Below are 144,179 nucleotides of genomic sequence, written 5' to 3'. Positions count from 1 at the left end.
GATTAAGTTGGAGATGGGAATGGGTTGATGTGCGTACATCGCCTACATGTGGTGGGATGCTATTGATGAGCTGTTTGACACTAATAACCCCTGCATTTACCAGAATTTAGTGCAAGACTCCTCTCCCCCCCCATAGGCTGCTCAACAATCCCTGTCAGATTTTTCTGCGACCTCAGGGTGCCCTCCCTCGTTCACAGGCACTCAGTGCCCCATCAAGGAACCTGACATCAGGAAAATGGGGAGAAGAACACTGAGAGACACCCCACTGCCTGGCATCTGAAATCCCAAGCACCCCTTTGTTGAATACCCCCTCCTCGCATCTCTCAACCCACCCCCATTCACAGTAGCATTGTGGACAGCACAATCGCTTCACAGCTCCAGGGTCCCAGGTTCGATTCCGGCTTGGGTCACTGTCTGTGCGGAGTCTGCACATCCTCCCCGTGTGTGCGTGGGTTTCCTCCAGGTGCTCCGGTTTCCTCCCACAGTCCAAAGATGTGCAGGTTGGGTGGATTGGCCATGATAAATTGCCCTTAGTGTCCAAAATTGCCCTTAGTGTTGGGCGGGGCTGCTGGGTTATGGGGATAGGGTGGAGGTGTTGACCTTGGGTAGGGTGCTCTTTCCAAGAGCCGGTGCAGACTCGATGGGCTGAATGGCCTCCTTCTGCACTGTAAATTCTATGCTCTATGTACAGGGATCCAGAAAAGATCCCTGGTGATGTATTTGGAGCATTCCTGGCAGTAGCCATCACACCCGGGGCTCTCCCTTCAATGGGGGGGGGGGGATTTCCACCCTGTCGTCTAATTCCCCGGGAAGGTTGGGCCTCCCCAGGGAAGCAACGAGGGGTTCACAATGGTTCTCCAACCAGTGGCGAGACCCCATTGCCTGCAATCAATCCTGGCCATTGACACTGGCGCCACCTTGCAGTGGAGGAAGAGTAAGCAACTATACCCTGCGGGGCAAGAAATGATGGTGCAGTGGTAATGTGACTGGATTAGTAATCCAGAGGCCCAGGTTCCTGGGGCATGGGTTCAAATCCACGGCAGCTGGTAGAATTTACATTTGGTAAATAAATCTGGAATGTAAAACTAACCTCAGTGATGGTGACCATGACAACTGTCATCAACTGTTGTAAAAACCCATCTGGATCGCTGATGTCCTTGAGGGAAGGAAATCTGCCTCCTTGATCTGGCCTGGCCTACATGTGACTCCAGACACACAGCAATGTGGTTGAATCTTAACTGCCCCCTGGAATAGTCCAGCAAACCACTCAGTTTAAAAAACAAAAAAAATTTAGAGTACCCAATTTTTTTTTTCCAAGTTAGGGGCAATTTAGCGTGGCCAATCCACCTAGCCTGCACATCTTTGGGCTGCGGGGGTGAAACCCATGCAAACACGGGGAGAATGTGCAAACTCCACACGGACAGTGACCCGGGCCAGGATTCGAACCTGGTCCTCAGCGCCGCAGTCCCAGTGCTAACCACTGCGCCACATGCCCCCCCCCCCCCCCCCCTCCCACTCAGTTGAAGATCAATTAGGGATGGACAGCAAATGCTGGGCTTTGCCAATGATGCCGGCATTCTATGAAAGAATAATGAAAAAGAAATATTTACTTTAGCCCTTCTCCTAACACTGGAACACATCGACCTCATGTGCTCCCAAGAACGATGGATTGAAGGAACAATGTTTACAGCTTTGCTAACTCAACTGATGCACTTTGAACCTGTGCCTATATAGAATTGTGGAATTCAGCTAAAAAAGGGACCTCCCACCGTGCCCACAACTCCGAGAGCTTGGGGACACTGCGGACTTTATTGGGAACATTTGTACTATGAGACTATTGAATCAGAGAAGGTTACATAGAACATAGAACAGTACAGCACAAAACAGGCCCTTCGGCCCTCAATGTTGTGCCGAGCCATGATCACCCTACTCAAACCCACGTATCAACCCTATACCTGTAACCCAACAACCCCCCCCCCCCTTAACCTTACTTTTATTAGGACACTACGGGCAATTTAGCATGGCCAATCCACCTAACCCGCACATCTTTGGACTGTGGGAGGAAACCGGAGCACCCGGAGGAAACCCACGCACACAGGGGGAGGACGTGCAGACTCCGCACAGACAGTGATCCAGACCGGGAATCGAACCTGGGACCCTGGAGCTGTGAAGCATTTATGCTAACCACCATGCTACCCTGCTTACAGCATGGAACAACTCATTGTGTTTGTGTCAGCTGACAAATAGCCATGCAGACTTAAACCTACTTTCCAAATTTAAGGGGCTGGATTCTCCACACCCCTTGCCGAAACCGTGGCCGACGCGGGGGCGGAGAATCCATTTTCCCACAAGGAATTGGGACCAGCGCCGGTTCCTTGATTCTGCGAGTACGCCGTGCCGCCTCGGACCTACCTGGGGCCATTGCCAGATGCCCGCTCCGCCATTCTCCGCCCCCGACGGCCAAAGTCCCGATCGCGTGGATCTAATGTGGTCCAGCCGGTTGGGATACTCGCCAGCCGGCTGCGGACTCAGTTGGTGATGGTGACCCCCAGGAACTTAAAGCTATCGACCATCTCCACTTCGGAGCCATTGATGTAGACGGGATGTGTGTCGTGCTACGCTTCCTGAAGTCGATGATCATTTCCTTGGTCTTTCCAACATTTGGAGAGAGGTTGTTTTCGGTACACCATGTAACCAAGTGATTTATCTCCCTCCTGTAGTCTGATTCGTCGTTGTTTGAGATACGACCCACCACAGTCGTATCATCCGCAAACGGATAGATTGAGTTGGTGTTAAATCTTGCCACACAGTCATGTATAGGGAGTACAGTAGAGGATTGAGCGCACATCCTTGCGGGGCACCGGTGTTGAGGACTATTGCGGAGGAGGTGCTGTTGCCTATCGTGACAGATTGTAACTCCATGCTAACTTGGACCTGTATAGAATTCTGATTGTTACCTTACCATGTGTACATCAATAAATCATCATTCTAGTTAAGTCACCAGTAGTTCTGTAGAAGACAAGATCACGGGACAGAACACCCCTCATCCAACAGGCTGAGGCTTTTCTACGCGCAGGGAACATGTGTAAATATAGAAACATAGAAAATAGGAGCAGGAGGAGGCCATTCGGCCCTTCGAGCCTTCTGCGCCATTCATTACGATCATGTCTGATCATCCAACTCAATAGCCTGATCCCGCCTTCCGCCCATGATGGCAAGATGTGTGCCACAGAAAATTCCGGAAGGACCACCTCTCCCTTGCCTCTTGCAACTGCTCCCAGCCGGAAAGTCTTATGACTTACACATTCGGTGTGAATTTCCACTGCTGTAAATACCTGCGTGTGTATTCCGCTAACGTGTGTGAGAAATGTCAGCACTTGTTTTACAGAAGGACTGTATGAATTTTTATAACCTTGGCGATGGATAAGTGAATACATATAAAGGCAGCAGGGTAGCATAGTGGTTAGCACAGTTGTTTCACAGTTCCAGGGTCCCAGGTTCGATTTCCAGCATGGGTCACTGAGCGGAGTCTGCACGTTCTCCCCGTGTCTGCGTGGGTTTCCTCCGGGTGCTCCGGTTTCCTCCCACAGTCCAATGGGATGCGGGTTAGGCGGATTGGCCATGCTAAATTGTACTTAGTGTCCAAAAAATGTTGAGTGGGGGTTACTGGGTTACGGGGATAGGGTAGATACGTGGGCTTCAGTGGGGTTCTCTTTGTAAGGGCCAGTGCAGACTCGATGGGCCGAATGGCCTCCTTCTGCACTGTAAATGCTATGATTCTATGATATACACATATACAGTGAGAAACACTGAGGGAAAGTAAGCCATGAATGCATCAAGCATGTTTCAAATATCTATGTTATTAATGGTCTTTCAGGCAGCTGTCAAAATATGAAATTGTTTTTTATCTGACTGCTTTTCTCGAATCTTACATATATAACTCCCTTGTCTTGCTCCTTTCTTGCGAACCAGACGATGATTAACTTCTCAGTTCCCGCTGTCAGGTCGATCGAAGATGCTTTCATATAATTTCATTACAGACTTTATCTAAAGGTTGTTTGATTGTTCCCCCCCGCCCGGTTGACGGATTTACTGAGCAGTGTGCTTAGGGTTAAAGATAAATAGATCACGGAGGTACCAGGTTCTCGCCCACATCTGTCTTATTATCTCAGCCCTTTCAATAGCTCGGAGCTACCAGGGTGCATGGAGGGGTGTGGGGCGGAGTGGTAAGCTGGTCACCCCTGCTGAAAGATTAGTTGAGATGCCAGCGCCCAGGGTTCACAAGATGGCGGAAGTTGAAGGCAAAGACTCAGGTGGCATCTCAGTGAATCGACTGGTCAGCTGATGGCCAGGAATAATAATTCAACACGCGTTGGAACCCCAACTCGAGAATTTGAGATAAACGCAGAAAAAGTCGGCAAGGGTGTATTAGATTGCCGTAAAGCAAAACAGAATTGCTTCACTAACGGCCTTCAAGGAAGGATATATGCTGTTCTTATGTGGTCTGGTTTATGTGGGACTCCAGTCCCAAGTCAACGTGTTGGCTTTTCAAACACCCTCTGTAAAGGTCCAGCTCGGCATTCAATAATGTGAGACTGCCACAAAGAACTCTCCATGGATGCCAATGACAGTTCACCACAACTTTCTCAGTATTTTGTTAAAGACGGGGTCTAAGAAATGATGGGCAAAACTGAAGGGAAATCAGAAGCCCATGTTCAGATATAACTCCACATGCAGGTGATGGAGTCGGCAAAACACCTGACTGTGCTTCATGTGGAAGCACTTCATGACACAAACCCAGCTAGGTGCTTCTGATCACAGCGAGTGGTACGATCATTGGTTGTACCCACCCAATGTTGCATGGTGGCTGGAGATGTCCCTGCAGCAGTCCAGTCCCTGTGTGGCCTGGATAGAGTGGACGTGGAGAGAATGTTTCCACTTGTGGGAAAAACTAGAACCAGAGGACACCATCTCAGGCTAAAGGGACGACCCTTTAAAACAGAGATGAGGAGGAATTTCTTCAGCCAGAGGGTGGTGAATCTGTGGAACTCTTTGCCGCAGAAGGCTGTGGAGGCCAAATGTCTTTAACACAGAGATAGATATATTTTTGACTAATAAGGGAATCAGGGGTTATGGGGAGAAGGCAGGAGAATGGGGATGAGAAAAATATCAGCCAGGATTGAATGGCGGAGCAGACTCGATGGGCCGAGTGGTCTTATTCTGCTCCTATGTCTTATGGTCTTATATAAATAACGGCAGACAAGGAAGGACCCCCTGGTCTGTCCAGCCTATCCTACAGAATTGTGATGCCTCCTGTATCGGAATGTGTGCAGCACCCCATCCCACCCTAAGCTATGGGAGATGACAAAAACTCAGACCAATTTGGAAGAAACCTAGTCTGGGAAATGCCTCTCTGACCCTGTAGAAACAGTCCAAACTTGTCCAGGAGTACTTCTTCTCTGCCCCTCTGCCGAATTAAACTCTGTTACAGCAGGTCCCCCATGGTCATGATCAGGTCAGTGCAACAGAACCTGTCGATATGGCTGGTGCTGAATGGAGCTTGTTCAGACAGTACGACACTGCGATTGAGATTCTTCTGATTGAAAATGATCTGCTCTCTCTCATCTTCCTTTGGGAAGAAGAGCTTCCGCACGACTAACTGTGTCTGTGATTCCTGTTCACCTCAGATGGTCTTGGGTGGGCACAGGTACACAGATTATCACGTGTGATCATCCCCCCTTGGAGTTCCTCCACTGCTTCTGCTCTTCACAGCTCTCAATGTTGACCTGAAAAAGAAGACGGGAAGATTTGACAACTCAGTGAAGGATCTCCAGCTGGGCAGCACTGCCTCAGCACTGCGCTAGTCTAGGTGCTCAAGGACTAGAGCCGGGGTCAAGCTCCCAGCCCTCTGACTCAGATGTAAGCATTCCACTCATTGAGACAAACTCACAGCTATAACAGAGTTTCAACCACAAAACGCAAAATGTGTCAGTCCACTCCGTCATTCAATACGCTCGTGGTTAATCTTGCCGCTGGATTCTCCGCCCATGCTGGCCCGCCGACTGGAAATTCCCGCCCAAGGTCTTTGGGCCTTTACATGGTTCACGTCACGCTGGTGGCGACCTCGCGGTGGGCGCGGCCAAAGAATTTAACCACTAATCTCGGCCTCAACTCCACCTTCCTGCCTGTTCTCCATAACCCTTCAACCCATTACTGATTAAAAAGCTATCTCCTCCTTAAATTTACTCAAAATCCCAGTATCCCACCGGACTCTGGGGCAACGAACTCCAGATCCACAACCCTTTGAAGGAAGTAACTTCTCATCATCTCTGTTTTAAACCTGTTTCCCCTTATCCGAAAACTGTGACCTGTCTTTCTGGAATGTCCAACAAGATGAAACATCCCTTCTACGTCTACTTTGTCAATACCTTTTGATCACTGTATAGATCTTTGCACACCTCTGTGCTCGCTGACCTCCACCGTGCTCCCCGATAAACAACACCTCGATTTTAAAATTCTCATCCATGCTTCCCAATGCCTTGAATGGCCCCTCCCCTCCCTTTCTCTGCAACCTCTTCCACCCCTTTACTACCCTCCAATATATCTGCGTTGCTCTAATTCTGCTTGCTTATGCTTCCGCGATTTTAATCACTCCACCATTGGTAGCCGTACCTTCAGCTGTTCAAGACTCAAACCGTAAATCCCTCCCTGAACCGCTCTACCTCTCCAACGCTGTTAGTGAATTCCGGCTATTATGTTATAATAATGATCGCTTATTGTCACAAGTAGGCTTCGATGAAGTTACTGTGAAAAGCCTCAAGTCGCCACATTCTGGCACCTGTTCGGGGAGGCCGGTGCGGGAATTGAACCCACGCTGCTGGCCTCGTCCTGCATTACAAGCCAGCTGTTTAGCCCACTGTGCTAAACCAACCCCTTAGCGGTGCTACATAAATATAATAGCTGAATCTAAATGGGAGGCCACTGAATTGAAAGGGAGTGCTGTGCCAAGAGTAGCTCTGCTCATACACGGCCGGGAACCATTTAGGAACTTTAGCAATAAAACATCACCTCAGCTAGCCCGGAGGTCAACATATCCGTCATGACCGTTATTTGGACCACTCGGTTTTTCCCATCTAACTCCAGTCTCTACCAACACCGATTCCCCCTGCCCCGGTCGACCTTTAATTTTGCTTATTATTCAGTCGGTTTCCCCTTTAATAGGCAACCATGCTGTAATAGTCTTTCTGCAGTCATGTCTAAACGTTGCTGTGGAATTGTTCGACTGTAAATTAGCTCCCCCATGGCTTAGTGATAAAGGCATTGCCGTGAGTAGTATTGTGCTTTTTTTTTGTAAATCGCAACACTCATTCCCACCCTTTCATTCCAATAATATGAGACAGATGGTACCTAAGCTGATCGCTGCAGTGGCATTAGGCAGATACTGGCAGACTTTCACTTCTCTGTTTATCTGTACCATTAATTTATCCTCCAGCTCTGTTCTCACTTGTTTTTTTGTTTCCGCGCTAATGAATTAAACAGGTCACTTCAACACATGTGAATTTTCTCTCTCCTTCAGTGTACCTCATCTTTTGGTTTTAAACACTGGAAAGAACCTGCATTGATGCAGGGCCTCGCACAATCTCAGGGTGTCCCCAAAGCATTTACCAGCCAATGAGGTTCTTTTGGAGCGACTGTTACAAAGTCGGGAAACATAGCAGCCAAACTGTGCGCGTCAAACAGCGATGTGATAATGACGGGATCACGGTTGTTTTTCTGATGTTGTTTAAGGGGCTGGATACCAGGGAAAACTCACCTGCTCGTCTTCAAACCAGTGGTCGGGGGGGTCTTTTGTGTCTCGCTGAGGGAGCAGGGAGGCCCTTGGTTTAACATCCAGAAGGCGGCACTTCTGACAGTGCAGCACTTCCTCAGACCTGCACTGAAGTGTCAGCTTCGATTCTGGACTCAAATCTTTTGAATGACTTGGGACTTCGCTGGCTTTGTTATATATTTTAAATATCTCGAAGCGATGGCAGAAGCTTCAAAGTATGCAACAGGTTCATTGACAGTGTCTTAAAATATCTGCATTCACAAAATGTCTGCAATCATGATCAGAGCGCGGCCTCAAAATTTTGGCCTCAGCTACTTTCTGTGGATGTGAATTCCCTCTCTGGGTGAAGAAATTTCTCCTCACCTCAGTCCTAAAAGGTTTACCCCTTATCCTCAAGCTATGACCCCTAGTTCTGGACTCCCCCAACATCGGGAACCTTCTTTCTGAACCTACCCCATCTAATCCTGTGAGATTTTTATACTTTCTATGAGATCCCCTCTTTCATCTAAACTCCAATGAATATAATCCTAACAGACGTTGTGTCTCCTCATATGACAGTCCCGCCATCCCAGGAATCAGCCTGGTAAACCTTCGCTGCACTCCCTACATAGCAAGAACATCCTTCCTCAGATAAGGACACCAAAACTGCACACAATACCCCAGGTATGGCCTTAGCAATGGCCTGCAGAATTGCAGTAAAATATCTCTATTCCTATACTCAAATCCTCTCGCTATGAAGGCCAACATACCATTTGCCTCCTTTACTGCCTGCTGTACCTGCGTGCTTACTTACAGCGATTGATGCGCAAGGGCACCAAGGTCTCACTGAGTATCTGTTCTCTTAATTTACACCCATTCAAATAATAATCTGCCTTCCTATTTTTGGTACCAAATCGGATAACCTCACATTTATCCATGTTTACTGCATCTGCCATACATGTGCCCACTCACTCAGCCTGTCCAAATCCCGCTGAAGCATCTCTGCATCCTCCTCACAGCTCACCCTCCTACCCAACTTTGTATCACCTGCAAATTTGGAGAGAATACATTCAGTCCCCTCGTCCGAATCATTAATATATAATATAAAGAGTTGGGGTCCTAGCACAGCTCCCTATGGTACCCTACTCATCACTGCCTGCCAATCGGAAAAAGATCCAATTATTCAAACTCCCCGCCTGCTAACCAGCTTTCTGTCCATCTCAAGCCACTACTCGCAATCCCATGCGCTTTAACTTTACAAAGTAATCTGCTATGTATGCGAACCTTTTTGAAAACCATTCTGAAAGTCTAAATAAATCACATCCACCGGTCCTCCCTGGTCAACTCTACTAGTTACATCTTCAAAAGATTCTAGTAGATTTGTCACGTTGTGATCTCTATTTGATAAATGTTCACACACTGTTAGGCTATGAAGCAGCTAAATATAGCACTTGGGGCGGAGGGCATCAAAGGATACGTGTGGAAAGCGAGATTAAATTGGATGATTAGCCATGATCTAACTGAATAGTAGAGCAGGCTCGAAGGGTTGAATGGCCTGGTCCTGCTCCTATTTTCTATGTTTCTATATACAATCCAAATTGGCCAATCCATTAGTAACAACCTAACAGAGCGCACTTTACCTAAAAAAGGAAATTCTTGATTTGCTTCACTGAACTCAAATATGGGCCGGAATTCTCTGGCCGTTGGGATTCTTTAGTCCAGCCGGGATTCCCGGTGGCGTGGGTGGCCCATTGACAAGCGGCAAGAGTATAGAATCCCGCTGCCAACGAACGGCGTGTCGTTGAGAAACACACGACGGGGAGAACGGAGAATCCAGCCCCTGATGTGCAGTTTGGTAAAACGCAGGGAGAGTGAAATAATGGGTGTTTAACGACTAGGGGTCGAAGTGAAGATTTAAGGTGAGTCTCTGAGAATGTGTACCTCCCACTAGTGATGTAATTGTGTTGACACAGCCAATGGCCGGGTATCGGATGGCGTATCCGTCAGTTAAGGAATTAAAACCGCAAGAGTACATTGAGCCTGGGAAACGAAAACATTGCCGCTAGCTGAATGTCAAATAAATTGTTATTTATAATGTACAGTCAGCTTCCATTGACCTTTCAGTCAACCTTACCCGGGCACACAGAGACACAAATCCCATTTGTTCAACAGTATGAGGCAGGGAAAAGACCATTCTCCTTTTCCCCAGGAGACCACAGCAGAGACAACGTGGAGCGTAGCGTTTTCACCAGAGATTATTCCCGCGACAGTTTGACATGGTTTGCTGGAGCAAATTAAGCAAAGGAATGCACCCATCCAGTAACTCTTGGCTGGGCAGAGCAAGTCTCCTGTTAATAACTGTCTTGGGCCTCGACCCTGCAAAGTGAGGTAACAGTACATCGTGCTCAGCTTCAATTTATTGTAAGGACAGAGGTGTCACAGGAGACAAACAGTGAAACGATATACAACAATAAAATACTGAAATAAAAACAAAGTACTGAAATTACTCAGCCGGTATGGCAGCATGTACAGTGAGAGCAATAGTGTCAACGACCTTTCCTCAGAACTGGACAACATTTCGAGATGTGCTAGGTTCTAAACATACATGGAGTGTGGAGTTTGCACTTTCTCCCCGTGTCTGCGTGGGTTTCCTACAGGCGCTCCGGTTTCCTCCCATAGTCCAAAGATGTGCAGGGTGGGCGGATTGGCCATGCTAAATTGCCCCTTCGTGTCCAAAATGTTAGGTGGGGTTACAGGGTTATTGGGCTAGGGGAGTGGACCTGGATAGGCTGCTCTTTCGGAGGGTCGGTACAGACTGGATGGGCTGAATGGCCTCCTTTTAGGGGCTGATTTAGCACAGTGAGCTAAACAGCTGTCTTGTAAGGCAGAACAATGCCAGCAGCGTGGGTTCAATTCCCGTACCAGCCTCCCCGAACAGGCGCCGGAATGTGGTGACTAGGGGCTTTTCACAGTAACTTCATTGAAGCCTACTTGTGACAATAAGCAATTATTATTATTATTTTGCACTGTAGGGATTCTGTGATTCTAGGTGGGGAGGGGGGGACAAGAACAAATGGGAGGTCTGTGAAAGGGTTAAAGGCAGGAGAGATTGAACGACAAAAGGGAGGATAGTGCAAGGATAAAGCAGGGTGACGATGGGGTAATGTGACATGTAATAATAATAAGAATAATCTTTATTGTCACAAGTAGGCTTACATTAACACTGCAATGAAGTTACTGTAAAAATCCCCTAGTCGCCACATTCCGGCGCCTGTTCGGGTACACAGCGGAAGAATTCAGAATGTCCAATTCACCTAACAGCACGCCTTTCGGGACTTGTGGGAGGAAACCGGAGCTCCCGGAGGAAACCCACACAGTCACGGGGAGAACATGCAGATTCCGCACAGACAGTGACCCAAGCTGGGAATCGAACCCGAGACCCTGGAGCTGTGAAGCAACAGTGCTACCCATTGTGCCACCGTGAGACAAGTAATGGGTTTGGGGGAGAGGTGTAAACGGGAAAAGCAGAATCATTGCTGACAGAAGAAAATGGGGAAAGGACTACGACATGGAATTGTTCAACTCAATGTTGAGACTGGGAGTAGCAGCTCCTGTGCGAGTGGGAGATTCAACAGCAGAAGCAGGAGCCAGCTGCTGCTGTGACAGTCAACCTGGATGCTGGCGTGAAGTGCAGCTTCCGCGACACCAGTGCAAAGACAGCAAATGGGACGCATGCAGGAGCTCTGGCTGGGGCAAGGAAGAAGACGGAATTGCCAGAAGCAATGGTCCATGTCTGAACCCACAGTGTTGGGAAGAAGAGGATTCATATCCTGAAAAGGAGTCACATGAAGAAATAGACCTCAAAGAAAGAAAGACTTGCGTTTATATAGAATTCTACAGAACTTCAGGACCTCTCAAGGTGCTTTGCAGCCAGATTCTTTTGGAATGTAGTCACTGTTGTAGTGTAGGAATGTCGGGACAAAACGAATTTCCACAAGTGTCTGCAATGATCTATGCACTGATGAAGGGAATTGTTCAATTCGGTACGTAGAGCATGTGTAAAGAGAGACTGCTTCATCAGCCCCGGAAATACCATTTTGATTCAATTAGGTAAGTTTTCCTTAAATGTTTGTCCTTTTCTTACAGTGCCCCCTTTATCATTTTAATTTTTAAAAACTTAATTTTTCACTGGTTAGGCCAGCATTTATTGCCTATCTCTAGTTGCCCTTCAACGGAAGGCGGTGAGGTGCCTTCTTGAACCGCTGAAGTCCCTGAGGTGTAGGTACACCAGCTGTGCTTTTAGGGAGGGAGTTCCAGGATTTTGACCCAGCAACAGTGAAGGAACGATGATATATTTCCAAGTCAGTGTGGGGAGTGACTCGAAGGAGAACCTCCAGGTGGTGGGGTTCCCAGGTATCTGCTGCTCTTGTCCTTCGAGATGGTACTGGTCGTGGGTTTGGGATGTGCTGTCTAAGGAACCTTGGTGAGTTCCTGCAGTGCATCTTGTAGATGCCACTGTTCATCGGTGGTGGAGGGTTTGAATGCTTGTGGAGGGAGGAGCAATCAAGCGGGGCTGCTTTGTCCTGGATGGTGACGAGCCTATTGAGTGTTGTTGAAACTGCACTCATCTAGGCAAGTGGAGAGTGTTCTATTGCTTCCATGGCATGTGCCTTGTAGATGTTGGACATGCTTTGGAGGGGTCAAGAGGTAGGTCATTTGCTGTAGGATTCCTAGCTTTTGACCTGCCCTGGTAGCCACAGTATTAATATGACTAGCCCAGTTCAGTTTCTGAATGTTGATGGTGGAAGATTCAGCGATGGTTAGATCCTCTCTTGAAGGAGATGAATTTGTGTGGCACGAAGATGAGCCTGGAATTTGTGTGGCACGAAGGTAACTTGCTCATGTATTTGCTTTGTTTGGCCTCTTGTTCCGCACTGTAACCAATCACTGTTTGTCGATGTACCATGTGTCAATGTTCCCTGTTGATTATTCTTTTCGTCTACTATGTACGTACTGTGTACATTCCCTCGGCCGCAGAAAAATACTTTTCACTGTACTTCGGTACATGTGACAGTAAATCAAATCAAGTCAAAGACAGCCCAAGTCTGGATATTGTCCAGGTCTTGCTGTATTTGGACACGGACTGCTGCATTACCTGAGGAGTCGCGAATGGTGCTGAATATTATACAGTCATCCGCAAACATCCCCACTTCTGACCTTATGATGCGAGGGAGGTCATTGATGAAGCAGCTGAAGATGGTTGGGCCTGGTACATTACCCTGAGGAACTCCTGCAATGATGTCCTGGAGCTGAGATGATTGACCTCCAACCACCACAACCATCTTTCTTTGTGCCAGGTATGACTCCAATGATAGCGCAGTTTTCCCCCTGATTTCCATTGACTCCAGTTTAGCTAGGGCTCCTTGATGCCATACTCAGTCAAATGCTACCTCGATGTCAAGGGCAGCCAGTCTCACCTCACCTTTGTCATTCAGCTCTTTTGTCCATGTTTGAACCAAGGCTGTAATGTGGTCAGGAACTAAGTAACCCTGGCGGAACCCAACCTGAGTGTCCGTGAGCAGCTTATAATAGTAATAATAATCTTTATTAGTGTCACAAGTAGGCTTACATTAACACTGCAATGAAGTTACTGTGAAAATACCCTAGTCGCCACATTCCGGCGCCTGTTCGGATGCACGGAGGGAGAATTCAGTTCCTGAGGAAGGAGCTGTGCTCCGAAAGCTAGTGATTCCAAATAAACCTATTGGACTTTAACCTGGTGTAGTAAGACTTCTCAGCATGCCCACCCCAGTCCAACGCCGGCATCTCCACATCGTAGTTGCACTAGGTTGGTGCCTCAAATTAGACGTGTCTGCTCATGATTCTGACGTGCTCTCCGCCATAAAAGCTGAAAATGCCGGAAAACCTCAGCAGGTCTGGCAGCACCTGTGGAGAGAGAAGCAGAGTTCACGATTCGAGTCCGTATGACTCTTCTTCAAAGACCTCCTATGGTCCTCATTAAACCAGGAATGCACCCCCCCCCCCCCCCCCCCCCCCCCCCCCCTGTTAGTAATGGTAGAGTGAGGGATATTCCAGGCCCTGAGGTTACTGGTTGCAACTAAATACAATTCTGCAGCTGCCTCATGGATTACTAACATTGCCACTGTGTTACTGGTACAGTAATCTTTGTCCTTTGTGCAATGTGGGTGTTTATAGATTCCTGCTAAGGTGTGGGAAACTTTACAAGCTCAAGAGCTATAAAAAGAATGGACAGGCCAAAAATAATAATGCTCATTTATGCAACAATTTTAACATGGCATAATGTCCCAAGTGCTTCACAGGAATCATAGAATCTACGGTGCAGAAGGAGGCCATTCGGCCCATCCAGTCTCCACCAGCCCTTAGAAAGAGCACCCACTCAAGCCCACGCATCCACCCCTATCTCCGTAACCCAGTAACCCCACCCAAACATTTTGGACACTAAGGGTAATTTCGCATGGCAAATCCACCTAACCTGCACATCTTTGGACTGTGGGAGGAAACCGGAGCACCCGGAGGAAACCCACAGGGAGAATGTGCAGATTGCGCACAGACAGTGACCCAAGCCGGGAAACGAACCTGGGACCCTGGAGCTGCGAAGCAACAGTGCTAACCACGGTGCTAACCAAGCTGCCCTTAACAAAATTTGGCACCAAGCCGCATAAGGAGGTATTAGGTCAAGTGACAAAATGCTTGATCAGAGGGGTAGGTTTCAGGGAGTGATCCAGAGGAAGAGAGGAGGAGAGGTTTAGGGAAGGGACTAGGCAGCTGAAGGCACGGCCACCAGGGATGGAGTGATTAAAATTGGAGAGGCCAGAATTAAAGGAGGATAGAGACCCTGAAGGGTGTCAAAGCTGGAGGAGATCAGACGGAAAGGAAGCGGTGAGTCTGTGGAGGGACCTGAAGACAAGGACAAGAAGCTTAAAACTGAGGCATTGTTAAACTGGGAGCCAATATAGGTGAGTGAGCATAGAGGTGATGGACAAATGAAATTGCTCCAACATGAAATGTCATCAATGTCACTTCTGACATACCTTCTTGAACGTGTGGATTGTACTGCCTAATCCTCTCACTTTCCCACCTCTCAGTCGCATATCCCTCTTTGCCCATCTCATTCCACCTTCGCCCACTGAACCATCATCTCTCACTTATTATTTTCCCCTCTTTATTTTGGGCAGCACGGTGGCGCAGTGGGTTAGCCCTGCTGCCTCTCGGCGCCGAGGGTCGGGTTTGATCCCGGCTCCGGGTCACTGTCCGTGTAGAGTTTGCACGTTCTCTCTGTGTCTGTGTGGGTCTCACAGATGTGCAGGGCAGGTGGATTAGCCACACCAAATTGCCCCTTAATTGGAAAAAAAAGAATTGGGTACTCAAATTTTAAAAATAATTTCCTCTCTTTAATTTCCCCCTCTTCCATTCTTGCTTCCAGAAAATGTGAGGAGAAGGAAAATGTGAGTTAGGGTAAGGGGAGAGAATCTAAACCCTTCGACGTGGACTGGCGTTCGAGAGGGCCGGGGACCCTGAGTTATGCCAACACATAATAAGGCAGTGAGAGTACAGGCCATGAGGCCCGCCTGTGACAGCCACTTGTCAGATAACTTAGCGGCCGACGTGCCACATCATGATGCTCAAAACTCTCTTCATAATCCTGTTCTACCACAACGTCTTACATGCACGATCAGTACAATCTGACATCAGCTTACATCCAGGAGAGTTTGCTCTTCCAGCATCAGGCGCCCACTGTGATGCTGCTGACTGGAAATTAAATGCCCACTTGGCTTCATTCACTTTATTATTCAAATCAGAGCGAAACAGTATTTTTCATCAGCGGAGGCAAATATTACATTGAATAACAGATGCTCAGAGATTTCCAGTGGATGTTTTTAAGTTCCCTCGGTGGCTTGAGCTTGTAGGCATATCCAGAGTGCAGAAGAATTAGCTCAGAACCAGCTGTAGATTATAATCCTGTCACTCAGCCAGACCACACAGTATTTTACCAGGATAACAGTGCAAGGCTCCTCTCTAGCATGGATTCCCCCCCCCCCCCCCCCCCCCCCCCGCTCAGTGGGATTGGGGGTGGTGAGCGGGATCCAGCGATGGGGTTGGGATGGCGGCTACACGTCCGCTACGGGAATTCACTGTTCGCCCTTGTGCGGTTCAGGAGTGGGACCAGGCAAACTGAACCCCCCTATCTAACGGGACGAATAGCGATGCAAAGGTCCCTGAAATGCGCTGCCACCGATCTCTGGAGATGGAGCTGCTCAGCTCTGAGCTGTTACTGACGGCGACCCCGACGCTGACAACTATAAACCTTGTTCGAGGCGGCATCAGATATTCCGTTGCGATAATGCCGTGTGTCAAGCTGACTGTTGTAAAGTTGGCACGAAGGAGTGAGTCCAGGTTGGGCAGTGTACAGAACGCAAAACAAAACACGCAGGTCGAGCATTCAACGCTTGGATCCAGTAGAATCGTAGAATCCCTGCCATGCAGAAAGAGGCCATTCGGCCCATCGAATCTGCATCGACCCTCTGAAAGAACACCCTAACCTCGGCCTTATCCCTTTAACCCCCCCCCTAATCTTCAGACACCAAGGGGCAATTTAGCGTGGCCAGTCCACCTAACCTGCACATCTTTTGACTACGGGAGGAAACTGGAGCACCTGGAGGAAACCCACGGAGACACGGGGAGAGAGTGCAAACTCCACACAGACAACCACCCACGGTCAGTATTGAACCCTGGTCCCTAGTGCTGTGAGGTAGCGGTGCTAAGCGCCGTGCCGCCACTGCGGAGTTAATTTTCCACATTTCCACATTGCAAATGCTACGGAAATCAGATCATTATAATCTGATTTTTTTTTTAATTGCAAAGTTCAATATACAGTTCTGTGGATTCTAGATTGTGTTTCACGAATTTAAAAAAGTTCCAATTAAGATATCGTCTGCCCTCTCACCTCCTTACCACCCGGTGGGGCTGCCAGTACTGGAGAACTGGTGGCCTCCGATTGGGCGGCAACTCTCTCCAGGCTGTGGGATTCTTGGCCGGGGGGCGGGGGGTGGGGAGCGGGGGGGGGGCATCACCCATCCTGATTTTTTTTAGCTGGCAGGGGTGGAGGGACGGGAGAGGTTGGGAATTTGGAGGGGCCGTGTCGTCCCATAAAATTCAGCCTCTTACTTCTGTCTCTTTCTCCCCAGGTGCCACCTGAGCTGCCCCAATGTATCAACATTTGCTGATTGTCTACTTTGCAGAGTAAAAGCAACATTGCAGTGGGGTTAGTGGACATTTTCAAAGTAGTTTGCATGCAATCAATTCCTTTAACTACTGCTGTGGGCAAATGCAGCAGTTGGTTTGAGCACAGCAAGATCCCACTGACCCACAGTTAGAGCAAGGGCCAATTAATGTCCAGCAAATGTTGTTAGTCGAGGTGGTAAGATTGGCTGGGGCATCAGAATGGCTTCCTTGTCTTTTTGGAATAGTGCTGTGGCATCTTAAACACCACTCCCTTATGTGTGGTGCCTAGATTTGAACGCAATTGACGAGCTGGGTTGATGGAAATTCCAGGTGGGAAAGAATAAATCCTGGAATTTCCGGTTGTTGCTGTCCGAAGTCAATGGGTCTTCAGATGGTCCGTCAAATGCTCCACCCCGCCCATAATGATCCGTGTCACGGTCGGGACCGGAAAATCCTGGCTTAATTTACTGAAGACTTGCATTTTTTATAGTGTATTTCACAATCACAGCACATTCCAAAATGCTTTACAGCCAGTGAAGTACTTTTTGAAGTGTGGTCACTGTTAAGATGCCGGACCAGGCCCCAACATTTGTTAGGAAACCGGACCAGGCCCCAACATTTGTTAGGATACCGGAGCAGACCCCAACATTTATTAGGATACCGGACAAGATCCCAACATTTGTTTGGGTACTGTGCGAGAACCCCAAACAATTATTTTAAAATTTGTAAAACTGTGAGGAAAGGATACTTCACCCCTGGAGTGATGACTCTGACCAATGTAATAATAACCGCTTATTGTCACAAGTAGACTTCAATGAAGTTACTGCGAAAAGCCCCTAGTCGCCACATTCCGGCGCCTGTTCGGGGAGGCTGGTACGGGAATTGAACCCGCGCTGCTATCCTTGTTCTGCATTACAAGCCAGCTGTTTAGCCCACTGTGCTAAACCAGCCCCTATAGGCATCTTTTATTTTCAAACAAACTTTAATTTAAATACAGAATTAACCACGTTAACATCAAAGAAACTAGCTTTATCATTATCAGTTAAACAGCTCTTAAACACAAAGAAAAATCTAAACTTCTACCTTGCACCTTCCCTAACCCCAATCAAGCAACCACAATACAGTTCAAATGCCACTTATAAATAAAGTTAAAGAACAGGTTTACTTGCTTGTCTGTGCAGAGACCTTTTGGAGAGAAAAGCTTTCAAAAGCAACCTGAAAATTCATCTGTCTTGTCAGAAGCTTCTGCTCAGCCTGGGAGCCTTGGCCTCACGGTAGCATGGTGGTTAGCATCAATGCTTCACAGCTCCAGGGTCCCAGGTTCGATTCCCGGCTGGGTCACTGTCTGTGTGGAGTCTGCACGTCCTCCCCGTGTGTGCGTGGGTTTCCTCCGGGTGCTCCGGTTTCCTCCCACAGTCCAAAGATGTGCGGGTTAGGTGGATTGGCCATGCTAAATTGCCCGTAGTGTAAGGTTAATGGGGGGATTGTTGGGATACGGGTTACGTGGGTTTAAGTGGGGTGATCATTGCTCGGCACACCATCGAGGGCCGAAGGGCCTGTTCTGTGCTGTACTGTTCTATGTTCTATGTTCTAAAACTGTCATTCAACTTGAAATCCTCCAGTAGAGAGCCAAAACTGCAGGCAGACCTGGCTCTCCCAATTAATTACATAATTTGTATCACACTAAGATGTTCCATGACCTGCTTAGCTAGGACTAAATATAACCCCTCATAAATTATTTACTCTCCAGGGAATCTCCAGCAATCAAAACAAAATTCCATTTGCCCTCTGTGTGTAAAAAAGTAAATCATAGAATCATCATAGAATTTACAGTGCAGAAGGAGGCCATTCGGCCCAGCTCTTTTGAAACAGCACCCTACCCAAGCCCACATCCCCACACTCTCCCCATAACCCAGTAACCCCACCCAACATTAAGGGCAATTTTGGACACTAAGGGCAATTTAGCATGGCCAATCCACCTAACCTGCACGTCTTTAGACTGTGGCAGGAAACCGGAGCACCCGGAGGAAACCCACGAAGACACGGGGAGAACGTGCAGACTCCGCACAGACAGTGACCCAAGCCGGGACTCGAACCTGGGACCCTGGACCTGTGAAGCAATCGTGCTAACCACTATGCTACCTATGGCTAGAATCAACCATGACCTCACCATTTATGACTTCTTAATTACAGCTTCAGTTGACGCACAGTCTGGATACCTTAATCTAAGTTCTTTAATAATATTACTGCAACAAATAAATACCTTAACCCAGGCTTTTAATAACATTACTGCAAAAGATATAAAATACAACATATATACCATTGTTTTTACATTCATTACGTCAGTGTTGTAATGTAGCAAATATGGTGGCTAATTTGTGCATGCAAGCTCCCACAAACAGCATGACCCAATAATCTGTTATTTTGCAATGTTGATTCAGGATAAATATCGACCAAGGAGAACTCCCCTGTCCTTCTTCAAAACAATACCATGGGATTTTCTCACATGTCCCTCAGAGGGACGAAAGAACTTAGTATAACACTTCAGCTGAATGACAGCACCTCCGACAGTCCAGTACCCCCTCAGCGGAGTGTCAGATTTGATTTTTGTATTCAAAACCTGGAGCGGGACTTGAACCCGCAACGTTCAGACTTAGAGCTGAGGATGCGACCAAGTGGACCACAGTCGACTTTTAGAAAGGGAAAGTGGGGCTGTGAGTGGTGTGAAAATTAACATTAAAAACAGTAATCCATCTCACCATGAAACAAGCAGTTGATGTTCAAATTCTGTATAAAGCTTTCAGTTACAAGGCGAGATTGGAGAGATTAAGACTGTTCTCCTTGGAAAGAAGGTGGCTACGAGGAGATTTGATGGAGGTGTTCAAGAAGGGGCTGGACAGAGCAGATCGGGAGACACTGTTCCCGCTTGTAAAGGATCAAGATCGAGAGGCCAGATTTTAAGCAATTCGCAAAAGAACCAAATGTGACTGAGGAAAGAACATTTTCGCACAGAGAGTGGTTTGGGTCGGGATTGCACGGCCTGGAAGTGTGGTAGAGGCAGGTTCAATCAAGACTTTCAAGAGGGCAATAGAAACAATGTGCAGAGGTACAGGGAAAAGGCAGGGGAATGGCACTAAGTCATGATGCCTATTTGGAGAGCTGGTGCAGACATGATGGGCCGAATGGCCTCCAACCTCGCTGTAACAATTCTATGGACTCTGAGATTAAGGCCACAATTGGAGTAATACTTACAATATTGGAAAAGCCACGTGACACAGGCATTGGGTGAAGGATACAGGAGTGCAGTATGTGCGAAGACATCAGGGGCGGGAATTCAATCCCGCCCCCGCCGTGTCCCGAATTCTCCGCCCCCCCCCCCGAGATTCGGCGGGGTTGGGAATCGTGCCGCGCCGGTCGGCGGGCCCCCCGTGGCGATTCTCCGGCCCGCGATGGGCCGAAGTCCCGCCACTGTCAGGCCTCTCCCGCTGGCTTGGTTTAAATCGCCTACCTGACCGGCGGGATTGGCGGCGCGGGCGGGCTCCGGGGTCCTGGGGGGGTGCGCGGGGCGATCTGACCCCGGGGGGTGCCCCCACGGTGGCCTGGCCCACAATCGGGGCCCACCGATCGGCCGACGGGCCTGTGCCATGGGGGCACTCTTTTTCTTCCGCCCCACCATGGCCTTCACCATGGCGGAGGCAGAAGAGACCCCCTCCCCTGCGCATGCGCCGGTATGATGACAGCAGCCGCTGGCGCACGGCACATGTGCGGACTTATGCCGGCTGGCGAAGTCCTTTCGGCCCCGGCTGGTGTGGCGCCAAAGGCCGTTCACGACAGCCGGCGGAGTGGGAACCACTCCGGCATGGACCTAGCCCCTCAATGTGAGGGCTTGGCATCTAAAGGTGCGGAGAATTTGGTCCATGCCACTCCGACACACCGGGACCCCCCGCCCCGCCAGGTAGGGGAGAATCCCGGCCCAGATCAGTCCATAAGAGGGTCGTTTAAGAGTCTGGTAACAGCAGGGAAGAAGTTGCTTTTGAGTCTATTCTTGCGTGTTCTCAGACTTTTGTATCTCCTGCCCGATGGAAGAGCTTGGAAGAGAGAATAACCCGGGTGGGAGGTGTCGTTGATTATGCTGCCCGCTTTCCCAATGCAGCGGGATGTGTAGACAGAGTCAATGGATGTGAGACGGGTTCGCGTGATGGACTGGGCTGTGTTCACAACTCTTTGTAGTTTGTTATGGTCTTGGGCTGAGTAGTTGCCATACCAGGCTGTGATACAGCCAGATAGGATGTTTTCCATGGTGCATCTGTAAAAATTGGTAAGAGTCAATGCGGACGGGCAGCATGGTTGCGCAGTGTGTTAGACCTGCTGCCTCACGGCGCCGAGGTCCCAGGTTCGATCCCGGCCCTGGGTCACTGTCCGTGTGGAGTTTGCACATTCTCCCCGTGTTTGCGTGGGTTTCGCTCCCACAACCAAGAGATGTGCAGGGTAGGTGGATTGAACATGCTATATTGCCCCTTAATGAGAAAAAAATGAATTGGGTACTCTAAATTTATTTTTTAAAAGAGTCAACGCGGACATGCTGAATTTCCTTAGTTTCCTGAGTAAGTATAGGCGCTGTTGTATTTTCTTGGTCGAAGCGTCTGAAGTTAAAACTCACCACTATTCTTAGAATTCCCCCTATACCAAAAAAAAGGTTGATATTCTAAATGGTGAACAGGGATTCTCACTCCCTGACTCCAATGCAGGCTTCTGTGGGTGCTATTCAGGTCAAACTATCTTTTCAAGTTATCCCCCGGTATAACCCATACCTTCACCGAAGAATTTTACCTACTTACCCCTTAATAGCATCGATGTCCTGGGTACTGCGTTATTAAGAAAGTGAAGTAAGCTAATAACCACTTTTTCAGGTTAAGTTATTTTTATTATTATATTTTTTCTTTTAAAAGCTGCAAACACTTTCTTTACAGAAAGGAAAAAAGATCTTGCTTCTGGCTGCTGCTGGTTGGTTGTACAGACCTTCAGGCCCACCTTGTCAATCAATCTTCTTAAAATATGGTCTTCTGGAGTTGTATTCACTGGTGAACTCGGTTGCTGTGTCCTGTCTTTCCCATGCACCGAGCTGTGAGAGCTGGCTCTGGCTCTGCTTAAATTCTAGTCTTCCTTAGATGTATAACTGTTTAAACTCGGCTGCTTGCCTTGTCTTTCCCATGATCGAGCTCTCTCTCTCTCTCTCTCTCTCTGAGTTCTCCTCCCCTTCTCTCCTGTTGCTGTTGCTGTTCTGCTTCTGCTCCCTGGGTTTATATTCTCTTTCTAATAATTATTAAGTTTTTAGAGCCTTATTGTAAATTAACTTATTTCCCTTTGATTGTTAAAAGTATCTTTGATGTAAACATTCTAATACAACTAATTATTCAATTTGGGCATAAAGTCACCTCTCAGATCTGATTACAAAATGCTTTGGTTTCAATAGGTGTTACTTTTATTTCTGTGATTTCGAATCGTTAAATTTTCCAATTGTCCCCAGCTCATAACTTTGCCTTTGATTTTGACTTAAATTATGTTTCTCGTAGACAGGTCGTCTCCAATTTCTTTTTATTGTCTTGATGTTCATAGAATTTTACACTTTAGAATTGACACCAAATTCGACTGAGCATCATCGATCCTTTCCAGCTGTTTACTAAGAGAGTTTATTTCAATTAAGGTGTGAAACTTTGCTTTTAGCTGTATGCTAAAATTTAACTTGGTTATGACTTGAAAGACTTGCCTGTTTTAAACATTCGTCACTTAATGCAATTGAAACTCTCATCCATGCTTTTCCAGATGCTTCCTGAGATAGTTACATTCCATGAAGGTGTGAGCCATTGTTTTAGCTTACCACATGAAACCTGTGTGTCTGCGAAACCTGCTTGTGAGCAAGAATCTGCATTTTATAACCCTGCTCTTTGAAGCTGCTATGAAACTTTTGTGGGATCTTTCCCTGTATCCTCTCAAACCAGATATTGCCAGACTTCCATGTTTCAAATGACACATTTTTCTGTATTTTTAAGAACAGTTAACATGTGTGGACCAGGCCAGATTGTTGGTGATGTGCACATCTAGGAATTTGAAGCTGTTAACCATCTCCACCTCAGCATCAGTAAAAAATACAGGGATGTGTATGATACCTTCCTTCCTGAAGTCAATGACCAGCTCTTTAGTTTTTCTGACATTGAGGGAGAGATTGTTGTTGTTACACCATGCCACTAGGTTCTCTATCTCCCTCCTGTAATTTGACTCATCGTTGTTCGAGATCCGACCCACTATGTTCGTGTCATCAGCAAATCTGTAGATGAAGTTGGAGCCAAATTTTGCCACGCAGTCGTGTGTGGATAGGGAGTACAGTAGGGGGCCATGTATGCAGCTTTGCGGGGTCCCGGTATTGAGGATTATCATGGAGGAGGTGTTGTTGTTTATCTTTACTGATTGTGGTCTATGGGTCAGGAGGTCAAGGATCCAGTTGCAGAGGAAGGAGCCAAATCCAGGTTTTGGAGTTTTGATATGAGCTTGGCTGGGATTATGGAGTTGAAGGCGGAGCTGTAGTCAACAAATAGGAGTCTGACGTAGGAGTCTTTGTTGTCAAGATGCTCCAAGGATGAGTGCAGGGTCAGAAAGATGGCATCTGCTGTGGACCGGTTGTGGTAGCATGCGAATTGCAGTGGATCTAGGAATTCTGGGAGTATGGAGGTGTTATATCTCATGATAAACCTCTCGAAGCACTTTATTACGATCTATGTCAGGGCCACCGGACGTTAGTCACTGAGGCACGTTGCCTGGCTCTTCAATGGCATCGGTATGATGGTGGTCTTCTTGAAGCATGTGAGAATCCCAGAACTGGGGCGAAATTCACCGAAGACTTACGTGATGCCCATTACCAGCGGGCAAAAGCGGCGCTGGTGACTCCGGCTTCGGGGCCTGCTTATAAGCCCTAAATCTCCCATCCCGAAAGGGCCAGCAGCGGAGTGACGCTGTACGCGTCAGTTTCACCCGCTGCGGAAGTGGCGCGTCGGTTGATGTCGGGCGACATCATCAGCGTCGCCCGGCGTTGGGGGTACCGGCGTTTGGGGGGGGTACCGGCGTTTGCGGGGTACCGGCGTTTGGGGGGGTACCGGCGTTTGGGGGGGTACCGGCGTTTGGGGGGGTACCGCCGTTTGGGGGGGGTACCGGCGTTTGGGGGGTACCGGCGTTTGGGGGGTACCGGCGTTTGGGGGGGTACTGGCGTTTGGGGGGGTACCGGCGTTTGGGGGGGTACCGGCGTTTGGGGGGGTACCGGCGTTTGGGGTGGGGGGGTAGGGGTACAGGTAGGGGGTAGGGGTAGGGGGTATAAAGGCAGAACCCAGAAACTTTGCCAAAAGTTTTTCCCTCTCTCTCCGTGCGTTTTTCCTGTTGTTGTGAAACTGACCTGAAATCGCAGAGGCTGAAGCTGAAATAGACAAATCCAGACACATCTCCCACCCCGGGATCCCAGCATTTCCCTCTGCATTCTAACCAGGCAATATTCCTGCGTTTAGGCAGATTGCAATATAACACCAAAGCCCTGCTCTCAGCCAGAGGACGGACGGGACTCCCTCTGTCTGTCTCTCTCTCTCTGTCTGACCCTACAATCTCCCTCTCTCTGTCTCTCTCTCTCTGTCTGTCCCCACAATCTCCCTCTCTCTCTCTCTCTCTCTCTCTGTCTGTCACCCAACGCCGCAACCCACCCCCCCAACGCCGCAACCCCCCCAATGCCGCAACCCCCCAACGCCGCAACCCACCCCAACACCGCAACCCACCACCCCAACGCCGCAACCCACCCAACGCCACAACCCCCCCAACGCCGCAACCCACCCCCCCAACACTGCAACCCACTCCCCCCAATGCCGCAACCCCCCCAACGCCGCAACCCACTCCCCCCAACGCCGCACCCCCCCCAACGCCGCAACCCACTCCCCCCAACGCCGCAACCCCCCCAACACCGCAACCCCCCCCACATCGCAACCCCCCCCAACGCCGCTACCCCCCCCTCCCCACCCCTCTCCACCCCTCTCCAACGCCGCTACCCCCCCCCGCTCTCGATGTAGGTAACTGAACGGCGTCAACCATCATCAATGGTTGACGCCGTTATAAACCTACTTTGATTTTCGCCGACGTGACCCGTGGCCACGTCGGCGGGACTTCGTCCCATCCGGGCCGGAGAATTATTCACCCTAAAAATAAAATGACATCCCGCCGGCGCTAGCTGTTCTCCGAGGCGGCCGGCGGGATTTGAACAACGCCGTTTTATGGCGGGTAGGATCATTCTTAACATGGCGGGAGCGGGAATAACGCCGCCGCCGGCCGATTCTCCGACCCTGTGTGGGGTTGGAGAATTTCGTCCCAGAGTCGGGAGAGGTTGAAGATGTTCACGACTACATCCGCCAGTTGGCCCGAGCAAGATTTGAGTGCAGGACCAGGGACCCCGTCAGGACCCTTCGCCTTCCGAGGGTTCACTTTCAAGAAAGCTGATCTGACTTCGGAAGCTGCGACAGTCGGTATGGGTGTGTGCAAGGCTGCTGGGGCAGATGACAACAGTTTGATGGCTTCCTGCTCGAACCGAGCATAGAATCCATTGTGTTCGTCGGGGAGGGGTGCGCTGCTGCTGGTGATTCGACTCAGCTTTGCTTTGTAGCCCGTTATGTTGTCTTAGTCTTGCCACAACTGAGGAGAGTCCGTGACGTTAGTCTGTGACTCTAGCTTAGTCTGCTATTGTATTTTGGCAGCCCTGATGACTTTGCGGAGGTCGTACCTGGATTTTCTACATAGATCAGGGACACCTCTCTTGAACACCTCCGACCTGTGCCTTCAGGAGGGAGTGATTCTCCCGATTAAGCCATGGATTCCTGTTGGGGGAATGTACGTACTATCTTCTTCGGCATGCAGTCTTCTACACACTTGCTGATGAAGTCTGTGGCGGGGCTGGTACACTCGGTTTAGGTTGGTCGCTGAGTTCCTGAATATGGACCAGTCCACTGTCTCCAAGCAGTCCAGGCAGGAATTATTCTGTTGCCTCGGACCAGCACTGCAAGACCTTCTTAACCAAAATGTGTTTTTTTTTTCAGGAATTGACAGGTTGAGGTGATTGAATGGAAGTTTTCAAAATTGTGAAAGGTTCTGAGAAGGCGAGCAGTAGAAAATTGTTTAAATTGCTTGGCGAAATGGCAGACAGCATTAGGCAAAGACTCAGGATTATCATTAGATGAACAGGGGCTGGTTTAGCTCACTGGGCTAAATTGCTGGCTTTTAAAGCAGGCCAGCAGCACGGTTCGATTCCCGTACCAGCCTCCCCAGACAGGCACCGGAATGTGGCGACTAGGGGCTTTTCACAGTAACTTTATTGAAGCCTACTCATGACAATAAGTGATTTTCATTTTATTTTTTCAGAAGATTCGAGCGATCTGAAGAATCCCTTGACCTCAAAGTGACTATTCAGGAAGGTGCGCTTCGCATGGATTGAAAGAGAACAGGATAAGTACTTGTAAAGAAAGAATATAAAAGGATACAGTAAAAACTGAAGGGAACTTGGTTAGTGTCAATATTTTCCATTGAAGAGCTAGTACAAACACAGGACTTAAGGATGTCCCTTTGTGTTGCAAACGTTATGACTCAGTATGAACTCAGCACTGATATTGACCTGCTCATTATAAGTAATCAGGGAATTTGCAACTGCATCTGTTCCGTTTCGCCGTAATCATCAACTCTGTGAGGCCTGGCGTAAAGATATCACCCTCCCCTCAACCATAAACAAAATGGTTTGCATTAGGGCATGTATGTCTGTTGGGTGGACATAATGCAGCACTCCAACATACACAACAAAACATACTTCTGTTTCTGAATGTGCCCCAAGATTCATTCTGGTGAGGTGTCAGCCGGGTCTCAATGGGTAGCGCCCTCAGATGTTTGAGGGCTCTCGTCCCATCGCAGAGGCAAGAGTACAAAACCTAAGACACTTCCAGTGCATTACCGAGGGAGTGATACTTTGTCGGGAGTTCCGCCTTTCGCATGAGTTGTTAAAGTGAGACGTAATCTGCCCCCTGTGGTGGGCGTTAAATCATCCTACCGCGCTTTTTAGAAATGGAGCATGTGGGTTATCTCTGGTGCCCTGGCCAACATTTAACCTTCAACCAGCATCACAAAAGGCAGATGATCGGGGAGCTGGCTGTGGGCAAATTGACTGTTACCTTCCCACATTCCAACAATGACGATACTTCAAACTTGTTTCATTCTGACCAGCTTCTAGAACATAGAACATAGAACTGTACAGCACAGAACAGGCCCTTCGGCCCTCAATGTTGTGCCGAGCCATGATCACCCCACTCAAACCCACGTATCCACCCTATACCCGTAACCCAACAACCCCCCCCCCCCTTAACCTTACTTTAATTAGGACACTACGGGCAATTTAGCATGGCCAATCCACCTAACCCGCACATCTTTGGACTGTGGGAGGAAACCGGAGCACCCGGAGGAAACCCACGCACACAGGGGGAGGACGTGCAGACTCCACACAGACAGTGACCCAACCGGGAACCGAACCTGGGACCCTGGAGCTGTGAAGCATTGATGCTAACCACCATGCTACCCTGCTGCCCCTCTCGGTACTCACCTACACTCGGCTTCCGGGGTCGACAGATCCGATTCTATCTCACCCCAGCCTCCCTGGAGCAGAAAACGCAACATTCGGAGGCCTTCTACCCAGGCGGGTCCCGCAAGGTGGGGGCTTTTCCCCACTTAAACTGCCCACCTCGGTAGCATAAATTTGACCCGAGATCCTGTTTCTGTGTCTCCCCCCCCCCCCCCCCCCCCCCCCTCCAGCCTCCAAATGAGATATCGGTCTCGCCTAAGAATCTGGACATCTGTTTGGAAAGTATTTCTACAGAAGTCCCAGCTCCTTCCTGATGAGTTTCTACAGATCTCATGCTCAGAAGAACTCAATGTAGACCAGGAGTGTTGGAGGGCATTTTCTGATACTGGACTACCATATAAATTACAGGTGGCCCTGTAACTACATTTGTGCTCCTATATTACTTTTGAATAGTTCTGATGAGACAAAAGGTACTCATTGGCTTAGATGCCTGTTTAGAAGAAGCAATTTGTAGAAATAGATAGTGTATACACAATGCTTGTTAATATCAGAAAGGACACAAAATGGCTGTTAGCTATAAAAGCAATACTAAAGACACAAAATGGCCGAACTGGCCACATTCCTGAACAGTAAGTTACAAACTGTGTAAACGACCTCATGAGAACCAGGCGTGGGTATGTATAGGAAGTATTTTAACAGCCGTTGATAACAGCTTCACAGAACAAGGAATGCAATGTATCATTAGTAAGCTCAAGGTCCACAGCTGCAGACAGGACATATCTTTGTGTTAGTTTTGAATGACTTCTGTGTGAAGTTAGGGGCGGGTAAGACAACACCCACTTTCACCATATACATGATAACTGGGATGCTAAGAAAACTGTCAAAGGTTGAAGTGATAACAGGTTCTAAATTTAGATATATAAGGAGAACCAGCAGAGAACCTGTTTGGTTCTTGTGGACCCTCCCCAGCTGGCTACTTGCTTTGGTACATCATTGAGTCCGATTGAGTCACGTTGCTCCAACTAGAGGCCTCTGAAAGAGGTTCCAGTCACTTATCATAGAATCTGTACAGAGCAGAAGGATGCCATTCGGCCCATCCAGTCTGCACCGACACTCCGAAAGAGAATCCCACCCAGGCCCCCCCCCCCAAACCCCCCATCCTCATAACCTCACTTCACCTGTACATCCCTGGATACAAAGGAGCAATTTAATCATGGCTAATCCACCAAAACCACGCATCTTTTGGGAGAAAACCCCCGCAGATTCAGGGAAAAAGTGCAAGCTCCACACAGGCGGTCGGTCACCCATGGTTGGAATTGAACCCGGGTCCATGGCGCTGTGAGGCCGCAGTGCTAACCACTGTGCCACCGTGCCGCCCCAGCTTAAGCTGGAACGGACATTAATTCCCTCCCCTCACCAACTCCTCACTTTTTCCACCCTATATATTGTTGAACCTATTGAGTTCAAGCTATAAATATGAATTTTGCCTCTGGCCGCCATCCATTAGGGCTGGTTTAGCTCACTGGGCTAAATCGCTGGCTTTTAAAGCAGACCAAGCAGGCCAGCAGCACGGACAGGCGCCGGAATGTGGCGACTAGGGGCTTTTCACAGTAACTTCATTGAAGCCTACTCGTGACAATAAGCGATTTTCATTTCATTTTTCATTTCATTTCATTTTCATTGGTAGACAAGGCACCCTATGCAACTAATGACCACTTGAGTGAGATACGGGTCTTTGCTGCATGAGAACCCCGACAGCACTTGGTACATTTTAAGGGGAAATCAGGTAATCATATGAAGGAGAAGTGAACTGAAGGGGGTTAAAAGAAAATAGGTTGGGAGGAGAGTAACGACTGGCATGGGCTAATTGTGTGGAGTGGCCTATTTTTGTCCTACAGACCCTGTGTAGCTATGCAACATGTAAACGTGGTTATAGATGCTTTATTTTTTGCCCTTTGTAATTTTCTCTAATATAATTGGAATATCTGCCTTCATGCTGATGTCCATTACTTTACTTATTTCTTTTGCTACCTGATTAAAAAGAAAGGTTGTCGAATGCAAAATTGGATTTCACCCTTCTCCCAGTGAGTTGATTCATATCTCCTCGGGACGCGTTTTGATCCGTAAACTCCTTGAAAGTTCAAATATCACTTTCCCTTGGATCCAAAATGCCAACCCCCGTTCAGTGCAGAACGGAGGCGGGTGCAAAAAATGGAACAGAGCCAGCAACCTTGAAGGTTCTCCCGACGGATCGCTCAGCCAAAGGCGAGTTGAGAAAGAACAACCATTTTAATATTGGAGCAATAAACTCAGAGGACTGCTGCAGACTGATCTCGAGAAGTGTTGACTCTGAATTTCAAAGCAAGTGTTTTACCATGGATAGCCTGTGGAGTACAATAATGTTCTTCAGTAAATCCTCCGGAGAGCTTCAGGAATACATCATTGTCACGAGGGCCCCACAGTGAGGTCCTTTGAAAAGTGATTCTATCTCGAGGAAGCAATTCTGTTAACACCGACAAGTATTTCTGCCGACACGCTTGACCTCTTTACTGCAATGTCTTTTCAGAGAGGGCTTCAGCAGTGTATTACGTCTACTTATTTAATCCAGGGTGGATTAGGCAGCTGAGTATAATTCAGAAGGAATAATGAAGCCACTTCAGGAATTAGTCAATGCTAATTATCTTTTAAAATTATTCTTTTACAGGATGTGGGTATCTGTGGCAAGGTCAGCATTTATTGCCCATCCCCAGTCGCCCTTGGGAAGGTGGTGGTGAGATGCCTTATTGAACCGCTGCAGTCCATGTGGTGTAGGCACACCAACAGTGCTGTTAGGAAGGGAGCTCCAGGATTTTGACCCAGTGAAGGAACGGTGAAAAAGGTTCCAGGTCGGGGTGGTGTGGGGTTGGGTGGGGAACATGCAGGTGATGGTGTTCTCAAGCATCTGCTGCCCTTGACCTTTCTGGTGGCAGAGGTCACGAGTTTGGAAAGTGCTGTCCAAGGAACTCCAGTGAGTTCATAGAATTGACAGCGCAGAAGGAGGCCACTCGGCCCATCGAGTCTGCACCAGCCCTTGGTAAGAGCACCCCATTTAACCCCACATTTCCAACCTATCCCCGTAACCCAGTAACCGCACCTAACCTTTTTGGACACGAAGGGCAATTTATCATGGCCAACCCACCTAACCTGCACGTCTTTGGACTGTGGGAGGAAACCGGAGCACCCGGAGGAAGCCCACACAGGCACGGGTAGAACGTGCAGACTCCGCACAGACAGTGACCCAGCCGGGAATCGAACCTGGGGCCCTGGAGCTGTGAAGCAACTGTGCTAACCACTGTGCTACCATGCTCCCAGTTGCTGCGGTGTAACTTGTAGATGGTATTCATTGATGCCACTGTGCGTCGGTGGTGGAGGGAGTGAATATTTAAGGTGGTGGATCAAGTGGGCTGCTTTGTCCATTCAGAATCCTAACACAGAATATAGAGTTCAGATGTGGTCCCATATGCACAAGATAAATTTTATGTAACCTCCATATAGGCCTGGATTTCCATTCCGGCGACAAAGTGCAACTGGCCAGCGGAGAATCTGGACTGGTCTCTGCCCACCCAAGATGTAAATTAGCCCGATCCTGGGTGTTCCTGGTGTGGCCGGGATTGATCATGGTGGTGGTTGGAAGTTCTGCTCCACTACTGTGGATGAGGGGCTGGTTTAGCTCAGTGAGCTAAACAGCTGGCTTGTAATTGCAAAGCCAGCAGCGCGGGTTCAATTCCCGTACCGGCCTCCTCGAACAGGCGTCGGAATGTGGCAACTAGGGGCTTTTCACAGTAACTTCGGTGAAGCCTACTTTGTGACAATAAGTTATTATTATTATGAAGACAGACAGTAGCTTTCAATATTCTCTGTGCAGCATCGCAGGGACGATAAGTTCTGAATTTGTTCAAGGGATAATGATATATTCTGTTGCAGGGGGATACAGGTGCCTATGGAAGAATGAATTGGACAGAACAATCGGAGTCCCTCACCATTGCTCAGCTTTGGATAGGATGCTGCTGCAGGAATTGAAACACAGATAAAAATCCTTAACGTAAGAGAGGAGAGTGAACCTTTTGTTCCAAGAGGTTGTGGTGAATGTTCTTATTTGGCAGATCTTGTGCAATAGCAGAAGATGGGTGGTTGGCCATTGAAGTCGAAGGAAATTAGAGGCAGGGTAGATATTAAATAGGTTGTTGGTCCACCATCACCCATTTAACACCATCCAGGTCAAGATCTACATCTCCGATGCTGTCTTCACAATGCCTGAAGGAATTTCAAAATCATCAGGGCTCTTGATAACGTATATGAGGGGAGACTGGGAGGAGAGTCAGTAATGGCAGGGCAGGACTCATCACTAACGAACCGGAGGGGAGATGTGTGTTGTTTCAATGTGATGAGTTGTTCAGATCTGGAATTCGCAGATTGAGAGGATGCTGACGAAAGAAGATTCAATTGTGATCTTCAAAAGGGAGTTGGATAACTATTTGAAAAGGAAAAGTAAAATAGCAGACGAGGCTACTATGGGAAAGAGCAGGGCTGGTGGGTGGACTAACTGGATCGCTCTTTCAGAGAGCTAGCACAGGCACGATGGGCAGAATGGTGCTCTTTGAGTATATTTGAAAGTTTGAATATTGGCAACTTTAATCGCTTTACACTCCATTCTCAGTCAGCACTGGTTGAAAACATTTGTGTGATAACTCGAAGAGAAGTTAGAAGTGCCAAATAGTTGCTTTGTGTCAATGTGATGATGTAATTACACACTGTAAGATTACCAGCCGTTTAAAATTCACTATAACTATGCTAGTAAAATAGTCAGCATAATCCAGTGGGAAAAGATCATTTAGGAATCCAACAGAGTGGCAGTATAAATCTTGGCAGCGATTACTGGCCCCAGGGAAGCATCTTCCGTATAATCACATAGGCCACCACAGATCATAGTTATCTACTCCAGGAAGTCTTTAATAATCAGTTCTTTCTTCTCTCTCTCTCTCTCTCTTTCTTTTACTTTTTTCGCCCTGTTTTTTTGGTGCCCCTTCTGCCTCCTCAGCCTGAAACTGCAACCTGTGACAGTACGAGAGCACTTGAAGCATCTGTATTCAGTGTTTGTCTGCAGTTTCATCAAGTGTTAGTTATTAAAATAAGCCTCCGCTGAAATAATGCAGAGCAGAATTGCAAGCAGGCGCGTCAGTCATTCAAAGCCTGGTATTTGCACAGTGTGACTTCAAGGCTTGTGTTTTGATCCGCATGCCTCTTTCTCGCACTTGCCCCAGTGTGTGCATCGGTACGCTGGAAAAGGCGGCCTTGACGAGCAGATTCGGCAGTCCCCCTACAGCTCGCAAATTGCAGACTTTCAAATGGTATTGGCAAAAATGTGCCCAGTGAAAAATTGCAATCCTTCACACCCCATTTTAATTCTTCGTCCACCGTTCTCTGTGCTCTCGTTTGGTTAGCTATGGGGGACCGGCTTGATGGGAAAGCTGACTGAAATTGCAACACTTTCAACCGCCAACACTCAGAAATGCAAACGGGAATTCCACTAAATTCCCTGAAGTGCAGTCGTGTTTCAAGGAGGGGCCAAGGTCAGTGAAAGGTAGCCGTTGTGATGCAGGATTATGGAGTTGGATGCTGTGCTCTGGTCAGAAGGAACACAAAGGTTGTGAACAACAGCAGCAAGAACCGCAGGGCGCATTTATATATCGCCTGCTTCCGAGAAACGTCACCAGATTTCTATCAAGCAAAATTTGTCACCGAGCTAAATAAAATGATATTTGGACACACGGTTCAAAGCTCGATCAAAGCGGTACTGAGGCCGAGAGTTTAGGGAGGGCATTACACAGCAAAGGATAGCGGACACCACAATGCGCGGAGCAATGAAAATCAGGAATGCACACGTGGCAACAATTGGAGGAGCCCAGTGATCTTGAAAGCTTGAAGGTCTTAGGGGAGACAGTGGCGCAGTGGTGTTGTCACTGCCCTAGTAAACCAGAGACCCAAAGTAATGCTCTGGGACTCAGGTTCAAATCCTGCCACTGCCAATGGTGAAATTTGAATTAATTAAAAGTCTAAAGCCATTGCCGATTGTCATAAAAAACCCATCTGGTTCACTAATGTCCCTTTAGGGAAGGAAATCTGCCGTCCTTACCCGGTCAGACCTACTCCAGACTGACAGCAATGCAGTTGACTCTTAGGGATGGGCAATAAATGCACGCCCCGTGAACGAGGTTGTAGCGGGAGGGATGTTGAAAACAGGGATGAGAATATTGAATTAAAGATGCTGCCAGAGGTGACGGGAGAATGGAACTTAGTGTGTTAGAACGCATCAGACAAGCTCATGTTTGCAGAGGGAGCAAGGAGTGAGACCACACAGGAGAATTGAGTCTCAGGGCCGTTTGCTGTACGCTTCCCTATGTTCGTCATTTTGCTTCTGGGGCTCTGCAATTCCCAATGAATTGCCAAAGGTGCTGCAAATAATCTGCAACTTCCTTAACGTGAATTAATTAATAATTTAGTCATCTTCATTGTCACAAGTAGGCTTACATTAACACTGCAATGAAGTTACTGTGAAAAGCTCCTAGTCGCCACATTCCGGCGCCTGTTCGGGTACACAGAGGGAGAATTCAGAATATCCAATTCAGCTAACAAGCACGTCTTTTGGAACTTGTGGGAGGAAACCGGAGCACCCGGAGGAAACCCACGCAGACACGGGGAGAACGTGCAGACTCCGCACAGACAGTGACCCAAGCCGGGAATCGAACCTCGGATCCTGGCGCTGTGAAGCAACAGTGCTATCCACTGTGCTACCGAATTACCTTCGGGCAGCACGGTAGCACAATTGGATAGCACTGTGGCTTCACAGCGTCAGGGTCCCAGGTTCAATTCCCCGCTGGGTCACTGTCTGTGCGGAGTCTGCACGTTCTCCCCGTGTCTGCGTGGGTTTCCTCCGGGTGCTCCGGTTTCCTCCCACAGTCCAAAGGCGTGCAGGTTAGGTGGATTGGCCATGATGTATTGCCCTTAGTGTCCAAAAAGATTAGGAGGTGTTATTGGGTTACAGGGATAGGGTGGAGGTGAGGGCTTAAGTGGGTTAGTGCAGACTCGATGGGCCAAATGGCCTCCTTCTGCACTGTATGTTCTATCACTGCAGGATGAGCACAGTAAGAGATTTTGGGTGGGAGTAGGGTCTGCCAGTAGGATCTTCCGGTCCCGCTGAATGTGACTCCCCGTGGTGGTTCCCCAGCGGTGGGATGGCTAAGCCACACAAAAGGCCATAGACATTGACGGGACTGGAAGCAGGCTATCTGCCCCACGCCGTCGGGAACATGCAAAGTGCTGATCCGTATACATCAGCAGCCAATTAACAGGCTGGAAGCCCTATTCCTGCTCCCCCTTCACCACCATGTGTTCCTCCAACCTCCACAGTAGGAAATCAGGTGGGCGGGCTTTGGTGTAAGTATGGCCAAGCCGTAGTGGATCCCGAGGAAGGTCAAGGGGATCATCCCATTGCTAATGTGCCCCACTGCCACTGTCAGGCTGCAGAATGGGTTCCCCAAGGATTGTGGGGGTTGGGTAAGCTTGGGCTGTGGGTGAAGGATTGAACCTGAACCCTCCTCTGGGATGGGGATTTTGTGTCTGGACTGCTCCTTCCATCCTTTGGCAACCTAAAGATCACCCCTGGCATGGTGATCGCAGGCAGCTCTCTGTTCGAAATCATCATCCTGGTCTGACTATTTAAATTCTGAAGTGACCACCTCACCCTGAACCACTCTGCCTGACAGCTGATGAGCAGTTCAGGCAGTTCAGTGAATAATCAATACAGGAACACTTTCCCTTTCATAACATCGGCTTTCTCAGCCTTTGAAACTTCCACTTTTTGAAGTGTTAGAACCTTCCTAGAAAGCCCTCAACACTTCAAACCCTGAGGTCCTTTGAAATGCCAATCATCCATTCAATTTCACAGAGCAGTACCTTTCACTAGCCTGTGATTGACAGGTTTATGGTTCAAACCCAGCTGTTCAGGAGTTTGTTTATTTTTCTTTACCTTCATGCTTGAATGCACCTGAAGTACCCTTTATTGATCCTAAATTCAATGTTTCTAAACACTACTGTTTTGATTTTTAAAATAAATTTAGAGTGCACGTTTCTTTTTTTTTCAATTAAGGGGCAATTTAGCGTGGCCAATCCACCTACCCTGCAAATCTTTGGGTTGTGGGGGGTGAGACGCACGCAGGCACGGGGAGAATGTGCAAACTCCACATGGACAGTGACCCGGGTCCCCGGTGCTGTGAGGCATCAGTGCTAACCACTGTGCCACCGTGCTGCCTTCACTATTGTTACGATTGACATCTCCTGACCCTTTGAACAATACCAAGTGTTTTCTGCAGTTACAAAAGAGGAAGTGAAACCACTTAGTGTGGGGGGGGCGTTTCCTGTTATTCCTGAGTTGGTGGGGATACCCCTTCTTGATCATGGGTTAGGGATGCTCCGCTTGTCAGGGAGGGTCGTCATTCGCGCTGTGGGGGTGGGAGGTGGGGTCTGCTGCAGAATGTTGGATCGGGGCGCCTGTTCCAAATGGCACCCCAAACCGGAGATTGATGGGAATCTGACGCACTTGCCGCTCTGCATATATTTGCATACCAAGAGACTCTGACTCACACCTGGGGATCGCTCCTCGAGCCAGTGGAGACCAGTCTCTATCCTCCGCTGGCAGGAGCACTCAGACTCTGGATCGGAGAATCCCGCCCATTGTTCCTTCCCAACAGAGCAAGCAGGGAAGTGAACTGAGGAATTATGAGTGACCCCTAAGACCCTTGTACTTGTTTTGATTGGTTGAACCTGTAACAATACTACAGGGACAATTTGCAAACGTGGTTTATGATTGACGACTGTTAAAGCTTCATTTGAGCCAGTATGGGTTCAAGTGTTTTATTCCACTCCAATCTAAATTATTTTCATAAATCCACCTGACGCGGAGAATGTGTACGTATCGATCATGTGACTTCGATAAGTCCTGGTTATAGGTGTAATTGGTTAAAGAGTAGATGAAAATAAATTGATGCACTAAAATGTTGACAGCGAAGGTAATACGCACAAATAATAGCCCATCACCAGAGCAGCAGTGAGCAGGTTCGGGTACCATTCTATGGATACTGCTACTTATTTCACATAACAGGAAAAGGTTATGATGGGATGTCTAGTTTCGAGGCTCTCTTGAGATGCTAAGTGGAGAAATTAAGTGTATCCCTCAACAGACCTTAGTGGACAAGTTTGTGCCCCATGGTTTGAGATTCATGGTCACAAACTCACTTCAGTCTCTTCTTTTTTTAAGAGTATCTTCACACACTTTTTTTCTTTGGGGAATTGGGAGGGAAAGGATTTCTGAGCTGATTATCAGCCCCTTGAACCACGTTATGAATGCCCCTTCCGCAGCCAACAAGTCCTGGCGTTGGACACGATCCTGGAGTTTCTGGGGATGCTATCCATTGTGCCACAAGCCTGCCTGGGACATTCTCCTTTACCTTCCACTTACGGACGAGGTGACGCATCGTCCATGGCCCGCGTGTATTTTTTATGAGCACAGCCCACTCACTTTCATGGAGGTTGAAGCCAGGCACCTCTACTGTTGGGTCAATGGAGGGACATTGGTCCTCCAAGCTTCATGCTTCTGATTTCCATCCATATGAATGGTGGGTTGATACCAGCTGCAAGGGTGTTAGCGTCTTGTTTCCCTGAACGGTCAACACCATTTTAAATGCTGCTATGGTGGGTTTTGCAAGCACCTTTTTAAATGGGAAGGCCGGTGTTTCTTGTGGCTTTTTTCATCTCATGGAGCACAGTGGTATCATGGCACAATTCAGGCAGGGAAATGCCGGACAGCACCCCGGACCACTCTGTCGGAGTGGGCTGAAATGTTCACCGTTATGCACGAGGATTTGAAACTGAAGCACCTGCCGGCGTCGCGCGTTCTCGGGAGGTGGGGGAGGGGAGCCTACATTTTTGGTGCCGCTCCGCGGTCCGGGTCCGCCATGTCCCATGGAGTGGCTGCTGCAGGCCAGCGGTGTGCGCATGCGCGGACTCCCGACCGGAAGTGCGGGGCAACGTATCCGGGGGCTGGTTTAGCACAGGGCTAAAGAGCTGGCATTTAAAGCAGACCAAGGCAGGCCAGCAGCACGGTTCAATTCCCGTGCCAGCCTTCCCGAACAGGCACTGGAATGTGGCGACGAGGGGCTTTTCACAGTAACTTCATTTGAAGCCTACTTGTGACAATAAGCGATTTTCATTTCATTTCATTTTCATTTCAACCGCAGCCAGAGCTGCGAGAAGCACTGTGGGACCCTGCCAGCCCCCTGCAGATGGGAGAATCACTCAGGACTGTCTTAAGGTCTGGCGTGGGGACATAACCCCATTATTGGAGAATCCAGCCCAGGGAGTACACAGTAAATGGGAATATACTAAGAAGGGTAGATGAAGTGTGAGATCTTGGCGTACAGGTACACAGGACCCTAAAGGCAGCAGTTCAAGTGGACAAGGTTGTTAGAACAAAGAACAAAGAACAAAGAAAAGCTTAAGCTTGCATACGGTGGAGGTACCCATCCTAATAATAATAATCTTTATTGTCACAAGTCGGCTTACATCACCCCTGCAATGAATTAAGTGTGAAAAGCCCCTAGTCGCCACACTCCGGTGCCTGTTCAGGTACACAGAGGGAGAACTCAGAATGTTCAATCCACCTAACAGCATGTCAAAGAACGAAGAAACGTACAGCGCAGGAACAGGCCCTTCAGCCCTCCAAGCCTGCGCTGTCCATGCTGCCCGTCCAAACTACAATCTTCTACACTTCCTGGGTCCGTATCCCTCTATTCCCATCCTATTCATGTATTTGTCAATATGCCCCTTAAGCGTCACTAACGTCCCTGCTTCCACCACCTCCTCCGGCAGCGAGTTCCAGGCACCCACTACCCTCTGTGTAAAAAACTTGCCTCGTACATCTCCTCTAAACCTTGCCCCTCGCAACTTAAACCTATGCCTCCTAGTAATTGACCCCTCTACCCTGGGAAAAAGCCTCTGACTATCCACTCTGTCTATGCCCCTTATAATTTTGTAGACCTCTATCAGGTCGCCCCTCAACCTCCATCGTTCCAGTGAGAACAAACCGAGTTTATTCAACCACTCCTCATAGTTAATGTCCTCCATACCAGGCAACATCCTGTAAATCTCTTCTGCACCCTCTCTAAAGCCTCCACTACTTCTGGTAGTGTGGCAACCAGAATTGAACACTATACTCCAAGTGCGGCCTAACTAAGGTTCTATACAGCTGCAACATGACTTGCCAATTCTTATACTCAATGCCCCGGCCAATGAAGGCAAGCATGCCGTATGCCTTCTTGACTACCTTCTCCACCTATGTTGCCCCTTTCAGTAACCTGTGGACCTGTACACCTAGATCTTTCTGACTTTCAATACTCTTGAGTGTTCTACCATTCACTGTATATTCCCTACCTGCATTAGACCGTCCAAAATGCATTACCTCACATTTGCCCGGATTAAACTCCATCTGCCATCTCTCCACCCAAGTCTCCAAATGATCTAAATCCTGCAGTATCCTCTGACAGTCCTGATCGCTATCCGCAATTCCAGCAATCTTTGTGTCGTCGAAAACTTACTCATCAGACCAGTTACATTTTCCTCCAAATCATTTATATATACTACGAACAGCAAAGGTCCCAGCACTGATCCCTACGGAACACCACTAGTCACAGCCGTCCAATCAGAAAAGCACCCTTCCATTGCTACTGTCTGCCTTCTATGACCTAGCCAGTTCTGTATCCATCTCGCCAGCTCACCCCTGATCCTGTGTGACTTCACGTTTCGTACCAGTCTGCCATGAGGGACCTTGTCAAAGGCCGTACTGAAGTCCATATAGACAACATCCACTGCCCTACCTGCATCAATCACCTTTGTGAGCTCTTCGAAAAACTCTATCAAGTAAGTAAGACACGACCTCCCCTTCACAAAACCATGCTGCCTCTCGCTAATACGTCCATTTGCTTCCAAATGGGAGTAGATCCTGTCTTGAAGAATTCCCTCCAGTAAGTTCCCTACCACTGACGTAAGGCTCACCGGCCTGTAGTTCCCTGGATTATCCTTGCTACCCTTCTTAAACAAAGGAACAACATTGGTTACTCTTCAGTCCTCCGGGACATCACCTGAAGACAGTGAGGATCCAAAGATTTCTGTCAAGGCCTCAGCAATTTCTTCTCTAGCCTCCTTCGGTATTCTGGGGTTGACCACATCCGGCCCTGGGGACTTATCTACCTTAATATTTTTCAGGATGCCCAACACCTCGTCTTTTTGAATCTCAATGTGACCCAGGCTACCTACGCATCCTTCGCCAGACTCAACATCCACCAATTCCTTCTCTTTGGTGAATACCGATGCAGAGTATTCATTTAGGACCACACCCATTTCCTCTGGCTCCACACGTGGATTCCCTTGCCTATCCTTCAGATGGCCAACCCTTTCCCTGGCTACTCTCTTGCTTTTTATGTACATGTAAAAAGCCTTTCCTTACCCCTATTTGCCAATTGCATTTCGTGAACCCTTTAACCCTCCTGACTTCTTGCTTCAGTTCGTTCCTACTTTCCTTATATCCCACACAGGCTTTGTCTGTTCCCAGCCTTCTAGCCCTGCCAAATGCCTCTTTTTTTCTTTTTGACAAGGCCTACAATATCTCTCGTTATCCAAGGTTCCCGAAATTTGCCGTATTTATCCTTCTTCCGCACAGGAACATGCCGGTCCTGAATTCCTTTCAACAGACATTTGAAAGACTCCCACATGTCAGATGTTGATTTACCCTCAAACATCCTTCCCCAATCTAGGTTCTTCAGTTTCCGTCTAATATTGTTAGAATTAGCCTTCCCCCAATTTAGTACATTCACCCTAGGACCACTCTTTTTGTTGTCCACCAGCACTTTAAAACTTACTGAATTGTGGTCACTGTTCCTGAAATGCTCCACTACTGAAACGTCTACCACCTGGCCGGGCTCATTTCTCAATACCAGGTCCAGTACAGCCCCTTCCCTAGTTGGACTATCTGCATATTGTTTTAAGAAGCCCTCCTGGTGCTCCTTACAAACTCTGCCCCATCTAAGACGCTAGCACTAAGTGAGTCCCAGTCAATATTGGGGAAGTTGAAGTCTCCCATCACAATAACGCTGTTCTTTTCCAAAATCTGTCTACCTATCTGCTCCTCTATCTCCCGCTGGCTGTTGGGAGGCCTATAGTAAACCCCCAACATTGTGACTGCACCCTTCTTATTCCTGATCTCTACCCATATAGCCTCGCTGCCCTCTGAGGTGTCCTCCCGTAGTATAGCTGTGATATTCTCCGTAACCAGTAGCGCAACTCCACCACCCCTTTTACACCCCCCTCTATCCTGCCTGAAACATCTAAATCATGGAACGTTTGGCTGCCAAGAAAGCATATGGAATGTTCTCCTTCATTGGCAGAGATATAGAATATAAAAGTAAGGATATAATGTTGGAAACACTGGTGTGGCCACAACTGGAATATTGTGCGCAGTTCACGTCACCACATTACAGGAAGGACATTATTGCTCTGGAGAGAGTACAGAGGAGGTTTACAAGAATGTTGCCAGGGCTAGAAACGTGTGAATACGAGGAGAGATTACATAGGGTTGGGGTTATTTTCCTTGGAACAAAGAAGGCTGAGGGGTGACTTAATCGAGGTGACAATATTATGAGGGTGATGTGCGATCAATGAGCACAGAAACGAAGGAGTAGTCCGAATCGAAGGCTTTAATCTACAAGAAGTGTGCCCAGCAGCTTGAGTACAAAAAGAACGATGACTGCTGGGAAACACGGGTTCTTATACTCCGCCTCGTGGGCGGAGCTACCTTCCTCTCGACCAATGGGGAGACAACACTTGGGCCAATGGGCAGTGAGCCTTCTCCACCAAAAGCAGCTCACACTCCCAGGTACCGTAGTACCTCTAGTCATACCTCTACCACATTGGGGAAGAGATAGGTTGGACAGGATGAATTTGTTTCCCCTGGTGAAGAATTCTTGAACCAGGGGACATAGATTGAAGATAGGCGGCAGAAGGTGTAGAGGGGACATAAGGAAAAACTTTTTACTCAGAGGGTAGTGGGAGTCTGGAATTCACTGCCCGAGTTGGTGGTGGAGGCAGAGACCCTAAACTCTTTTAAAAAGTAGCTGGATTTAAGCTCGAGGGCCATGGACCGGGCGCAGGAAGGTGGGATCAGAAAGGGTATCCTGTGGCTGGCATGGACAAGATGGGTCAACTGGCCTCCTTCTGTGCTGTAAGTTTTCTATGATCTTATGATTCTAAATTCTCGAGAATATTTTGTGTAATCCCTCCTCACTATTTAACCCTTAGAGTCCAGGTATTGTTTGATAAATCTACATGGCACTTCTTCCAAGGTGAACACATTGTTCCTAAAATGAAGTTTTCAGAACTGAACACAAACTTTTGGTGCAGAGGGATCTGGGTGTTCGAGTGCATGAATCACAAAAGACAGGCACAGCAACTAATTAGGAAAGCTAATAGGAAGTTACTGTTTTGATTATTACTAGAATTGATTGTTACTAGAATTGATTACAAAAGTTGGGAGGTTTTGTTCCAGGTAATTGTCATAATATACACACAGGTATATGATGGTGCACAGACAGGCATTGACTGACACACAGGATGACCAGTGAACACACAGAACACAGCAGCCAATCACCAGACAGGACATAACCACTATAAAGCCAGAGGGCACTAATTTTCCCGCTCTCTCGGGATCCGGCCTCTGAGACAGTCAGAGCTCGTGAGCAGCAACCAGAGCAAACACCATGTGGTAGTAAGATAGTCTGGTCAGGTTAGCCTCAGGTCTCCAGTCAACTCAGCATAGTGTGAAGCCACAGTTAAAGTTTGTATAATAGTTAAGAGTTCAATAAAACAGAGTTGCATTTCTTCAAGTGTTGGAAGCCTGTCTCACTCACTGCTATGGTAAATGCAGTCCTCGCAGACCCAGCTTACCCAATACATCAGTAGTGAGATCACATCTGGAGTATTGTGTACAGCATTGGTCTCCTTATTTAAGGAAAGATGTAAATGTGTTAGAAGCAATTCAGAGAATGTTTACTCGCCTAGTATTTTGAGGAAAAGTTGGAGAAGTTAGGTTTGAATCCACTAGAGTTTAGAAGAGGAAGAGGTAACTTCGAACATAGAATCACTACAGCGCAGAGGGTGGCCATTCGGCCCATCAGGCTTTGCACCGACCCTTTGAAAAAACACCCCGCCTAGGCCCAGTCCCCAATCCCCCGCCCTATTCCTGCAGCCCCACCCTAAGGGGCAATTTAGCAAGACCAAGCCTCCTAACTTGGACTGTGGGTGGAAACCCGTGCACCCAGAGGACACCCACGCAGACACGGGAAGAATGTGCAAACTCCACATTGACAGTGACCCGAGGTCAGAATCGAACACTGGTCCCTGGTGCTGTGAGGCAGCTGTGCTAACCACTGTGCCACCGTGCCGTTGCAATTAAAACATGCAAGATCCTGAGGGGTATTGAGAGGGTGGATATGGAGAGGATGTTTCTTCTTGTCGGAGAATCGAGAGCTGGGGGGGTCACTGTTTGAAAATAAGGGGTCACTCATTTACGGCAGAGATGGGGAGAAATGTTTTCTCGGTGGATCGTGAGTCTCTGAAACTCTTTCTCAAAAGACAGTGGAAGCAGAATCTTTGAATATTTTTAAGGCAGAACGAGATAGATTCTTGATCAGCAAAGAGGCGAAAGGTTATCGAGGCGGGCAGGAACATGGGGTTGAGGTCGCAATCAGATCGGCCTTGATTGTATTGAGTGGCGGAGCAAAGTGGAGGGGCCGAATGGACTACTCCTGCTCTTAACCCGTATGTTTGTATGTACTCCAGGTGGGGTCAAACGTGGGGTTTTCTGACTTAGAGACAGAAACGGTGCCGCTGAGGCACAAATTAATCTCACAACCTCGTGCGTGATCTTTGCTAAACAAAATGGCTACCTTGTTTATCAATGCAACAGCTGTCACAGCTCCTCAAAAGCAGTTAGTTGCATGTGAAATGCTTTAAGACGTTCCTGAGACACGATAAGACGCAGCGCAAGTGCAAGTCCTTGTAAGAGATCAGTGCCGTTTGCACAGTTAAATAATCAGCGGCATCAGAATGAATTGGCATTGGAGGTCATTTAAGAAACCCACCACCCCCGAGAAAAAAAGATTCTCAGAAACCTTGTCTGGCGCCCCATTGAAATAATTTCACATTAACCTGCGTTCATTTAGAAATGCGGGAATTGGAAACATTGCTGAATGCCGGATTGGAAATATTTCCCAGGGACAACCCAAATGCAATGGTTCCTGATCTCAGAAGCCTTTTTTTGTTTTGTGCATGCTGCTACTAGAAGCTGTATTCTGCAGTTTGCCTGCTTCATTTTGTTTGAGCCGGCGCTCTAACACAGTTGCAAATGACTGGTAGGCATGACATGGATAACAAAAGCAGATGGAGTCAAAAAAAAAATGAAGGTTTAATTATAGTAATTATCGACAGCAGCAGGAGAACAGGCCATGCAAAGCTGAGAGTCTTCAGAGTGAAGTAAAATAAAATGAGTCCCGGAGAACAGGCGTATTTAGCTGCTCGACAGTAATTCCACAGGCTCAAAAAGCGGGGCCTCCTGAAACATGACATTTTCAGAAAGGCGGTTGAGACAGCAGCGTCTTGTTGGCTTGTTGTCGCTTCCTGTTCTACGCCGTTTACATGTTTTGACACTATTTTATTGCACTGATCCAACAAATGCAAATAGTATGTTGGAGGATACTCTCAGTGTTATCAAACAGCATATCATCTGACCTGCTGTTCAAAAAGGCCAGCCATGAATGTGTCACCTGTTAGTAACGAGCAGTTACAGCTGGTTGACCACAGCAATTTCTAAGCAGGTATAATTACCTCGATTTACCTATGTTGATCAGTGGCCTGAAAGGAACAACCAAGGTTAATAGATAAACATCACTACTGTGCTCTCGAGCGTGCCACAGGATATTAAAATTATATTTTTAAAGAAACAATTTCGTTTAAACGCTACATATCTTCAGCGCAAGTGTGTCACACGAATCACAGTTCTAATCGGCGCTGGAGCTGGGGAGGGGGGGACGAAGAGATTTTTTTATCTTGCTCAGGGAGCTGTGATGATCTGGAATAGTGCAGTGCCTGAAGCACTGGTCGAATCGGTTTCAATCGTAACCTTCAGAAGGGAAATAGGAGATCTGCTGGAAAAGGGGGAAAGTCGGGGCAGCACGCTGGCGCAGTGGGTTAGCCCTGCTGTCTCACGGCGCCGAGGTCCCAGGTTCGATCCCGGCTCTGGGTCACTGTCCGTGTGGAGTTTGCACATTCTCCCCGTTTTTGTGTGGGTTTCGCCCCCACAACCCAAAGATGTGCAGGGTAGGTGGATTGGTCATGCTAAATTGCCCCTTAATTGGAAATAAAATGAATTGGGCACTCTAAATTTGTAAAAAAAAAAAAGAACAGGGGCAAAGCATTGCAGGGCGATGGAGAAGGAGCAAAGGGAGTAATTGGGTAGCTCTTTCAGAGGGGGTGGCACATACCTGATGGGCCGTAAGGCCTGCTTCTGTGCTGAATGACTCTATAAAGAGTTTGCAACAAAGTGGAAGATGTCATTCTTTTTTATTCGTTCTTGGGATGTGGACATCGCTGGGCTGGGCCAACATTTTCTGCCCATCCCTAATTGCCTTGGAACTGAGTGGTTTGCTAGACCATTTCAGTGGGGAGCAGTTAAGAATGAACCGCATCGCTGTGTGGCTCTGTAGTCACAAGTTCGGCCTGACCGGGTAAGGATAACCGATTTCCTTCCCTGAAGGACATTAGTGAACCAGTTGGGGTCTTCCGACAATCGGCAATGGTTTCATGATGACTTTTAATTAATTTTTTGTTTTGGCAAATTCAAATTTCAACATTTGCCATAGTGGGATTCAAACCCAGGACCATAGAGCATTAGCCTGGGTCTCTGAGTGACAAGTCCAGTGATAATACCACCACGCCACTGCCTCCCCATTAGTGTTAGTGATGCAAAACACACTTCCAAGAGCATTAAAGAACAAAGAATAAAGAAAAGTACAGCACAGGAACAGGCCCTTCGGCCCTCCAAGCCTGCGCCGACCATGCTGCCCGTCTAAACTAAAATCTTCTACACTTCCGGAGTCCGTATCCCTCTATTCCCATCCTATTCATGTATTTGTCAAGACGCCCCTTAAACGTCACTATCGTCCCTGCTTCCACCACCTCCTCCGACAGCGAGTTCCAGGCACCCACTACCCTCTGTGTAAAAGACTTGCCTCGTAAATCTCGTCGAAACCTTGCCCCTCACAGCTTAAACCTATGCCCCCCTTGTAATTGACCCCTCTACCCTGGGAAAAAGCCTCTGACTATCCACTCTGTCTATGCCCCGTATAATTTTGTAGACCTCTATCAGGTCGCCCCTCAACCTCCATCGTTCCAGTGAGAACAAACCGAGTTTATTCAACCTCTCCTCATAGCTAATACCCTCCATACCAGGCAACACCCTGGTAAATCTCTTCTACACCCTCTCTAAAGCCTCCACATCCTTCTGGTAGTGTGGTGACCAGAATTGAACACTATATTCCAAGTGTGGCCTAACTAAGGTTCTATACAGCTGCAACATGACTTGCCAATTCTTATACTCAATACCCCGGCCAGTGAAGACAAGCATGCCGTATGCCTTCTTGCCTACCTTCTCCACCTGTGTTGCCCCTTTCAGTGACCCGTGGACCTGTACACCTCTCTGACTGTCAAAACCCTTGAGGGCTCTACCATTCACTGTATATTCCCTATCTGTATTAGACCTTCCAAAATGCATTACCTCACATTTGTACGGATTAAACTCCATCTGCCATCTTGTGGTAGTTAGTACTAGAGGTATTACGGTACCTCTGAATAATGCTGTAAGACCATTGGTGTGGGAGGTACCTGAGACTGCTGTTTCATTGGTTATGCCTGCCTGCTGGTTCCGCCCAGTAAGGCGGAGTATAAGAGCCCGTATTTCCCCAGCAGCTGCCTTCTGTGTCTGCGCTGCGGGGGGAAACATCTAGTACATTAAAGCCTTCACTCGCTTCTGGAGTTATTGACCGTGCATCACATCTCTCCGCCCAAGTCTCCAAACGATCTAAATCCTGACAGTCCTCATCACTATCCACAATTCCACCAACCTTTGTGTCGTCTGCAAACTTACTAATCAGACCAGTTACATTTTCCTCCCTATCATTTATATAAACTACGAACAGCGAAGGTCCTAGCACTGATCCCTGTGGAGCACCACTGGTCACAGTCTTCCATCCTTACCATGGAAGCCAGAAGAATCTTGCTACTGTTTCTGGGATCAGAACAGAGACATGGGAACCTTAAGCATTGACGAACAGTGATTCCAAGTTCCGACATACCACCAGAAATTGATCAGAGGAAGACAACAGCTGTCTGGATTTTGACCGGGACCCGATTCCATTGTTTTTTACATAGAATTTACAGTGCAGAAGGAGGCCATTCAGCCCATCGAGTCTGCACTGGCTCTTGGAAAGAGCACCCTACCCAAGGTCAACACCTCCACCCTATCCCCATAACCCAGTAACCCCACCCAACACTAAGGGCAATTTTGGACATTAAGAGCAATTTATCATGGCCAATCCACCTAACCTGCACATCCTTGGACTGTGGGAGGAAACCGGAGCACCCGGAGGAAACCCACGCACACATGGGGAGGATGTGCAGACTCCACACAAACAGTGACCCAAGCTGGAATCGAACCAGGGACCCTGGAGCTGTGAAGCGATTGTGCTATCCACAATGCTACCGTGCTGCCCCTAAGCATTGTTAATGCTTCTTTACGTGTCATTCCCCATCTGCCAAATTAGGAGAAACATGCATATAGCTGGCATATAGCTGGCACGAGCCTATAGCTCACAGAACCTCGCATCTAAGAAAGAAGTTGTTGGCGAGATCATGCACGTCGCACACGTGACAAGTATCAGAGAGAGCGCGCGGCTCAAAATATGGTAACATCTGATGGACAATTCCTTGGGTTTACCGGGAAAACTAATTCGAGGCTGAGACTAATCATTTCTAAGCAATTCCACCTTACAAGTGGTCCTATCTATTGTCTCTTTACCAATTTGATATGCAGGGAGCACTGTCCTCGGAAAGCAAAGGGAATCAAGTTGTGTGTGGTGAACGGTTTTTCATAGAATCTGTTTAAGGGCAATTTGGGTGGAATTACTTCGATTCCACTGCAGCTGGGATCGATGCCTATTGTTATGTTCAGCTTCGACGTTCTAATCTCATTATTGGGTGGTTGGTGAATTCACCATTTGTTATGAGAATCGCAGGGTGCATTGTGAGAGGAGGTGATTGTTCCAATTTATACATTCGTGATGGTCCTAGGCTTCCACCAGCTCTGATTATTTTAATCCCCCGTCTCCTGTTTCTATTCCCTCTGCGAGCGTTTACCTCAGGGTCGAATCTTCACTCCCCACGGGAGTGCATTGCAGATTCATCCCTGAGATAAACCATATTTATGAGGGGATTAGAGGGATGGATTTGCAGCCCCACACACTCAAAGCAGGTAACAGCATTCCAGGAAAGAGAGAGAGAGAGAGAGAAAGCATCATGTGAAACCATGGCTGCCTGTGAGTCTGCAATTTTCCAATCATTTGTTTTAATGGGTAAGAACTCATAAATTGTGTTGCTGGGATTTTCCATGATGCCCTCCATGGGAGTGGGGAATGGATCCTCTCATTTCCCCATAACTCTCATTTGACTTGGCTTCCGTCGTCATTTGTACAAAAGAATAATGCCGCTACTGTCGACCTAATGTGCTTAGCCTGAGTTAACTCTGCGATCAATAGAGAGGAGCTTTCACTGTTTATCCTTTTCAATTCTTTAATAATCTCGCAGGCTCTGAATCCTCACAAACCTTCCCGCTTCCATTGATCTGGGCCGGGATTCTTCCAAATGGCGGCTAAGTGTTGACGCCCGCGTAAACACCGGAGTGTTTCACGCCGGCGTCAACGGGCCTCTTGGCCCAACGGTTCTGTGGCCCACAGGGGGCCAGCACGGCGCCGGAGTGCTCCGCGCTGCTCCGGATGCCGTTACGCTGCCCTGCACTGCCGGCCCCGCAGAGCCACATAGTGGGCCGGTGCGGAAGAAGGTAGGCCCCCCTCCAGATTGCGTGCGCCCGCCGATCAGAGGCCCTCCCTGGAGACCGATCCCCCCCCCCCCCACCAGGACGGCCACCGCAGCCGCGACGCGGAGCTCCCGCCCGGTGGAACCAAACGTGAACCATGCCGGCGGGAACTCGGCCGGTCGGCCGCAGAGGATCGCCGCGGGGGCCTCTTTCAACATCCCCCGACCGCCGCCGCTAAGACCGCGACACGCTCGACTGCCGCCGATTGTCCGGTCACCGGAGGTTCGCGTCACGGCGTCGGACCCGATGGCGGGTCTGAGCCCCCATTCTCCGTCCCCGCTCCGAGCGCGATTCTGGCGCGGAGGCTTGGAAAATCCCGGCCCCTATATTCCATGACGAACCACCAGTTGCAACATCAACTCAATATTCTACAAGGTTTCCGTTATGCATCTGGGAATACATTCCTGCTGTTAAAAGGTCATGTGATGTGTCGTGACGTCAGCAGTGTTTGCCCAGATGTTTGGGCAGATCATCACCTCATGAGTCACATCTCTCAAAAACCGCCGGTCATGTTTGACAGGAATCCAGGGTGAGCAGCTCAATGCCTTCAAATGCGAGATGTCGGAATACTGAAGCCAACAACAACTGAGCAGACCATTGAGAAACCAGACAAAGTATTCGCAAGATTCAGAATGCTGGAGCAGATTGTCAGTGATTATGGTACACAGTTTACTTCAAAAGTGTTTGAGGATTACTTGAAAGGGGACTACATATCAAGCCAGCTCCAGATCATCGAATGGATTGGCCAAACGGTTTGTGCAATCATTAAACCATTCTATCAAAGCAAGAAGGACCAGGGAACATTATTAAGACAAGTAAACAAATCTCTAATATCTTAACAAAATACTGTACATGCTACCACGCCAAGGTCACCGGCAATGCTGTTGTTCAAGAGGAACCTACGAGCACAGTTTGATTTGTCAACTCCCCTGGTACTTCAGAGATTGTCAAAATGACAACAAACACAAAGTGCTCGGAGGGAGGAACACTCCCTCATGGGCAGCACAGTAGCACAGTGATTAGCACTATTGCTTCACAGCACCAGGACCCCCAGGTCCGATTTCTGGCTTGGGTTACTGTCTGTGCGGAGTCTGCACGTTCTTCCCGTGTCTGCGTGGGTTTCCTCCGGGTCCTCCGGTTTCCCCCCCACAAGTCCCGAAAGACGTGCTGTTAGGTGAGTTGGACATTCTGATTTTTCCCTCTGTGTACCCGAACAGGCATCGGAATGTGGCGACTAGGGGCTTTTCACTGTTACTTCATTGCAGTGTTAATGCAAGCCTACTTGTGACAATAAAGATTATTATTATGAACTCTAAAAGGCAAGTATTCAACTAGGGAGAGAGAATGGTAGCTAGGAGATACTAACGAGAAAGGTACCAGCTATGATCTAGAGAAGACAGGTCAAACATCATATACCGTACAGACGGATGTTGAAAGAGTTTGGCGATATCACGCTGATCAGTTTCTTGCCGCACCAAGTGAGTTTGCAGAGACTTCTCAAGAGATTCAACACTTGGAAAATCTAGGGAGCAATACTTTACAACAGAGGTCAGAGATATCGACAAGTTTAGGTTATTTTTCTGTGGATATTTCAATGCTTATAGTGACAGACACTGAAATTTAAAAAAAATAAATAAATTTAGAGTACCCAATTCATTTCTTTTTCCAGTTAAGGGGCAATTTAGCGTGGCCAATCCACCTAACCTGCGCATCTTTGGGTTGTGGGGGGCGAAACCCGCGCAAACACAGGGAGAATGTGCAAACTCCACACGGACAGTAACCCAGAGCCGGGATCGAACCTGGGACCTCGGGTGTCGTGAGGCAGCAGGGCTAACCCACTGCGCCACCGTGCTGCCCTGAAGATTCTGAAAGAACAATTCAAGAAGTGGCATCTACAGAAAGGAATGGGGACATTTCCGAGGTCACAAGTAGCCAAGTTCAAGAACGCCCGAATTCTGCCAAGAAGGAATAAACATCCACCACAGAAGCTGTCTCAGTGAATTGTGAGCATGTAGCGAAATAATACATATGGGGATATATTGTGCAAATGTCAGTTGGTGTCATTGTGCAAATGAAGTAAAGAGGGATGGGTGTTATGTATCTGGGAATACATTCCTGCTGGTTATGTGTCACGGGATGTGTAGCGATGTCAGCTGAGTGTTTGCACAAACTTTGAGCAACACCTCTGATAAATTTCTTCTCGTGTTTCACAAGAATCCAGAGAGTGGGAACCTCCATACAGTTATAATAACGACCTTTTATTGTCACAAGTATGAAGTTCCTGTGAAAAGCCTCTTGTCGCCACATTCTGGCGCCTGTTCGGGTAAGTCGGTGCGGGAATTGAACCCGTGCTGCTGGCCTTGTTCTGCATCACAAACCAGTTGTCTAGCTCACTGAGCTAAACCGCTTTGCTGCAACAAAGAAGATATAACAGTTGCTGTCCGATATCCAATCGCAAGAGCAGAAAACAAATGATATGTGTTTAAAATAATTCCGTATGGCAAAAATAGTTATAAAATAGTGGATTGGAGACAAGAAATCATCATAATGTACTTATTCTTCGAACGCAGGTTACCAACGAACCGTCTGAATTTCATTTCTACAATTGACTGCGGCTGAAATTGTCAGTTGGCGTAATGCCATCGTGTTACGTCATTCTTTGATTGACACAATGATGTCATCAAAATTAGTTTTTTTTTGTTCGTGGGATGCGGGTGTCTCTGGCTAGGCCAATATTTATCACCCATCCCTAATTGCCCTGGAGACGGTGGTGGGGAGCCGCCTGTTGAATGGCTGCAGTCCATGCGGTGTAGGTACACCCACAGTGCTGTTAGAGAGTTCCAGGTTTTTGACCCTGTGAAGGGACAGTGAAGGAACGGCGGTATATTTCCAAGTCAGGATGGTGAGTGACTGGGAAGGGAACCGCCTGGTGGTGGTGTCCCCCATTGATTTGCTGCCCTTGTCCTTCTAGATGGTACAGGTCGCGGGTTGGGGAGGTGCTGTTGAATAATAATACTATTTCAGTGCCACAAGTAGGCTGACATTAACACTGCACTGAAGTTACTGTGCAAAGCCCCTCGTCCGGCGCCTGTTCGGGTAATGAGCCAGTACGGGAATTGAACCCGCGCCGTCGGCCTTGTCCTGCGTTACAAACCAGCTGTCTAGCCCACTGAGCTAAACCAGCTCTTCCTGACTTGCGGTTGAAAATTTAGAGCTCAGGCCCCCACTCCAAGCAGCGGAGAGGAGGCCTCAAAACATTGGGTGGACATGGACCGAGTCTAAAAAGGCAGTAGTGACTCACACCACCGCTCCCTCCCTCCCTCCCCTCCCACCCCCACCCCCAACAATCAAACTTAGTTGATTCTCCTGATTTTGAGTCAGCGAGTCGGCCACTTTAATGCAGGGAGTTAGTTATTGAATCAAGCCAAACCACAATTCTGGGTCCGTAGCAGTGAGGCGAATTAATTGCCTCTGATGCACGTCCTGTCAATCTAGTGCCACCCAACATTGAGAATGATTTTCCAACAGGTATTGGGGGATTGGATTTTGGTTGTTTCCCAAGCACCTGTCGCAAATATCTATGCGACAGGGGCCTCACTGAGCAAAAGTCACAGAATTCCAGACAAATAACTCTTGAATCTGCTTGTCTGTTCACTCTGCAGAAGGCTTGACTAGAAACTGCTGTGTAAATATCTTCGACTGTCAGAACATCCTACAGAGTTATGTTCACAGATATTGATGTAATCCATTAACTCCACCAAGGCTAATCTCTTGGTGTAACAAAATATTCCAGCAGCTGTATTTAACAAGAGGAACAAGGAATTGTGAAGCAAGCCTTCTCAGATTTTTTTTTGTCTCTGGAATGAAGGGTTAGGGAGGGAACGTGGGGAGGAGTGGTGGGGTTTTTTTTTTATTCGGAATGGTATCTATAATTAAGTAATTTGCTTTCTTTTTAAACAGTGCCCTCTTCCAGTGCAGGATTTCCGTTGCCAGCAGTGGGGAAGGAGGGGAGGGGCGGGCATCGTCGCAGGCAGGACAGGACATTTGGGGAACTACTAAAAGTCAATGGCTTTCCAAATTTTCCCATCCAGCCCACAACAATACCCATTGGTGGTCGGGCTGGGCAACCTCGTCCCAGGTCTGTTCATTGTGCGTGTGTGTATGTATCTCAGGGTGTGTGTGTCTGTGTGTGTGTATGTATCTCAGGGTGTGTGTATGTATGTATCTCAGGGTGTGTGTGTGTGTGTGTGTATGTATGTATCTCAGGGTGTGTGTGTGTGTGTGTGTATGTATGTATCTCAGGGTGTGTGTGTGTGTATGTATCTCAGGGTGTGTGTGTGATCTGTATCTCAGGGTGTGTGTGTGTGTGTGTATATGTATGTATCTCAGGGTGTGTGTGTGTATGTATCTCAGGGTCTGTGTGTGTGTGTGTATGTATGTATCTCAGGGTGTGTGTGTGTATGTATCTCAGGGTGTGTGTGTGTGTGTGTATGTATCTCAGGGTGTGTGTGTATGTATCTCAGGGTGTGTGTGTGTGCGTATGTATGTATCTCAGGGTGTGTGTGTGTGTGTATGTATCTCAGGGTGTGTGTGTGCGTATGTATGTATCTCAGGGTGTGTGTGTGTGTGCGTATGTATGTATCTCAGGGTGTGTGTGTGTGTGTGTATGTATCTCAGGGTGTGTGTGTGTGTATGTATGTATCTCAGGGTGTGTGTGTGTGGTATCTCAGGGTGTGTGTGTGTGTGTGTATCTCAGGGTGTGTGTGTGTGTATGTATCTCAGGGTGTGTGTGTGTATGTATGTATCTCAGGGTGTGTGTGTGTGTGTGTATGTATCTCAGGGTGTGTGTGTGTGTATCTCAGGGTGTGTGTGTGTGTATGTATGTATCTCAGGGTGTGTGTGTATATATATGTATCTCAGGGCGTGTGTGTGTGCATCTATGTATCTCAGGGTGTGTGTGTGTGTATATATTTGTATCTCAGGGTGTGTGTGTGTGTATGTATGTATCTCAGGGTGTGTGTGTGTATGTATCTCGGTGTGTGTCTGTGTGTGTGTGTGCATCTATGTATCTCAGGGTGTGTGTGTGTATATATGTATCTCAGGTGTGTGTGTGTGTATGTATGTATCTCAGGGTGTGTGTGTGTGTGTATGTATGTATCTCAGGGTGTGTGTGTGGGTATGTATCTAGGGTGTGTGTGTGTATGTATGTATCTCAGGGTGTGTGTGTGGGTATGTATCTCAGGGTGTGTGTGTCTGTGTAAGTATGTATCTCAGGGTGTGTGTGTGGGTATGTATCTCAGGGTGTGTGTGTGCGTATGTATGTATCTCAGGTTGTGTGTGTGCGTATGTATCTCAGGAGGTGTGTGTATGTATCTCAGGTCGTGTGTAGTGTGTGTGCGTAAGTATGTATCTCAGGTTGTGTGTGTGCGTATGTATCTCAGGAGGTGTGTGTATGTATCTCAGGTCGTGTGTAGTGTGTGTGTGTAAGTATGTATCTCAGGGTGTGTGTGTGGGTATGTATCTCAGGGTATGTGTATGTATGTATGTATCTCAGGGTGTGTGTGTGGGTATGTATCTCAGGTTGTGTGTGTGTGTATGTATGTATCTCAGGGTGTGTGTGTGGGTATGTATCTCAGGCGGTGTGTGTATGTATCTCAGGCTGTGTGTAGTGTGTGTACCTTTGGCTATGTCGGCGTGTGCGTGTATTTCTGTGTATCTTGGTGTGTGTGTAACTTGGTGTGTGTATCTTGGTGTGTGGGTGTACCTCGATGTGTGTGTGCATGTCGGTGTGTGTGCATATATATCTTGGTGTGTGTGTATCTCGGTGTGGTATCAGTGTATATATTTGTAATTGTATATCTGCGTGTACATTTACACCTGTGCATACATTTGTTTGTATTTCTGTACGTATGTGTATTTGTGCCTGGATGTTGGAGTATGTCTGTGTGCATATTTGTGTTACAGGACTGGGATGGGAGACCGCGCAGCTAATTCTTTCCTCACCAGTCCACTGATCGTAATAATAGCGTAAATGTTTAATTCACTCACCAAAATGATCAACTGTTTACCTTCGCTAATATCAGCTGCATAAAGGAAACTTCAATCGGGCTTCTTTCAATAAACGCAGAATAATTGATATATTTTTGAATCATAGAATTTACAATGCAGAAGGAGGCCATTCTGCCCATCGAGTCTGCACCGGCCCTTGAACCCCACTTGAGCCCACACCTCCACCCTTTCCTCGTAACCACACCTAACCATTTTTTTGAACACGAAGGGCAACTCAGCATGGCCAATCCATCTAACCAGCACATCTTTGGACGCGGGAGGAAACTGGAGCACCCAGAGGAAACCCACATGGACACGGGGAGTCCTGTAAGGCTCCCATCATGGCTGGCATGGAGAAGAAACCCCCTGCGCATGCGCAGGAAACACGGCAGCAGTTCTGCGCATGCGCCAGAACACAGTGGAGGTCCTGCACATGCGCCAACTCGCGCCGGCCGGCGGAGGCCCTTCGGCGCCGGTTGGTGCGGCGCCATCCCCTCCAACGCCGGCCTCGCCCCCGGAAGTGCGGAGGATTCCGCAACGTCTGGGCAGCCCGACGCCGGAGTGGTTCACGCCGCTCTTTGGCGCCTGTATGGGCCGCCCTGCCGACTCCGGGAGAATCCCGGCCAAGGTTTCTAGAGAGATTGGTGCAAGGGACACTTTAAAAAGGATAAAGTTCAGCAAGGTCATGATGTTGCTGATCTGACAAAGTTCCAATGACAGTAGATCTGGAAGTCCTTTTGGTTGAATCGTTGGCAAAGTGCTGCATTTGATAACTCTTGCTTGACACAACTTCGCAGGCTATCAAAATACAGATGAATTATCCTGAGGTGAGAATTTTCTGGTTGAACGTGAACTCATTCTGGACTGCAGGCAATATAGAGAGAGAGAGAAAGAGAGGGAGGGAGGGAAACAGTCATCCTTCACAATCTGCTCTCAAGGCACCAAGTTAAAAATGAAATTTCGGGCAGCACGGTGGCCTAGTGGTTAGCACAACCGCCTCACGGCGCTGAGGTCCCAGGTTCGATCCTGGCTCTGGGTCACTGTCCGTGTGGAGTTTGCACATTCTCCCTGTGTCTGCGTGGGTTTCGCCCCCACAACCCAAAAATGTGCAGAGTAGGTGGATTGGCCATGCTAAATTGCCCCTTAATAGAAAAAATAATTGGCTAATCTAAATTTTTTTTTAAAATGAAATTTCCAGAGAGACCCTCTCCCAGGCCAGGTGTTTTCAACCAAACAGCAAGAGCCTAAGGCCACGCAACAGCAGTTTTGTTTCTTCAGCTCAAATAAACAAAATAACTTTTCCCTCACCGGGTATCTGCTGGTCCCCGTTCCAGCAGCCGGCCATTAGGAAACCCGCAGGCTGCCGGCGGACTGGAGGATGCTTCTTGCAGACTTTGTATCTGTATGTCTGTGTGCGTTTGCATGTCTTTTTGTGCGTGTCTTTCTTTATTTGTGTATTTTTGTGTGTGTATACTTACCTGTTTGTGTATGTATGTGTGTGCATTTCTAACGATAATCTTTATTAGTGTCACAAGTAGGCTTACATTAACACTGCAATGAAGTTACTGTGAAAATCCTCCAGTCAACACGCTCCGGCGCCTGTTTGGGTACACAGAGGGAGAATTCAGAATGTCCAACTCACCTGACAAGCACGTCTTTCGGAACTGTGGGAGGAAACCGGAGCACCCGGAGGAAACCCACGCAGACACGGGGAGAACGTGCAGACTCCGCACAGACAGTGACCCCAGCTGGGAATCGAATCCTGTTGCTGTGAAGCAACAATGCTAATCACATATACATTTCTGTGTTTGTGTGTGTGTATTTGTATGTGTTTGTGTCTATCTGTATATTGGTGTACGTGTATGTGTGTGTGTATTTGTGTCTGTATTTTTGTGTGTATATTTGTGTATTTGTGTGTATATATTTGTGCATGTGTTGATGTGTGCAAGTACATTGTGTATCTGTGTGTGTGTGCATATTTGTGTGTATATTTGTGTGTATGTACATTTGTGTGTGCATGTGTATTTGTGTGTATGCAGGAGCAAGTGATCTCCATCACACCTGACCTTTGGGCACAAAGTAAGAATTGGCTGAGAAGCCATTTCTGGGCATTGATCTCTTGTGTCCAATCCACCCCGAAACTGCGCCAAAGGCCACAAAAGAGTATTCTAGAATCCCTAAAGTGCAGAAGGAGGCCTTTCGAGCCATTGTGTCTGCACTGACTCTCTGAAAGAGCATCCCACCTAGGCCCACTCCCCCCGCCCTATCACTGTAACCCCACCTAACCTGCACAGGACGGTGGGAGGAAACCGGAGCATCCGGAGGAAACCCACGCAGACATGGGTAGAACATGCAAACTCCACACAGACACCCCAAGGCCAGAATTGAACCCAGGTCCTTGGTGCTGTGAGGCAGCAGTGCTAACTACTGCGCCGATAATTTTATTAGACTTTTCTTGTGGTGGATCAAGGAGCTGCAGGAGCTCTTCTCCTGGTCTTACAACAGTACCACGCTTGCAATTTGTCAGTATCACGTGGACCAGGCCCAAGGCCTTTTTATTCAGTAAGCCTCCAGCCGACTTCTGCAGGTTGCCATGGATGCACTTCCACCTTCACCCTACATTGGGGTGCCCAACTGGTTTCCTGCTCTATGTGGTCAACATAGCCCTCTTTGCACGCGAATCAGTGCTAAATAGTTATTGGGTTTGTCATTAAAAATGTGAGTAACGTTCAATTTATTTCTACCTCCTTAATATTCCACAAACCTCTGCACATTCTCATTTGAGGTATTTCTTTCCCTTCAGTGAAACCATTCCTCATTGTTTAGAAGCCCAACCCATGACACTTGGTTGCGTTGGGGGCGATTTTGAGCCCACCTTATCTGTCAGTATCAACGACGACTCAAGTCCAAAGTCTCACGAGAGTCGGAAAACGCGATTCAAGGCGCTGAGATCACGTTTTCCAGTTTTCCACGCCTTCCAATTTTCCACGCCGCCCACCCCAACCGGTGACGTAACGAGCTCCCGCCCAGAAGGGGCAGGACTCTCCCGTTTCAATAAATTTTAATAAATTTTAATATAATGAAAGGGCTTCCCCGCAATGTGCTGCCCCCCCTTCACCGAATATTCGGACCTCGCCAACGAGATATCACGTCGGCGAGGTTTACAACAGGTATTGAAAAACGTGAGGCAGTCAAGGGGAATCCTGGCAGAGGAGCAAATGTAAGTACAGCCCCTGGGAAAAGAGGGACATGCCTGGGCGGTGGAGCCCCACGGGGGGGGGGGGGGGGGGGTGGGGGGTTCCTCTTATATGTGAGGGACGGAGTTTCCCCGATGGGATGGAGTGCTCCGATCCTTACGGAGAGATGGGGGGAGGTGGGGGAGGGGAGGGGGCCCCGATGCCTGTAGGGGGGGCGGGAGATGGGGGGGAGGGGGGGGGGGGGGTTGCCACGACACTTGTGGTGGAGGGATTGGGTCATTCCGATGGGTGTGGGACGTTGAGTCACTCTGATGCCTGTCGGAACAGTTCACTCCCAACCCTCATTGAATATAACGAAGCGATGAATTGGTCAAAGCACCTGTAGCTTCTGTGCACCAGTCCTTCCTCGTGAGGCTATAAAGTGGTCAGTTAATGGTGACTTTAAGGTCCTCATCTCACCGTCACCAGTATTTTACCTGTGACTGGGGGACGAGGGGGGAGGCATGGTGGGGGCAGGTCCATGCCATTCGGGTCCTGGCAGGTTTACAAATGCAGGCTGGCATCGGGTAAGGGGCGGCTGTAGAAAGGGACCTATTATGTGGGTTTCCTGGGGTGATCGGAGGCACAGCTCCCCCGCAACAAACCTCGATCTTCAACCCTTCACCAGCCTCTTGAACCCTGCCCTCACACCACCCTCCTCATGGTGACCCCTGAACCCAGGGACTACCTGGGTTTCCCAGCATGCCTATGGTCCAAAGAATGGCCGCTGCTGCCAGTTGGCACTGCTGGGTCTACAGAGCGGCCGGCCTTCTGATTGGCCAGAAACTCTCTAAGGCAGGACTCTCCTCCCGGGACAGGGCCAGAAGCCTCGCCTTGAAGCGATCACGCTGCTGTCAGCGATAATTTGTTGTGGGACTGCCATTATGACCATCGGCACTGACTCTTTAGTTGGCGGGGCGGATGTAGCACCCTCTAGATCCCAGCTCATTGGCTGAGCAAACTGAGGTCAACAATAAAATAATAATAATCTTTATTATTGTCACAAGTAGGCTTACATTAACACTACAATGAAGCTACTGTGAAAAGCCCCTAGTCATCACACTCCGGCACCTGTTCGGGTACACAGAGGGAGAATTTAGAATGTTCAATTCACCTAACAAGCACGTCTTTCAATGGCTTGTGGGAGGAAACCGGAGCACCCGGAGGAAACCCACGCAGCCACGGGAAGAACGTGCAGAATCCACACAGACAGTGACCCAAGCAGGAATCGAACCTGGGACCCTGGCACTGTGAAGCAACAGTGCTAACCACTGTGCAACCGTGCCGGCCACCAAAGATTCACACCCTCTTGGTTTAGTCCGAAATGGCTGAGCTCTTAATCTGAGATTGTGAACCCTCATTCGAGATTCTTCAACCAGGGTAAGCATTCTCTCAGCATCTACCCTGTCAAGCCCTTGCGACCTATTTATAAACACACGTGTTGTGATACATACACAAATACATTTTTTGTAAATGTACAAGTAGTGCAGTTACCAGCCGATTCTGAACTGCTCAATGACTCCCCTGTTGTTGCCCAGTGAGTAGCCAGACCAAACGGGAGCTCCAATCACCAGTTTGTCAACAATTATCTGAGGGGTTCTGCTAAAAGGTCACAATCTTAACTCTCGCCCCAGATGCCTGCAAATCTGCTGAGTACTTTCAGCACTTGTTGCTTTTGTGTGAGCTTTCCAGCGTTTGCCAATCTCTGCTCTCGCACTGGTGAAGAGGTCTCAGTTTATGAGCTCGGCTCAATTGATGAGGGACAAGGTCAGCCAGAGGTTCCCGCGCCCGATCGCTATCCAGTCACCTCTGCCGCGAGTGGCTCCGGCTTCAGCTGGATTGTACTTTCCTGCATCTCGTTGGAAGGTTTGAGTCAAGGTTCCCCCAAAATAATTGGGCAACTTCGGGAACAAACTGAAGGGTGGCCAGTTAATCTCCACCTGGGGTAGGAGCCAGCTGCCTTCAGGAGGCGACGAGGGAGTGGTTCGATGCAAAATGCGCTGATGAAATGAGTTAAATTTCAACGAGTAAGAATAGAGGCGGGCGAAAACTCTGCATTTACTCATTGCCTTAAACAAAGTTTAATTGGTCACCAGGGATTTCCAGCACATCGGCGAAAGTGAAAACAGACCTTGACACTGCTACAGTGGGGGGGGGGGGGGGGGGGGGGGGGATGCACGGTAGCACAGTGGTTAGCACTGTTGCTTCATACAGCTCCAGTGTCCCAGGTTCGATTCCCAGCTTGGGTCACTGTCTGTGCGGAGTCTGCACAGTTCTCCCTGTGTCTGCGTGGGTTTCCTCCGGGTGCTCCGGTTTCCTCTCACATGTCCCGAAAGATGTGCTTGTTCGGTGAACTGGACATTCTGAATTCTCCCTCCCGTGTATCCGAACAGGTGCCCGAGTGTGGGCGACTGGGAGCTTTTCACAGTAACTTCATTGCAGTGTGAATGTAAGCCTACTTGTGACAATAATAAAGATTATTATTAAATGGAAAAAATATACCCAAAGGAAGTGTTTTGCCGTTGGCACAAATGACTTGAAATGAACCCTTTTTGAATATTAAATGCCTTTCGGGACCTGCATGTTTACCCAGTGGCAAAGCAAATTGGTTGAATGCCAAATTAAATTTCCAGTTTGTTGGTCAGGTTATGAAAGTGCACCATCCCCACACTTTGCACACTGCGGAAAACCCATTCACTCGGGTCTTGTTGATTTCTTGCGATTCATTCAGGAACTGGAGAATTTCCCCCCAAAACGGTTCCTCCCAGAGCCGTCATTTCTGATCCTGCCCAAAGTTCCTAATGGCCCCGACCGCATGGTTTCTTCGCAGTGTCATGGTGCTCGGTTGTATTCCTTTTATTCAACATCTCCATCTCTGTACCTGTGAACAGATTCTGGAAGCCCGCATTAACATAACATTAATATAATTATGGTGTGATTTGCATGTCTTTTTTTATTCACTTTAGCATTCACAAAATTGGCTTGAGGATCAGAAAGGATCCAAAGTATGCAGAACAGCAAACAATTTTATCTATCGTTTCAATACAAGCGCAAGTAAAATCATCAGCGAACCTAAACTCTACTGAACTAGCTGAGCAGCATTCTTGGTTGTCTACTGTTTTTTTCCAAATATAATTTAAGCTTTAAAGACGACACTTAACATAGTTAAGCTACTGCTCAACACTTAGGGCAATGGAGACCCGGATATCAAAGCACCAATATGCAGAATGAATGTCAACAATGAAGGGCCCCTGTAGCCATCTGGGATGGCCACTTCCAACTAGGTACAGAGCAACTCGCAAAGACTGATGGGTAAAATGGACAAGCCAAGATTCAGGCAGGCTCAGAGCCTGAAATGCATATTCGTCAGCAAAGTCCAGACGGCATTGAAACTCCGTCCCATTAGCACGTTAATCAGGCTGATTAGCAGGTGATGGCCCATCTCCCTAAACACAAAGGATTGGTATTCCAGCAACTGGGATAGTCCCAGACATTTCGGCGCCACTCCCTGTCCAAGGGAATTGCAAACAACGGGGTCAATGACCGCTTGGGACACGCCCAGCCATCCAGATCCCTGCCCACCTATTGGCTAAGGAATCGAACGGAGTGATCAGGGATCACCCAATTAGTAAGGCCCAAATCGAAGAACCGCCCAAAAGAGCGTGAAAGGAAGAGTTCGCCATATGTTCGCTCTCTTTTGGCCTTGGTACCCCGGTCACGGCCATCGCCAACTGCAGCAACACCAGAAGCAAGTTCGAGTTCAACGCCCGCTACTAGACGGATGAGCCCAGCTGAGTAGCAGTTACCCCTTCGAACTCAAGAGATCCAGAATTGAACAGCGGCCATTGTTTCCTGACCTAAACCGGGTGCCCGAAGTTAAGTACAGGTTGTCTTAGTAATAGGTGTCGTTAATTAGTAGTGTTTATGTTGCATGATTGATTGTATCTAAATAAAGTACCCTTGACCTTGAACTAACTAACTGGTGTCTGGCTCTTTGATCGATAACCGGTTGAAACTTGTGGTGGTATCATTCGATACCTGGCGACTCTAAGCATTCGGACAAGACAATATATAAAGAAGGCAAATTCACTGATTGCCCTAATTGGAACAGAGCCACAGAAAAGACCAAGCAGTAGAGATAAATCGACAACCAGGGCTGGCTCAAGGCACCGGCAACTCGGGCTGTCGCCCGGGGTGCCATGTGCTAGGGGGTCCCGCGCATGCGCAGTTGGGCCGGCGCCAACCAGCGCATGCGCGGTGGCCGCACTCCCCCAGTGTGGCCGCACTCCCCCAGGGCGGCCCCCCCCCGGTCCGTCCCCCCGCTCGGTCCGCTCCCCCCCCCCGCCTCGGGTCCGTCCCCCCGCCCCCCCCCTCGGGTCCGCCCGCCCCGCCCCCCCCCTCGGGTCCGCCCGCCCCGCCCCCCCCCGGGTCCGCCCGCCCCGCCCCCCCCCTCGGGTCCGCCCGCCCCGCCCCCCCCTCGGGTCCGCCCCGCCCCCCCTCGGGTCCGCTCCGCCCCCCCTCGGGTCCGCTCCCCCCGCCCTCCCCTCGGGTCTCCCCCCCCCCCCCCCCCGGGTCCGCCCCCTCCCTCGGGTCCGCCCCCTCCCTCGGCCCCGCCCCCTCCCTCGGCCCCCCCCCCAGGGCGCCGAAGTTCAGCTTGCCCGGGGCGCCAGCAACCCTAGGGCCGGCGCTTCTCATGGATGGTCAAAAAACTCAGCCTTTCTCTCACCACAGACGCTGCCAGACGTGCCGAGTATTTCCCACACTTTTCTGTTTTTATTTCAGACTTCCAGCATCGGCGGAATTTCGCTTTTATGCACCAGCTACAAAATGGTGTCGCGATGAAGCAAAAATGCTCAATACTTGGGGCAAAGTGGGCTGCTTATCGACACATTGGAGCCACGGGATGTGAGAAATCTTCTTTTTCTTTATTCTTTTATGGGTAGCGGGAATCACTGGCAAGGCCAGAATCTGTTGCTCATCCTTTATTACTCTTAAACTGAGTGACTTGCTGGGACATTTCAGAGGGGCCGCTAAGAATCAACCACATTGCTGTGGGTCTGATGTCACACGTAGGCCAGGTCAGGTCAGGATGGCAGGTTTCCCCGAACCAGGTGGGGGGGGGGGGTGTTACGATAATCGATAATGGTTTCATGATCATCGTTATACTTTTGTTCCGGATTTTTATTCAAATTTCACCATCTGCCATGGTGGGTTTTGAACCTGCATCCCCAGAGCATTAACCTGGGTCTCTGGATTGCCAGTCCAGTGACAATACCACTATGCCACGGCCTCTCCCATAGGGGCAGGGGTAGGCCATATGTCCCATTGAGTCTGCTCTGCCATTCAGTACAATCATGACTGGTCTTGAACCTCCTGCACGATCTCCAATCCCTTGGAGTCTAAAGATCTATTGATCTCAGCATTGAACATACTCAATGATTGAGCCTCCAGAACTCTGTGCTGTAGAGTGATAGCGTTTCTGCCCATCTCATCTTAAACGGCCAACTCCTTAAACTGAGACGCTGCCTTCTAATTCTTGATTCCTCAGCCAGGAGGAACATCCTCTCAGCAGCTACTCTGTTAAAGCCACTCTGAAGAACCCGGTCGCCAGTGAATGGCGCGCTGTTGAGAGACACACGGCTGAGTGGGCGGAGAATCCAGCCCAATATCTTTCAGGTTAAGAAGCAGATGTAATATGTGAACTGCACTCAGTTATGTTTCTGCTGGTCTGGGAGATATTGACCTGGTCATTTGGCTTTGGATTTGGATTTTGTTTATTGTCACATGTACTGAGGTACAGTGAAAAGTATTTTTCTGCCAGCAGCTAAACAGATCATGAAGTACATAGAAAGAACAGGAAATAAAAGAAAATACATAATAAGGCAACACAAGGTATACAATGTAACTATATAACACCGGCATCGGATGAAGCATACAGGGGTGCAGTGTTAATGAGGTCAGTCCATAAGAGGGTCGTTTAGGAGTTGGTAACAGTGGAAAAGAAGCTGTTTTTGAGCCTGTTCGTGTGTGTTCTCAGACTTCTGTATCCCCTGCCCGGTGGAAGAAGTTGGAAGAGTGAGTAAGCCAGGTGGGAGGGTCGTTGATTATGCTGCCCGCTTTCCCCCGGCAGTGGGAGGTGTAGATGGAGTCAATGGATGGGAGTCAGGTTTGTGTGATGGACTGGGCTGTGTTCACGACTCTCTAAAGTTTCTTGGATCGAGCAGTTGGCATACCAGGCATACCAGGCTGTGATGCAGCCAGATAGGATGCTTTCTATGGTGTATCTGTAAAAGTTGGTAAGAGTTAATGTGGACATGCCGAATTTCCTTAGTTTCCTGAGGAAGTAAAGGTGCTGTTGTGCTTTCTTGGTGGTAGCGTTGGCGTGGGCGGTCCAGGACAGATGTTTGGAGATATGTACCCCTCGGAATTTGAAACTGCTAACCATCTCCACCACGGCATTTGTATTTATAGTGATAAAATGATGGGCAGAGTTTCTGAGGCTAATATAGCCACGGAACTGGGATATCATACCATGATAACAGGGTAGTTTGAAGAGTATGAGAAGAGTTAAGTGCATTTTGATGGATGCATATTGTTACTCTGATGTCCCATTTTCATTGAACCATAATTTTGTGGTATTATGCATGGAATGTAAAGATAAAACGTGGAATTACTACCAGAGTATATTGTACTCACACTGGAATCTTGTTAGACCTGAGAACCCATATTGGTTTGTGTGTTTACCTTGTGCTGTGGAAGATCTGAGTGCACCTTCTGGATTGTGAAGGGTGATATCCCATCCAAGTTCTAACTCTGCAACATTATAACTGCATGTATCTGTACTCTGACAAAATAGAACACAAAAGCAGTCCAACAACTGCACTTCAAGGTCATGAAATGTGCTGTGTAAGTGTCAGTTATTTTTTTTTACATAGAATTTACAGTGCAGAAGGAGGCCATTCGGCCCATCGAGTCTGCACCGGCTCTTGGAAAGAGCATCCTACCCAAGGTCAACACCTCCGCCCTATCCCCATAACCCAGTAACCCCACCCAACACTAAGGGCAATTTTGGACACTAAGGGAAATTTAGCATGGCCAATCCACCTAACCTGCACACCTTTGGACTGTGGGAGGAAACCGGAGTACCCGGAGGAAACCCACGCACACATGGGGAGGATGTGCAGACTCCTCACAGACAGTGACCCAAGCCGGGAATCGAATCTGGGACCCTGGATCTGTGAAGCGATTGTGCTATCCACAGTGCTACCGTGCTGCCCTTTCTTGCTAAAATGCTTTGAAGGTAATATTGCTGCCCAGCTAAGACTTCTACTTGCATGCCTAGCTGCAGAAGGTTAGACTAGGCAGATTAGAAATTAGTGGTGATGAGGCTCAGTGAATTGGCTCAGCGAGTAGTCGTGTCATTTGTTGAAGGACAACCCCAGCTTCAATCACCGGTGGGTGCTCATTTATCTGATATCAGCTATGGTGTCAGCAGGGAGGGCACAACTGGTCAAAGTACCAGCGGACAACCCAAAACCTGCGGAGCCATGTCCTATAAAAGGGCCAATGCGATTGGGAGAGGAGGGACAAGGGAGAAAACTGCCAGGAAATATTGGTGAAAAGCATAGGATGTATTCTGCAAATTGGGAAGACCGTACAAGGCGAACTTACATTCACGCCACACAAGTGACAGGCAATGACCATCTCCAACAAGAGAGAGTCGAAACATTTTCCCCCGACATTCAGGGCATTGCTATTGCCGCATCCCCCACAATCAACATATTGGGGGTTACCATTGACCAGAAACTGAACTGGACTAGCCTTATAAATACCGCGGCTGCAAGAGCAAGCCAGACATTGGAAATCCTTCAACGAGTAACTCCCCAAATCACGTTCACCATCTACAGGTCACAAGCCAGGAGTGCAATGGAATACTCTTCATTGGCCTGGATGAGTGAAGCTCCAGCAATACGAAGAAGCTCAACATCGGGGCAGCAGGGTGGCGCAGTGGTTAGCACTGCTGCCTCACGGCTCGGAGGTCCCAGGTTCGATCCCAGCTGTGGGTCACTGTCCGTGTGGAGTTTGCACATTCTCCCCGTGTCTGCGTGGGTTTCACCCCCCACAACCCAAAGATGTGCTGGTTAGGTGGATTGGCCACGCTAAATTGCCCCTTAATTGGAAAAAATGAATTGGGTATTCTAAAATTTATTGCAAAAAAAGAAGCTCAACATCATCCAGGACAAAGCAGCCCACTTGACTGGCATCCCTTCCGCCAACATATACATTCACTCCCTCCACCAATGACGCAGAGCGGCAGCAGCGTGTACCACCTACAAGATGCACTGTCGCAGCTCGCCAAGGCTCCTTTGGCAGCACCTTCCAAAACTGCAGCCTATACCACCAAGAAAGACAGGGGCAACAAATGGATGGGAATACCACCACCTGTAAGTTCTACTCCAAACCAAACCTCATGCTGATTTGGAACTGTCAAAACACCGTTCCTTCACTGTGCAGGATTCACCGATCCGCTAGCTATGTGTTTCTCAGCAGTGCGCTGTTCCCTGGCGGTGGGATTCTATCTTCCCGCCGAGTGACGATGGGACTTCCCATTGTAACCATCCCATGCCGCCGTGAAACCCGCCAGCAGGGCTGCGCTGCTAGCAGGGAAATTTGAATGGCTATGACTGGAGAATTCCGGCCTCTGTTTCCGGGTCAAAACTCCCTTCCTAATAGCACGATGGGTATGCCACGGGGGTTCAAGAAGCGTCTCACCATCACCTTCCCCTGGGCAATTCAGGATGGACCACAATATTGGCCTCACCAGCAATGCCAGATCCTATAGAAGAATAAAAACAATACAAGTAACTGATGGCGGAAGAGGCGAGGACTTTAAAAGTCAACCCTTTGCCCCATATGGGTTTTTAATGAATAATTTGCGCGTGCTGTGGGGTTGAGTGGGTTCTGGGCTGCATCGGTTAAATCAATGGATTGGCAGAAGCTTTAGACCGTCATGTACTTTAACGATGTGGCGTTCGCGAACCCAAGCTCACTCATTTCTCCTGTGAAATCACGATGAATTGAGAGGTTGGGTTCTGCCTCGCAGGGTGCTTGAGGGCAATATTGCTCCCCGTGCTAACGTAACCCATTCGTCAGCCTGTTTAAAATGACTGCACAAACATGTAAAACATGCAGAGAAAATTAAATTCCAAAATGCTTCACTGAAATGTTCTCATTAAACTGAGGAAACAATCTTTGCCCCGGGGCCTATGATTTATTTTTAGATCGGTAAGTCAATTAAATTAAGGCTATATATAGTACTGATCTCGTTCTGGCTAGAATCCCAGTTTTATTTTTAAAAAAGCTCAAATGTTTGGCAAGGTTTACTGATGCAGTGTTCTTGTTTCATTTTCAACATGGAGACTCTGCTTTGTCTTGTCACCGATGGCCTGTGGATTTCCTGAGGAAAGAATGGGTGTCAGAGAAATCTTTCGAAGTGTTTATCAGTGCATTATTTCATTGGGGAATCTCCAGACATTCTAGCGAAGTCGTGTTTGACTGGCTGACGCTCACAAGAAATGCGATTCACCCATTGTACATCGTCTGATGAGAATTGTATGCTGACACCTGATCTGCAGCTAATTATTAGTTATGCGGACTTTTTTGTGTGCATGCATATGAAGCTTAGCTTAATCTCAGTTTATTCTGATAATGAATGGATGAACCTTCAATGGTTCATACATTTGAGCAGAAGCATTAACCCATTCAAAATAAATGGGTTAACACCTCCATTCAAATACCAAACAAAGGAAAGCCATATTAACTTCTTAAGCACATTTTCTGTGAATATTAGCAACAGTAATTTCTTGGCTTAGTATGATTTTTGTGATATATATTTTTTTTAATTTTTCCAACTTTCCAACTTGTGGCATTGCGGTTAATACTGCTGCCTCACAGCTTCAGGGTCCTGGATTCAATTCCTGATTGACTGCCTGTGTGGAGTTTGCACTTTCTCTCTTTGTCTGCGTGGGTATCCTCCAGGTGCCGAGATCCGGTTTCCTCCCACTGTCAAAAGATGTGCAGGTTAGGTGGATTGGCCGTGTTAAATTTCCCCTTAGTGTCCAAAAGGTTAGGTGGGATTACGGGGATAGGGGGGAGGTGTGGGCTTGAGTAGGGTGCTCTTTCCAAGGGCCGGTGCAGACTCGATGGGCCGAATGGCCTCCTTCTGCACTGTAAATTCTACGAATAAGGGCCAATTTAGTGTCGCCAGTCCACCTACCCTGCACATCGCTTTGTGTTATGGGGGTGAGACCCACGCAGTCACTAGGAGAATATGCAAAGTCCACACGGACAGTGACCCGGGGCCGGGATCGATCCCGGGTCCTCAGCGCCGTGAGGCAGTAGTGCTTACCTCTGCACCACCATGCCACTCCCTCGTTTTAGTATCATTAAAAAAAAAAAAATTTAGAGTACCCAATTTTGTTTTCCAATTAAGGGGCAAGTTAGCGAGGCCAATCCACCAACCCTGCACATCTTTGGGTTGTAGGGGTGAAAACCATGCAGACACGGGGAGAATGTGCAAACTCCACACGGACAGTGACCCAGGGCTGGGATTGGAACCCAGGTCCTCAGTGCCGTAGGCAGTAATGCTAACCACTGTGCCACCGTGCTGCCCTTGGTTTTAGCATCATAACTGGATCCTAAGCTCCTAACTGGCTCTTTCAACCTAGCTTAAGGATTGCAAATCGCATCATTCTCTGGGCATATGTCCTCTTGACCGAGTCCAACTATGTGTGTGCACCGCAAAGAGTTACCATTAAACAGAATGCTTTTGGTGATGGCTAACACAGGGCAATCGGCAGTGAAACCGGTATAGTTGCGCAATGAACCTGTCACTTTGGTTTACTGCTGGTTGGGTCAGAATGAAAAACTGATTTTGGTTTGAGTAAAGAGTTTGGATACCCTTCCGGGAGATAAAAAGCAGATGATTATTTATTATGCAGGTTCCTCCACTAAAATCTTATGTGCCCATTAATCCTGGGTTGTTAGTGACAGTGCGGAGAGTGGAGTGATGATCTGCCTTGGCTAATTTGTGGATTGACTTCGCCCCAAACAGAAAATGCCTGTCTCGGTACAAGAGCGTTATGTGGGTATGAATTATGGCTGCATTCCCTCGTACTAAGGAACACTGTGGTTAAAAACTTCAATTAAGCCTATTTATGTGCAGGAACAGCAGATTCAATTAACTCCAACAATATTGCAACTTTCCAATTGTTACACAGCCCATTCATCTGGGCCCTTGACATTAGTTCGGAAAGTCAATTTGATAAAAGCCTATTGTTATTATTACGTGGAATGAGTCTGGGAAAATGAGTGCGTTGTCCTATATAAATTGCATGTGGTGATGAGCAAGTGTTGACCAGAGTGGCATAAACCATTGCATATACAACAAATCTGCACTGTTTAATATTTTCTGGAGCACTATTCTGAATGCGCATTTACTAAATAGATAACACACATGACATGTACATGTCTGTACAAGTATGAAATGTAACGGGCAGCAAACAAGATCGGCCCTCCCCTCACAACCCTGTGAGGTTTTGACGCTAACCGGGTGCCCAATCTCTGTTGAACTGGTGTTGCCGGTTCTACCAGGCCCCGCTCTGCCAGCGTGACGACGCAAACTATTCCCCCAGAATTTCTATGCACAGAGTGCCAGAGAACCCAGAAAGGAAACTTGGCCGTGAAGCTGGAGAGCTGGAGAACCCCAGCTAGCACACAGAAAGTGGTACTCTCACCACAGCGGGCAATGTTTGGGGTATCTTTTTTCACCCTTTCCCCCATAAAGGGTGGGAACAGCTGTCTTAAAGATGGCTGCCCAGTCACCGTAGACGCTGGCGAGCCCCTCCGTTGCCTTCGGCACAGAGTTGAGCGGCCACCAGTCCACGGGTCTCCCATGTGCAGGTCCGTCCTCCGCCTCCACCTGTCGCTTCACCACACCCCCATTGCCGCAGAAAGAAAGAAACAAAGATGGCGTTGCACAAAAAACCGGTGCGAGAATGGTATTAAAGTGGCAGAATTTGCACAGGAGCTATCCCACTCTCTCAGCTGTGACGGTCTGTGTTCACTGGCATGGAGAACTATTATGGCCGAAGACTTCTTTGGTTGTGGGAGATGACCATGACGTCTTGTGTGCCTTCTCCTGCTCTTCACACATCCCAGCACTCTGCTGGGCTGCCTCCTTGAACCGTGAAATCAATCAACCAATCGGGTGGTTTCTTCAGCCAAGTCCACTGGGGCAGTGCTTGAGGTAGACAATACTTTCACCACCTCAGCACCTCAGACACCACAGCCCCTGCAGAATGGAACATATCTGGGAGCCCAGGGCAAAGAGGGCAACACGTTCACCAATTCCAATCAACCCAATTTAATCATCGGAACAAAACATGTGCTGTAACTAACGCAGGGATCTGTGCGAGGACCCCAACTGTTCACATTATCTATGAATGATTCGGATGAGGGGACTGAATGTATTATCTCCAAATTTGCAGGTGATATAAAGTTGGGTGGGAGGGTGAGCTGTGAGGAGGATGCAGAGATGCTTCAGCGGGATTTGGACAGGCTGAGTGAGTGGGCACATGCATGGCAGATGCAGTATAATGCGGATAAATGTGAGGGTATCCACTTCGGTAGCAAAAATCGGAAAGCAGATTATTATTTGAATGGGTGTAAATTGAGGGAGGTGGATACTCAGCGAGACCTCAGTGTCCTGTGCATCAGTCGCTGTAAGTAAGTTCGCAGGCACAGCAGGCAGTAAAGGAGGCAAATGGCATGTTGGCCTTCATAGCGAGAGGATTTGAGTACAGGAATAGAGATGCTTAACGGCAATGGTATAGGTCGTTGGTGAGGCCACACCTGGAGTATTGTGTGCAGTTTTGGTGTCCTTATCTGAGGAAGGATGTTCTTGCTCTCGTGGGAGTGCAGCGAAGGTTTACCAGGCTGATTCCTGGGATGGCAGGACTGTCATATGAGGAGAGACTACGTTGGTTAGGATTATATTCATTGGCGTTTAGAAGAGTGAGAGGGGATCTCATAGAAACTTACAAAATTCGAACAGTATTCGGGTAGTTCAGAAAGAATGTTCCCGATTGGTGGGGGAGTGCGGGACTAGGGGTCATAGTTTGAGGATAAGGGGTAAATCTTTTAGGGCTGAGTTGAGGAGACTTTTCTTCACCCAGAGAGGGGTGATTCTGTGGAATTCACTACCAGAGAAAGTAGTTGAGGCCAAAACGTTGTGTAATTTCAAGAAGGAATTAGATATAGCTCTTGGGGCTAAAGGGATCGATGGATATGGGGGAAGGCGGGATCAGGGTATTGATCTTGATGATCAGCCATGATCATAATGAATGGCGGAGCAGGCTCAAAGGGCCGAATGGCCTCCTCCTGCTTCTATTTTCTGTGTATGTTTCTATGTATGTAACAAAATCATTCTGTAAACGATAAGCACTTGAAAAGTATGGAATAAGGAAGGCCGTAGGATTTCTTAAATCTGCCCCATCTGCAGACCATATTCAAATGACTCTACTGTGTATACTACTGAATTGATTTCATTTCTAATTAGAGCAAAGTTTTGCTTTGGACCTCTTAAGTTAACTGGGTACAACTGCACATAACCCATCTATTCTTCCATCTCCTTTATTCATTCTGGCATTCCACAGGTGAAATACTCATTGACTCAGCAAGTCAGGATTGTGCAAATACAATCACTGTAGTCCAATAGGTTTCGGATCTCTGTGTATGAATTCTTTTGTCGCCTACAATAATAATTATGGTTTACTTTTTATTCAGCTGTTTTTAAAAGCAGTTATCTGGTATACCCTTGAGTATTTTTGATGGACAGTTGTTCCACACAGCCGGTGTTATCTGTGAGGGAACAAAATCTTGTAGGTGAGTCTGATTTTGAGACTGTTAATTTGGTGTTCATGTCTTCTCGTTCTGCTCCTGTAAACAGCAGCGTGACAAGAACCAGATTATCTGCTTTCTTGATGTTAATTCAGAAATACATGTCACCATGATACCTTTCCTGTTCACAATAGCTGTTTTATATTAGCTCCACAGAGAGGGTAATGCTTCGATTTGACATTACATCCTCAACTGTGTAGTCCTCCCTCAGTACAGGACCGGAGCGTTAGCCTTAATTGTTGTGCTCAAGTCCTGGGTGAGATTTGAATCAATGACTTTCTGATCCAGAAGCGGGAATGCAACCGACTACGCTACAGCTGAATTGCGGCTCAAGTTATGCAAGATGTACCACCAAAGTGGGATACTGCGCTGCGTGTTTTATTTTGTAGCATTACATGAAGATACGCTCTTCTGATTGGATCCTAACTGTTACACTGTTACAGTGCAGTCACTGTGAGACAAAGCATCCGAACAATTCGCATTCAAGCATCCGAACAATTCACATTCAAGCATCCGAACAATTCACATTCAAGCATCCGAACAATTCGCATTCAATTCACCTTACCAATTGAGCTCAAATATAAGAAGGCCATATCAGATTGCAACAGGATCTTGACCAATTGGGCCAGTGGGCCGATGAATGGCAGATGGAGTTTAATTTGGATAAATGTGAGGTGATGCATTTTGGCAGATCAAATCAGGGCAGGATCCATTCAGTTAATGGGAGGGAGTCGGGGACAGTTACAGAACAAAGAAATCTAGGAATATAGGTTCATAGCTCCTTGAAGGTGGATTCGCGGGTGTTATATTACTTGGGAGTAATATATATTACTCATTTGTTATGCCGAGTTAAACTCAACTTTGATGATGAATACACAAAGTCTTCCGGTAATGACAATTATTTATTGAGTAACAAATTAATATACTTGTGAGGTCTTTTCTTTAATACTTTTACTAGTAGTTGAGTTAACAAAGGTTGAATTAAATTAACAATGAATATAATACTCTACATTCTGAGTTTGCTACACTTCTGTTCTCCAGCTGCAACACACACGAAGAGAGAGGGAAAACAGCTTGAGCTTGCTTATATACTCCCTGTTAGTGTTGCCCTCTAGTGATCATCTGACTGTACTGACTGCACATAACCATTCATGTATTTACATGTGCAGAGATCACTACAGCAGGTGAACAAGGTGGTGAAGAAGGCATTCAGCATGCCAGGTATTATTGGTCAGAATATTAAATACAGGAGCTGGATCGTCTTATTGAAGTTGTACAGGACTTTGGTAAGACCACGCATGGAATACTGTGTTCAGTTCTGGTCATCCTATTATAAGAAGGATATTGTTAAACTAGAAAGAGTGCAGAAGAGATTTACGAGGATGCGACCAGGACTTGATGGTCTGAGTTATAAGGAGAAGCAGGGTAGGCTGGGACGTTTTTTCCTGGAGCGTTGGAGGTCTCGGGGTTATCTTATAGAGGTCTATAAAATAATGAGGAGCATCGATAATATAGATAGTCACCATCTTTTCCCAAAGGTAGAGGAATCTAGAACTAGAGGGCATAGGTTTAAGGTAGGAGGAGAGAGATACAAAAGAGACCAGAGGGGAAATTCCTTCACACAGAGGGTGGTGAGCATCTGGAACGGGCGGCCAGAGGCAGTGGTAGAGGCAGGTACAATGTTGTCCTTTAAAAAGCAGTGAGACAGTTACATGGGCAGGGTGGGTATAGAGGGATATGGGGCAAATGCAGGCAAGTGGGACTAGCTTAGTGATAGAAACTGGGCAGCATGGACCAGCTGGGCCGAAGGGCCTGTTTCCGTGCTGTAAACATCTATGACTCTAATCGCAAGTGGATAGTTCCAATACAAGCTGTTACGCAGGATATCTGTGCCTGATCACATTGACCCCGAGATTGTTTCTGTTCCTCAAACCTATCTCCTGTCTACCATCGCCCTGTTGAAGGTAACATGTCCAACATTACACAGAATGTTCTCGATGTGGCTTCATCGATCATTTCTGAAAAGTTGGAATAGCTTGTTTCATTTCAAATTAAATGTCCTTGAACTGCATCGCAGCACTTGATTAGTATGGTTGGAAATAGCTTCACATTGGCCATCTGCTTACAGTATTTAAACAATCGTCTCTACAAGCCTCCCAAAATGCAATTACCAGCCCTATGAAGCTCTTTGAATATACTTTCAACTAATTCTAATTATCTTTATACAGTGCGCCTATTCAGCCCAACACAGTATTAAACAATTTTCCTCGGTTCATTCCTGCTGGTGTCAGAGGTTTCTGAAATCAGCCTGTCCTCATATGAGCAGGACGAGGATTTATAGCTACATAGTTTTACAGAATTTACAGCACAAAGTTAAACCCTTCAGCTCAGCGGCCCAGACGAGCATCTATGCCTCCAGGAGCATCACCCCACACCCCAACCCAACCCTTCTTCCCCTCGCCCATTCACCACATCCTTCCACTGCTTTCTCTACCATTTAGGTTCTCAAACACTCCATTGTATAGTGAATTCCACGTTGGCACCACTCCACTGACTGGGAAAAGAGGATCATCCTGAACTGCTGACTGTATTTTTTGGTGGCTATTTGTATTGATAGCCCCGATAGCTTTGGACTCCACCCACATCTTCCCTCCACCCACTCTATCAAACGCATCCCATTATCCTAAAGACCTCTGTATCGGACCACCCCTCGGGCCATCAGGCTCAGAAGAATACTACCATTCCTGCAATGGAGCAAATGGAGCTGATGGAGTGGCCCCCTCTGCGGTGTGGGTCTGGGACCTAGGGGGGCCTTATGGTGCAGAATTCCAAGGATAGCCCAGGGCTCCCTCCCAGATATTCCCCCTTAAATGTAGAGGAGGGTCCTGCAGGGAATTCTCCTAAGATCCTACATTGGGTTCTCCCAGCTTTTACCCAGGTTCTGATCAGAATTCCAAGCCGTTCATGTGTTTTACCGTGAATGCCGTGTCCACATGCACCTTTATGTAAGCCAGTGAAAGGTTGTGCGTGTGTTCTTTTGACTTTGAAGTGTAAGGTTTTATAAAACCTGACCATGTTCGGAAACTTTCCCCATGCACCCCATCCCTCCCACGTCAACAATCCTGAGACTACATATGTGCAAATTAGGGCTGAGATTGCTAATTATGAGAGCAGCTAACTAGTTAGTAGGAAACTGTGTGCAAACAAATTAGGAAAGTTGCTCAGGTTGTTTTTGAATCATTTTGTCAGGACAGAAAAAGGGAAGTTTTTCCGTTTACTGCAAGCAACCTTTGGCTGTTCCATAGATTGCCTACAGTGCAGGAGGAGGCCGTTCGGCCTGTCGAGTCTGCACCGGCCCTCCGAACAAGCGCCTTACCGAGGCCCACTGCCCCCCCCCCCCCCCCCCCCCCCCCCACCTATCACTGCAACCTCATAATCCCATCTAACTGCATAACTTGGACACTAAGGGACAATTTTACCATGGTCAATCCATCTAATCAACACATTTTCGGACGATGGGAGGAAACCGGGGCAGCCAGAGGAAACCCACACCAGACATGGGGAGAACGTGCAAGCCTCACACAGACAGTCACCCAAGGCCGGAATCAAACCTGGGCCTCTTGTGCTGTGAGGCAGCAGGGCTAATTGCTGTGCTGCCCTGCCTGTTCGCAGCCACGCTTTACTGAACGACGACGTCCCACCTTTGCAAATGTGCAGAAGCACTATGTGATCATCAGTCAACAGTCCAAGCTCTTCCCTTATGATGGAGGGGATGATACTGGCGCAGTGGCTGGAGATAACTGGGCCAAGGACACTGATTTGGAAAAGCCCACAGCAAAGTCCTGAGACTGAGATGATTGGCCTTCAACTAACCACAACCATCCTCCTTTGCACTGGGTGTGGCTCCAGGCAGTGGAGAGCTTTCCACCTGATCGCCATTCACTTCAGTTCTGCTAAGGCTTCTTGATGCCACACTCGGTCAATTGTTGCCTTGATGTGAGGCAGTGCCGCTCACATCACCTCTGGAATTCAGCTCTTTAACCTATCTTTGGACCGAGGTAGTAATGAGGTCTCGAGCCCAGTGGTCTTGGAGGGTTGTCATCCTCATATCCGGTGGTCTTTTTTTTTACCCAATCACCCCTCCTCCTTGTGAGTACCTGCTACATTCCCCACTCAACGTGAGCACATCCTCACAACAGCTTTGCATGGATCTATTAATCATAACAAGAATACCTCTTTTCAGATGAATGTTAACAAGTAAGATTTGGGTTCCATTTAATTTGATATTTGGGCCACCATAGAGGATGTAAAAAGGGTGGGAAAATATGAGGAAATGAAAGGTTTCCTAGCCTTTTGTTCCCAATGCTTTCAGACTCCATGCTGAGTATTATGGATCCTCACGTCATTGAGGAGACAATTAATCACACAGAATATGCTGAGAAGATAGAGCATTTTGATTTTTTTTTATCCCTAATCCCTTACAACAACCGAGCAAAACTCCCCAAATAATGATCTAACATTGCAACTTACCTCATTCAATTCTGAACAGTTCCAATTGGGGTTTATGTTTCCAGCAATGGCAGATAAACAGCAAACTGATGTTCTGGTCATTATTACATCGCTCTTTGTGGGAGCTGGCTGTTCACAAATTGCCTGCTGCGTTTCCTACATGACAACCATGATTACGCTTCAAAACATGCTTCACTGGCTGTAAAGCTTTGGGAAAGTCGTAAGTGAAAGGCACTATACAAATGCAAAATCTTCCCTTCGGAGGAATTAGAAAGAGCGAGGAGTGAAGGAGAGAGTTTTATTTTCATGGTCTATCTCCGGGTTTAGCGACCTTTGCTAAGTTCAAACTGAGCTGAAACTCTGAACAAACCCCCTTTTGGGGAACAGTTAACATACATAACAGGCCAAGAGCAATGGACTCAAGAAACGTGGACCTTTTCACAGAATCATAGAATTATAGGGTGGAGGCGTGGGCCTAGATAGGGTGCTCTTTGAGAGGGACAATACAGACTCAATGGGCCGAATGGCCTCCTTCTGCACTGTGATAATTCTATGAACCTCAATTCCATTATTTACTTAACTTGCCTTCCCTTAAATCCATCTATTGTTTTCTCTTCAACCACTTCTTGTGGTAACGAGTTCCACATTCTCACTAGTCTCTCGCGGCAAAGGGGTTTCATCTGAATTTTCTATTGGGTTTCTTGGCGACTGTCTTATTTTGACGGCCTTTGGTTTTGCTCTTGTCCACATTGGAAACATTCTTTCTGTAATTCAATCTATCGGAACTTTTCAGAATTTTAAAGACCTCTATGAGGCCATCTCTCAGCCTTTTCTTTTCCATTGAACGGAGACACAGACGATTCATCCTTTCCTGAGTTTTATGACCTTGTCATTGTGGCATCAACCTTGTAAATTTCCTCAATTCTATTCCTTTAGAAATAAACCCCAGTGCATGGTTGACTTTTATTGTGACTTTATTCATCTGCAATGCAGTTTTTAGCGATTCTTGTAATTGAACTGTTAGATTCCTTTGCTCCTCTACCTGATTTGGGTCAGGAATTTCCACCCCACTCCCCCCGGATTGTTTTCCAGCTTTGGAGGTGGCTTACCATTGGCCACCAGAGGGATTTTACGGTTTCGCCCAAGTCTATGCCATCTTGTTTGGCTCACGCGTCCCCTCCATCACCGAGAAACCCGCCATGGTAGTTGGGGGGGGGGTCGTCTTCTGCTGGACTGGAAGATCCGGCTTGTTGGACCAGCTGGAAAATCCCACCAATTATATTCTTAAAATGTGACCCCTTATTTTTCTTACCAAAATGTAATATTTCACACTTAACTAAGTTGCAATTTATTTGACAATCATGTACCCAATCTGCATGTTTGTTAATGCTGTCTCCATTTGAGTTGCTATTTTTTCAAATGCCATGAAGAATGCCTCTTGATCATTTTCCTCAAATTTGGTTCGGACGTCCTGGGGGGGTGGGGTGGGGGGGCAACATGGGTCGTGTCAGGTCAGGTCACCCCCATACTTGGGGGAAGGGGGGGCCACCCAGGAAATCTGGGGAGGGGGAGCTGCTTTCCAACTAGGATCTCTGCGGTGGTGCCAAGGTTTGTCCAAAGTGGTTACAACAATGCCTATGTGTAGGGGAAATGTTTGCAGGAAAGGACAGATCAGGAGTAACATTGACTGGTTTGGCACCTACTCCCTTTTCTTTTCTTGTAGGCCATAGCATGGCATACCACAATTTCCCAGGATGTTTCACGGAACGATGCAGCGAGATCAGTAATTCGTCACTTCCCTGCCCACTGTTGAGGGTGGTTGCCTTTGATGTCACAGTCAGCACCAAGTTTGGCATTGAGTTATACAGATGGGGAAAAGACCCAGGTCTCCCATTCTTTCCCCAGGTCACCATGGCTGATGACAGTACCTCGATGACTGAAGTCACTATCGGAGCACGGAATCGGGGATTGAATTTCGGATTCACCTGGTCTGCGCAGCTCTATTCATTAGTGTATTCGCTTCATGAACCACCAGGTCATCAGGGCTTCAAGGCTCGTTTCAGTTCCTTGGTATCTTACCTAGCTTAGTGGGTAGTAACCCCACCTTGTCATCAGAAAGATGTGGGTTCCGGGCAGCATGGTGGCACTGTGGGTTAGCACTGCTGCCTCATGGCGCCGAGGTCCTAGGCTCGATCCCGGCTCTGGGTCGCTGTCCGTGTGGAGTTTGTACATTTTCCCTGTGTTTGCGTGGGTTTCGCCCCCATAACCCAAAGATGTGCAGGGTAGGTGGATTGGCCACGCTAAATTGCCCCTTAATTGGGAAAAAATGAATTGGGAACTCTAAATTTTATTTTTTAAAAAGCAAGTTGTGGGTTTAAGTTTCACTCTCGAGACTTAGCCACAAAACCAAGGCCCAGCATTCATTGCCCATCCCTAATTGCCCCTTGAGAAGGTGGCGGTGAGCTGCATTCTTGAACCGCTGCAGTCCCTGTGGTGGAGGTACAGTGCTGTCAGAAATGCTGTTGTTTGGTTGAGGTATTGAACCAAGACCCTCAGGCTGAGGTGAAAGGTCGCCTGACAATATTTCGAAGATGAGCGGGGAAACCCTCCTGCTGGCGTCGGCAAAATTTATCCGTCGATTGACATCGCTTGAAGAGGCCGTCGGGTTGTTACCTCACGGCTGTTTGTAGAACCTTGTTTTTTTTTTGTTTGAAAATTGATGCCTCCATTGGAACCACCCAAGAGCACTCCAGCGATGTTGTGGAAGGCACTACGGGAATGCAAGTCTTTATATATTTAAACTAGAATTGTAAATCTCCCACTCAATTTCCTGAAGTGCTTCACCTGCAAAGATAGATAGCGCCAAGCTACGGTCTAGCTGGTGCTGGCTGACCTTCTTTCAAAAAATATACTTTGACCTTCACTCTTTTGTACCAGAAATAGTAAATCTGTTGCCGGATGATTAAAAGGCGATTTAGATGTAGCCTGCATTCCGAGGCTGATTGACTGAAATACAGGATAAAATAGAAGAAAAGGTCAAATCACTGTGGCACCCGGGCAGAAAGCAGCATTTCCTTGTCAGCCTCACGTTAACCTGACGTGCGCACAGCTCCCAGCGGTTTGCAGGAATCATATCTGTGCGCATGCCGTTGATAGTTAGCATTATTGAACACAAAGTCTCTCAAAGAGGGATTTCTAAATCCCAGTACAGTCTGCTCAGAAAATTGGAATGGTTAAAAAATATCTATTTTTTCCCCCTCTATTCTCTCATCCGTGGCTGTCGCCGGGCTGGACCAGCATTTGTTGCCCATCCCTAATTGCCCTTGAACTGAGTGCCGTGCGTGGCCATTTCAGAGGCGGCAGCTAAGAGCCAACTACGTTCCTGTCGGGTCTGGAGTCAACACGGAGGCCAGACCAGGTGAGAGCGGCAGATTTCCTTCCCGAAAGGGCACCGGTGAACCAGGTGGGTTTTTACGACAACCGATGATAGTTTCATGGTCTGAGGCGAGCTTTCAAATCTGGATTCATTCATTGAATTTAAATTCCACCAGTTGCTATGGTGGGATTTGAACCCACGTCCCCAGAGCAATAGGCTGGGCCTCTGGATTACTAACTGTGCCAGGGGCATTACCACGACACCACCATCACCTCGCCAACTGCACCAGTCAATCATAATTATATTTTAACTTCCTCCCCACCTGTATCTGATAATAGTATTTTATTAGTGTCACAAGTAGGCTTTCAATAACACTGAAATGAAGTTACTGTGACAATCCCCTAGCCATCACACTCCTGTTCAGGTACACTGGGGGAGAATTCAGAATGTCCAATTCACCTAACAGCACGTCTTTCGGGACTTGTGGGAGGAAACAGGAGCGCCCGGAGGAAACCCACGCAGACACGGGGAGAACGCGCAGACTCCGCACAGACAGTGACCCAAGCCGGGAATCGAACCTGGGACCCTGGCGCTGTGAAGCAACAGCGCTGACCATTGTGTCACCACGCCGTCAGAGTAGGATTCCTCCATGGACTTGTACCTCAGTGATCGCTGCTCATTTATGAGTTCAGGAAGTGAGCAATTCAATTGGAGGGGAAGGTGACACCACAGCTGTAAGTCCTTCCCAGCATCGGTAAGCAAGGTACTACTCAAGGGCAGTCAACCCAGTCCAACCACAGATCTGTCCCTCATTTTACTCCAGGGCATTTATTTTTGGGATGTGAGTGTCACTGGCAAAGCCACCATTTGTTGTCCATCCATGATTTCCCTTGGGTCCCCGTTAGCGGATTGAATGGCGGGGTTGGGGGGAGGGGGGAGAATAAGGCAGGAAGCCCAAACACCGTGTCGTGCCGGTGCGAATTGACGTCGGGATCTTCCACTGCTGCCCAACTTAACGGGTTGCAATTCCCGCTGCAAGGAATTTTAAAGCAATTTGCTTCCCTCTGGCCTCGGCAGTGTAGCCGACATCCCTTGAATGAATTTTTGCAAAAATGGAATACAGACGAAGACCTGACTGGAATCCCCATCCCACCGACTGCCCCTCAGAAGGGGCTGTTACCTGAAGAAGGCCTGGGGCTACCTCAGAGTTCGGGAGAGAGGCCTCCTGCAGCGGATGAGGGTAGCACCTATCAGGTGGATCTTCCCGTTCAGTGTCCTCGAGAAGGTCCATCTTCCAGGCTCGGAGTAATCCTGGAATATCCATTTTCTTTCTTCAGGCTGCGCGTCGTCTTTCTTCAATGGTGGATCGGTCAGGTTTGGCCACCTGGCGCTCAGATATGCCAGCGGGGGGCCCACGCCATCCAGTCCGCCCTGCCCCGCCATGTAAGACATTTGGAAACCTCCAACTGCATAATTAATGAGGCTGAGGTCAGAAGATGCCGCTGGGATTTCCCCGAGGTCACCGAGTGGGAATCACTCCCCATGCCCGCCCCTGCCACGAGACTTTGTCCCAGGTGGGAAAATTCCGCCCAAGGAATCTCCTCATTTTTGACCGGGGTGTAAGATGTTGGTGAGATAGTGAGTGTCAGTAATCTAGCTGCTATGTTGAGAGCAGTCATTAAGCCCAGGCGGGTGAAGACGCTGATGTCAGTGGACAGGCTCTTATCCAGCCAGGCTCCTTGAATCATCATGGGATTTCAAATGTGTTCGTCAATGCAGCTTTGTAAAAGGAGAATGCAGGTCTCAAAGCTGTTTGGAAACCCTGGGCGGGATTCTCCAATAATGGGGCTATGTCCCCACGCCGGCGTGAAATGCGGCGCCAACCTCTCCGGCGTCAATGATCCCCGATAATGGGGAATACTCCCCTTCCTAGGGGACTAGGTTGGCGCCGGAGTGGCCCGCAGCTCCAGCCGGCACAGAACGGCCCACACGAGTTTGCACATGCGCAGAACGGCCGTGGTATTTCTGCGCATACGCGGGGTGGGGGGTACCCTTCTCGGCGTCAGTCTCCGGTCAATATGGCGGAGCCCTTACAGGGGCCTGGCGCGGAGTAAAATAGGCCCCCACGGAACCAGCCTGCCCGCCGATCGGTAGGCCCCGATCGTGGGCCAGGCCACCGTGGGGGCCGCACCCCCTCCAGGGCGGTCCCCACAGACTCACCTTCATGGTCCCGCCGTGTGGGACCTGAGTAACCCACGCCGGTGCGACTCGGCCAAACTCGTCGGACACTCGGCCCATCGGGGCCCGGAGAATCTCCGGCAGGGCTGCTGTCAACGGCCCCCGACCGGCGCAGCGGGAATCCCGTGGGCGCCCAGGAATCGGCCCTGGAGAATGGGGAAGCCGGCATCGGGACGCGATTCTCGCGACCCCCGGGGATTCTCCGACCCGGCCCTTGTTGGATTGAAGGAATTAATCTGTGAGGTTAATTTTCTTTGATCCAGTAGTTTAAGGTTAGGTTACAGGTACAACTCCCATTTTCATTTTTAACTATGGGCCCAATAGTAACATCAGAGTACAAATAATTCTGGACCTGTTTCTGTTTTCTTACGTTGTTCATGGGATGTGGCTGTCACTGGCTAGGCCAGCGTTCATTGCCCATCTCCGATTGCCCTTGAGAAGGTGGTGGTGAGTTGCCTTCTTGAACCACCGCAGGCTGTGTGGTGTCGGCACATCACCTTCTTTAACCTTTACAGTATGCGATGTTGCTGGAGAGCAGGTTCCAGGATTTTGATCCAGCAGCAATGAAGGAAAGGTGATATATTTCCAAGTCCGGATGCTGAGTGGCTTGGTGGGGAATCTGCAGTTGGTGGTGTTCCCAAACACCCCCTGCCACTCGTCCTTGTAGGTGGTCGAGGATGTGTATTTGGAAGGTGCTGTGCGAAGGAACCTTGCTGAGTTGCTGCAGTGTAACTTGTATGTGGTACACATGGCTCCCATGGCGTGCCTGGGGGTGGAGAGGGTGAGCGTTGAAGGTGGTGGAGGGGGTGCCAATCAAGCAGACTGCTTTATCCTGGATTCTGGGTTTTGTCTGGCTGTTTGAGTGTTGTTTGAGCAGATATATATTAATGACCTAGACTGTGGCCTTTAGAACATTTCAGAACTTGCAGACGAAATGAAGAATGGAAACGTCAACTGTAGTGAGGATAGTCTTGAACTTCAAAAGGATGTAGACATGTTAGTGAAGTGGGCAGACAAGTGACAGATGAAGTTCAATGCAGAGAAGTGTGAGGTGATTCATTTTGGCAGGAAGAATATGGAGAGACGGTATAAAATAAAGGAAGAATTGTAAAGGAGGTACAGGAACAGAGAGACCTCAGTCTACATTACATAAGTCATTGAAGATGGCAGGGCATGTTAATAAAAAATATAGTATCTTAGACGTGATTAATAAGCGCATTGAGGCAAGTGTTCATATAGAAGTTTTGTAAGACGATAGTTCGGCCTTATCTGGAGCACTGCGTCCATAGGTCATAGTTCATAGAATTTACAGTGCAGAAGGAGACCATTCTGTCCATCGAGTTTGCACCGACCCTCTGAAGGAGCACCCCACCCAGGTCCATGTCCTATCCCCATAACCCCACCTACCCTTTTTTGGACACTAAGGGGCAATTTAGCATGGCCTATCCACCTAACCTGCACATCTTTGGGCACTAAGGGGCAATTTAGCATGGCCTATCCACCTAACCAGCACGTCTTTGGACACTAAGGGGCAATTTAGCATGGCCTATCCACCTAACCTGCACATCTTTGGACACTAAGGGGCAATTTAGCATGGCTTATCCGCCTAACCTGCACATCTTTGGACACTAAGGGCAATTTAGCATGGCCTATCCACCTAACCTGCACATCTTTGGGCACTAAGGGGCAATTTAGCATGGCCTATCCACCTAACCAACACATCTTTGGACACTAAGGGGCAATTTAGCATGGCCTATTCACCTAACCTGCACATCTTTGGACACTAAGGGGCAATTTAGCATGGCCTATCCACCTAACCTGCACATCTTTGGACACTAAGGGGCAATTTAGCATGGCTTATCCACCTAACCTGCACATCTTTGGACACTAAGGGCAATTTAGCATGGCCAATCCACCTAACCTGCACATCTTTGGACTGTGGGAGGAAACCGGAGCACCCGGAGGAAACCCACGCAGACACGGGGAGAACGTGCAGACTACGCACAGACAGTGACCCAAGCCGGAATCGAACATGGGACCCTGGAGCTGTGAATGGACTGTGCTAACCACTGTGCTACCGTGCGGCCCTGGCATTGGAGAGAGTACAGAGGCGATTCACAAAAATGATTCGAGGGACAAAGAACTGTCGCCAAGAGGATGGATTGGAGAGATTGGGGCAGTTCTCCTTGGAGCGGAGAAGACCGGGAAGACATGCTGGAGCTTTTCAAGATCGTGAGGGGATATAGAGAGCATCAAGAACTGGAGGGCACAGATTAACAAAGTAGTGGGCGAAAGGAGCCAGAGTGACATAAGGAAAAAGGTTTTTCACCCACAAGGTGGTTGGAGTCTGGGAAGAGAGGGTGGTGGAGGATGGTGTGGCATGAGTGTTATTTGCTACGCACCAGCTCAAACCAGATCGTTGCCCACGTCTTCCTGCGTGTGGCCACCTTCTGCACCAGTGTCTGAAAAGCTGTGAATGCCGATGGGAAAAAAATCTGGGAATGGGACTAATTGGAGAGTTCTTCCAAAAAGCCAGCAGCTGTGCGATGGCCCGACTGGCTCCTTCCTGTTCTGCACCATTCTATGATTCGAGATCTTCAAAAGGGAATTGGATTTCTGTCCGAGAGGTCGTGGCATATAAGGCAGGGGAATGGGACTCGGTACGGTGCTCAGTCAGGGGCCCGGTGCAGACTCGATGGGCTGAATGGCCCTCCTTCTGCACTGTAAAGATCCCGTGTTTCGGCGTATTGTCAGCGCTGCGATTCAGAAAACGCGTCTGCTAAACTTGCACAGCAAGGTAACAGTTTGATGACAACCAGATTTGATTATTTCCTCAGCGGCATTGGGGAAAACTAGCGACGTGATCGGGCCAAGTGGATTCAAAAATCCTGCATGGCTCGCGGAGCACCTGTGGCAAAGATGGCAGTATTCAGAATCACCAAGTTGTCTTACTGCGCTGGAAGAGATCGGCTGCGTGGCATGCTGCAGGTCACTGGTTGTGTGGATCCCACCGTGTTAAGTGGCAATCAGCGTCTCCCCTGGTCTCGAGTTCTGACTCCAGCATAATTAAGAGGCACTGTAAAGGCTACGAGACTGACAGATGCAAACTGTGGGGAGTCTCTTCTGCTGAGGTTTTAGGCAGGCTGCTCTGTCAGTGAAGAAAAGCTGAATTTCTTGCTCTTTGCAGGGAAGAAATTATAAAATAACGTTTGTCATGTGATCTGTGCAGGGAAAACGCTCGAGATGTTTTCATTACCGGGAAACCCATCGAGAGATCAAAGTCCGCACTGAAGTTGGAAAAGTTGGAAGTTGGAAAAAGCAGGAATATTTGGTGAATCAAGGACCAGTGAGGGAACCAGAGCACCTGGAGGAAACCCACGGAGACACGTGGAGAATGTACAGACTCCGCACAGACTCAAGCCGGGAATCGAACCTGGGACCCAGGAGCTGTGAAGTAACAGTGCATTTTAACACCTTGCCGATTTACCTCTTGCCTTTCATGACCTTACAACAACCCAAAGCACTTTAAACCCCATTGAAGTACTTTTCAAAATGTCATTGAAAATATAGCAGCCAATCACACAGCAAGAAGATAATCAGTGGATAATTGGGCTTTAGGTGATGTTTAAGGGCTAGATAGACCAGCAGCACAGTGGTCAGCACTGTTACTTCACAGCTCCTGGGTCCCAGGTTTGATTCCCGGCTTGAGTCTGCGCGGAGCCTGTACTTTCTCCCCGTGTCTGCGCGGGTTTCCTCCGGGTGCTCTGGTTTCCTCCCACAAGCCCAGAAAGACGTGCTGTGAGGTGAATTGGACATTCTGAATTCTCCCTCTGTGTACCTGAACAGGCACTGGAATGTGGAGACTGGGGCCTTTACACAGTAACTTCATTGCAGTGTTAATGTGAACCGACGTGTGTCACTAATAAAGATTATGTGGGCGCGATTCTCCGCCCCCCCACGACGGGTCGGAGAATAGCGGAAGGACCTTCCCGACATTTTTCCCGACCTCCCGATATTCTTCCCCCCACGGCCGCCCCATGACACGAATCGCTGCTCGCCGTTTTTTTACGGCGAACAGCGATTCTCCCCTAGCCGATGGGCTGAGTTCCCAGGCCTTTACGGACATTTTCGTGAACGCAAACACAGCTGCTCTCACAGTTCATGAAAACGGCCGGAAAGTTCCGTTCCCGACAACCATGGCACCGATTGGCACTGCCGTGGAGGGGGGCGGGGGGGAGACTTGTTTCATCTGAAAGATTGTGCTGGGTAGAAAAGACTGATGGGGGGGTAAGACGTTTCACTGTTCTGACATTTTGGAAAAGAATGCATTAGAATAAGTGAATTATGGAGACTATTTTTGACTTTGGCGATGTAGAGGAATGGATTGCAAGCTCGAATCTTTGGAGAAACAATGGGCGGGATTCTCTGAACCCCCCCGGCCCGGTCGGAGAATCACTGGGGGGGGGGGGGGGGGGGGGGGGGGCAGCGTGAATCCCACCCCCGCTGGCTGCTGAATTCTCCGGCGACGGAGATTTGGTGGGGCCGGGAATCAGCCGTGCCGGTCAGCGTCCGTTGCAGCGCCCCCCCCCCCCCCGGCGATTCTCCAGCCCGCGATGGGCCGAGTGAACGCCCGTTTTCGGCCAGTCCTGCCGGCGTATGTTACACCACGGATTTGCCGGAGGGACCTGGCTGCGCGAGCGGCCTCCAAGGTCCTCAGGGAGGCGCGGGGGGATCTGGCCCTGGGAGGTGCCCCCATGGTAGCCTGGAACATGATCGGGGCCCACTGATCCACGGGCGGGCCTGTACCGTGGGGGCACTCTATTCCTTCGCACCGGTGGCAGTAGCGGTCCGCCATGGCCAGTGCGGAGACGAACACTTCTGCGCATGCGGTGGGATGACGCCGGCACATGCTGGCACTCCCGCGCATGTGCCAACTTGCGCCGGCCGCGGAGGCACTTTGCCGGCGGTTGGCATGGCGCCAAGCCCCTTCCCCGCCGGCCGGCGCAGCGCAAACCACGCCGGGGCCGGCCTAGCCCCTGAAGGGGCGGAGGATTCCGTACCTCTGGGGCGGCCCGACGCCGGAGTGGTTCACGCCAATCCGTCCCACCGGGACCCCCCGCCCCGCGGGGTAGGGGAGAATCCCGCCCAGTGAGAACAGTTGAACTGAGAGTTGTTGTCAGTGGTGGGAGGGTGTGTAACCAGAGGACACGGATTTAAGATGATCGGCCAAAGAACTAGAGGCGGCAGCATGAGGTGAGGGATTTTTGTGCAGTGAGTTGTTATGATCTTGAATGCACTGCCTGAAAGAGTGATGGAATTCTATTCAAAAATAGACTTCTGAAGGGCATCCGACAGATACCTGAAAGAGAAAATATTTCTGTTTTTTTTCTTCATTCATGATAGTATGGTCGGAAAAATAGTGCCCGCGCCTCATCTCTCGACTGGCCGCAAATTGGGTGTATTTTGAGAAGGAGTGTTTTAACTCTTTTTAGTGCCGTGACATGAAAGAATTTTATTGAAACACACACAAACAGGCTTTCTTGTAATTTTATGATAAAAAGGAAGGGTAAACATTTATTGTCAAAACACCCGAGAAATGTAAACAGAACAAACACCCCGTCCCCAAGCAAACAAACAAAAGAAGAGATGATTTCCAGAGATAGAACATAGAACAGTACAGCACAGAACAGGCCCTTCGGCGTTGTGCCGAACAATGATCACCCCACTTAAACCCACGTAACCCGTATACCCGTAACCCAATAATCCCCCCATTAACCTTACACTACGGGCAATTTAGCATGGCCAATCCACCTAACCCGCACATCTTTGGACTGTGGGAGGAAACCGGAGCACCCGGAGGAAACCCACACGCACACGGGGAGGACGTGCAGACTCCACACAGACAGTGACCCAGCCAGGAATCGAACCTGGGACCCTGGAGCTGTGAAGCATTGATGCTAACCACCATGCTACCGTGAGGCCCCGAACATGCACTCAGATTATTAACGGTATGACAAGAAACAACTCACTATTTCTAGTTTTTCACTGCCTATATATTTCACGCATGAAATCGGGACTGCCGCCGGTTCCATGATTCTCCGCCCCTCCCCCCCCCCCCGAAAACCCGCTGTAAGCCGCCGGCATGCGCGTGCGTGGCCTTTGACCAGGAAGTGTGGGGGCCCGTATCTGCAGCTGAAGCTGCGAGCTTCAAGACGGAGCCGTGCGAGCCCCCTGCAGGGCTGTGAATCTGTGGCCTTTTGATGCCAGTTTTTCTGGAGAATTTTCTGGAATTCTCCCCACCTTTGGGGGCCAGCCCCGCGCCGGAGCGGTTGCCACCAGAAGACCGGCGCAAAAAAACCGGCGCCCCCGGCAGCGGGGCTGGCCGAAAGGCTTTCGCCGGTCCGCGCATGCGCCGGCAGTGACGTCAGCGGCAGCTGTCCGCTGACGTCACTGCCGGCGCATGCGCGATGTGGGGTTCTCTTCCACTTCCGCCATGGCGGAGGCCGTGGCGGCCGCGGAGGAAAATAGTGCAGCCAGGGCACTGGCCCGGAGTCTGAGCGGGGGGGCCCCGATCACGGGCCAGGCCACCGTGGGAGCATCCCCCGGTGTTCGATCGCCCCCCGCCCTCCCAGGACCCCGGGGGCCTGCTCGCGCCGCTGATCCCGCCGTTCCAGAGGTGGTTTAAACCTCGGCGGCGGGAGAGGCCTCCCAGCGACGGGACTTTGGCCCATCCGGGCCGGAGAATCACCGCAGGGGCCTCTTCGATCGGAGTGGCGAGATTCCTGCCACCGCCACTTCCCGGGTGGCGGAGAATCTCTGCCACGGCGGGGGTGCGATTTTAGGCGCCCCCAGGCGATTCTCCGACCCTGCCGGAGAATCCAGCCCCACAAATCCCGGAATTTCCAGAATCAGGGGCTGGATTCTCCGTTTCAGGAACTCTGTCCCCATGCTGTTGTGAAAACTGTGGCCTTTCTACTGGCGTCAAAAGGCCACAGATTCAAAGCCCTGCAGGGAGCTAGCAGGGACCCATCATGAAGCTCGCAGCTCTAGCTACAGATAGGGCCCCCACACCTCCGGGTCAGAGGCCCCAGCGCCGGACGCGATTCCGGCGTCGGGGTGCGGCGAATCTAGCTCCAGTTTTGGACAGTGCCCATTTTTCCACGTTGCTCTCTTTTAAAAATAAAGTATCCACTGCCCGGTTATCGTTACAGGCAAGGTATGACCAAGTGCCATAAGACCAGAAGACATAGGAGCAGAATGAGGCCACTTGGCCCAGCGAGTCTGCTCCGCTGGATGTGGTTGGATGTGGCTGTCGCTGGCTATGTCAGCATTTATTGTTCATCATGAACTAGCGTTGAGAAGGTAGTGTTGAGCAACCTTATCAAACCGCTGCACTTCATGAGGTGTAGGTACACCCACTGCGCTGTTAGGATGGGGGTTCCGAGATTTTGACCCAGTGACAGTGTAGGAACAATGATATGGTTCCAATTCAGGTGGTGTGTGGCTTGGAGGTAAACTTTCAGGTGGTGGGGTTACCATGCACCTGCTGCTCGTATTTTTCTAGGTGGCAGAGGTCGTGGGTTTGGAAGGCATTTTTGAAGGGGCCTTGGGAAATTGCTGCAGTGCATATTGTGTGCGCTATACCCTGCTGCCATTGTGTACCTCCGGCGAAGAAGTGAGTGGATGTTGAGTGTGATTGGATGGGGCGCCAATCAAGTGTGTTGCTTTGTTCTGGATGATGTTGAGGTTCGTCGGTATCGTTGGAGCTCCAGGCAAGTGGAGAGTGTTCCATCACAATCCTGACTTGTTCTTTGTAGGACACACCTTGCAGAGTCCGGAGGTGAGTTATTCTCCATGGAATTCCCAGCCTCTGACCTGTTCTTGTAGCCACAGTATTTGCATGGCGGGTCCAGTTCAGTATCTGGTCAATAACAACCCCATCTGGAAGCGGGACTATTTAGAGCCAGCAGCAGTGCGATGGCCCAAATGGCTTCTTTCTGTGCTGTATCATTCCATGATTCGCGGAGCATTGACTGCGGCGGTATTAAATCTGCTACATTTATCCTATTTATTATTACACTCCATAATTCAATGCCTTTTTAATTGCTAATGATCATGTGCCCTCTGGGAATAAAGAGTGACTGTCATCAGTCGCATTGTGTATATTAAAAGTAGGAAATTTATATCTCCAGCACTTTGAAGCTGCAGTAAGGGTGATTGTAATAAATGAGCCCGCTGCTGCTGATAATGATTCCCGTTGCTCGATGCTGCTGAAGCATGGCTGCCATTGGTGAATGGATATGAAAGGGCGATCTCCCTGTTTTGTTCTACTGAACCCCAAGTGCCCATTTCTCCGTTTCAGGGACTAATGCCCCCACGCTGTCGTGAAAACTACGACTGCGGAGCTGGACCGCGTAAATAGTATCTACGATCAGCCGCACGCCCCACCCCGAACGCCCGCTAAAAAAATATTGACAGGATTCCGGACGCACAATGCTTGCCGACCTCCGGGGATACTGGGCGGAACGTTCCCAACCTGCCCAGCCGCAGGCAAAAAGACGTAAACCCGCTGGCGTAGAAGTAGGGCCGGATTCTCCGGTCCCCCAGCCGCGTGTGTCCCGGCGGAGGGTCGTTCACCGGCGGCGGGATTCTCTACTCCCGCCGGGAAACCCATGGGTGGGGGAGGGGGGTGGGGGGTGGGGGGATGCTGCTGGCGGGAACACGGTATCCCAACAGCCGGAGAATTCCGGCCGTGGACTTGCGATTCTGCCGACGGCGGGTTAATGGCGGGTCAGTTATCCCGCTGCCTAGTGACGCAAAAGCCATTGGCAGTCATCGCCATCTCATGAATTCTCATTGAAACAGCTTCCGGCCAGAATCTCATGATGCGTTCCAATCATGTATCAATCCCACCAGCGGGAAAATATGCCAGCCTAAAAAGCCATGAGAAAATGTGTGGCGTGCACACGTCGGACCTCAGTTCGCATGTGACTTTGAGGTGAGTGAAGTATGCATAGACCTCCCGGCATAGCTCTGAGCCAGTCTTACTGCGATGGTGACCACAATGCTGGTCTGTAGGGTTGGTCTCCTTCCGCTCTTTGCCTATGTTGGCCAGAAGGACACCCCGCTGTTCTGCGGTACTCGTGGGGGCCTCCGCTTTCAGACCCTGACCCAGCACTGTGGCCGGGGTCGGGGAGTGCAGGCTGTTGTGTATTTATTGTACTTCCAGTGATTCCTTACCAGCATCCTCGCAGCTGAACAGGGGCCCTTTAACGGAACGTTTATGCCGCGTCAAGGCTTGCAACTGAAAGGAAACACAGAAGAGAGAAAATTTCATGAAAATGATCGCCGCGCAAAGAATTGCCAACGAGGGAGTCGAACAACGATCGCAGTCACCCAGAGGGAAAAAACAATCGTCGAGAAATTCAAAGAAAAGAATTTGAAGAGAAGTTCTTCACGTGTTCCGACCTGGAACAAACTCAGAACAAACCCGCTGGCCATGAGTCACAATTACTCTGCTGCGACAAATCTAGAGCTGGGGCTGTTTCCAAGCAAGGAAAACAGGCTGAAGGTCGGGCGGTACCTTGTTTAAAGAGAGCAAAAGTAAGGTCGAGCTAAGAATTAGTTGCACACTGTGCACATGCAAGCGCTGCCATCGAGAGAAAATGGTGGGGGTTTAGGCACCATTTGATGAGAATACAAAGCAATGTTGCGTCATACATGGGATGAGTTGTTAGGAGATCAAAGGTAGTTTTAAGGGGTTTATGTTTGTATTGATAAACATTGATGTTAAGGTATAGTTTTGGGTGGGTTCAATTTAATGTTTCTGAGCCTAGAAGGGAACTATGGTTAGATTCATGCTGGAGAAAGGTGCGTGTGTGTGGGGGGGTTGGTTAAGTCGTAACCGTGAGAGAGGGAGGTGCAGAGTGAAGATTAAATGTGGTTGCTTGGGAGCTAAAGGTCTTCATAAGGGAAAAAAAACATACCTTTGTTAGAATCCCTACTGTGTAGAAGGAAGTCATTCGGCCCATCGAGTCTGCACCGACCGTCTGAAGGAGCACCCCACCCAGGTGCATCCCCATAACCCCACCTAACCGTTGGACACTAAGGGCAATTTAGCATGGCTAATCCACCTAACCTGCACATCTTTGGACTGTGGGAGGAAACCGGAGCACCCGGAGGAAAGCCGCGCAGACACGGGGAGAAGGTGCAGACTCCGCACAGACAGTCACTCGAAGTTGGAGCGTTCATGCGTGCTCCCTGAGCAGTGCACAGACCTGGAGGCCAGCGGGGCAGACAGACTCCTCCTGACATCAGCGCCCTGACCCAGGAGCAGAGTTTTTTTAAAATCGCTGGAATCTTCCGGCCTGGAGCTGCGGCAGAGAGCAGGCCACACGCCCCGTACACTGACGTCACGTGTTCGAGGTGCGAGAGAGATTCCTCCATTTTGCAGCTGCCAGCAGTGACTCCAGAGCCTGTGGTGAACAACCCATGAAGAAGAAGCTGTAAACAGGAACCAAGCAGCATAAAGACCTGAGGCCTGGGTTTATTAATTGCGCCACTGAAAATCAGGAATCAGTTAATCTGTGTTATATGCAGGGGAGCACTGGCAAATGAAAGTTTGAAACCCTCAAAACGTCAAAGACATTTGAAGACTAAGCATGGTGAATTCGAGGACAAACCTCTTGATTTTTTTCAAGGGATGCAATGAGGTCTTTATTCATCAGCTGAAGTCGTTATCAGAAATGTAACCTCGAATAACAAGGTGAGTGAGATTGTGAGGACCAAGCAGGCTCACCTGCCACATTAAAGCTGAGTGAAAATGTTGGGTCACGAAGTTCGTGAGGCATGGGTCGCGAAGGTTGGCTGGCAAGGGTTGAAAAGGTCGGCTGGCATGGGTCGCGAAGGTCAGCTGGAGTGGGCCGTGAATATCAGCCGGTGTGGGTCGTGTAGGTCGGCCGGTAGGGGCCGCAGTGGTCAGCCAGCGTGTGTCCTGAAGGAACGCCCGCTTGATAAAAATGGGTGCCAGGCAAAATAGTTTGAAAAATGCTGGGTTATGGGGATGGGCCTCAGTAGGGCGATCTTTCAGAGGGTTGGTGCAGACCCGATGGGCCAATGGCCTCTTTTTGCACTGTAGGAATCTACCAGTAAAGTTAAGTGAGGGCACATGGCCACATCTCCTCTCGCCTTCAATACCATTCTCTTTCACCTCAGAGAATGGCTAACCACTCGCAGCACTGACGAGTCCTGCAGTCAGACTTGCACATTCTGGTCCCCTGAAAGGCCAGGCCTTGACCTCAGCTTCGGTCCACAGTGCCCTGTGAATGCCTCACTCTGGGAACAGAGAATCCTGAGGAACAAGAGCAATGTGAGAGGCGACTTGAAGCTTTCACCGCCATACAATGACGGAAACGCCGTGGCCACTGAGATGAGGACATGGGAGGGATCTCCTCCTCCCATGCATACAAACATACAAAATAGGAGCAGGGGTAGGCCATTCGGCCCATCGAGCCTGCTCACCATTGAGTAAGATCTTGCTGTCACTGCCTCCGACTGCTATGGGGATGTGCCAATGAGGGGTTCTCCAGTTAGTGACCCCAAGCCTACACTTTGCCCCGTTGAGGTGTGTGTCTCTGCACTGATAGAGGGTACAGGTGAGTGCAGTGACCGTTTCTTCCAGCGCTTCCTCTTTGGACGTGGTCTGGGGGCTCGGACATATGGTGCTCTGCCCTGTGGGCCTCGATCTGCTGCTGCCTGGAAGATGTCCAATTATATCTGTTTATTCCCTTTGGTTGATGAGCATGAGCAATATAATTCTGTACGTGACGCACTGTGATTGTCAGGATGTGATGAAGTAATGGAGCTGTGATCCATTCGAGGTTGGTGGAAGAGGCCATCCTGCCCCTTCCCCGTCCCCCCCAGGCGTTGATCCCTGTCCTCCGCTGCCAGCTCAGCAATAGCCCCCTCGAACTCAGGGCGGGCAATGATGTCAGACATCCCTGCCCCAATCTGTTCTCTTTCCCACCTGTTGCAGCCCAATTTGCCCTGAGCGAAGATGAAGGAAAAGCATGAGATGGGAGAAGGGATGGAGCAGAGGTTGGGTGAGGTGCATGTCCCCTGTGTTGTGGTGCGCTCCCCCCCCCCCCTCCCCCCCCCCCCCCCCTCCCCCCGCCAGAAGGTGATCTCTGGGCGACACGAGTGTTGATCTGTGTGCCCTGACGGTTGTTTGAGACCCCTGAACAGAGTAACCATTTGAGTACATGATGCCATCATGAGAGTGTGACATATGGCGGGAGTTGAAGGATGACAAACTCTGGCGGAGCAGAGGAGATCATTCATCCTCTCCCTGCACTGGATGGCACTCCGGCATGGTTACCAGTCTGGCTGACCTGGTCTGCTGCGGCCTTCCAGGATGGATAGAAGAAGTTGGTATGCTTCCGGGAGCCATTCCTGGGATACAGAACACGGGCGAAATTCTCCGACACCCAGCAGGGTCGGAGAATCGCCTGGGGGGCACCTAAAATCCCGCCCCCGCCGTGGCAGAGATTCTCCGCCACCCGGGAAGTGGCGGCGGCAGGAATCTTGCCACTCCGATCGGAGAGGCCCCTGCGGTGATTCTTCGGCCCGGATGGGCCGAAGTCCCACCGCTGGGAGGCCTCTCCCGCCGCCGAGGTTTAAACCACCTCTGGAACGGCGGGCTCAGCGGCGCGAGCAGGCCCCAGGGGTCCTGGGGGGGGGCGGGGGGCGATCGAACCTCGGGGGATGCTCCCACGGTGGCCTGGCCCGTGATCGAAGCCCCCCCGCTCAGACTCGGGGCCAGTGCCCTGGCTGCACTATGTTCTTCCGCGTCCGCCACGGCCTCCGCCATGGCGGAGGCGGAAGAGAACCCCACATTGCGCATGCGCCGGCAGTGACGCCAGCTGCCGGGGGCGCCGGTTTTTTGCTCCGGTCTTCTGGTGGCAACCGCTCCGGCGCGGGGCTGGCCCCAAATGTGGGGAGAATTCCCCACCTTTGGGGAGGCCCGACCCCTGAGTGGTTGGCGCTACTCCCCTAAGCCGGCACCCTCCGTCACGCTGGGTAGGGGAGAATCCAGCCCCACGTCTGTGCCTCTGTACTCCTCTGATAAAGGCTTCCTCTTGAGGTTTGCAACCTTATTCTTGTGGGTGGAAGACATTGATGATGATCTATCGGAATCAGGTGGAGAGAGTGAGGTGTATCAGTGTGAATGGTGTTTAAATATGGGGCGCGATTCTCCCAAAGGGAGACAAAGTGCCGGAGTGAAAACCGGAGTGTTTCACTCCGGCGTCGGAGGCCGCTCCTCGCCCCCTATTCTCCCACCCCCAGGGGGCTAGGAGTGGTGGCCCGTCAATCTCGCGCGCCGTGCCCTGTCGCCCGCGTCAAAGCGGCTCCGCCTGAATGACGCGGCCGGCGGCGCCTAAATGACATCACCCGCGCATGCGCAGGTTGGCCGGCACCAACCCGCGCATGCGCGGTTGCCGTCCTCCCCTCCGCTGCCCCGCAAGACATGGAGGATTGATCTTGTGGAGCGTCGGAGGGAAAAGAGAGCGTCTTTCAGAGATGCCGGACCGACGATCAGTGGGCACCGATCGCGAGCCGGACCCATCCTGAGCACCCCCTGATGCTTGATCCTCCCTCCGCCCGCCACAGGCCCCACGCGCAGCGGTCGCGCGTTGTTCACGCCGGCAGCAACCAGATGTGGTTGGCGCCGGCATGAACCGGTCGGATTAGGCAGACCGCTCGGCCCATCCGGGCCGGAGAATCGGCGCTGGACCAGAGCGGCGATTCTCCGAGTGGCCTGTCGCAAAACGCGACACGCTGTTTGGGGGGGGGGGGGGGGGGGGGGGGGGGGAGAATTGTATGCGGGTGCCCTGGCGGCGTGGCGTGATTTGCCCGGCACTCCCGCGATTCTCTCACCCGGCGTGGGGGTCGGAGAATCGCGCCCATGGTGTCTGGACCTTTGACCCTGTCAGCTCCCGATCTGCTGGATGATTTGGTCCAATACGCACCTGTGCATAATTAATAAGCTTCCATGCATGGAATGGGGCACAAGTTCCCATCTTTCCGAATAGTGGGATAGGCACTCCTACCAATGCACATGGTCACATAAATGGAAAGTTCCGGCCATTATCTATAATCAAAAGCGGATGCTGAAGATCTGAAAAATAAACAGAAAGGGCTGGAAAATGTCAACATCTCTCGCAGAATCTGCAGAGAGAAGCAGCATTAATGTTCTGAGACTATATGAATATTCTTCAGAACTTCTTGTTCAGAGGAGCTCTATCTTTCAAGACTTCTGACATTGATTTCAATTGGAGCTGATGAAATAATTTTAAACTCCTTAAATATACCTGAACCGTTCTCTCAAAGCGTCTCCTGCCTCCACGCAACCCAATACATTGTCGAATTAGATTTTTTTTTTCTCACAAATTCTGCGTACCATTCAGTTCCACCACCACTTTCTGCCTTTGCTTTCTCCTCCAGACTATTAGATTTCTTTCACTTTTGTCACACCCAGTTAGTTGGGAGATGTAACACTTTGTGTGTGCCAGTGAATGGAGAGGGTGAGCTCAGTAGCTATCTTGTCATGTGGAATGTTCCAGCAGCGTCTCTTCAGAAGTACAGTCAGTCCCTGTTCTTCAGAAACATTACATTCGCTCGGAAGGAGCTCAACGTGTCATTTTTATTTTCATCGTGTTTCGGTCATGGCTCGGTCGGCAGCACATTTGCCTTTGAATCACGAGGTTGTGGGTTCCGCTCCTGCTCCGAAAGGCTTAAGCACAAAGATCAGGAGCGAAATTCTCCGAACCCCCGCAGGGTCGGAGAATCGCCCGGGACCGGTGAAAATCCCGCCCCTGCCGTGGCCGGAATTCTCCGCCACCCGGGAATTGGTGGGGGCGGGAATCACGCCCCGCCAATCGGCGTGCCCTCCGCGCCGATCGGCGAGCCCCCTGCGGCAATTCTCCGGCCCGCGATGTGCCGAAGTCCCGCTGCTGAGAGGCGCGAGCGGGCCCCCGGGGTCCTGGGGAGGGGCGCAGGGCGATCGGACCCCGGGGGGGTGCCCCCACGGTGGCCAGGCCCGCGATCGTGGCCCACCGATCGGCGGGCGGGCCAGTGCCGTGGGGCACTCTTTTTCTTCTGCCGCCGCCACGGCCTCCACCATGGCGGAGGAGGAAGAGAACCCCCCTACCGCGCATGCGCCGGTGGTGACGTCACGCCGACTGACGACCGGCGCTTGCGCGAACCGGCGAAGGCCTTTCGGCCAGCCCCGACGCCGGGGGCGGGCGTCAAAGGCCGTTGGCGCCGGTTTTGGTGCCAGTCGGCATGGCGCCAACCACTCCGACGTGGGCCTAGCCCCCAAAGGTGCGGAGAAGCCCGACGCCGGAGTGGTTGGCGCCACTCCGCTACGCCGGGACCCCCAGTCCCGCCGGGTGGGGTTGAATCCCGGCCCAGGTGTTGTGCATTGCAATGAGTAACACATTCAACTGCAGACAGCCACTATTGAACTACTTTATTTACCTACCTCCGGACAGAGAGGGCAGCATAACAAAATGCTTGGCATATGGCAACATGCTGCACATTGCTGGCAGTCCAGTGCAACACTGAAGAGGTGCTGCATTGTCAGAGGGGCCATCATTCAGATGAGATGTTGAACCAAGGTTTCTGTGTTGCACGTGGTGTCTAATGCCTACACATCTCAATGCATCTCTCTGTCCCCTTTCTCTTTATTAAAATACGTGGAATTTGCAAGATGGCAGGCCACTCAACACAGTACTCTGTGTCAGCATTCACCTCTATGAGAGGGTGTCATAATAATCACAGTAGCAGACTGGGTTTTCCACAATTCAGAGTGACCCCGAATCCCGACAAAGATGGTGGACAGGTGCCGGTTCCGGGAATTCTGACCCAGATCCCAGGCTGTCTGATTTTCAGGAACACCTTTAAAGGGTGCAGGCTGATTCCTGTCATGAGCCCGCACCCAGTACTCCCGACCTGGGCGGCTCTATTGCGGAGACAGGCTGGTCCGTCTCCTTCCCACGTTTCATGGAATCAGGCCAAGTTTTTTAAGAGTCGTGGTTCATGGCTCCTCATGCTCCTCAGAGTCTGCGTGAAGTGACCTTTTACAATGAGGCTTGCCTGAGAGCTCAGACCCATTACTCTTACTGAAACAGTTGCACCTCAGAGAAAACATTGTTTGTTGGACAGCTCAGTCTCTCTGATATCTGTTCTCAATTTCACAATATTTATTTACTCACGTTTAAGTGGTTTCAAGGGCTTGTGGTTACTGTTAATCATACTTCAGAGGATCTGGATATTTGACACTTTTATTATCTTCCAGTGAAATGACTTTTTTCAACATTGTAGAAAGTTTTGAATGAACTACTTTTTTTAAAGCTTTTTTTTTACACATCCTGTTGTCACTCTAGTTTCATTGGTTCTATTCGGTGCATGATGGATCAGTGGGCATGGAAGTGCCATATTTGGGTGTGGAAGCATGGGGGTTGGGGGGAGGGACAGGGGTGGACTGGATGGGACATGGGTAGTTTGTGGGTGGTGAGGGGGTTTGAGTGATGAAGGCCTTTTTGCATTTGTGACAAAGTCGCAAAGCACTGAGATGGGCCTTCAGACAGCCTGCCTCGTCATCCTACAGACCCTGTAGTTGCTTCTGACTTCATTGCTGGTTGGCTGGCCTGACTCCAGCCAACACTCACACCTACGCCCTCCAGTGAAGATCCACCTTTACAGGCACTTTCTCCTGATACTAAGATACCCCACGTTGCTGGCCATGGGTTCTGTGTTCTTGCATAGCTGATGAGCCCGATCCTGGTGCCGAATCTTCTATCACTCAATCAGCAGGAGTTTCCTAAAGGTGGAATCAGTCTTTGAGCTCTAGGGCATGGGTATTCTTTTCTCAGCCTCCTTTTCCGAATGTCCTCTTGCCGTCGGGTGTTCTCGAAGAATCGTGTCCCTTCAATCAGGAGGTTTCTCCAAGTAGGTCTCTTCTGAGCAAAAGCCTCCCAGGCGTTGATGTCTATGTTCCATTTCTTGAGGTAAGCCTTTGAAGAGCTTCCTTTGTCCTCCTCTTGTTCGGGATCCTTCCTTGAGCTGGGTGAAGAAGATTTGCTTTGGCAGTCAGGACTCCGACATCCTAAGCATATGGGCGGCCCAGCGGAGCTGGTTTCGGATGATCATGGCCTCGATACTGGTGCGATTGACTCCTTCAAGGACACTAATGTTAGCATCCCTGTCCTCCCAGCTGATCCAGAGCTAAAGAACATTTGTATTTTGCAATATATTTTAAGTTGTGCTGTTTAAGAGTCTCCCCTGATATCATGTTCATCCTTCCAAGCCTCAGTTATTACATCATATGCTTTAACAAAGTTTAATGCCTTAGCTAACATATGCAAGACACTTGTAAGCTAATATGAACTATCTCTCTGACAGGTATTGCAACAAATCAATCACCCACCTCTTAGAGTACTGCTGAAGGATATCCCAAAATGATGTCACAGGAGATGTGTGCCAGGACACGGTGCTTCAGTTGTCGGACGTTGAGATTGTCACATTAACAATTGATATGTTAAAACCCTCCCCTCTTCCCTCCCCTTCTTTACAAATGGAACCGTTGTGTTTATGTGGAAAAATATATTTTATTGACCATTGTGTTTAAGGGAGAAAATATATTTTATTGCAAGAAATTTGTAAAAGTTGAGGTAGTGTTAATGTCATGATTCAGCTGATAAAGTTCAATTTTAAGTTAAATGTTAACTGGTTTCAAAGTTTCATACGTCTAAAATTATTTTTGTTGATAAATGTTTTACATTAAGTGTTACAAGCTTCTACAGATGTATAAATGAAACATCAAAACACAACATTTAATTATGAGATAATTATAAATGAATAAGATAATTGAAGTAAACAAGGCAGAAGCATAACAACATGGGTAAAAAGGTGGCACACTGGTTAGCAGTGCTGCCTCACAACACCAGGGACAATTTGGACCTTGGGTGACTGTGTGGTGTTTGCACATTCTCGCCATGCCTGCATGGGTTTCCTAGAACAATGGAAGCAAACCATAGACTTCCTACAGTACAGAAGGTGGTCATTTAGCTCATCAAGTCTGCACTGAGCCTCTGAAAGAGCACCTTACCTCTGTCAACTCCCCTGCCCTATCATCAGAACCTAACCTCTACATCCCTGTACACTAAGGGGTAACTTAGCATGGCCAATCCACCTAACTTGCACATCTTTGGACTGTGGGAGGAAACCAGAGCACCCGGAGGAAGCCCACACAGACACAGGCAGAACATAGAACGTCCACACGTACAGCCACCCAAGGCCAGAATTGAACCCGGGTCCCTGGCACTGTGGGGCAGCCGTGCTAACCACTGTGCATCCGTGCTGCCAACATTTCCTCTGAGTGCTTCCGTTTTCTCCCATGGTCCAGAGTTGTGCAGGTTTGGTGGATTAGCCGAGCTAAATTGCCCTTAGTGTCCAAAGGTTAGGTGGGGTTATAGAGATAGGGCGGGGTCATGGACCTGGGTAGGGTGCTCTTTCTGAGTGTTGGTGCAGACTCAATGGGCTGAATGGTTTTCTTCTGCCCTGCAAGGATTCTATAAACACGAATAAAAATAATTTGAGAAGTTACAAGGACAGTGACAGCACAAAGCCCTGGGGATCTTTCAAAATTATATGAACATAATCTAAATAAAAACATTTTTAAGCATGCTACAGGTAAAGTTACATAATAATATAGTACAGATTTAAAACAAATAACCAAACCTATGTTCACTTATAAATATCACCTTGAATCATAACTAAAAATTACTTCATAATAATATAATCTTTATTATTGTCACAAGTAGGCTTACATTAACCCTGCAATGAAGCTACTGTGAAAAGCCCCTAGTCGCCACACTCTGGCACCTGTTCAGATACACAGAGGGAGAATTCAGAATGTCCAATTCACCTTTCGGGACTTGTGGGAGGAAACCGGAACACCCGGGGGAAACCCACGCAGACGCGGGGAGAACGTGCAGACTCCGCACAGACAGTGACCCAAGCCGGGAATCGAACCTGGGACCCTGGCTTTGTGAAGAAATAGTGCTAACCGCTGTGCTACCATATCGGCCAAAAGAATCAATCACAACAGTAATCCCTGTTTAAAAGAAAGAGAATGAAAAATGATACAAAAAATTTTAGATATCTTTAAAACACTTGCTAAAATAATTGTCCATTGTCTTCTATCTAAATCCATTGGTTCAATGCCTGCCCTCAATGGGCGTTCCCAAGCTGGCCGCATCATAAGGGGGCGGGGCTGCACTCCACCTGCGCCGCGCTGGAGTCTGCGCAGATTCGAGGACTGGAGGCCCGAGGCTGCCACAGGGAAGATAAGGTTGGACGCATCATCCGAACGCAAGGAAGTGCTCAGTTTTCTCATTGAAATCGGTGGCCCATGGCGTCCAGCCGGTAGCCGAAAGTTATGGGCCAATGTTTCGAGTCCAAAGAAGAGTCACAGAAGAGCCACCTCCGCGGTGGTGCTGGTGTGGGTTTCACCCTCAGCGGGATCTGGAAAATCCCACCCATTAACTCTGCTTTGTTCTTCACAGCCACTTCCAGACCCGCTGGGGTTTTCCAGCACTTTCTGTTTTTACTTCAGTTCGCCAGCGTCCGCAATATTTAGCTTTTATGTTAGTACATCCTCGCAAATCTCTTTTGAATTGCTCTGATGTTCCAGCATCCTTATTGTAGCGTGGAGTCTAATAAAGGACTCCAAACTCTCGCTGAGGTCTTATTAAGGTCTGATGTACAGGCTTTTAATTATTAGGCTCCCACTTTTTATAACCTGTATCTCCTGTGATCAAAACGGAATTCCATTAGCTTTGTTTAATCACTTTATCAACCAGAGTTTCTGCCTTAAATGTCCTGTAAACCTTTACCTCTTCCACATTATTGTTCAGAGTATAATTGCTTCTATTACTATAGTTAGGTCTTTTGAACCAAAATGTACCACCTGTCACTTACCGACATTGAATTTCAGTTTTTACTCTCATTCCCCATCTTATTAACCCACTGCACAGCTTCTCAAGATTTAATTATATTTCCTATTTTGGTATCAGCTGCAAATTTCATTAAAAATTTCACTCGCTTTAGACAATATCCAACTATTGATAGACACAGTGGACAGAAATAGAACCTGGGGGATACCATTAACCACTCCTCACCATTCTAGGAATCTGTCTCTAATGCGTCCTCTCTTTTTTTTTGTCCTAACCATTTTGCGATCCCATTTGTTATCTTTCCCATGGAGGGATGGGAGAGACATTAGCAAAGTGGCAACGTCACTGGTCTAATAATCCAGTGAGCCAGGCTAACGATCTGGGGACTACCAGTTCAAATGGAATTGGAAAGTGATCATGGGATCTTTCTTGTTTGTTTGCAAAAGCCCATCTGGTCCATTGGCGCCCTTTAGGGAAGGAACCCCTTACCCAGCCTGGTCAACACCAGGCATTGTCAAACTAGGGTTGCCGGCGGGTGTCGGGAGGGTCATGGAGTTGTCCGTCGTGGCGCTCCCGATCCGCCCGCAACAGCTGCAGCAGCCGGCTTTTAATAACGGCGGTTGCAAACGGCCTTCAATATTGCCACGAACATGTGCCCGGTCATCGGTGTGCATGCGCAAAACTGTTCACATGTGCACCGAAGATCGGGCATGCATGCGCAGTGCGGCCACATTTTTTTCATACTGTCGCAGCCCTTTTTTTTACAAGTTCGGGGGGGCCAAAGGGAACAAAGGGACAAAGGAACCATTGGGGCCAAAGGGACACAAAACCATTTCCTCCATTTTTGTCAGCAACGATCAAGGTCAGAGAAATGGTGGGTCGCGCAGGTCAACCGGCGTGGGCCGTGAAGGTCGGCCGGCATGGGCCGCAAAAGGTCAGCCGGCGAGGGTCGTGAATGTCAGCCAGGTTGGATCCCGAAGGTTGGCCAGTTGGTAAAAATGGGTATCTGGAAAATAATTTTGAAAAACACTGGTCTACACGACAATGAAAATGAAAAATGAAAATCACTTTATTGTCACGAGTAGGCTTCAATAAAGTTACTCATTCCGGCACCTGTCCAAGGAAGCTGGTACGGGAATCGAACCGTGCTGCTGGCCTGCTTGGTCTGCTTTAAAAGCCAGCGATTTAGCCCAGTGAGTTAAACCAGCTCCAGCCAATGGGGTTGGTTCGTAACTGCCCTCTAAAATGGTGTGGCAAACCACTCAGTTCAAGGGCAAGGAGGGGTGGGCAGCAAATGTTGGCCTTGCCAGTGATGCTCACATCCCATGAAATAATTTCATCAATACTTCTTACCCACTAATCTCCCAAAGGCTTTCCTAAAGTCCATATACACTGCATCCACTCTACAATGCTTTGGAATATGTGGTCCGTGCAGATCTATTCAGTTGGACACTGGCCTTCCTGTAGCCTAACAAAACTAACTAAAAGTCTGATTTTATCCATTGGAATGTGACTCGCCTCATGTTTTTTTTTATAAATTTAGATTACCCAATTATTTTTTCCAATTAAGGGGCAATTTCGAATGGCCAATCCACCTAGCCTGCACATCTTTGGGTTGTGGGGGCGAAACCCACGCAGACACGGGGAGAATGTGCAAACTCCACACGGACAGTGACCCAGAGCCGGGATCGAACCTGGGACCTCAGCGCCGTGAGGCGGTTGTGCTAACCACTAGGCCACCGTGCTGCCCTGACTCACCTCATGTTGAACCATCTCGGGGTTCACCTCCCCTCTGGTATCCTTCTCCTTTGAAGGTATCAGCTGTTCCATAAAGGCCAACAGCCTTGACTCCGAATTGGAAAGCTGTGGATTGTAATCCCACTCTAAAAACTTGAGCACAAAATCAATCTCGATAAATACTCCCAGAGCAGTACTGAGGAGGGGCTACGCTGCCGGAGGTGCTGTCTTTTAGACTAAGACCCAGTCAAGTGGACGGAGAAGATCCCGCAGCACTATTTGGGAGGTGAGCAGGGAGTTCCCCTCAGTGCCGTGGCCAATATTCATTGTTCGACTACGATCGCTGAGCGAGAGCTAATCCAGCCGTCATCGGCTCACCATTTGTGGGATCTTGCTGTGCGCAATTTGCCTGCCCCGTTTCCTACATTACAACAGTCACTACACTTCAAACGAAAGAGAAAATACTGGAAAATGTCAGCAGGTCTGGCAGCATCTGTAGGGAGAGAAAAGAGCTAACGTTTCGAGTCCGATGACTCTTTGTCAAAAGCTGACAGACAGAGAAAGTGGGAAATATTTATAAGTGGAGTGAGAATGAAAGATGAGTCATAGCCACAGAAACCCAGGGAAATCGGGTGCTAATGGCCACAGAAACCAAGGGGAAAGAGTGCTAATGGCAGTCCCCCAGAGAGAACAAAAGACGTGAAAGGCCAAACAGCAGAGAAACTAGCATCAGAGGGTGAACTGTAGATGTGGGGGGAGGGGAAGGGGGAAACAAAGAGGAGGGAGGGGAAGGGGGAAGCAAAGAGTTCTTGTTACGTCGTCGAATGATGTGAAATTTGAAATGAAACTGGGGACAGGGACAGCTTTGAGAGAGGGTAAGGCGGTGCTGCTGGCGAGAGATGTTGAGTGTCTTCATGTGGCGGCGCATGGCACTGAGTGTGTCTTTCAGGATGCGGCGAGAGCAGCAGTTCGAGGAATGTTGTGTATCCTGTAGGTACCTGTAATCCTGGAGGTTACATGCAGGGTGGAATTTAAGGTGAAATCCCCGTGGGGTAAGTCGGAGACGAAGACTCACTGAGGAAGGAAATATGGCTGTGGAAGCGAGTCTTGGTAAATACCTTGTCCAATATTAAGAGAGAAATGGAAAGCAGTGAAGGTGGAGAGTGGGGGAGGGCCATGCGATAATCCTGTCGGAGGGAACAGCAGTACTCCTTCAGGGTAGGCATTCCTGGAAGAGAGGCGGCAGTGAGTTAAGCACTGGATTAAAGCAAATTACTGTAATTTGCTATTACTACACTTCAAAAGTACTTCATTGACTGCGAAGTCCTTCAGGATGACCTGAGGTGGTGAAAGGTGCTATGCGAATGCAAGTCTTTCTCTACTGTCCACTAAAGATTGACGCAAAGTACTCCATAAATAGCTCTGCCAACTTCTTAATCGTTATCTACAAATGATAATTCCATCTCAGGGGCCTCATCCCATTTTAATATGCAACTTCTGACTGATACTCATGTAAAATACCTTTGCCGATTTAAATGCATTATTTTCTTTTATGAGGAGATTGATGTTGGCATGCATGCTGACCAGAGAATTCTTACCCCCGACACGAGATGCTAATTCAAAAGCATTGCAGCAGCCTGCTGTGGCATTATTTACATGACTTCAGTGAGAAAAAGCAGCAGCCGAAATAAATCAGCAAGCTAAACATAAATTGAAATTCGGGAGCAGTCATGGTGATGACTGTAATTCATAGTTGCTCCAGAGATGTCACTGCACCATACCTTCATCTGGGAAGGGGCCGGGGCCCCATTTCTCAGACAGACTGTCAGTCCAACAATGAGACATTGAGTAGTGCCTCTCCCCACTGAGATTTACTTGCAGCTGCCATTTAACACAAGCTACCCTCAACCCATTAGCCTCAAGAGTCTGCCTATTTGGACCAGCTTCCCCATTTAAAAAATAAAATTCCTTCTGGGGAAATGGGGTGATAATGTTGACATTTATTGCCTATCCCTCATGGCCCTTGAGAAGGTGGGAGTGAGCCACATTCATGAACTGTAATGATACAGGGGGATCTTATAGAAACATATAAAATTATGAAGGGAATAGATAGGATAGATGCGGGTCTGTTGTTTCCACTGGCGGGTGACAGCAGAACTAGAGGGCATAGCCTCATAATAAGGGGAAGTAGATTTAGGACTGAGCACAGGAGGAACTTCTTCACCCAAAGGGTTGTGAATCTATGGAATTCCCTGCCCAGTGAAGCAGTTGAGGCTCCTTCATTCAATGATTTCAAGATAACGATAGATAGTTTTTTGAAGAATAAAGGAATAAAGGGTGATGGTGTTTGGGCAGGAAAGTGGAGCTGAGTCCACAAAAGATCAGCCATGATCTTATTGAATGGCAGAGCAGGCTCAAAGGGCCAGATGGCTCCTAGTTCTAATGTTCTTATGATATGGGACTGCATGCGTTACATTGTACAGGTGCTCAGCAGAGGAAGTTTTAACCTGAGGCTGGAGAGTGCCACACTGTGCTATATGTAGTCACATAGAATCAAAAAATTTACAATGCAGAAGGAGGCCATTCAGCCCATCGAGTCTGCACCGGCTCTTGAAAAGAGCACCCTACTTAAGTCCACGCCTCCACCCTATCCCCATAACCCAGTAACCCCACCTCACTTTTTTGGACACGAAGGGGCAATTTATCATGGCCCCATCCGCCTAACCTGCCCATCTTTGGGCTGTGGGAGGAAACCGGAGCACCCGGAGGAAACCCACGCACACACGGGGAGAACGTGCAGACTCCGCACAGACAGTGACCCAAGCCCGGAATCGAACCTGGGAACCCTGGAGCCGTGAAGCAACTGTGCTAACCACTGTGCTACCACGCTCTGAGAGCAGACTGGAAGCTAACTCTGTAAGCAGCTAGCCTGCATGGCGGGAGCAACCATTCATAGTTAAAGCCTACCGGTAGAGGTGTTTATGTTTCAACACCCAAGCCTCATGATCCAATGAATGGGACACAACCACAGCAACGTAACAAACCCACATTACGACATGAACCACTGCAGTCCGTGTGAGAAATGTACACCGACAGTGCTGCTGGGGAGGGACCTTGACCCAGTGATGATGAATTAGGCCCGTGTGGGTCCAAGGGACTGTTTAGAACAGGGCTAAGTCGCTGGCTTTGAAAGCAGACCAAGCAGGCCAGCAGCACGGTTCAATTCCCGTAACAGCCTCCCCGAACAGGCGCCGGAATGTGGTGACTAGGGGCTTACCTCAGTAACTTCATTTGAAGCCTACTCGTGACAATAAGCGATTTTCATTTCATTTTTCATTTTCATGTCAGATGGGACGTTTTTTAAATTTATTCTTTGCTGGGATTTGGGTGCAGCTGACCAGGCCAGCATTTGTTGCCTATCTCTAGTTGCCCTTGAGAAGGTGGTGGTGAGTTGTCTCCTTGAACTGCTGAAGTCCACGGAGTGTAGATACATCTTCAGTGCTGTTCAGAAGGGAGTTCCAGGATTTTGATCTTGCATGTGACTTGGAGGGTAACCTGGATGAGATGTCTTTCCAATGGGCCTATTGCCCTTGTCCTTACAGTGTGCTGCTGCGCGTATCCTTTGAATTGCAAGCCTTAAAGAGACAGACCAAGTTAAGCATAACTCCAGCTGAATGTTAAAGAGTTGCATGAGAATATCGATATCTGAGGGCAGGACAGGTCTGTCAGACCAGATATACTGCTGCGCAGCAAACCCATCGAACAGTCTCTACCTTGCACTCATGTGTAACATCCATCGCCCTCTCATTTTAAACGGTCCCTCCTTGACAAATGGAAGAAATATTGTCGATCCACAACCTCCTGCACAGTATCCTTTCTGCTGCGTGTGACCAGAATCCTGATCAATGTCACATCTTGAATCGTGCGCCGTCTATGTTTCATACTTCTTGTCTCCTATCCTGGACAAATTAATCAAAGTCTGAGTATGTACTCTGTTGAATTAAATATGAAGATCAGTGCATGGAGTAATGCACATCTACCCAGAGGATGTTTCTTTGCTTCTGTGGGGTGGAATAGCCCTGAAGACCTGTAATTGTCTGAAGAAGTCACTGGAAGTACACCAAGTGGGCAGAAGGCAACGTTTGAAGAGACCAATTATATAATGAGTAATGTCAATAGTCATTAGAGCTCCTATTTTGCTCTGCCTGATCAAAACAAAACCACGTGCCAGGTTTAAAAAATATGAATTTATGGGGTGTGGGTGTACAGGTACACCCACAGCATCGTTAAGACATATGATTCCGTAATGCTTTACACATGTTCAAAAGTATAAAATGAAGCAAAACATTTCTCATAGTCGTGGCCGAGTGGTTAAGGCGACGGACTAGAAATCCATTGGGGTTTTTGTCACGCAGGTTCCAATCCTGCGGACTATGGGCGGTATTCTCCCCCCCCCCCCCCCCCCCCAACGCCGGGTGGGAGAATCACTGGGGCGCCACGTGGATCGCGCCACTCCGCCCTGACCCCCGCATGCGATTCTCCCACATCCCCCCCCCCCCCCCCCGAAACCAGCGCCGTGCGAATTGCACTGGGCCGCTCGGAGAATCGCCGCAAACGGTGAGCGCCGATTCTCCAGCCCAGATGGGCCGAGCGGCCGCTCCGACACGACAGGGTCCCGCTGGCGCTGACAACCCCTGGTTGCTGCCGGTGGGAACTCTGCGGGAACGTTGGGGGGGGCGGCCTGTGGGGGGCGGAGGGGGGCTCCTTCACCGGGGGTGCCTCTGAAGGGGTCTGGCCCGGGATCGGGGCCCACTGATCGGCGGGCTGGCCTCTCCCCACCCCTCCCCGGGCCTACATTCCGCCGCGGCCGGCCCCTGAACATCCACGGCATATTGTATTGGGGCGGGCGCGCGTAAGAAGTTCCCCGCGCATGCGCAGGATGGCGCGGCCCTACTGCACATGCGCAGGATTGAGCTGCCCCAACTGCACATGCGCTGGTTGGCGCAGCGCCCATTTGGCCCCTGTGAGGGCCAGAATAGGTTGTGCCCGGGCCCTGTTCGCGCCGGCGTGAAACGTGATGGCGTTCACGACGGCGCGGGCACGTGGTCCACGAAGCGGAGAATCGGCCCCTATGTGTCTTCCTTTTTTAGGGGCAGCACGGTAGCACAGTGATTAGCAATGTTGCTTCACAGCGCCACGGTCCCAGGTTCGATTCCCAGCTTGGGTCACTGTCTGTGTGGAGTCTGCACATTCCCCCGGGGTCTGCGTGGGTTTCCTCCGGGTGCTCCGGTTTCCTCCCACAGTCCAATGATGTGCAGGTTAGGCGGATTGGCCATGCTAAATTGCACATAATGTCCAAAATGGTTAGATGGGGTTACTGGGTTAAGGGTGGAGGTGTGGACTTGGGTAGGGTGCTCTTTCCAAGGGCCGGTGTACACCTGATGGGCCGAATGGTCTCCTTCTGCACCGTAACTTCAATGTAATAAAGACCTTCGTTAAAAAATGACAGTTGAAATGATGTGGCAAGTTAAAATCAGCTTGGAATCGCATGATGTGAGCACGGGAGAGGCCGCGTTTTCACAAGCTCCAGCTCCGCTCACCTTTCGGTCTTTGTTTTTATCTTTGGGCACATCTCTTTCTTTGTCTTTTCGTGGTTTGCCCAGTTCACGCTGTGTATCGAGAGCTGTTTAACAACCCCAATGAGGTGAGGTAAAAGGTTTTAATCCTCATTGAGTCGTGGCAGCTGGAGGGAGGCGGGGTGGGGCCCTGTCTTTGGTGGTGCAGCTGCTTTTGAGGGGACTCCCGCCCTAACGGTATGGTATTCGCCGGCGGATGATGGAACCAGTGATGAAGTTAATCCATCCGATTATCTTGGCTCTGCAATGCGGGACTTCAAAGCCCAATTTGAAGAGTTGCAAGGGGGCGGTGTTGGTGCACAAAGGCGTTCTAGTTGCAGAGAGAGCGCGGTGTTTTTGGTGGAACCCCACCTGTACGTGGTGGAGTTCCTGTTGCATGGCCTGTCGTCCATCCTGAGGGATTCGAATGAGAACGAGGGACAGAACCAGTGAGGAACGCTGCTGTGCCGGGTGTCTCTGGTGAGATGGTGGAGAGGTTCCCAGCCGAGTTTGAGAACTGGCTGCCTCATTTCGGGAATCGCGATCGGGAGCGCAGGCAGCTCAAGTTTGACGGAGCATGTTCCATCCTGATTCTGAGGCCTGGGGTTGGGTCGGCCTTCCCACCTCTGATTTTGTGTGGGCCTGTTCCAGATGGCAGTGGAGAGGGGCTGGGGTTGCCTGAGCTGGGCTGTCTCTCCCTGCCGCAAGGGGTCTGAACCCCAGAACATTACCCTGGGCCTCTGGATTAGAACATAGAAATTACAGCGCAGAAGGAGTCCATTTCGCCCATCGAGCCTGCACGTTAAGCCCTCACTTCCACCCTATCCCCGTAACCCAATAACCCTTCCTCATCTTTTTAGTCACTAAGGGAAATTTATCATGGCCAATCCACCTAACCTGCCCATCTTTGGACTGTGGGAGGAAACCGGAGCACCCGGAAGAAACCCACGCAGACACAGGGAGAACTAGCTGACTCCGCACAGACAGTGACCCAGCGGGGAATCGAACCTGGGACCCTGGCGTTGTGAAGCTACAGTGCTAACCACTGTGCTACCGTGCTGCCCTTACAAACCCAGTGATACAACCACTGCACTGCCACCTCTTTCCCGAGAATAGCTGACACGTCTAACAATAGAGCTCTCCCTCGTTACCTCAATGGAACATGCACCGAGATTTTACGCTCAAGTCTTTCAAGTGAAATTTGAACACTTCTGATTGAGACGCAAAAGTAATATTAATAACAATCACTTATTGTCACATGTTAGGCTTCAATGAAGTTACTGTGAAAAGCCCTCAGTCGCCACATTCCGGCGCCTGTTTGGGGAGGCCGGTACGGGAATTGAACCGTGTTGCTGGCATTGTTCTGTATTACAAGCCTGCTGTTTAGCCCCCTGTGCTATACCAGCCATTAAGTACTACCTGTTGCACCACAGTTGACAACTCAAAGCCCTTACTAAGTGAGCATGTGTTAAAACTAACTTACAGCTCTTGAACATAGTCTGTCCCTCTTAAAGGGAAACTGCATGCGCAGGGGGTTGTCTTCTCCGCATCGGCCATGGCGGAGCCCTACAGGGGCCGGCACGGAAGGAAGGAGTGCCCCCACGGCACAGGTCTGCCCGCAGATCAGTGGGCCCTGATCGTGGGCCAGGCCACCATGGCACACTCCTCCCCCCCCCCCCCCACCCCAGGGTCGGATACCCCTGCGCCCTCCCGAGGACCGTCCCATCCGAGATAGCTGCCAGGTCCCGCCGTGTGGGACCATGTCTAACCCACGCCGGCGGGACTGGCCAAAAGCGGACGGCCGCTTGGCCCATCGGGGCCTGGAGAATTGCCGGGGGGCGCTGCCAACAGCCACCGACCGGTGTGACGTGAACTCCGTCCCCCGAAACCGGCGCCGGAGAATACGGCAGCCGGCGTCGGGGCAGCGGGGAGGGATTTGCGCCGTCCCCCCGGGGATTCTCTGACCCGGCGTGGGATGGGGGGGGGGGGGGGGGGGGGGGGGTGGTCGGAGAATCCTGCTGAGCATCTCTGTGGGCACAGCATTCCCCCAGCCCTGGACTGGTGCATCAGCCGAGATTTTGTTTTGTGTTCACCATCTCATGAGTCCAGAAGTAAGACTGCTGGCGACTGAGTCCCATCTGGCATGTGTTGGAACTTGACCACATGGGAGGCCCATATCAGAATATGTCTGATGTTAGAGGGGAAACATGGAGGTGAATGAGCCCCCATGAGTCTGCCCTTATCCTTTTAGGTGGTGATGGTCACTGCTTTGTTAGGAGGAGGGCTGATGTGAACGGGAATGTTTCGCGAATGCGGAAACATAATTTTTTTACAGTTAGCTTGCTATCTGCTGAAGAGCAGGACGATTTCCTTTCCTTCTGTGTGCTCGAAATGGGAAATGATAATTCTGCTTGGCAGATAACAGCCGCCTTGATAGAAAAACCACCAGAAGGAGCCTGCGAGGTAGCTCAGACCCAAATAAAGATTCCCTGCTGCCGTTCTCACCAGTGCATCGATCAGTCAATTGGCGCAGACAGCTTTACCTCATGTTTTCATTAAATACATAAATAAATAAAGGTCTGGCAACACAAGGATTGCTCTGCTACTGTACTCCCCGAGTGCAATCAATCTTCTGTCGTTCAAGCAGGGATTCCCCCACTGCCGTGGAAGATAAATAGACAGTGAGATTAGCAGATGGATCGACAGCCTTGAAGACAGAAAGAGCGAATAAACATAAAGAAAAAGATGGACAAGGCGAAGTAGCCGGATTGATGGATAGACAGGAAGATTAGGAAGTAAACAGACGGGGAGACAATTATGTAAATCTAAAATAGCACAGACAGAACTAATAAACAGATACCTAAACGTACTGTGAGGTAGATTAGCACTGAAACCCAGAGATTGCGTTAAAAAAAAACATGGACCCTAACTGAGAGAAAGGTCCAAAAGAGGGGCACCTGGATCTAACAGATAGCTGCCACATAAACAACGATAACTTGTATTTATATAGTGCCTTGAAAATTGTCAAATATCCCAAGGTGCTTCGGGGATGTGGTGGTGCTGTGGTACTGTCGCTCGACTAGTAACATAGAGACCAAGGATAACGTTCTGGGGACCCACCATGGCAAAAGGTGAAATTTGTATTTCATCAAAAGTCTGATGATGACCATGAAACCATTATCGATTGCCATAAAAATCCATCTGGTCCACTGAATGTCCTTTCAGGAAGGCCTTTTGGGAAGGGCCGTCCTTACCTGATCTGACCTAATGTGACTCCAGGTGCAGAGCAATGGGGTTGCCCTATGAAATAGCCTATTGACCCACTCACTCAGTACAAGGGCAATTGAGACTGGGTCAGTAATGCTGGTCCAGTCAGCCTGCCCACACCTCATGAATCCAACTCAAATAATCAAACAATAATTATTTGACACCGAGCCACCCAAGGGGATATGAGGAGCAGGTGATCAAAAGCTTGGCTGAGCTGATAGGTTTTAAGGAGCAGCTTAAAGAGGAGAGGTAGAGAGTCAGAGAGGCTTATAGACCATAGAATTTTACAGTGCAGAAGGAGGCCATTCGGCCCATCGAGTCTGCACCGGTTCTTGGAAAGAGCACCCTACCCAAGCCCACACCCCCACCCTATCCCCATAACCCCACCCAACACTGAGGGCAATTTTTGACACTAAGGGCAATTTAGCATGGCCAATCCACCTAACCTGCACATCTTTGGACTTTGGGAGGAAACCGGAGCACCCGGAGAAAACCCACGCACGCACGGGGAGAACGTGCAGACTCCGCACAGACTGTGATCCAGCCGGGAATCGAACCTGGGATCCTGGAGCTGTGAAGCAATTGTGCTAACTACTATGCTACCGTGCTGCCCTATGGAGGAAATTCCAGAGCTTCGGGTCAGGGCAGCTGAAGGCGCAACAATGAACAATGGAAAAACAGGGATGCACAAGGGGCTGGCAGTAGACGAGTGCCGATACCTCCGAGGGTTTTCGGCTGGAGGAGATTACAGAGAAGGGGGCAAGTGCATGAGGATTTCAGAAAACATTGCTGAGAATATTAAATTCACAGCTTTGCTTAACTCGGAGTCAGTGAAGGTCAGTGAGCGCGGGGGGTGATGGGTGAACTGGACTTAGTGCAGCAGGATTTTGGATGAGTTTAAGCTTGCATAGGGTGGAGGTACCCATCCTAATAATAATAATCATTATTGTCACAAGTCGGCTTACATCACCCCTGCAATGAATTAGCTGTGAAAAGCCCCTAGTCGCCACACTCCGGTGCCTGTTCAGGTACACAGAGGGAGAACTCAGAATGTTCAATCCACCTAACAGCATGTCAAAGAATAAAGAACGAAGAAACATACAGCGCAGGAACAGGCCCTTCGGCCCTCCAAGCCTGCGCTGACCATGCTGCCCGTCCAAACTACAATCTTCTACACTTCCTGGGTCCGTATCCCTCTATTCCCATCCTATTCATGTATTTGTCAATATGCCCCTTAAACGTCACTAACGTCCCTGCTTCCACCACCTCCTCCGGCAGCGAGTTCCAGGCACCCACTACCCTCTGTGTAAAAAACTTGCCTCGTACATCTCCTCTAAACCTTGCCCCTCGCACCTTAAACCTATGCCTCCTAGTAATTGACCCCTATACCCTGGGAAAAAGCCTCTGACTATCCACTCTGTCTATGCCCCTTATAATTTTGTAGACCTCTATCAGGTCGCCCCTCAACCTCCATCGTTCCAGTGAGAACAAACTGAGTTTATTCAACCTCTCCTCATAGCTCATGCCCTCCATTCCAGGCAACAGCCTGGTAAATCTCTTCTGCACCCTCTCTAAATCCTCCACATCCTTCTGGTAGTGTGGCGACCAGAATTGAACACTATACTCCAAGTGTGGCCTAACTAAGGTTCTATACAGCTTCAGCATGACTTGCCAATTCTTAAACTCAATGGCCCGGCCAATGAAGGCAAGCATGCTGTATGCCTTCTTGACTACCTTCTCCACCTGTGTTGCCCCTTTCAGTGACCTGCGGACCTGTACACCTGGATCTCTCTGACTGTCAATACTCTTTAGGGTTCTACCTATCACTGTATATTCCCTACCTATATTAGACCTTCCAAAATGCATTACCTCACATTTATCTGGATTAAACTCCATCTGCCATCTTTCGGGACTATGGGAGGAAACCGGAGCACCCGGAGGAAACCCACGTATCACGGGGAGAATGTGCAGACTCTGCACAGATAGTGACCCAAGCTGGGAATCGAACCCGGGACCCTGGAGCTGAGAAGCAACAGTGCTAACCACTGTGCTACTGTGCCGCTGAAAGGTAAGGGTCAGACAGTTGACTCTGTGTCCCAATTGCAACGTGGCAGCTGTTTGGGGGATATCCCAGGAAAAGCATCCGAAAGGGCTTGAATCGAGGGAGAAGGAACGGGTTGGGTCTCATTTCCACAGAATCGGTAGAATTCCTACAGTGCAGAAGAGGCCATTGAACCTATTGAATCTGCACTGACCCTCTGAATGAGCACCCTACCTAGGCCCACTCCCCCTGACCCATTCCAGTCATCCCACCTAACCTGCAAATCTCTGGACAGTAAGGGGCCATTTTATCATGGTTAATCCACCTAACCTCCACATCTTTGGACTGTGAGAGGAAACCGGAGCACACGGAGGAAACCAACGCAGACACGGGGAGAACATGCAGACTCCGCACAGACGGTCACCCAAGGCCGGAATTGAATCCGGATCCCTGGTGCTGTGAAGCTGCAGTGCTAAACCACTGTGCCGCTTTCTATTGTTCTGACAAGAATTGGAAGTGGGGCCCAAATGGGGAAAGGAATCAACAATTCATCCCCGTTACCTCAGATGCCATCTGGAACTGCAGGGGAGATCGCAAAACTTTTGGAGCCTTTACCATTGGCCCGAGCTAGGCCTCTGTCTCCACCTGTTGGACTGGGAATGTGCCACATGCGTGAGGCCCAGGCGTTAAAATAAGCCTGATTGGTCCTCATTGCTGCAGCAAGGAACGGGTTTCCAAATTACATCAGGACCCTGCTACTAACATGCCAGAATTAAAGGGCCTACACTCCGCATCCTTGGCGAGAATGAGAGTTTATCTGCTCATTGAAGAAATTAATAGAAAATCTACCACATGGTCAGTTGAGAACACCCATCAGCTCATTTGGGACCATCTGTTATTCTCCACAGTTCACTAGCTGGCGAAGATTTCCCCTGTCGACCATTGATGGTGGAACATTTAACCTGTTCCCGATGTTCATACATAGATGCATATACATAGAACATACAGTGCAGAAGGAGGCCATTTGGCCCATCGAGTCTGCACCGACCCACTTAAGCCCTCACTTCCACCCTATCCCCATAACCCCTCCTAACCTTTTCTGGACACAAAGGGCAATTTATCATGGCCAATCCACCTAACCTGCATGTGTTTGGACTGTGGGAGGAAACCGGAGCACCCGGAGGAAACCCACGCAGCCACGGGGAGAACGTGCAGACTCCGCACAGACAGTGACCCAGCGGGGAATCGAACCTGGGACCCTGGCTCTGTGAAGCCACAGTGCAATCCACGTGTGCTACCGTGCTGCCCTGAATAATGACAACTTCATGACAAATAGCAAATAGATGAAGCTTTCCACTCATTGCCTCCAGAAGCTTAAACTGACCTAAGTGAGAAAAAGTGACAGAGAATCTTGTGTGCATCATGACGAATGAGGGATTTTTTTTTTTAGCTGATAAATTAATTTGGACAGGTTTTTGAAAACCCCTTTTAGCTCATGGGTTAGTAATATCAGAAAACCAACATTCCAGAGGTGGTCTGTGAGAGATGCCAGGCAAATTCATAAGGAGAGTGAAGAATTCCTGCGAGGATTTAAAGTTTGTCTTTGGCGGCCATCGGAATGTCTAGTCCCCACAGTTTGCTGCCTTCTTTAGTCAAGAGAAATTTCTTCACCCAAAGAGTGGAATTCACTACCACAGGAAGCAGTTGAGGCCAAAACACGGTGGCCGAGATTCTCCGTCCGCCGGCGCCGGAATCGGGAAATGCGACTGGGCGGAGAACGGCGCATGAGGCGGAAATTGTGGATGGTGCCGGGTACTTGACAGAATGCCATGCTCCGGTGCCTCTACAGCAACGTCATTGCGTTCTACTCCGCACGTACAGTAAACAGCGTTCACATATCATTAGCGGGCCTGACCTGGTATTCTCCGGGGCTCTCGCGCTGCTCTGCCTCTGCCAGGAGGAATTACCGACGGCGAGTTTCACTTGTGGTTTTAAAAACTGGGAAACAGGCGCCTTGGCCGCTGAGGGGGAGAGACTGGGTCACTGTGGTGAATGTAACTCTGTAATTCACACTGTGATATATATATGAGACCGTACGATTGTAAGCGCAGTTGTGTTCCCCGACCACTAGGGGGAGTAGCTCTGGGAATGCTTAGGAATTTGTACAGGGCTCCACCCTTGGCTCCGCCCATGGCTCCTCCCCCTGGACTGCTGTATAAATATCGATGCCCAGAGCCAGCCGACCAGTTCATCAGGGTTCAACGTGTAACAGGCTGGCTCTGTAGTAAGTAGATTAAAACTACTGTTCATATCTCAAAGCATGTGTCTAGTGAATTGATGGTCTCATCAGTCACGAAAAGTGTCCGAAAAGTGCCGACTATAGTGTGCTGACAGTTGTGCCGCTGGCTGGGGGAGGCTTCCGCTAGGGCCGGGGAGGAGTAGCGGGGGACGTCCAGGAGGTGGGCCGTGAGGTCGGAGTGGACGGTCACAGAACACCATTGCCGCGGGCTGCAAGGCAGCCATGTGGCTGCACGTGCCACTGACTGCCCACTGTGAAATTGGTGCCATGGGTCATATGGGTGTCCCCTAAGGCCACCCCCAGGTATCCCGTGGCCCCGGCCCACCCATCAACGGGATGGGCGTGCTTCAGCACGACCAGTGCCATCTTGCGGGGCTGGAATGAACTGCAGCTTGTCAGCCTCCCGAGTGGCAACATTTTTTATTGGAATCGCTCGTGTTCCACATGGAGTCGGTGCTTAGCCCATTAATGGTTTCGGAATTGCTCCAAGAGCGGTGCCAACTTTGTGCCGATTCTGTGGCGACGTCAACACTGTCTGAACCGGAGAATCCCACCCATGTTTTCAAGAAGCAGTTAGATATAACACTTGGGGCGATGGAGTGAAAGGATACGGTGGGGGGGGGGGGGGAGGAGGGGGGGGGGAGAGGCGGAGTCAGGCTATCGAGCTGGATGATAGGCCATGATCATAATGAATGGCACAGCAGGCTCGACAGGCCGAATGGCCTCCTCCTGCTCCTATTATCTACGTTTCTATGTCATTCATTCCCTGTTTGTCTATGACAGCCGTGTCAGCCTGTACCTACCTGTGCTTTCTACTCTCGACTTCGAAGCAGGAGCTTGGTCTTTGCTGCCAGCCCTTGGTTATGAGGTTCGGTTCTGTCCTCATGAAGTCGCAGCAGATTTCCCAGCCAGGAACAGGCGATCAAATGCAACCAATCACGGTTGAATTGCAGCAGCTACTTATTGGTGCCTGCCAATCCCAGCTGCTCTGGGCGATGCAGATAACAAACTCCAACCAGCCAGAGGCCTGTAGGAGCGTGCAATCCGACCTCCGGTTGAAAACTCAGTTCAGCTTGGAGACACAGATTTTTTTTTTTCAACCTGGAGAAAATTTAAGTGAATTATATTCGGGGTGAACTAAAATTTTAGCGAAGGTAAAAAAGAAGGGAAAGTGACAAACGCACGGGAATCGCTTTCCAGGTTTCAGACGTTCTGAATTCTTCTGTCTAATTCAGCTGTGAGCTTAAACAATTTTGAAGATCCAGTCCGAAAGGAATCATCGAATGTTCAAATAAAAGCAAAATACCGCGGATGCTGTAAATCCGAAATAAAAACAGGAAATGCTGGATAAACTCAGCAGGTCTGGCAGCATTGGTGGAGAGAGAAGCAGGGTTGACATTTCAACTCCCTGTGACTCTTCTTTGGAGCTGAAAAGTAATAGAAATGTGCTGAATTATATAGTTGGAGAAGAGGGTGGAACAGGATGGAACGTCAGAGACAGGTCGGGGTTCAGGAGAGATTGACAAAGCGTCATGGACATGAGGCAAAGGGGCTGTTAATGGTGCCTTTAGGGACTGAAGATTGTTAATAGTGGCAAAGATAGTATAGCTTTTGTGGTGAATGTATTCACCATAATGCATACATGATACCATAACCTGTGACCTACGACCTGGAAGTGGTGATATGAACTGCTTCCAGGTACTGTACTGTACTGTAACCCCGGTATGGCTCCGCCTCTGGCTCCACCACTGGCTCCGCCCATACCAGGGCAATATATAGGCCGGCTTCCTGTGGGCGACATTCATCTGTACTACTGACGCTGGCTAGGCAAGTTCATTACTAATAAAGCCTATTGTTCACTCGCTCTCTCTGCCTCACTGTGAATTGACGTTATATCAGCTGTGTTAATAGGCGTGTTAATAGGAGTGCAGAGGTTAGTCCGTGCTGAGTGGGGTAATGATTCAGGATCGAGGTTCCGTTTAACTACAGACGTTACACACCTCGATTCCATCATCATCTCTACCGTTGAGAACAGTAGAACTTACACAGATAAGAGTTACAGAGAACAAGAGTCACCCACAGTTGATCTCACCAGTACCCATAACAGCCTATATTCATGTAGCGCCTTTAATGTAATGAAACATCCCGAGGCACGGTAGTGAGCCTCATGAGGGGCACCATTTTTTATTGGAATCGCTCGTGTTCCATATGGTGTTAGCGCTGTTGTTTCACAGCTTCAGGGTCCCAGGTTTGATTCCCGGCTTGGGTCACTGTCTGTGTGGAGTTTGCACATTCGCCCCGGGTATCCTCCGGGTGCTCCGGTTTCCACTCACAGTCCAAAAATGTGCAGGTTAGGTGGATTGGCCATGCTAAATTGCCCCTTAGTGTCCAAAAAGATCGGGTGGGGGATCCTGGGTGACTGAGATAGGGTGGAGGTGTGGGCTTCAGTGGGATGCTCCTTCCAGGGGTCGGTCCACACTCGATGGGCCGAATGGCCACCTTCTGCACTGTAAATTCTATGATTCTACATCAAACAAAGTTGAACACTGAGCCACATAAGGAGATGTTAGGCCAGTTCGGTCAAAGGAGTAGATTTTAACAGGGTCGCTGAGGAGGACAATTCGGTAGAGAGGTACAGGGAGGGAACTCTGGAGCTTGGGGCCGACGCAGCAGAAAGCACGGCCAGAAAGAATGCTGGAGAAATTGCAACTTCGAATGCAGGAGGCCAGAATTAGAGGAGAGCAGGTATCTCAGGGTGTGGGCCCATCTGGTCATCGCTGCTTATTTTAGATCTCCCATTCTAAAGGAATTATCGAAGGTGCAGGATTGAAATCGCCTTTAAATTCAGACATTACAAATCTAAATTCCATCGTCAAACCTCTAAGGGCATGGCAGAATTCCCACAGACAAGAGAGTCATCCACAATTGGGCTCACAATAACCCACAACAACAACTTGAATTTATAAAGCGCCTTCGATGTAATGAAGCATCCCAAGGCTCACAAAAGAAAGGTTGGGGTTTTCCATCCCTTCCTGCCGGCGGGATCTTCCGGACCCTCCGTAGGTGACCTCCCCCATCAGCCGGTTACCCAGCAGCCAGACAGGTGAGCCATACGGCGTACACATCTGCGGGACTGAAAGATCCCAACCACAGCTTCAGGGGATCCACCTCCGATGGGGGAAAGAACGCCACGGGGTTTGTGAGGGGGCGCGGTGTGTGTGGAAATTCCAGCCCAAAGCCCCCATTCCTGTCCTCATTGGTCAGAGATACGTCTCAGATCAAAGTGCAGGCATTTAGACCGCACTGCTTGATCCTGCTTGATCCTGGCTGCGAGGACACATTTTGCTCAAATGTTGCCGCACTTGAATTAACCTAAGTAATGTCTTTGTCTGTAATATGAGCAGAGATCTGTTCACCGCATGGGTGAACATTTGCTCGACTTGTATTTCAGTGGGATAATGCTCGGAATAGTCTCCCGAAATCTTTATTCACCTTCCTTCTATGCTCGGTGGTCTCAGTTCAGGTTAGGTGGATTGGCCATCCTAAATTGCCCTTAGTGTCCTAAAAAATAAGGTTAATTGGGGGGGGGGTTACTGTTATAGGGTGGATACGTTGGCTTCAGTAAGGTGATCATTGCTCGGCACAACATCGAGGACCGAAGGGCCTGTTCTGTGCTGTACTGTTCTATGTTCTATGTTCTAGGTATTGCTCATAGTGTACAGTGAGCAACAAAGAACAAAGAACAAAGAAAAGTACAGCACAGGAACAGACCCTTCGGCCCTCCAAGCCTGCGCCGACCATGCTGCCCGTCTAAACTAAAATCTTCTGCACTTCTGGGGTCCGTATCCCTCTATTGACCCCTCTACCCTGGGAAAAAGTCTCTGACTATTCACTCTGTCTCATAATTTTGTAGACCTCTATCAGGTCGCCCCTCAACTTCCATCATTCCAGTGAGAACAAACCGAGTTTATCCAATCTCTCCTCATGGCTAATGCCCTCCATACCAGGCAACACCCTGGTAAATCTCTTCTGCCTCTCCAAAGCCTCCACATCCTTCTGGTACTGTAGAGACCAGAATTGAACACTATGCTCCAAGTGTGGCCTAACTAAGGTTCTATACAGCTGCAACATGACTTGCCAATTTTTATACTCAATGCCCCGGCCAATGAAGGCAAGCATGCCATATGCCTCCTTGTCTACCTTCTCCACCTGTGTTGCCCCTTTCAGTGACCTGTGGACCTGTACACCTAGATCTCTCTGACTGTCAATACTCTTGAGGGTTCTACCATTCACTGCATATTCCCTACCTGCATTCGACCTTCCAAAATGCATTACCTCACATTTGTCCAGATTAAACTCCATCTGCCATCTCTCCGCCCAAGTCGCTAAACGATCTAAATCCTGCTGTATCCATGACAGTCCTTATCACTATGCGCAATTCCACCAACCTTTGTGTCGTCTGCAAACTTACGGGTGAGACCAGTTACATTTTCCTCCAAATTATTGATATATACTACGATCAGCAAAGTTCCCAGCACTGATCCCTGCGGAACACCACTAGTCATAGCCCTCCAATCAGAAAAGCACCCTTCCATTGCTACTCTCTGCCTTCTGTGACCTAGCCAGTTCTGTATCCATCTTGCCAGCTCACCCCTGATCCTGTGTGACTTCACCTTTTGTACCAGTCTGCCATGAGGGACTTTGTCAAAGGCCTTACTGAAGTCCATATAGGCAACATCCACTGGCGTACCTGCATCAATCATCTTTGTAACCTCCTCGGAAAATTCTATAATGTTAGTGAGCCATGACCTCCCCTTCACAAAACCGTGCTGCCTCTCGCTAATACGTCCATTTGCTTCCAAGTAGTTCCCTGGATTATCCTTGCTACTCTTCTTCAACAAAGGAACAGCATTGGCTATTCTCCAGTCCTCTGGGACATCACCTGAAGACAGTGAGGATCCATAGATTTCTGTCAAGGCCTCAGCAATTTCCTCTCTACCTTCCTTCAGTATTCTGGGGTAGATCCCATCCGGCCCTGGGGACTTATCTACCTTAATATTTTTCAAGACGCCCAACACCTCATCTTTTTAGATCTCAATGTGACCCAGGCTATCTGCACACCCTTCGCCAGACTCAACATCCACCAATTCCTTCTCTTTGGTGAATACTGATGCAAAGTATTCATTTAGTACCTCACCCATTTCCCAGACTCCAGACTCTGCACAGACAGTCACCCGAGGCTGGAATTGAACCCGGATCCCTGGTGCTGTGAGGCAGCAGTGCTAACCACTGTGCCACCGTGCCGCCCGACTTTACTGGAAAAGAAAATCGAATGGGTTCCCGGCTGGTCCGCCCGTTCATTTTGTGTGAATCTACCCGAGACCCATTTTGCTTTGGCATCCTCCATGAATTGGGGCAGCAGAGTAGCTCAAGTGGTTAGCACTGTGGCTTCACAGCGCCAGGGTCCCAGGTTCGATTCCCCGCTGGGTCACTGTCCGTGCGGAATCTGCACGTTCTCTCTGTGTCTGCGTGGGTTTCCTCCGGGTGCTCCGGTTTCCTCCCACAGTCCAAAGGTGAGCAGGTTAGGTGGATTGGACATGCTAAATTGCCCCTTAGTGTCCAAAAATAGTTAGGAGGGGTGATTGGGTTACAGGGATAGGGTAGAAGAGAGGGCTTAAGTGGGTCAGTGCAGACTCGATGGGCTGAATGGCCTCCTTCTGCACTGTATGTTCCATGTTCTATGAAAACAAGAGTGATGCACAATAGATAACTGAAGTGCAGCTCTGATGGAAATTACTATGACTTTTCAAAATTTAATTGCCAAATTGATATTGGAGAATTAATAGCAATAATAATAACAGTGGCCATTAGTACTAACAAGCACAGAGGAGGCAATGTACTTTTATTGTGACCTGGAGTTCATTAATAAAGGTGTACTCAATCTCTTATATATTAGGTGATACAACCATTTCCAGCATCCGCCAGCTATTTGTTGGATACCAATCACGACCAGTCTCAGAGGCAAATGTACCTTCATCAGGTCCAAATGGTAGCCTTGGTGATAACACTCTCAACACCAAAATGAGAAGTTCGAGCAACATCACAGGACTATAGCACATATGCTGGGTCGGCAACTCCCAGTGCTGTGCTGAGAGGGTGCTGTCATCCTCCCGGCGACATTTAAACCAGAACTCCAGTTCCCTTCTCGGGTGGGTGCAAAAGATTGGGCAGCGCGGTGGCACAGTGGTTAGCACAGTTGCTTCACAGCTCCAGGGTCCCAGGTTCGATTCCCGGCTTGGGTCACTGTCTGCGCGGAGTCTGCACATTCTCCCCGTGTTTGCGTGGGTTTCCTCCGGGTGCTCCGGTTTCCTCCCACAGTCCAAAGATGTGCAGGTTAGGAGGATTGGCCACGCTAAATTGTCTTCTAAAAAAGGTTAGCTGGGGTTACTGGGTTACGGGGATTGGGTGGAGGCGTGGGCTTAAGTAGGGTGCTCTTTCCACGAGCCCATGCAGACTCGATGGGCCGAATGGCCTCCTTCTGCACTGTAAATTCTATGATTTTATGGCTCCACGCCGCTTTGTCAGAGCAAGAAGGAGATTGTCCCTGTGCCCTGGCCAAAATTTATCCTTCAATCACCAATACCATCAAAACACATCGATGGCCCATCCCACTGATGGGACTTTGCTGCACGCAACATAGTCACAACACATCGGTGGCTGGGCATCCAAAATTCATCAGCAAATAAGAGCTTTAGGTGTCTTAAGGATGTGAACAACACTAATTTGATGCCAATTCTCCCTATGCTAGATGAGAGACGTGTCTTACTGTTGTGTGTAAGATTCCACCAGCGAATGGCTTTATTATGGCAGTGCAGAGCGACTCTCCTCTTACATGGTTTCAAATATGTCAGAGCTGGTGACTCAGTTACAAATAGACAACAATGACTTGCGTATAGGTATCACCTTTCACACAGCAAAATGTCCCCCAAGGCAATACATGACACAGACCTACCAGAAAGGGATATTAAAAGGGTAGATTTGAAGGAATATCTTATGGGAGGTGAGAGTGGGGAAGTGGCGGATGGGTTTAAGGAGGGAATTCCTGAGCTGAGAGCCAAGGCAGTTGAAGGTACAACCACGCCTGGTGTATAGAACTCCCAGAACAACACCACCTGGTGTACAGGCTCAACAATTACACTTTCCACATGCACAACACACCCAGCCAGTGCAAAGACTTGGATAGGCAGTGGATTGGCAGGGAGTGATTCTGAAAAGAAAATGTTCTTGCTTTGAAAAAAAACGTCGACCTATCCGACTCAATGAACTGAAAGGCCTGGTGAGGTAAACAGACAGTGCCGGTCATACAATACTGAGTACTGGGAGGAAGGGCTGTGACGGTGGAGTATTGCACTTACAGTGGTATTCAGGACTAGGAAGAATGACAATCCCTGTTCCTTTAGAAACACCCACTCACTGATGGACAGGCGGCCAATAAGCACAAATTTCACCCCGAAGATCAGGACTGATAGTTCGTCAACAAGTTCCAAGCAACTCACAATTGCGGTGCAATATTCAGATCGGTAGCATCAGTTGGTTGCCGTTTGAAATGACTTGTGCCAAAAGCCATTTTGGTGAGGGTGCTTGTGTGTGTGTGTGTGTGTGTGCGGTAAGCATCTGCCAGAACAGGCATATTGTGAGGTTAATCAGTGTGTACTGCTGCTTTAACACCAATGCTGTTGCTTTGGAATTCAGCACTCCAGCTCACACCTTCTCGCAGCCTTACACAGATGAACACACATTCAGCAGCAGAAACAATGCCCCACGCCTGCCCTCTCCCACCAGCGGTGTTTAAAGGAATCATCAACTATTTCCAGGTTAGGTCCTGGTTGAGTTGGCCTGGCTGTGGCTATGATTTTACATGTGTCAGCTGCTTTCCGCAGTTAATTCCAAGTTGCAAAAGTCTGCAGGCAATGTTACGGCATGTGCGGAAGGACTGTTTTACTGACTTCAGGACCAGCGCCAGCCAGTTGCTTCCAGCCTTGTGTATTCCGTTTGGGACATCGAAGGCCTACGCAATGAGCAGAGGGCACAAAGAGCAGGATGAGCTGCTGGAAGAGGGAGGAGGAGGAGAGGGAGAGGAGCCCTCAGCAGGAGGCCTTAACTACCCAGAGCATTCAGGGAGCAATTTTCCTCTCTGAACCTCAGTGAGGAAGCATGGGTGAGATGTCTGCACTTCCATAAGGACCTCATAAGGACAGTAAAAAAATAGGGGCACACCACTGTTGAGAGATAATCAGTGGGCAGTATGAAGTTGGCGAGCAGCCTACATCGTATAGCAGGAATGGACAAACCTACTGAACCTGTGAGCTGCGTACAATAATCTTCAGATGTCGCTTGACAAGGGTTTTCGCGCCATTTCTTTCTCTGTACACAGGTACACAGGGCCTGTCCAGGATTGAAGAGCGAAAGGTTGCTGAAGCAGCAGGCATATTCCTGATCAGCGGGAAGCCCGAAGACTTGTGGGGGGGGCTTGAAGTTCCCGACCTCTATTCCTCACCAGCAGGTAATCTTGGATTTTATTAAATCGAGATGCAAAGAGGTGTTATTTTACCATGCGCTGCATTCAGGTTTTAGAGAGCCACATTTGGTCACGTCCATCATATAGAATTGATCAATGATCATTATGCCTTGCAACCCCTCTGCCTGTTTTTGGAGGTGACTTACCTGAGTCCCCTTAGGTCTCCATGCAAGATTCTGGATGAACTTACCGTCGCTGGAATTCCAAAGCCCCTGGGGGTGATTCTCCGGGCTCCGCGCCGGGCCGGAAAATCGCCACAACTGCGCCACAACACCCCGACGCTGGCGCGCGATTCTCCGAGAATCAGCGTCAATTGCACCGGGCAGCTGGAATCGGCAGGGCCGCTGATTCTCCGGCCCGGATGGGTCGAGTAGCTGTGCGGATCCTTGTCGCTGCCGGCGGGAGCTCTGCGCGAACGGTCGGGGGGGCGGCCTGTCGGGGGGGTGGGGGGGCTCCTTCATCGGGGGGGGGGAGGGCTCTGATGGGCTCTGGCCCGCAAACGGGGCCCACCCATCGGCGGGTCGGCCTCTCACCCCCGGGTCTACTTTATGGCGCGGCTGGCTCCTGAACACCGACGCCATGTTGAGTCATGGCCAGCACACTAAAGAAGAACCCCGCGGATGCGCAGGTTGGCGCAGCCCAACTGCGCATGTGCGGGTGGGCGCGGCGTCCATTTGGCACAGGGAAAGGAGGCTGAAGTGGCGTGAACCGCTCCAGCGGTGTGCTGGCCCCCTATGGTGGCCAGAATTGGCACCCCCCTCCCCCCCTGTCTTTCCCAACCTTCTCCACTCTGGCAAGGTGAGATAGGAGCAGCTAAGTGTGCCCCCGGCTGCATCAGTAAGGAGTAGCTGGGGAGCTTGGAAGAGAGGCCTGCCTCCATTTTATAGGAGGGTGTAAACTGGGACGGGGGCGGAGGGGGAGACCGGGAGGTGAAAAGGAGCAGGGCGGATCGGAGGGGAGGTGGTGGGGGTAGGGGGCGGGGTGGACAAGAGGGTTGGGATGGACCAGACGGAGGGGAGAGGGTGGGGTAGACAGGATGGGAAGGGGTGGGGTAACCCAGAGGGGAGGGTGGGAGGCGGGCGGGAGGGAGCGCAAACTGGAGGGTGGGGGTGCATTGGGCCGGGGTGGTGGGGGGGGAGGGGCGTTGGGCCGGGGTGGGGTGGGGGGGGGAGGGGCGTTGGGCCGGGTCGGTGAGTGGGGGTAACGGTGGTGTGGTTGGTCTCATGGGGGACTGTGTGTGTGTGAGGTGTCCTGTGTGAGGATCTGGGTGTTTAAATCGTTACTTTGGAGTCAGAAGTGATTTTCTTCCTTCTAACTCTTTCAGAATAACTATCAGGATAAAACTGGCGGAATCATTCGGATATCTCCTGAATGCAATGCTGGGGAACCCGAAAGTTATGGGTCATTATTTCCAACAGATTCAATTCCTGATTAAGAACTTAATGGCCACATTTCTACAAATTGTCCTCCAAGGTTCCGGCTCTTGTGAATCCTTTATTTTCTTCAACCTGGGGCAGCCATGTCTTCAGCTATCCGGGCCCTCCTCCTCCTTCAGTTACCATGCCCGAAGAGAGCCTTGGCAGCCCTGAACTCCCATTGAATTGGTCGATGATTATGACAAAGGATGGGTCCCACAACATCGCGCTGGCTGACCCTGCCAGCAACTTTGTTTTAGAAAGATCCGGACACCATTGTAAACGCAAGTTCCAGTGCGCAAAAGTTACCTACAGACCCCCTTAAATAAGCATTTAAAAATGCTTGGTCTGTTTAAAGCCAGATTCTCTCGGTTCTCGGGATTTTGCCGATTCCCCCCTCCCCCCCCCCCCCCCCCGCCCCTCCCCCGCACCCCCCACCGCTGGCGCCGCTGAGGTCAGCGGGACTGCTACCAGTCTCTACCATCAGAGTGCCAGGTTGGCACTGCCAGGGGGTGGGGTCTGAAAGGGGGCATGAAGTCTTAAAGACGGTATGAGGGGTGACATGAAGAGGGGGTAGGGCATCTGGCAACCCCATAGCAGGGTCTCGCTTATTCGGGGGCGGGGTGCTGGTAGCAGAAATTGGCGGTTTGAGGCCTGATGTCTGCAATACGTTAGGGGGGGCTGAAGGGAGACCTGATATGGGTGCCCTGATGTTACCCATCCTGGAGGGGGGGTCGGTGGGGGGGGGGGGGGGGGGGGAATAGATGGGGTTGATGCCACGAGGATGGTGGGTGGAGGGAGGGGGCACTGAAGCCCTGGTGCTGGCAATGTTTGGGGGGGGGACGGCGGGTGCCTTTACTGCCTCGTTAACGTCACGGCAGGCTTGTCGCCGTGTTTAGGTCCCGTCCCTTTTGAAGCCGGCGCAAAAGTCGCCCTCCTGCAAAAGAATTTCCAAGTGTGGGTGGATTGCAGTCTGAATCACGGCCAACCACCCGGTGGGAATCGCGTCTCGTTTCCTCCCGGAGAACACACTTCGAAATATTCTGGGGGAATTTCACCCAAACCCACGCAGACACGAAGGCTAGAATTGAATCCGGGTCCTCGGTGCTTTGAGGTAGTAGTGCTAACCACTGTGCCGCCGTGTCACTCACCGTTTACTCAACAATCCTCACAACTCTTTCATGCTCTGTCCGTGCTTACCAAAGATGCCATCTGTTCCCCCTAATTATTGAATTCCCTATAATTACCACATATGCGATTTACGTTTAATTTAGTTGTATGCAGCCTAACAGTGGGATCTGCATTACTCCTTTAAACTGTTAGCTCAGTGGGCTAGACAGCTGGTTCGTGATGCAGAACAAGGCCAGCAGCGCGGGTTCAATTCCCGTACCAGCTTACCCGAACAGGCGCCGGAATGTGGCGACTAGGGGCTTTTCACAGTAACTTCATACATGTGACAATAAAAGGTTATATTATATTTAGTTAAACTGTGATATAACCATCAGACAAGGATTGAATTAACAAATTACATCAAAATGTATTGATTATAAGCAAAATAGAAAACAATGCATTCATCAATCTAAGACTTATCAATCAGTTGTAAACTATCAAATCAAGTTACTCAATGAACTAAAACCTAGCAATTCACTAATAAGGGTAAAATATACTTATAAACAAAACCACAGATTTCACACTTGAGTACCAGGAATGGAGAGCTAAATGGGTGGTGATCAAAAGAAACAAAGAACACATACGCACAGATTAGAAATAAACAGTGAGTCCAAAATATAAGGTAAAAAGGTATCTAAAGCAGTCTTTGGCTTGTCTGTGAGGGGAAGATGGTGAAACGTTGCGGTCGTTAAGTTGGGCAATTCTGATAGCGCCGACCTTGACAGTTGAGCAGTTGTTTTGGAGATTCTGTGCTCTGCCGGTTAGCTGAAAGGAATTGTCCTGTTTCCATTATGACTGTGGTTTTTTTGACTTGTGTCTTTTGTCCAGCAATCAGAGAAAGAGAGAGGGAGACATTTTATCTGCCAGCACTAGGATACCTGGTGGATGCTCTTTAGCTGTGACCTTCACAACACACCCGAGCACAATAGAATTACATCACCAGGCTGGCACACAAAGACCAGGGCTGTGTTTGGTTTTCAACCCCTTTTCCTGTGTAGTGCTGCTGGAAAGGGAAAAATGCAAGCATGCCTTCACCCAGAATTGCTTTCTTTCAATTCACATAATATCCACAGTCTGGGATCCCATACCGGCCTCCCCGAACAGGCGCCGGAATGTGGCGACTAGGGGCTTTTCACAGTAACTTGTGACAATAAGCGATTATTATTATTGTAACTCACAGGAGATGGTTTGCGCTGAGGTGGTAATCAGCCATTATTTCTGCAGGAGGTTACAGTTCAGATTTTGCACTGCATCTCCACCTGTGAATGTCTCTCTCTGAAAACGTGTGACATTCTATTCTCTCTGGATTAGTTGGTCAAGTCTAATCTACATAGAAATGTCACTAATTCATTACTTTCTAGCCTCAGACAGTTTTTGCTCATATGTCCTCATTTTTAAAAGAAGTACACATACCTTACTTAAAAGTTCAATAACTCCCTATGCAATTGGGGGGCATAATATATGATACTGGAAATCTTCTTGAAAAGACATTCTTTTATAAGGCTTTTATATTCCTATTATTGGCGCAGAGAGAGGTAGAGGGATGTCAGTGAGGGAGTTCCAGAGAGAATGCTATAGTACCAGTTCACAGCAGGAAATATATCTGCAACAAGCAAACGCTGGAGAAATAACGGGTGTGGGATGGGGTGGCTTGCAGAGATGAACCAATGCACGGCTATTGAACAGAAGGACAAGGATTTTAAATTCAATTCTTTTTTTTTAAATTTAGTGTACCCAATTCATTTTTTTTCAATTAAGGGGCAATTTAGCATGCTCAATCCACCTACCTTGCACATCTTTGTGTTGTGGGGCGAAACCCACACAACCACGGGGAGAACGTGCGAACTCCACACAGACAGTGACCCAGAGCCGGGATCGAACCTGGGACCTCGGTGCTGTGAGGCAGCAGGACTAACCCACTGCACGACCGTGCTGCCCCTAAATTCAATTCTTTTGTGGAACAAAGAGCCACTGGAGGGGTCATCTGAATTTGGAGCAGCAGATGAATGGACTTAGTAATAGGTCAGGATAAATACATTTATGAGTAAGAGGATAAAGGATGGGAGACCCATGAGAAAGATAAAATTATTGAAGGTCACAAAACCTATGTTATTTGTGACTAATGCAAGATTTTAGATATATTGGAATATAAACATTTGCCCATTTAAGGCTTAAAAGCCTGAAGTTATAGTGTCTTTGACTGCAGTAGTCATGTTTTAAAAAAAATCTTGTTTTGCAAGACTAGAAAACTTTTAAGAGTCAGAGGTGAAATTGACCAGAGTAAAAACAGCCTGGGGTAATGCAATGTTGTTTGACGAGGGGAAGTCCCTGGGGAGTTAACTTGTTTTCAGCTTGGGGAGATGATGTCATTGCTGGGTGGAGCTAAGACATTCAGACATTTTGAGAAAGAGTTTTGAGTGGAGTTCTAATCCGGCTACCCTTTTAGACCACAAGTTACGTCTTTTGCTCTCACAGTAGAATCGTTAAAAATAAAGTAATTGTATTTAAAGCAGATCAGACTGGTCTGAGGACAAGGGGAAAGCTGAAACAGACCAGTTGAAACTTTTTGAAGACATCCTCCCGGAGTCTGCAGGCATCCAACAGGAAGCAAATCTGTTTCAGAAAGGAAGTAGTAATCTGTGCCATTAGGATGTGGGCTGGATTGGGAGTTGTATGTTTTTCCTTTCTTGTTGTTTAATTGGGAATAGAGATAGTAATTAAGGGTATTGTATTTACTGTATTGAGTAGTATTGTTTAAGGGGTAATTGTATGCTATTTTCGGGGTGTGTTGTTAAAGTGTTTAATAGTGCGTTAATAATAAAGTTTCGTTTTAAAATACCAAATCCCTATCTTTCGTGCAATCACTCCTGGAGCGAAGTATTCTTTCCGCACAGTCACACAAAATAAACTAAAATATTGGGCTTTTGGTCCAGCACCCTAGCCACTGTTGGGGTCTGGCCTGGGATTGTAATAAAATTCTTTGTTGTAGCCGCAGAGAAAGACTCAAAGGTGGCTCGCATCGAGTTTGTATAACATGGTGCGAGGGGTTCAATTACAGGTAGCTGCTCAAACAGGGCACAATCGTGAACTCCACAAAACCCAGCGAAACACTCCGATGACATCATTGCGTAACCCGTGACAATACACCAGCCAGTGGTGTTACCCTCAGGAATAACATTCTGCTATCAAATCTTATTATTGTACTTAAAAGTACGGGGATTGTTCTCAGGAGTGCTTGTTTTATTTTTAAATTATTTTTATCTCCATTTTCACATTTTCTTCAAGATCTACACCCCACCAACAAACAGTAAACAGTAACCAATACAATGTCAATCCCCTTATTAACAACAACGATCCCATCCTCCCACCAACTCCCAAACAACGGCCCACCTGACAAAATAAGCCTCGATAAAACAAAACCTCCCAAGCAGATCACCCGGGTCTCCTTCCCACTTACCCTGTCCCAGGAAAAACCAAGAAATTCCCTTTAGCACACAGCCCCAGCATACCCCCACAAGCCCCAAAGAACCATCATTGCAAATGAAAGTCCCAACTCTTCCCTTGTCCAAATATACAGCCGTCGACTCATTTAGTACACACACCAACACACAGTGAGAAAATAAAGTTACATCGGTACAAGACCCACTCTCAGTCCCAATTCTCAATTCTGCCACAGTCCTTTTGCCTTTGCAAACTCCTCCGCCGCTTCCGCTGTCCCAAAATAAAAGTCTTGGATTTGTAGGTCACTCTCAGCTTCGCTGGATATACTATGCCACACTGCACCTTGCTGTTGTACAGTGCCTTCTTCACCCGGCTGAAGGCAGCCCGCCTCCTCGCCAGCTCCACTATAAAGTCCTGGTATATGCGTATACCAGCTCCAACCCACTGCACCTCCCGCTTCTGCTTTGCCCAGCACAGGACCTTCTCCTTCACGTTGTATCTACGGAAACAAACAGTTACTACTCTTGGCGGCTCAATCGCCTTTGGTATAGGCCTCCACGACCTATGATCCCGATCCAGTTCATATCGAGAGGGATCGACCCCCACCCCCCAATAGCTCCGCCAACATCGTGGCAAAATACTCCGTCGGCCCCGGGCCTTCCACTCCTTCGGGCAGACCCGCGTCATCAGATTCTGCCCCCTGGATCTGTTTTCAGGTCTTCCATTTTGGCTTGCAGACCCTTGTCGGTCTCTATCACCCTCCGCAGCTCCTTCCCCATCGAGGTGAGTTGATCACTGTGCAGCGATAGTGCCTCTTCCACTTCCTTCAGCACCTCGCCTTGCTCCCGCACCTCCGCCGCTGCGCGCGATACCGCCACCCTCACCGGGCCAATCGCCTCCTCCACCAGCACTTTCAATACCGCCCCCATCTCCTTCTTCATCGCTTCCATGTGCTTTGTGAACTGTGTTTCATGTTCCACGGCCATCACCGTGGTAATTTCTTCTGCCGTGAGCAATGCGGCCACTTTCCTTACAGTCCCCACTCTGACTTTTCCACTCCCCGGCGCACTTTCATTGACCCCTTTTTTCACGGCCGTTTTTTTTTCCCCAACTTGGACATTTCTCCTCACTGTGCCTTCTTACAGCTTTTGCAGCATCCGTTGCCCCTGGGACCGGGCGTTAAGACCCGAAAATTCCGTTGCCGAACGGGAGCCCTCCAGTGTGCGGCTGCCTCCCGCCTGCCGTCACCGGAAGTAGGAGTGCTTGTAATAAATATAATAATAATAACCTTTTTGATGAGACCATCAATTCACGCGACGCGTGGTTAGAAGTGAACAGTGGTTTTAATCGTCTTACAACAGAGCCTGCCTGTGACAAGGTGAACTCCAGAAGAACTGGCAGGCAGGCTCTCAGCATCAACCTTTATACTTCCGGTTAGGGGGAGGAGCCGTGGGTGGAGCCAAGGGTGGAGCCCAGTACAAACCCCCGTACACTCCCAGTGCATCGCCCCCTAGTGGCAGAGCAGCGCAACTGCTCGTGTGCCAAGCTTACAGAGACATAATACAACATGTGTAATACAGTGTGAATTACGCTACTGTGATTCACCACACTTTTATTGTCGTAAGTATGAAGTGACTTTGAAAAGCCCCTAGTCGCCACATTCCGGCACCTGTTTGGGTAAGCTGGTGCAGGAATTGAAGCCTTGTTCTGCATCACAAACCAGCTGGTAAATGCAAAATTAAGATCAGGCGGTTGGTGTTCAATATGGATTTTGCGGGATAGCTTTGCAGACAATCATGGAGTGCAGAAACATTTCGTGCACGTTTTCAGACCTTGTCATTCATGAATGATTGAATCAGATACTCCAGTTGAACACTGGAATATATATTCTTTAAACTCAGAACAGGGTTATGGCCTATGTGTCTTTCTCACATAGTTATCGTCTTTCAAAAAATGCATTGTCATCGGGTAATGTGCTTTGCAGGGCACTTTAATCAAATATGTCATTACAATGACGTAATTGGAAACATGATGAATAAAATGTTGGCTGCTGTGGCTCGGTGCGTAGCACTATTCATCTCTGCGTTTGAAGGCTTTGAACTCAAGTCACATTTCGAAGAGTTGAGAACACAAATCGCGGCTGACCCTCGAGTGGAACACTGAAGGAGTGCCGCATTGTCAAAAGTACTGCTTTGTCGGATGAGGCACGAGGCAGGATTCTAGGGGGAGTGGGCAGGTGGCATGGGTGAAAGTGCAAAAGGGGAGTATTGTCCACTCCCATAGCCCTGCAGCAATATAGCATCTTGCCGATGCTTTGATTGCCCAGTGGTGAGAAGTCCAGTGAAGTGGAAGTCCAGCTTCTGAGAGCCAATCAAAGGCCCTTTAAGGCTTCCCGCACCATTGTAGTGGGGGTAGGGGTGGAAGGGTAGATGCCTCCATGGCCATCCATGGCATTTTACAGATCCTCTCACCTACAAAGCTACCCGGCAGGGGAGTGTAAAACACTGCTCATGAAAGCAAGGAGCTGTCTGCTCTCTCAGCTCGACATAAATGATCCCATGGTAGCATTTCAATTTGGAACAGAGGAATGATCCCTCACAAGAAATCACAAAGACTGATCATCTGGTCATTAACATGGGCGGAATCTTATCAAACATGTACAACTGTCGGGCCCAATGAGAAGAACGGTTTCCTCTCTCTCTCTCTCTCTCTCTCTCTCTCTCTCTCTCTCCCCCCCCCCCCCTCCCCCCCCCCCCCCCCCCCCCCCCCCCCCCCGCCCCCACCTGAATCACGCCACACTCATGCTGCCCTCCTGCTGCTTAGCTCGCCCTGGGGAAACGTGCTCACTGAGGGGCTCCAAGTGGCATCATCAGCCAGCCACCTCCCTGGTGGGCACCCCTTGTCCCCGAGGAGCCACCCCTCCAGATGCTGCTCTTCCTCAAAGATATCTGCGAGCTGTGAGCGCCCCAAGATGTCATTGGCATGGACGCTCCCTGGGAAATCGGCACACGCCTGCATGATTCACATCGTGTGGTCACAGACGATCTGGACATTGAGGGAGTAGTATCCCTTGTGGTTCATAAATGATGCCTTGGAGACTGCTGGACCATGGGGCTGCACTCTCTCACACCCTGCACCCATGCCTGCTAAGTGATGAAGCCCATGATCCTGTCATTCTGGCTCTCCAAGTCCCAGCCCAAGCTGATATACATGTGGGCCACGCATAAAGAGTATCTGTTACCTCCCTAATTTGTGTGTGGCAGACCAAGAGATGCAACGCATCACCAGGGCATCACCACTGCCCTGAAACAAGCCGTTCACATCGAGGTTCAGAGCAGCCATCATTTTAAGGGTCATGGGCAGTGGGTGGCATACCATGCCATGTGGTGCCAGCTCTTGCAGGAAATGGCAAATGTGGTTCACCGTCTCCCGGGACAGGCACAGTCTTCCCCTGCACTGTGGCTCCGGCATCTATAGATAAGAAGTCCAAACGTCGGAAGACTTTTGGCCGGTACTGTCTCAAACGGGGCAGTTCCCTCTGTGGTGTGGCTCTCGGAACAGCTATGGGCCCAATCTCCTCCTCCTCTGCAAGGAACTGGTCCTGGCCACGTGCGGTGGCACGTATCTGTCTCTGCTGCTGCTCTATCACAAGTAGTAGAAACGCCAACTCAACACACTACCTGATTCTCCACAATGATGAACTGAGAAGAGAAGAAAAACAAAGTGACTGGTGAGGATTCCTGCTAAAGCCCCACCCCTGCCATCTATTATTCTGGGACCTCCAACCATGCACTTCCCTTAATGGGCAGCACGGTAGCATAATGGTTAGCACTATGGCTTCACAGCACCCAGATCCCCAGCTTGGGTCACGTCTGCGTGGAGTCTGAACGTTCTCTCCCTGTGTCTGCGCAGGTTTCCTCCGGGTGCTCCGGTTTCCTCCCATAAGTCCCAAAAAACGTGCTTATTAGGTGAATTAGACATTCTGAATTCTCCCTCTGTGTACCCGGACAGGCGCCGGAATTTGGCAACTAGTGGCTTTTCACAGTAACTTCATTGCAGTGTTAATGTAAACTTACTTGTGACAATAAAGATTATTATTATTATTATTATTATTATTATTAACGAGTGACTCTCCACTAAGCCTGACACCTTCCCCTCTCACCCCGGCATATCCACAGACCTCTCCTTCACAGCTCCACCAGGATTACCCGTCTGGACTCTTGAGAGTCTCACTGACACATTTCTCCCCACCTTTCTCCAACACCCATTCCCCCCACCCCCGTATTGCTGTTTGTGGGGCATGGTGGGGAAAATTGGCTGCCGGGTTTCATGCATTCTAACAGTGATGAGAGGGCAGTGGTTAGCACTGCTTCCTCACGGCGCCGAGGTCCCAGGTTCGATCCCAGCTCTGGGTCACTGCCCGTGTGGAGTTTGCACATTCTCCCCGTGTTTGCGTGGGTTCCGCCCCCATAACCCAAAGATGTGCAGGGTAGGTGGATTGAACACGCTAAATTGCCCCTTAATTGAAAAAAAATTTAATTGGGTACTTTAAATTTATAAAGAAAAAAATAACAGTGGCGACACTTCCTAAAGTACTTGGGACAATAATTGGTGTCTCACAATACGTGACTGGGCCAGGATTGTCAGCACGCACTGCATCAACAACATTGTTCTGGAATCCTCCCTTCGAAGCAGCTACTTTCCTCTTTGTTGTGCTGTGCACACTCACCCACACATTTTCCATGGTTGCCAATTTTAGCGCTGATATTGATATGTTTTGCTGCATCTCTACAGAGTTTTACAGTCATTTTGCAAAGACTGTATGTGTCTTTTTGGTGGGATTTATTCCTAATTTAATGGTGGTCATATTAGATTCATGTGGTCAGTTCTGCGATTGTTTGGCAGTGTCTCTGAAATTCGCCTTGTCCTTGGGAAAGTCCAGGGTAATCTGGCTTTTAATCTTTCTGTCAGTAATCCTTATTGATAAGTGTTTAATTTCAACCCTCTGCAGATATGAAAGAGAAGCAAATACTCCACCGCACCAACCAGCCTTTTCAAAACAGTGAATCACGAGCGATGCCCTCGCTTAACAATAACACCTGGAGTAAATGCAGACAGTCGACGTGGGAACCAAAATATATCTGAAGGGTGGAAATTGGTTGAGGTTGCGTCTGTTTTAAGCCGTATAATGGTCCCAATTTTTAAAAAAAATCTTTTATTCGTTCATGGGACATGGGCGACACAGGCTGTGCCAGTATTTATTGCCCTTCCCTAATTGTCCTTGAGGGGGCAATTAAGAGTCAACCACATTGCGTTGGATCTGGAGTCACATGTAGGCCAGAACAGGTAAGGACATCAGATTCCCTTCCCAAAAGGACATTAGTGAACCTGATGGGCTTTAACGACAATCAGCAATGGTTCCACGGACATTATCATACTTTTAGATCCAGATATTTATTGAATTTAAAATTTCACATCTGCAGTGACAGGATTTGAACCTGGGTCCCCCAGAACATTACTCTGGGTCTCTAGCTTACTGAGACAGTCTGAAAATGTAAATTTGGGAACCAACACCTGCTAAAATGCATCTTTGACTAATTAGTCACCGCTTAGGAGGGGTTGAGGTAATTGATATTTGCCTGCTTCAGCAACTCTCAGGGCAATCAAGTTTTCGTATTTGCTTTTCCAACCACCTTCCTACAGTAGCAGAAGTGCCCCTCCAGGATTCATGGACATTTACATTCGGCCTATCGTGTCAACGTCCATCAACAAAGACCTGACTACATTGATCCCATTTTCATGCGCTTGGCCCACAGCCCTGGAGGTTACAGCAGCGTAAGTGGACATCTATCTATCCACCACTCTCCACCCTCCTCCACCCTGCCCTCCACTCCCAGTTCCCAACCTCAAAGCCCATCCCAACACCAATTTGTGGACTTACCCAGCGACCATTGCCAGGGCTGGCAATTCACCCCAATATGGCCGAAGGACATTTATTAAAAATAGGTCCTTTGGCTTTTAGTTTCTGGCTTCAGATATGCAGAGCTTACACAGCACTGAACTTGGCTGCCAATAGCAGGTCCAGCCTCATGACTACACTAATCATATTGTTAGACTGGAGTTTGAGGGCCACAGATTGTCCCAAAAGGGAGGTTGGCCTCAGTGGTAATTTTATTAGTTTATTAAGTCAGTTCTAAAGAAGCATGAGTTGAAGTAAATTGACAGAAAAAGCATGCGACCCATGATGGGTGACAGTAGATCATCAGTCCCAGGGGATGAAAGGGCCTTCAATTAATGTTCATCTCAGTATCTGTTGAAGACAGCCTTCTTCTGGAAGTTAAAGGCCAGGACAGACAGAGTTGTCATCTCTGGTTTGTTGCCGGTGCCACGTGATAGCGAGGCTAGGAATAGGGAGAGAATGCAGTTGAACACGTGGCTGCAGGAATGGTGTAGGAGGGAGGGCTTCAGGTATTTGGATAATTGGAGCGCATTCTGGGGAAGGTGGGACCTGTACAAGCAGGACGGGTTGCATCTGAACCAGAGGGACACCAATATCCTGGGGGGGAGGTTTTCTAGTACTCTTCGGGAGGGTTTAAACTAATTTGGCAGGGGAATGGGAACCGGATCTGTAGTCCAGCAACTAAGGTAAACGATAGTCAGGACGCCAAAGCACGTAGTGATGCAGTGGGGAAGGTAACAATGACAAAGGAGAGTACTTGCAGGCAAGGAGATGGGTTGAAGTGTGTATACTTTAATGCAAGAAGCATCAGGAATAAGGTGGGTGAACTTAAGGCATGGATCTGTACTTGGGACTACGATGTGGTGGCCATCACGGAAACTTGGATAGAAGAGGGGCAGAAATGGTTGTTGGAGGTCCCTGGTTATAGATGTTTCACCAAGATTAGGGAGGATGGTAAAAGAGGTGGGGGGGGGGGGGGGTGTTAATTAGAGATAGTATAACAGCTGCAGAAAGGCAGTTCGAGGGGGATCTGCCTACTGAGGTAATATGGGTTGAAGTTAGAAATAGGAAAGGAGCAGTCACCTTGTTGGGAGTTTTCTATAGGCCCCCCAATAGCAGCAGAGATGTGGAGGAACAGATTGGGAAACAGATTTTGGAAAGGTGCAGAAGTCACAGGGTAGTAGTCATGGGCGACTTCAACTTCCCAAACATTGAGTGGAAACTCTTTAGATCAAATAGTTTGGATGGGGTAGTGTTTGTGCAGTGTGTCCAGGAAGCTTTTCTAACACAGTATGTAGATTGTCCGACCAGAGGGGAGGCCATATTTGATTTAGTACTTGGTAATGAACCAGGGCAGGTGATAGATTTGTTAGTGGGGGAGCATTTTGGAGGTAGTGACCACAATTCTGTGACTTTCACTTTAATAATGGAGAGGGATAGGTGCGAGCAACAGGGCAAGGTTTATAATTGGGGGAAGGGTAAATACAATGCTGTCAGGCAAGAATTGAAGTGCAGAAGTTGGGAACATAGGCTGTCAGGGAAGGACACAAGTGAAATGTGGAACTTGTTCAAGGAACAGGTACTGCGTGTCTTTGATATGTATGTCCCTGTCAGGCAGGGAAGAGATGGTCGAGTGAGGGAACCATGGTTGACAAGAGAGGTTGAATGTCTTGTTAAGAGGAAGAAGGAGACTTATGTAAGGCTGAAGAAACAAGGTTCAGACAGGGCGCTGGAGGGATACAAGATAGCCAGGAGGGAACTGAAGAAAGGGATTAGGAGAGCTAAGAGAGGGCATGAAAAATCTTTGGCGGGTAGGATCAAGGAAAACCCCAAGGCCTTTTACACATATGTGAGAAATATGAGAATGACTAGAGCGAGGGTAGGTCCGATTAAGGACAGTAGCGGGAGATTGTGTATTGAGTCTGAAGAGATAGGAGAGGTCTTGAACAAGTATTTTTCTTCAGTATGTACAAACGAGAGGGGCCATATTGTTGGAGAGGACAGCGTGAAGCAGACTGATAAGCTTGAGGAGATACTTGTCAGGAAGGAAGATGAGTTGCGCATTTTGAAAAACTTGAGGATAGACAAGTCCCCCGGGCCTGACGGGATATATCCAAGGATTCTATGGGAAGCAAGAAATGAAATTGCAGAGCCGTTGGCAATGATCTTTTCGTCCTCGCTGTCAACAGGGGTGGTACCAGAGGATTGGAGAGTGGCAAATGTCGTGCCCCTGTTCAAAAAAGGGAATAGGGATAACCCTGGGAATTACAGGCCAGTTAGTCTTACTTCGGTGATAGGCAAAGTAATGGAAAGGGTACTGAGGGATAGGATTTCTGAGCATCTGGAAAGGCATTGCTTGATTAGGGATAGTCAGCACGGATTTGTGAAGGGTAGGTCTTGCCTTACAAGTCTTATTGACTTCTTTGAGGAGGTGACCAAGCATGTGGATGAAGGTAAAGCAGTGGATGTAGTGTACATGGATTTTAGTAAGACATTTGATAAGGTTCCCCATGGTAGGCTTATGCAGAAAGTAAGGAGGCATGGGATAGTGGGAAATTTGGCCAGTTGGATAACAAACTGGCAAACCGATAGAAGACAGAGAGTGGTGGTGGATGGCAAATATTCAGCCTGGAGCCCAGTTATCAGTGGCGTACCGCAGGGATCAGTTCTGGGTCCTCTGCTGTTTGTGATTTTCATTAACGACTTGGATGAGGGAGTTGAAGGGTGGGTCAGTAAATTTGCAGATGATACGAAGATTGGTGGAGTTGTGGATAGTGAGGAGGGCTGTTGTCGGCTTCAAAGAGACATAGATAGAATGCAGAGCTGGGCTGAGAAGTGGCAGATGGAGTTTAACCCTGATAAGTGTGAGGTTGTCCATTTTGGAAGGACAAATATGAATGCGGAATACAGGGTTAATGGTAGGGTTCTTGGCAATGTGGAGGAGCAGAGAGATCTTGGGGTCTATGTTCATAGTTCTTTGAAAGTTGCCACTCAAGTGGATAGAGCTGTGAAGAAGGCCTATGGTGTGCTAGCGTTCATTAGCAGAGGGATTGAATTTAAGAGCCGTGAGGTGATGATGCAGCTGTACAAAACCTTGGTCAGGCCACATTTGGAGTACTGTGTGCAGTTCTGGTCACCTAATTTTAGGAAGGATGCGGAAGCTTTGGAAAAGGTGCAAAGGAGATTTACCAGGATGTTGCCTGGAATGGAGAGTAGGTCATACGAGGAAAGGTTGAGGGTGCTAGGCCTTTTCTCATTAGAATGGAGAAGGATGAGGGGTGACTTGATAGAGGTTTATAAGATGATCTGGGGAATAGATAGAGTAGACAGTCAGAGACTTTTTCCCCAGGTGGAACACACCATTACAAGGGGACATAAATTTAAGATAAATGGTGGAAGATATAGAGGGGATGTCAGAGGTAGGTTCTTTACCCAGAGAGTAGTGGGGGCATGGAATGCACTGCCTGTGGAAGTAGTTGAGTCGGAAAAGCTAGGGACCTTCAAGCGGCTATTGGATAGGTACTTGGATTAGGGTAGAATAATGGAGTGTAGGTTAACTTCTTAAGGGCAGCACGGTAGCATTGTGGATAGCACAATTGCTTCACAGCTCCAGGGTCCCAAGTTCGATTTCAACTTGGGTCACTGTCTGTGTGGAGTCTGCACATCCTCCCCGTGACTGCGTGGGTTTCCTCCGGGTACTCCGGTTTCCTCCCACAGTCCAAAGATGTGCAGGTTGGGTGGATTGGCCATGAAAAATTGTCCAAAATTCTATGATTAACCTAGGACAAAAGTTCGGCGCAACATCGTGGGCCGAAGGGCCTGTTCTGTGCTGTATTTCTCTATCTATCTCTATCTATTCTGCTCACCAGCTGAGGTGTTGGGAAGCTCTTCCCCTGGTCTAACTTGCCCTTCCCCGGTCTTCCTTGCTCTTTCCCGGTCTTCCTTGCTTTTCTCCGGTCTTCCTTGCGCTTCCCCCGGTTTTCCTTGCTCTTCTGCGGTCTTCCGTGCTCTTCCCCGGCCTTCCTTGCTCTTCCCCGGCCTTCCTTGCTCATACCCAGTCTTCCCTGCTCTTCCCCCGGTCTTCCTTGCTCTTTACCGGTCTTCCGTGCTCTTCCCCGGCCTTCCTTGCTCTTCCTCCAGTCTTCCTTGATCTTCCTCCAGTCTTCTTTGCTCTTCGCCAGTCTTTCCTGCTCTTCCCCGTTCTTCTTTGCTCTTCCCCCGTCTTCCCCAGTCTTCCTTGCTCTTCCACCGGTCTTCCTTGCTCTTTCCTGGTCTTCCTTGCGCTTATCCCGGTCTTCCTTGCTCTTCTGCTGTCTTCCGTGCTCTTCCCCGGCTTTCCTCACTCTTACCCAGTCTTCCCTGCTCTTCCCCCGGTCTTCCTTGCTCTTTACCGGTCTTCCGTGCTCTTCCCCGGTCTTCCTTGCTCTTCCTCCAGTCTTCCTTGATCTTCCTCCAGTCTTCTTTGCTCTTCCCCAGTCTTTCCTGCTCTCCCCCATTCTTCTTTGCTCTTCCCCGGTCTTCCCCCAGTCTTTCTTACTCTTCCACCGGTCTTCCTTGCTCTTTCCTGGTCTTCATTGCTCTTTCCCCGGTTTTCCTTGCTCTTTCTCTGTCTTCCGTGCTCTTCCCCGGCATTCCTTGCTCTTCCCCAGCCTTCCTTGCTCTTACCCAGTCTACCCTGCTCTTTCCCCGGTCTTCCTTTCTCTTTACTGGTCTTCCGTGCTCTTCCCCGGCCTTCCTTGCTCTTCCTCCAGTCTTCCTTGATCTTCCTACAGTCTTCTTTGCTCTTCCCCGGTCTTCCTCCAATCTTCCTTGCTCTTTCCCGGTCTTCCTTGCTCTTCTGACGGTCTTCCATGCTCTTTCCTGGTCTTCATTGCTCTTTCCCCAGTGTCCGTGCTCTTTCCCAGTCTTCCTTGCTCTACCCTCGGTCTTCCTTGCTTTTCCCAGGTCTTCCTTGCTCTTCCCCCTGTCTTCCTTGCCCATCCCCAGTCTTCCTTGCTCTTTCCCGGTCTTCCTTGCTCTTTCCTGGTCTTCCTTGCTCTTCCCCTGATCTTCCGTGCTCTTTCCTGGCCTTCCTTGCCCTTCTCCAGTCTTCCTTGATCTTCCCCAGTCTCCTTTGCTCTTCCCCCGGTCTTCCTTGCTCATCCCCCGGTCTTCCTTGCTCTTTCCCGGTCTTCCTTGCTCTTCCCCAGTCTTCTTTGCTCTTTCCCGGTCTTCCTTGCTCTTTCCCTGGTCTTCCTTACTCTTCCCCAGTCTTCCTTGCTCTTCCCCAGTCTTCCTTGCTCTTCCCCCGGTCTTTCGTGCTCTTCCCCAGTCTTCCTTGCTCTTTTCCGGTCTTACTTGCTCTTCCCCAGTCTTCCCCCCGTCTTCCTTGCTCTTCCTGGTCTTCCTTGCTCTTCTCCCGGTCTTCCTTGCTCTTCTCCCGGTCTTCCTTGCTCTTCTCTGGTCTTCTTTGCTTTTTCCCTGTCTTCCTTGCTCTTCCTTCTGTCTTCCTTGCTGTCCCCCGGTCTGCCTTGCTCTCTCTCTCCCCCCCTTCCCCCCCCCCACCCCGGTCTTCCTTGCTCTTCTCCAGTCTTCCTTGCTCTTCCTCCAGTCTTCCTTGCTCTTCCCCGGTCTTCCTTCCTCTTACCTGGTCTTCCTTGCTCGTCCCCGGTTTGTCTCTGTCTGACAAAGACGGATGATTATTGTCATGTTTTTGAAGTGATATAAGGTCAGCAACCACTCATCAGGAATTGTATGAACACATTGTATGAACTAGTCAGTAGCTAGTAGTGTCCCTCAGGGATCAGTGTTGAGTCCACAATTATTCACAATTTAAATAAATGATTTGGAATTGGGGACCAAGTGCAATGTGTCTAAGTGTGCAGACGACACAAAGATGAGTGGTAAAGCAATAAAGTGCAGAGGATATTGGAAATCTGCAGAGGGATTTGGATAGTTTAAGTGAATGGGCTAGGGTCTGGCAAATGGAATACAATGTTGACAAATGAGGTTATCCATTATGGTAGGAATAACAGCAAAAGGGATTATTATTTAAACGATAAAATATTAAAACATGCTGCTGTGCAGAGGGACCTGGGTGTCCTAGAGCATGAGTCACAAAAAGTTGGTTTACAGGTGCAACAGTTGATTAAGAAGGCTAATAGAGTTTTGTACTTCATTGCTAGAAGGATGAAGTTTCAGACTAGGGAGGTTATGCTGCAATTGTATAAAGTGTTAG

The 144,179-nt window shown here is 49.1% G+C and overlaps 1 long non-coding RNA gene across 1 annotated transcript; it reads left to right on the top strand.

Annotated features, from left to right (window-relative positions):
• The first annotated feature begins 31,556 nt into the window (after positions 1–31,556).
• LOC119962354 lies at positions 31,557–100,172 on the top strand. The gene is made up of 3 exons (XR_005459837.1): positions 31,557–31,791; positions 63,123–63,245; positions 99,886–100,172. It is a non-coding gene; the product is annotated as an uncharacterized LOC119962354 (long non-coding RNA).
• Positions 100,173–144,179: the final 44,007 nt, after the last annotated feature.

Source organism: Scyliorhinus canicula, chromosome 2 (assembly GCF_902713615.1).
Source record: "Scyliorhinus canicula chromosome 2, sScyCan1.1, whole genome shotgun sequence".
Lineage (NCBI taxonomy): Eukaryota > Metazoa > Chordata > Chondrichthyes > Carcharhiniformes > Scyliorhinidae > Scyliorhinus > Scyliorhinus canicula.
The sequence above is the reverse complement of the archived record's forward strand: the minus strand, read 5'-3'. Positions and strand labels throughout refer to the sequence as shown.